The 121,896-nt window shown below is 44.6% G+C and overlaps 2 protein-coding genes and 1 long non-coding RNA gene across 11 annotated transcripts; 1 reads left to right on the plus strand and 2 right to left on the minus strand.

The window, feature by feature from the left end:
* Window positions 1-37,026: 37,026 nt before the first annotated feature.
* Window positions 37,027-41,223, minus strand: LOC130705062 (uncharacterized). Its single transcript, XR_009005719.1, has 3 exons — window positions 41,167-41,223; window positions 39,435-39,532; window positions 37,027-38,505 (listed from the first exon to the last, which is right to left on the minus strand). It is a non-coding gene; the product is annotated as an uncharacterized LOC130705062 (long non-coding RNA).
* A 149-nt stretch (window positions 41,224-41,372) lies between these two features.
* RAB4A (RAB4A, member RAS oncogene family) lies at window positions 41,373-93,118 on the plus strand. Of its 4 annotated transcripts, XM_057531337.1 has the most exons (8): window positions 41,373-41,541; window positions 72,506-72,586; window positions 74,702-74,816; window positions 80,034-80,096; window positions 81,233-81,387; window positions 82,789-82,884; window positions 86,693-86,826; window positions 91,421-93,118. In XM_057531337.1, exons 1-7 carry the CDS (start codon window positions 41,511-41,513, stop codon window positions 86,806-86,808), a joined length of 657 nt encoding a protein of 218 aa, XP_057387320.1. In that variant the 5' UTR covers window positions 41,373-41,510; the 3' UTR covers window positions 86,809-86,826; window positions 91,421-93,118. The 4 variants fall into 4 exon arrangements, with proteins under 4 accessions (XP_057387320.1, XP_057387322.1, XP_057387321.1 ...); XM_057531339.1 differs by lacking the exons at window positions 72,506-72,586; window positions 74,702-74,816 and having other exon boundaries at window positions 41,432-41,541; window positions 81,271-81,387; XM_057531338.1 differs by lacking the exons at window positions 41,373-41,541; window positions 74,702-74,816 and having other exon boundaries at window positions 72,566-72,586.
* A 13,987-nt stretch (window positions 93,119-107,105) lies between these two features.
* On the minus strand, window positions 107,106-120,873 carry CCSAP (centriole, cilia and spindle associated protein). Of its 6 annotated transcripts, XR_009005694.1 has the most exons (6): window positions 120,574-120,873; window positions 119,615-120,046; window positions 112,474-112,742; window positions 111,619-111,983; window positions 110,997-111,082; window positions 110,860-110,876 (listed from the first exon to the last, which is right to left on the minus strand). XR_009005694.1 is itself a non-coding variant. In XM_007182364.2 (3 exons), exons 1-3 carry the CDS (start codon window positions 119,994-119,996, stop codon window positions 110,700-110,702), a joined length of 828 nt encoding a protein of 275 aa, XP_007182426.2. In that variant the 5' UTR covers window positions 119,997-120,206; the 3' UTR covers window positions 107,106-110,699. The 6 variants fall into 6 exon arrangements, 2 of the variants coding, with proteins under 2 accessions (XP_007182426.2, XP_057387225.1); XR_009005696.1 differs by lacking the exons at window positions 110,997-111,082; window positions 111,619-111,983; window positions 120,574-120,873 and adding an exon at window positions 107,106-109,053 and having other exon boundaries at window positions 110,212-110,876; window positions 119,615-120,206; XR_009005695.1 differs by lacking the exons at window positions 110,997-111,082; window positions 111,619-111,983; window positions 120,574-120,873 and adding an exon at window positions 107,106-109,185 and having other exon boundaries at window positions 110,212-110,876; window positions 119,615-120,206.
* Between the last annotated feature and the right edge of the window lie 1,023 nt (window positions 120,874-121,896).

A 121,896-nucleotide genomic window follows, 5' to 3' on the forward strand; every position in this document is an offset into this window, starting at 1 on the left:
CCCGGGGACACTGGCTGGGTTTCAGCCTGTCCTCTGCCCTCGGGGAGGGGAGAGGGCTGACCTTCGACATGTCCCCGTCTTACTCAAGGGCAGAGCGGAGCTTTGGCAGCTCGCTGGGGCACAGCCATGCCAGGCCGTGCCAGGGACGCGCCGGGAACAAAGCACAAAGGAGAAGGAACAAACCGGGCTTGTCCCTGGTTCAGAGAGTGTCACTGTGTTTATCCAACAGGACAGAACTGTTGCATTAAAGACACATCACCACGACCACCAAAGTCAAATCCTCCCCGACCAGACCCTGAAAGCCAGCCTGGGCCCAGGACTCTGGGCTGGTTCCTCTAGGGGCTGCAGGAGGGCAGGCAGCCTGGGCAGTGCCTACCAACCCGAGGACTCGCCTCCTGTCCCCTGTGAGAGCAGAGTGGGCAGGGGGCCTCCAGAGACCAGCTGGAAGGGAGTCTGCTGGGGAGGGGGGGGGGGTTGTACTGATTTATGGAGGCCTTTCAGGGCCAGAATGACACCATCCACCCACAACCTACCTCCTGCTAGTTCATATTCTCAGGGCTTTAAATCATGGTAACAGCCCTGCAGGAGCTCTGAACGGTCGGGGCTTCCAGGAGCAGCTCGGCTGGGCCACCTGGAGGGAGGGGCGTGACTGCACTGCTCTCCTTTCCCCCACCTGCTCGAAACCACCCCCGGCTCCTGCCTCTCGGGCCTCCACTCAGGCAGATAATCAGCAGGGCGAGGACCTTCTTTTCACTGACTTAGAAGCTTCCTCAACAGAAAAAAAATACAGAAGCTAGAAAAAAATGATTGACACAACGACTCACACTTACCTCGTATTCCTAGTAAGCTTCAAAGCAAACACCTGCTACTGTCAACAGAGCAAATGCTAAAGCACTAGGATGGCTGAGTTCTTTCTTTAAACAGATTCTACCAAACCACTTCAGTCTTGCTGGGCTGGAGAAATTTCTGACTGCCCAGGGAATCTGAGTGCCCACCCCAGCTCTCAATGCCAGACCAAACCTTTGAAGCCTACGGCCTCTTGTAAGAAAAAGAAATAAAAACCACAGCACACTAGAAAACCTGTTTGTTGTTGAGGACTCCACGATAGCTCGCTCTCCATATGGTAGCTATAGTGAAGAGCGCGAAAAACAAAGCAGGTAGAAGCAGAAATTAGGCAGGAAATGAAAACCAGGCTAGCTGGAAACTGGAGGAAAACTTTAGGAAGCAATGTGACAAGGAAAAGGGAAATGGGTGGATGATTTCTTCTCTGAGGTCAGAACTGCGTTCCCCAGCTAATGTTTAAGGCGAGCCATGCAATTACCAGACAGCCAGCAGGCGTCAATTATGCTCCCACTATGTGCTTGCCATTGTGTTTGGAATTAGAGGTTGTCTCTGAGATGATCTAGGCTCTTCTAGAAAAAGAAATCCAGCATTATGAATCTAAATCATCCAGAGATGCCCATGGAACCCTTCCTGTACTGCTTCTTACGACAGAAGAGATTCTCTTTCTGACACAGGGAGGCCGGGAATGCGCTGTGATCCATCAATTCAACTCAAGCGAGACGCTCAGGAGGCCGGGACACACCCCGCTACCTCCAACTTGCTTTATGTTCGATGGACTGTCACATCGCTGTTTTCTCCAAACCTCCAAACAGGAGGTGAGGGCTGTGATTTCCTTCAAAGGGTACAGTGGGCGCCAACACCGCCCATAAAACGTGCTGCTTGAGGAAAGGTTCTAAGTGCGCAGCCCCTGATAGCCGCCTGGGGAGTTTGTTTTTTGAGTTTTATTCTCTTATGATCAAAGCGGTGATTGGAAAGGGGGACATTGTAAAATGGGGCTCTGATTAGGACTCTCTGAATTTATATTCCAGCTGGCGAAAAACACATCTGAGTCATTGACAGACTCCAAGATTCTATGATTCTACTAGCTATTGGAATGAATAAGAGACACGTCATCCCAAGAACAGTGAGATGAGCAACTACAGACAGCATGGGACCCAGATGAAGCAGGGGTCAGAGCAGGCAGGGATGAGCTTGGCCTTCTTGCTGGGGGGACTGGGCTGATTTCGGACAAGAAAAGGCAAAGGCATCACTGTCATGGTACCATGGGCAAAGACGGGAAGTGAACATGAAGCCAACAGGTTTCTGAGGACGTGTGATCCGCCCAGCAGGCGGGGAACGTTCACTGGAGGAGGAGACGGAGGATGAGGTCATCAGTCGTACGGGGGTCATTGGGGACCTATGAGTGGGAATCAAGATATTGAAATCAGTCTTTTACAAAGATTCATCCGGTATCAAAGGGTAGAAAGGATAGGAGAAAAGACAGAAGAGAGACAGAGGAAGTCTCTAGGAAGCCCGTACAGTAAGGTAAGGGCCCCTGGACAACAGAAAAGGCAAGACCCAGGGTCCAGGTGACCACGGAAGGCAGAGGGGTGATGGAGACACGTGGAGAGGGTGAGCTCTGTGTTTCCAGCTAACTCGGTAACACTTCCATCGAAGCTTCTCTAGCTGCCACCATTGTCACATCCAAATTCTGCCTTCAAATCAGAGTCTGATCCTGCAAGTTGGGGCCTCTCTGGGGGCTGTTTTCATTAGGAAAAATTTCAAGTGTTCTCGCAGAGACCCCAAACAATCCGGATTCAAGGTAGACACGGATTTCTCTCTCCTGTTATCGTCCACATGTGACGGTCCCCATGTGACAGGCCCATGGCCAGTATGGCAGCCGCCCACGTCTCAGACCAGGCCCCGCCTCCCCAGTCGCTCTGCCATCCCTGTGGTGTTTGTTCCCTTGTTGGCATTCCCCAAACTCGCTGCTCCCCCCCTCCATGGTCTGGGTGGCAGGATGGAAGAAGGGATGGAAGGAGAGAGCACCCCTTACTTTTAAGGAAATGACCTAGAAGTTGCACCTAATAATCTCACTCACAGCCCTTTGGCCAGAGCCCAGCGTGTTGCCACACCCAGGGGCAGGGAACTGGAAGGTGGAGTCGGGGTCCAGGGCAGCCCAGGTGAAAATCCCATCACTGTGAAAGAAGGAACGGATGGCTGTTGGGGGGTTGCCTGCAGTGTCTGTTACAAAAGCACTTCACTGAAAGTAATAAACCAGACCTTTCTGAGCAGTGTGGAAAGAATGGTTCCAAAAAAATGATGGAACCATTAACAGAAACAAGAGGAATAAGGAGGGGTCAGCAAGTCAAGTGAGATGATTAACTCATGTGGGGATGTTGTTTGTTTTTTTGAAGTATAGTTGAGTTACAATGTTGTGTTAGTTTCTGGTGTACAGCAAAGTGATTCAGTTATACATATATTCTTTTTCATATTTTTTCCATTATAGTTTATTACAAGACATTGAGTATAGTTCCCTGTGCTATACAGCAGGTCCTTGTTGTTTATCTATTTTATGTATAGTAGTGTATACATGTTAATCCCAAACTCCTAATTTATCCCTCCCCCCACTGCACCTTTGGTAACCATAAGTTTGTTTTCTATGTTTGTAAGTCTATGTTTGGTAAATATGTTCATTTGTATCATATTTTAGATTCCACATATAAGTGGTATCATATGATATTTGTTTTTCTCTGTCTTACTTCACTTAGTATGATCATCTCTAGGTCTATCCATGTTGCTGCAAATGGCATTATTTCATTCTTTTTTATAGCTGAGTAATATTCCATTGTATATATGTACCACATCTTCTTTACCCATTCATCTGTCCATGGACCATTAGGTTGTTTCCATGTCTCGGCTACTGTGAATAGTGCTGCTATGAACATTGGTGTGCACGTATCTTTTCTAATTAGTTTTCGTCTTTTCTGGATATATTCCCAGGAGTGGGATTGCTGCATCACATGACAACTCTATTTTTAGTTTTTTAAGCAACCTCCATACTGTTCTCCACAGTGGCTGCACCGTTTACATTCCCACCACCAGTGTAGGAAGGTTCGCTTTTCTCCGCATCTCTCGTGGGGATGTTCTCATGAGCCTCCCAAGGGGCACAGCTCCTCCATTTAGAGAACAGGCCCTGGAGCTCAGGCGAGAGGATGGGTTTGAAGACCCAGGTGACAGTCATGATGGCAGAGACCAGGAATGCCGTCCCTGGGACTGAGAGATGGGCCTTATCTGGGCCTGTCCAGCGGGCTCACAGTACTGTGGGCAAGTTCCTAGATTGTCTCCAGAATGCCTCTGTAAATCCCACTCTCTGTTGGTGTTGCTTATTCCCAGGGGCACTGGTGATTAACCTTGGGGGAAAAAAAGGTCTGTATTTGAACCCTTGATTGACAATGACTTCTCGTTACTAAGCAAGCTGACACTTTCTTGATGCCAGTCCCTTGTCGCATGTGTGCACCCTGGTGGGGAGGAGACGCAAAGACAAGAAGAACAAAAGCACTGAGAATTTTCAAGCCACCTACCGCAGCGCCAGCTGCCTTTTCTTTGGCAGTTGCCAGGGTTTTTAAGCATCTGGAGTGTTTCATTCCCCCACTGCTCAGTCGTCCATTTTTAAAGTGTTTGCATCCATAAGTAAGATCGGGGTCAAGTGGATGGGTACCAGCACCTTCACCTGGTGGCAGAGATGGATCTCTGGCTGGTAGGAATGAAGTTGGCTCCAGAATATAAAGTGGTCCCCTGTTCCAGGCTGCTTGGCAAAGTTCTAGCTAAACTAGGGGGCCAGTAGCCCACCCCTCTGGAAGACAGATGTAAATGTCAAGTGCTGAAGAAATGTGGCAAATGTGGCCAAAGGGGGGGACGGAGGCAGTGTTCCAACCCACACATCTGCAGAAGGCTCTCAAAATCCCAACTGTAAGAGCACTATTTTGTCTGGGGACACTCTGCACATCAAAAGATAAAGTTTTATATTGAATAATTTCTGTCCTGGAGCAAGACCAGGAATGTCACACAAGATGTTTAGATTTACAGGGGGTGCCGGGTAAACCAGTAGTAAATGAAGTCCAGGCGATGTTTAACAGTTTGGGTTTCCTGCCAGCCAGTGAGGTACGGTTAGCAGAGAAGTGAAGGCATGCCCACTTTTAATAGTTTCATGAACTAAAGAGGCAAATGTAACAAAGAGGCAGCTGATGCCTTTGCTTCCAGCACAGAAGGAAACTAATATTTATAGAGTACGTAGTGCATTTAGGACACTTTATATATCATAAGGGTTGGGTTTTGTTATTCCTACTCTACAGATGGGGCGCCTGAAGCTCTGAGAGGTTAAGTCACTCACCCAAGGTCACACAGCTAGTAAGCTGTGTGGGCAAGATACGAGCCCAAGTCAGTCTTCACACTGTAACTTACATCTGAAGAAAGGAGATTTAAGAACAATCCATGCTGAATTTATTTCAGCTTAATATTGATGCCATGTCATTTTAATAGAGCAGAATAAGACAAAACTTAAGAGTGAGGTATTGGATACCATTTTGTAGGATGAATGAGAAGTGGTTAAAAAAAAAAAACTGTCAAAAAGAAATGTGCAGCATAGACACAAAGAAGAATTCTTTATAGGTAGTAGAAAAGAGTGAAAATCATCATAAATCATACCCAGAATTTTTTATTAGAAAGTGTTGTATAAAATCTTGAACATACAGTGTTTCCATAAAATGTAATAGCTATAGATTAAAAAGATTAAAATATCTATTTTAAAACTAAACTAGCTGGAGAGGGTGTGGAGAAAAGGGAACCCTCTTGCACTGTTGGTGGAAATGTAAATTGATACAGCCACTATGGAGAACAGTATGGAGGTTCCTTAAAAAACTAAAACTAAAATTACCATATGACCCACCAATCCCACTACTGGGCATGTACCCAGAGAAAACCATAATTCAAAAAGATATATGCACCCCAATGTTCATTGCAGCACTATTTATTATAGCCAGGTCATGGAAGCAACCTAAATGCCCATCGATAGATGAATGGATCAAGAAGATATGGTACATATATACAACGGAATATTATTCAGCCATAAAAAGGAATGAAATTGCATCATTTGTAGAGAAGTGGATGGACCTAGAGACTGGCATACAGAGTGAAGTAAGTCAGAAAGAGAAAAATAAATATTGTATATTAATGCATATATGTGGAACCTAGAAAAATGGTACAGATGAAGTGGTTTGGAAGGCAGAAATAGAGACACAGATGTAGAGAACAAACGTATGGACACTAAGGGAGGAAAGCAGGAGTGGGGGTGGGGAATGAATTGGGAGATTGGGATTGACATATATACACTAATATGTATAAAATAGATAACTAATAAGAACCTACTGTATAAAAAAAACAAAAAAGAAGAAAAACAAAAGAAAAAAAGAAAAAAATAATAAAAATAAACTAAATGAGAACGGAAAAAGTAAAAATATTATATGTGGCATCAAATTAGCTTCTTAAAAGATATATGAAACCTACTGGAATGCTTAAAATTCGAGGACTGAAAGTACCAAAAGTCAGTAAAGGTTTAAAGCAGCTGAGCTCTCAGACACTGCTTGGTTGGAGGTTAAACTGGGCTTTTTTGAAAACTGTTTAACATTATCTACTAAAGCTAAACATACACCTACTCTCTGGCCCAATAATTCCACTCCCAGGTAAATACCCAACACAAAGCAAGTGCGTGTGTCTGCCAAACACCTGGGCACTCGTGGCAACTCTATTTATAATGGCCAATTACTGGACACCACACAAATGCTTCAGGGTGGATATATCCAGTCTCTTGGCTTTAAGGTCGTCCGTGATCTCCTACTGCTTTCCTGATCCAACTTTATCCTCCGTTCCTTTTACTTAAGAGCTCACAGTTCCAAAAAGGCAAAGTACCTCAATACCAGACCCGCACTGGGTACGGTAGGGAAACGGCATGAATACGTTGGGACTTGGGCAGTCAGGGCAGCCCGGGTCAGAGGATGAAGGATAGAGAACAAGACTTGGGAATCACACTACTATATCCAAAATAGATAACTAATAAGAACCTACACTATAGCACAGGGAACTCCACTCAATACTCTGTAATGACCTACATGGGAAAATAATCTAAAAAAGAGTGGATGGATGTATATGTATAACTGAGTCACTTTGCTGTGCAGCAGAAAGTAACACAACATTGTAAATCAACTATACTCCAATAAAATTTTTTTAAAAGGCTTGGGAATCAGAGACAGAAAATTCATTACCCTGGGAAGGTTTGCCTGTGCTTACATTTCAAAGGGTAATAAAACCTGGATACACTCACTTCCGTTCCAAAGTGCTATAGCAACCCAGGGACACCAGTGTTTTGATTTAAAGAAGGAAGCAATTCACAAAAGGGCTAATAAACATATTAAAATGTCCAAGCTCGTCAATACTCAAAAAAAAAATGCAACAAAACCTGGTACCATTTTTTGCTTATCAATTTAGCAAAGAGTTTTTAAAGGTTTTAATATCAAGTGTTGGTAAAGGTGGAGGTAAGCCTTCTCACACGGGGGGAGCCAAAGATGTGTCGGTAATAAGTCATTAAATACCTGAACTCACACACACGCCTTGTCCCCTTTTTGAATCATCCAGGAAATGAGAGTGGATCCATGCAAATCACAGGGTCATTTCTGATAGAAAAACTTAATAGTCCAACCATAGGAAGCTGGTTAAATAAATTATGGTATAGCTATCCATTTTGAAATATTTAATGACACGAAAATATTCACAATATATCATTTGCAAAGTTTATGAACCTATATGTAAATACATGCATAGACACATACGTAGACGCACACTGGAAGTCTGTATACCAAATATGGGATATTTAATTGTCCTTCCTTCTGTTTATCTATATTTTGTAGGTTTTCTAAAATGAATTCTCATGACAGCTGGATTAAGGAAAACAATAAACCAACGTTATTACGTTTAATAATATCAAGGACTCAACTGAGAACTGGATGCAGCCTGGTGGTTCCTGGGCAGGACCCTGTCCCACATCAGCTCCCACCCACCCACTTCCTCCTGCCCCTGGGCTTCTGGGGCCTTGAAAGCCACAGCCAGTCTCTATGAGGCGTTGGCGGGGGAAGGGAGGGAGTTTCTGATGCTCCTGGGCGGGGAGTGGGGGGATGAGCCCCAGTGTCTCCTGAGCCCCCAGTGCTCACTACACACCCATCAGTCTTCGCAGTATTAACAGATGAGTTTACTGTGGGTTGAATAGGTGTAAGTGAGCTGGCAGTCACCTTATCACCATAACACGATAGTTTCTATGAAATACATTCCAGGTTCCAAAAAAACTGACTTATTAGCAAATTTTGGCAGCTAACATACATGCAAATTGGGAACTGCCCATTTACGACTTTTGACAATTTGGGATTCAGGATTCCTGGAGGAGAGCTGCCCTCAAAGGTTCCACCACCCGTGACCACCTCTCGCTACTGGCCCCGCGGCTGTAAAGCAGATCCACGCTGCGTTACGTGGGGGCCTGTTAACTCTGCCCTCATCTCCACCTCGATGGAAACAACTTATTGCAACAATGATGACGTCACGTGACCCCCTTCGGGGCTGCTGTCTCGGGAGGGCTTGTGCCCTGACCAGCAAAGCCTGCCCTAAGGTCACGGCCTGTCAGGGAGCAGAGGACCCCAGTCCCCGCCCACCTCTGCCCACCTGCAGGGCTGTGACATTCACCTCCAACTGCAGCTCTCTGAGACACCCCCCACCTCCCCCAAGGGGCTCCTGCAGGACCACTCACCCACATGAAAACGATGAAATTTTTCTTTTTTCTCCAAAGAAGGTGAATGTGGAAAGGAAAGGTGGATAGCGGTGGAAAGGAAAGGTGGATAGCGGTGTGAAGTGAAAAGGGCGGAGACCAGAGGTCTGTGAGTGGGAGGCTCTGCTTGCTGCAAGTGTCTGGCCTGGCCCTGTGCCTTCACCACATAGGTTGTATTCTTCCCAGTTGACAGTTAGTTAGCTGATCAAACCTCTGATCTTAATTTCTGTCATTGTTTGAGAATGAATAAACCTATACCTACCCATCATTATCCTAAGAAAACCCCATTTTCTCCAAAGAAGGAAAGGAGTAATTATTTGGTTCCTGAAGAAGGAATCCCTGAGGCCCCCCTAGGTGTGAACATGTCTCCCACACCTGGTTGACAAGGGCTCATGAAGAGGAGAGCCCAGGTCAAATCAGGGCCCAGGAACAGGCCTCTAGACCACGGAGCCGGCAAACTATGGCCCAAGGGCCTCTCTGTAAATAAAGTTTATCAACACACAGACGCCCTCATTTGTTGGCTATTGTCTATGGCTGCTTTACGTGCTACAAAGGCAGAGTTAAGTGCTACAAAGACAGAGGCCATGCAGCCTGCAAAGTCTAAAATATTTACTGCCCGGCCCTTTACAGAAAAAGTGTGCCAACCCCTGCTCTAGGCAGTGGAGCCATCCTTTGCCCCGGGCACAGTCCGCAAAGAGCCGTCCCAGCACCCACATCAGTTTAGGGGAGAAACAAGTGTGAGAGAGCCAAGGACAATTGAAGATCTTCAGTAAAAGAGAAGGCATCTCAAAAAATTACATAAGTTCATAAGCATATATAATTAGATGTACAAAATTATGATCCTACTGTAAAGTTTTCGCCAGGACCTAAATCGAGTACATCTGTTACAAGCCAGCAGGCATCATAAAGATTATAGTAAGAATAACAAGCCACCTTAGTTTCTAGAGTGACTCCTTGTAGCAAGTTCAGAACACTGCCTTCTACTCTTTCATCCACTGTCACAGCATATACGAGAGCTGTTAGACTTCGTCCAACAGATGAGAAAGCAGATTAAGCTACAACAAAATTGGATTTGAGGTTTCTTAACTTCAGACGACCCTATAGTTTTTCATTTAATAAGACTTTTTGTGAGTGAATGGGGGTATAATTAATGATTACATTAAGGCAACAGGTGTAAACCAGAACTGTCCCCAGCACACAATTATTCTCACTTAAAAAACTGTAGTCCAGAGAGAAACTGGAATGAGGAAACTTCAGTGTATATGATTTTCAGCAAGTCAAATACCACCAACCAATTTCTTGGGACTTTGGAATGTAGAAAACAGAAAAAAGAGGTGGTTATCCAGAAACCTCACAGGCCCAGAATCCTAGGAAATGTCTGAGCTGCCCAGTTCCAGGCCTGGGGCCACAAAGCAATTAGCCCATCAACTTGGCGCTGGAACTTCCAAAGCAGGAAGACTTCTGAGGAGGAAAGCGGGGGAGGCCGGGGAAGGGAAGCAATATGTGTTAGCCAGAGGCACTCTGAAATCCAGCAGTGGGGTGAGGAAGGGGGCAGGTCCACAGCTGCAAGCTTATATTCTTGGGGTGGGGTGGTACCAGCCTTTGTTGGCTATTTATCTTTGTATCTCTTCCTGTCACACAGGAGACATCCCATAAATGTTTGATGAATGAACGATTGGTTGAATGTATTTCCTTGAAAGGGACGTAAGCAACAGAATTACCAGGTTCAATATCGGAACAGCATTTGTAGTCATACACCAAGGCTTCAGAAGCCTCCACAACTTGTACTATTTTCCTCTACATTAGTCCAGATAACTCTCCCAAGTCCTGTAAAATCAGGATAATAGTAATGTGTATATAATTATATTATGGAGTTGATATGATGACTAAAAGAGGTAATATATGTAAAGTGCTTAGAATAATACCTGCCCCATAGTAAGCACTGTATAAGTAGAGGTGAAGATGGTGGTGATGGAGGTGGTAGAGGTGATGGTGGTAGAGGTGGTAAAGGTGATAGAGGTGGAGATGGAGGTGGTAGAGGTGATGGCGGTGGAGGTGGTAGAGGAGGTGATGGTGGTGGTGATGGAGGTGGTAGAGGTGATGGTGGTAGAGGTGGTAGAGGTGACAGTGATGGAGGTGGTGGAGGTGATGGTGATAGAGGTGGTGAAGGTGATGGAGGTGGTGATGGAGGTGGTAGAGGTGATGGTGGTGGAGGTGGTAGAGGTGATGATGGTGGTGATGGAGGTGGTAGAGGTGATGGTGCTGGTGATGGATAATTTGAAACAATCTAACATACATGCAGTTGGAGTTCCAGAAGGAGTGAATAGAAAGAATAAGACGGAAGAAATATCTAAAGACATGATGCCCAAGAATTTCTAAAATGATTGAAGAACCACAGATCCAAGAAGCTCAGAGAACCCCAGGCAGGATCAACACAAAGAAAAATACACCTGACACATCCTAGTCAAACTGCTGAAAATGAAACCAAGCTTTTCTGTGTCCCCTGTTTCTTATTTGCAGGAAAAAGGCTTCAGACTCCTAGACCTCCCTGAATACCAAAAGGCAGATTCAAACAGTTGCTAATCAAGGATTTAAGGGGAAGCAGAAACAAAGGAGGAACAGTCAAGAAACAATAGTGCAGCAGTTAAAGCAGGCTCCTGGTTCCTCTTCAAGGAATATATATAACAATATCTTTGAGTTCTTCTGCAGGAACTAAGGCCCTCACCCAGGTGAAGGATGGTAACTTCAGGCTGAGCACAAGATTCCTGGAGCCCCACCCTGTTACCTCATTAACAACCAATCAAAAGAAAGTCACATACCCTACAGCCTTCACCCCAAATTCTGCCTATAAAAACTTCTCTCCAAAAAGCATCAGGGAGTTCAGGTTTTTTTGAGTACGAGCCACCCATTCACCTTCCTCAGCCCTGCAATAAACCTTTCTGTGCTCCAAACTCTGATGTTTCAGTTTTTTGGCCTCACTGTGCATCAGGCACATGAACTTGCATTCAGTAACAAAAATTCAAAGATAAAGAACAAAATCGTGAAGGCAGCTAGGGAAAAAAATTACTTATATAAAGTAAGAAATGATAAAAATTATAGCTGCCTTCCTGAGAAACCATGGAAGCCAGAAGACAAAGTGTAACAGGGAAGGGCAAAATCTGACTCCATGTTGGATCTGTTTCTTTTACTTTAACCTTTGCTTTTTATTGCTTTTGTTATTCTAATCACTAAAAGGATGCTGTCTATAGCCATAAGCATACGTAATGGCCTGCCACAAGGAACCCAGCCCACCTGTGAATGGCTGCAGAAAAGAAGAAATGAACACATCCCCTCCCTGATGCGGGCCAAGCAAGGAGATATCTTGCAAGACTAATGGCCTTTTTACTTTACTTCCTCACCTCCTCCCCCTCTCTGTTGTATAAGAGAAACTGGCATCCAGACCCCAATAAGATAGTTATTGGGGACACTAGTCCTCCATCTTCTCGGTCTGCCGGCTTTCTGAATAAAGTCATATTCCTTGCTTTACCACCTCGCCTGTTGTGGAACAAGCAGAGTGAGCTTGGACTTGGTAACAAGATGAAATACATCTTTACAAGAATGAAAGAAAAAGCTTGTCAACCTAGAATTCTATACCAAGCAAAAATGTCTTTCAAAAATGAAGGCAAATTAAAGATTTTTTTCAGATAAACAAAGGCTGAGATGATGTATTACTGGCATACCTGCTGTACAAGAAATGCTGAATTTCTTCAGGCAGAAGGAAAATGATACCAAAGGGAATTTGGGATCTCAAGGGGAAAAAAAAGGAAGAAGAGTGACAGATAGGGTAAATATGTGGGTAATTTTTTTTAATCTTCCTCTTTAAGACATAAGTTTTGACTATTTAAAGCAGGGGTTACAAACTATAGCCCACAGGTCAAAACCTGTCTGCTGCCTGTTTTTGTACATAAAGTTTTACTGGAAAACAGTCATGCTCATTTATTTACTTCTTACGGTTGCTTTTGTGCTACAATGGCAGTGTTAGATAGTTGCAATAGAGACTATACAGCCCTCAAAGCCTAAAATATTTACTATCTGGCTCTTTACAGAAAAAGTTTGCCAACCCTGGTCTAAAGCAAAAAAACTCCAAGGGATTATGGGATTTATAACATATGTGGACATAAAATACATAGCAGTAATAGCAGAAAGGATGGAAGGCAGAAATGGACTGTTGTATGATTCTTATTGTAGACCCTAAAGAAACCACCAAAGAATAATAATAAAACAAACCCTTGGAAACTGTGTGAGATAATATTTGTTGTTTCAAACTGCTATATCCTGGGGTAAATTGTCGCACAGCAAGATGACTAATGCAAGAGAAAGTTCAGCGTGCTGCCAGGGAGTGAAGAGGATGCTGAGCCCAAACGCTGGTGGGGACGTGACAGGACACGACTGCCCGCCTGGCACCAGAAGCCAGGCCACCCCCTCTGCCCGTTAGCATCAGATCAGTGCCAAGACAAGGCTAAGTCTTGCTGAGCAAATGCTGGGCAGCCTCATGTCCGGCCCCAGCTTCTCCCACCAGCTCTGGCCTTGCTGATTCCAAGTCTACCCCCATCACCCTGCTCCCTTCACTCCCTCCCTCCAGCCTCTCCCCAGTTCCTTCCCCACTTGCATGTGGCCCTTGGCTTCCTAGTTCTACACGTGCTCACCCGACTCCTCACCAGTCACGTGGGCTGTCGCATCTCCCGGCGTGTTGGTTGGCAACTCCCCACCAGGGAGCCGTACACCCCAGAGGATGGAGGGCCACCAGGGTTCCAGGGAGGATCTCGAGGTTGCCTGAGAGCCCAGGGGATGAGCAGGTGGGGATGCAGTATCTTCTGAACCGTGAGAGCTGATCTCGTCACCCACGCCAGGACCCATGGGTGGAGACCAGAAATGTTGGCATTGCTGTAAAGGGGTCTGTGTACCTCAGACAGCCCTTCACTGTTGTTGTAGGACAACGACAGAGGAGGGGAACTCCTTGTTGCTCTTCGGATAAGAGAAGCATCTCTTTATTTCTTAGTAGTGGCAGACATTGAGAGACACAGGAAGGGAAGTCTCTGGCACACCTGCTCCCTCCCACAAATCTTCAGTCTCCTGGAGACAGCTCTTGCCACCCATGCACAACCAAAGGATATTATTTGGAAGTCCTAGTAAATGTCTGCAGTAACTGTCACGCAGGGATTTCTGCCATCATCCCTTATGATAAATGGAGCTTCCTATCAAAAAGTTATATGCACCTTAATGTCCATAGCAGCACTACTCACAATAGCCAAGATGTGGAAACAACCTAAATGTCCATTAACAGATCAATGGATACAGAAGATGTGGTACATACATACAATGGAATATTACTCAGCCATAAAAAAGAATGAAATAATGCCTTTTCCAGCAACATGAATGGACCTAGGGCTGATCAAACTAAGTGAAGTAAGTCAGAAAGAGAAAGACAAATACCACATAATATCACTTATATGTGGAATCTAAAATATGACATGAACTTATCTATGAAAGAGGAACAGACTCACAGACATAGAGAACAGACTTGTGGTTGCCAAGAGGGAGGGAGGGTGGGAGAGGGAAGGACTGGGAGTTTGGCATTAGCAGATGCAAACTATTATATAGAGAACAGATGAACAACAAGGTCCTACTGTATAGCACAGGGAACTATATTCAATATCCTGTGATAAACCACAATGGAAACGAATATAAAAAAGAATGTATATATAATATGTATAACCAAATCACTTTGCTGTACAGCAGAAATTAACACAACATTATAAATCAAAAAAATTTAGAACAAACAGAGCTTCCTATAGGCAAGGCCGTGTTTTCTAACAGCCATGTCACTTTCACAAAGTACTACAGTATACATCCCTCTGCCCTTTTTCTTCAAGCTTCTTAAAACTACATTAGGACCAGCTTCTGTAGCCCATGCATTTAGTTAGTCAAAATGATTTGTTAAGCCCATCGATTCCTGAGAGTTCAGGTTTTATGAACAGGAATCAACAGACATTGGGCTATGGCAGATCAGGATAAGAGCCATCCTCCCAAGTGACCTGGAAATTGGTGAGTTTGTAGGGCTCCCTCACCCCCATCTGTGAAGCAGGCAGAAATCAAGCCGAGTTTGGGGCCAATGCTGTCCTCCTGTCCAGGCTGTGGGGCTGCCCTACAGGTGAGGGACCATGGCAGTGGGGTCAGACCTCCCTCAGCAGCCACTCAGGCAAGTCTAGAAGGAACACCAAGAAATTTAGAGGGGAAACGAAGTGCTTTTCTTCACTAAAGTGCAGCGTTAAAGTTTTAGTGTATCCATTCCAAAAGCAAAAAGTATAGCAATTATCTATTCTGTGTCTGGCATTGCTGGGTGCCAGAGCTTCAGAAAAGAGTACCCTGGATTACAGCCCTGAAGGAACTGACTCTCTGCTTGGGATAAGCGTTACAGGGCTACCAAAGACTAGGGACGCCTGTTTTGTAGGGCAGAGGACATTCAAGCTGGACTTTGAGGGATGCATAGGAGTTTGCCAGGAATAGAAAAGGGCAGCAAAGCCCTGGAGAGGTGAGCAGGTGTGGCAGGTTTGGGGATTTGAGTGGAGTAACCAGAACATAATGGGGGTTGCTATCACATGAGGCAGGAAAGGGAAGGGCCAGATTATGACAGTTTTAGGCACCATGCTAAGAAGCTTGTGTTTCACCCTTTTTTGATAGTGTGGCATTTAGTCTGATCACAAAATAAAGATCTCCTGATGCTTCACTAGAGCTTTGCTTCTAAGTTTCATCTGTTCTCTTAAGGATGAAAAGTGGCTTTCTTCACTCATTTCTTTTCTTTCGTTTTTCATTTTTTTAACCTCTAGTGAAGGTTAAAGGTTTTATACAAATCTGAATACTCATGGCTATTGTTATGCAGGGGAAGCCCAAAGGCACTGCAAAACACAGCAGAGAGGCCAGTTTCCTGGGGACAAAAGGAATTGTGTTAGATCTGACCCCAAGGCTCTGGAACCAGGGGCAGCTGGGAGGGAGATAAAAGTGCAGAGTCAGAAACTGAGCTGAAATCTACGCTAATATCAGCAGGGAGCCCAGCTGCATGGTCTCCACAATGTGTCCCCCACGATGCAGAGTCTATACATCCACTCAATGCACAGTAAGTAATGCCGCGCTTCACAACCCCCTTCCTCTCCCTCTCTCCACTCATCCCCGTTGGCTGTAACACCAGCTGTATACGGCAGCCTCCACATTGTATTTCTCTGACTTGACCTCACTTGACTCGTGCATCCACCTACCTACTCAGCACTTGACAGATCCTGGTCTCCGCATCCCTCATGTGGCAGATTCTATTTCCCAGAGATAAGCGCCAGGGTATTCCCCATTCCATACGCTCCTCTCCAATGTGATGCTGACACCCTCCCACGGAGAGCCGGGTCCGTGTCCCCTCCCCCTGAACCTGGCCGACCTTTGTGACTCCCTCAAGCAATAGAGGACAGTAGAAATGAGCTGAGGGGCTTCCGGGGCTGGGGCCTAACATGCCATGTGCTTCCACCTTGTCTGGGGAGCCTCAGTCTTGGAGCCCGGCCCCCAGGCTGTGAGGGAGGTGGGATGTGGGGTTTCTGGCCGAAGGTCTCAGCTGAGGGTCCTGCCGACAGCCAGCATCAACAGCAGGCACATGCACAGAGCCAGAGCCTCAGGTGGTCCAGCCAGCATGTGAGCCGCCGTGGCCACTAGGTCCCCTCTGAGCTCTGCCCACACGGCAGACCTGTGAGCGGAACTGACTTTGGGATGGTCTCTCCCTCAGTGATAGACAGCTGGAACCTCCAACCTGCCTCCCCCCCGCAGGCTCCCTTTCTCAGGTAATAGAACCGTCCTTTACCCCACAGCTCAGGCCAGTACCAGATGCACTGTTGGCTCACTTCTCACGTCTCAGATCCAGATCCAGTCGATTCTACCTTCAAAATACACCCAGAGTCCATCCACTTCCCATGACTTCATTGCCCCACCCCCAAGCCGCCAACATCTCGGGGGACGGTGGCAATAGCCCCAGCTCTCCAGCACGCGGGGCCACCCTCCCTTCTTCCACTGGACACATCACTCCTGGCATATTCCACATTTACTTATTAATTCCCTCAAGTTCTGTCTGGAGACAGGAGGCAGGAACGTGGCTTTGTCCACTGCTGCAGCCCCAGGAACACAGCGGAGCCCGGAATTGGTGGGCCTACGGCGAATGTTTGCTAACCAGGTGAATGAACAGAACCAGCAGCAAAGGGCGCTGTCAGCACAGATGTGAGTGAAGCAGAGGAGCCCACCTTTGTGTCTGCCTCCTTAGCGCAGACTTTTTTTTTTTTTTTACTGGACAACACAACCCAAACTGACTTCTTTCTAAGATGTGGCCTTGGACCAGCCACATCTCAGCTCCGAGATTTCCCTTTTCTCCAAAATGGGAATACTAAAACGCGGTCCTTGCAGAGGCCTTTGAAGGATGAGAAAGAGTATGAAAGTCCCTGCCACGCAGAAGACACTCAGTATGATGTTAGCATTCTTGTTGTTGTTAAAAGTAAATTGGGGGCTTCCCTGGTGGCGCAGTGGTTGACAATCCGCCTGCCAATGCAGGGGACACGGGTTCGATCCCTGGTCCGGGAAGATCCCACATGCCGCGGAGCAACTAAGCCCGTTCGCCACAACTACGGAGCCTGCGCTCTAGAGACCGCAAGCCACAACTACTGAGCCTGCGTGCCTAGAGCCCATGCTCTGCAACAAGAGAAGCCACCGCAATGAGAAGCCTGTGCACCACAACGAAGAGTAGCCCCCACTCACCGCAACTAGAGAAAGCCCGCGCACAGCAACGAAGACCCAACTCAGCCAAAAATAAATAAATAAAATAAATTTTAAAAAAACTAAAAGTAAATTGGGGTCAGATTAGGATGTGCTGTGGGGTTTTTATCCTGGGGTACTGGGAGTCATGAAAGTATTTTAAACAGGGAGTTACACAGTTAGATTTGTGTTTCACAGAGCTCTCTGTGGACCTTGAAGCCTCTTGAAACTCTCTCTAGGACATTCTGTGTACATGGATTACGTACCTCACTGGAGGGAGGGTCCATAGGTCTCTTTAGGTCTCAGTGAGTCTGCAGGCCCATAAAGGTCAAGAACCACTGGGAAGGGAAGAAGGTGGTGAGGTAGGCAGGAAGGGGCAGTGGGAGGGATGGGGAGGTACCATGTCATGAAAACATTCAAGCAGACCTCCGCAGAGGACCATAGTGAGGACCTGAGGCCTCTGGCCAGCAGCCACGTGAGGGCACCATCCTGGAAGTGCGCCCATAACCCCGGTCTAAACTTCGGATGGTGCAGCCTCACAAGAGACCCCAGACCAGAAGCACCTAGTTAAACTTCTCCGGGTTCCTGAGCCACAGAAACTGTGTATGCAGTAATACAGAGTTACTGTATTCAGACCCTAGTTCTGGTGTAATGTGTCAGAGCAATAAATGACAGATTCCTTTAACTTTCTCCAACTCTCCTGGGCATCAGTGCCTTTGGCTCACTTGATGATCCAGTTTCCATGATATTCTCCTTTATGATGTTTCCCTACATGGACCAAGGCAAACCGACATCAGAGTCTAGCTCTTAGCCTCTGCACTGCACGGCATCCCAGCTTCCCTTGCATAATAATGTGACACTTGCACAGAGCTCTACAGCTTACAAAATGCAGGATCACACTTCATCCTCATGGGAACCTTGGGGTAAGGAAACACTTTTGCATTTCTCCATTTTGTAGTTTAAAATAATGAGGCTCAAAGAAACGGAAGTGATTTGCCCAAGGTCACAGAGGTAGTGCGTGGTAGCTGGAATTCCAAACAGGTCTTCTGACTCCAAATCCCCGCCTCTCTCTATTAGTTTGCTGGGGCTGCCATAACAAAATAGGGCAAATGGAGTGGCTTAAAACAGTAGAACTGTATTCGCTCACAGATCCAGAGGCTGGAAGTCCAAAATGAAGGCGTCAGCAAAGTCCTTCCGGAGGCCCTGAGGGAAGATGTGCTCCACACCCTCCCCCAGTTGCTGGTGTTGGTGGCAGTCTTGACCACAAGTCCCCTGGTTTGTGGCTGCACCATCTAATCTCCGCCGGCATCCTCATGTGGCTTTCTCTCCTGGTGTGTCTCTCTCCTCTTCTTAAGAGGGCAGCAATGTTATTGGATTAAAAGCCCACCCTGAAGACCTGATCTTAACTTACTTCTTCGCTACATCTGCAAAGATCCTGTGTTCAAATAAGGTCCCATTCACAGGTACCAGGAATTAGGTCTTCATCATATCTTTTGGGGGGACACAGATTAACCCAGAAAACCTTCATAAATTACATTCTTCCCTAGTAGACAATCCATAGACAATCATCCAACTGGGCCTAAACTGAGAATTCCTGGGGTTGTCCTTGCTTGGCCCCAAAGTGCAGCCTGGGGCTCAAGCAGCCTGGGAGAGTCCACAAAGTGCCCACCAGGGGGCACCACTTGACCAGACAATAACTCCAAAATACCTACGGGTTTATTAAATTTCTTCATGAATTGTTTCTCAATTTTATTTCTTAAATTATGATCTTCAAATTTGCTGGGCCAGAGAGATTCCAGGATTTACTGGTTTTCCAATCACAGATTTCTGAGCAGCTTTGAAACTCATTGCACCCACGCTTGCAGCCATGGACTTGGAACCACCCTGTGCTGGTAGGTTCTTCAGGCAGACAGTGGGTCTCCTTGGTCCTTAAACTGGGCACTCCCTTGGGATAAGCTCAGTTAGAGGAGCCAGGAGCCCCCACTGATTCTGAGATTCAAGTGAACAGAAAAATACGTGGAGGAGTAGGGTGTCTGTCCCTCCAGGACTGGCTCAAGCTCCTGTCTCGCTAAGGTAATTTCAACTCTCAACAAAGTTGCCCAAGAGAAGTCTGCTTTGGCCACCACTTCCCCATGGGCCCTGTCTCTCTATCCTCCTTCCTGCTCAGACTCACGTCCCACAAGCTTGCCCCCAAACCCACTGCACACTGGTTCCCAAAGAGCCCTCAACTTCCAAGACCACGTCTCCCAAAAACAGAATCTCCAGTTCCCTGAAGGTCATTAGTTATGAAAGGTCCCTCTTTACTCACACGCAAAGTGAAACTCGTAAGCTGACTGAGAAGGGGCAGAAGGAAACCCACAGAAGCCTCGGAATAAGCACCCCTGAGCCCTGGGCCTGGGTGGCTCACCCATCCTGGGGACGCTGGTATGCGGCCTTAGCACTGACTGCGGGCTCCCCTGGGATGGTTTAAAGGCTCATCATCATCTCCGTGGCCATGTTTACTGTTTCCACACAGGTGGTTCCAGCTTCCACTCATCCACTCACTCATCCCACACATATTTGGGGGCATCTGAAAAGTGCCCCAGTGCTCTGACTGGGTCAGAGGCTCCAGACTCACTTCCAGGCTGACGCTGAGCCATCATGGCTCATGGCTCATGATTGATGAGCTCAATCATGGGGTCAGGAGAGTAAAAGAAAGAAAAAAACCGAAGAGATCGGGCTTTAAGAAGGAAATGGGGATTAACCAAGATGGCGGAGTAGAAGGACGTGCTCTCTCTCCCTCTTGTGAGAGCACCAGAATCACAACTGGCTGCTGGACAATCATTGACAGGAAGACCCTGGACTTCACCAAGGAGGATACCCCACGTGCAAGGACAGAGGAGAAGCCACAGTGAGACAGTAGGAGGGGCGCAATCAGAGTAAAATCTAATCCCATAACTGCTGGGTGGGTGACTCACAGACTGGAGAACACTTATACCACAGAAGTCCACCCACTGGAGTGAAGGTTCTGAGCCCCACGTCAGGCTTCCCAACCTGGGGGTCCGGCAACAGGAGGAGGAATTCCTAGAGAATCAGACTTTGAAGCCTAGTGGGAATTGATTGCAGGACTTCAACATGACTGGGGGAAACAGAGACCCCACTCTTGGAGGGCACACACAAAGTAGTGTGCGCATCGGGACCCAGGGGAAGGAGCAGTGACCCTGGGGGAGACTGAACCAGACCCAACTGCTGGTGTTGGGGGGTCTCCTGCAGAGGAGGGGGGTGGCTCTGTTTCACTGTGGAGACAAGGACTCTGGCAGCAGAGGTTCTGGGAATTGCTCCTTGGTGTGAGCCCTCTCAGAGTCTGCCATTAACCCCACCAAAGAGCCCAGGTAGATTCCAGTGTTGGGTTGCCTCAGGCAAAACAATCAACAGGGAGGGAACCCAGCCCCACCCATCAACAGTCAAGTGGATTAAAGTTTTACTGAGCTCTGACCGCCACAGCAACAGTCAGCTCTACCCACCACCAGAGCCTCCCATCAAGCCTCTTAGATAGCCTCAACCGCCAGAGGGCAGAGAGCAGAAGCAAGAAAAACTACAATCCTGCAGCCTGTGGACCAAAAACCACAGTTACAGAAAGATAGAGAAGATGAAAAGGCAGAGGGCTATGTACCAGATGAAGGAACAAGAAAAAACCCCAGAAAAACAACTAAATGAAGTGGAGATAGGCAATCTTCCAGAAAAAGAATTCAGAATAATGATAGTGAAGATGATCCAGGACCTCGGAATAAGAATGGAGGCAAAGATTGAGAAGATGCAAGAAATGATTAACAAAGACCTAGAAGAATTAAAGAACAAACAAACAGAGATGAACAATACAATAACTGAAATGAAAACTACACTAGAAAGAATCAATAGCAAAATAACTGAGGCAGAAGAACGGATAAGTGACCTCGAAGACAGAATGGTGGAATTCACTGCTGCGGAACAGACTAAAGAAAAAAGAATGAAAAGAAATGAAGACAGCCTAAGAGACCTCTGGGACAACATTAAATGCAACAACATTCGCATTATAGGGGTCCCAGAAGGTGAAGAGAGAGAGAAAGGACCAGAGAAAATATTTGAAGAGATTATAGTCGAAAACTTCCCTAACATGGGAAAGGCAATAGCCACCCAAGTCCAGGAAGCGCAGAGAGTCCCATACAGGATAAACCCAAGGAGAAACACGCTGAGACACATAGTAATCAAAGTGGCAAAAATTAAAGACAAAGAAAAATTACTGAAAGCAGCAAGGGAAAAACGACAAATAACATACAAGGGAACTCCCATAAGGTTAACAGCTGATTTCTCAGCAGAAACTCTGCAAGCCAGAAGGGAGTGGCATGATATATTTAAAGTGATGAAAGGGAAGAACCTACAACCAAGATTACTCTACCCGGCAAGGATCTCATTTAGATTTGATGGAGAAATCAAAAGCTTTACAGACAAGCAAAAGCTAAGAGAATTCAGCACCACCAAACCAGCTCTACAACAAATGCTAAAGGAACTTCTCTAAGTGGGAAACACAAGAGAAGAAAAGGACCTACAAAAACAAACCCTAAACAATTAAGAAAATGGTCATAGGAACATACATATCGATAATTACCTTAAACGTGAATGGATTAAATGCCCCAGCCAAAAGACATAGACTGGCTGAATGGATACAAAAACAAGACCCATATATATGCTGTCTACAAGAGACCCACTTTAGACCTAGGGACACATACAGACTGAAAGTGAGGGGATGGAAAAAGATATTCCATGCAAATGGAAATCAAAAGAAAGCTGGAGTAGCTATACTCATATCAGATAACATAGACTTTAAAATAAAGAATGTTACAAGAGACAAGGAAGGACACTACATAATGATCAAGGGATCAATCCAAGAAGAAGATATAATAATTATAAATATATATGCACCCAACATAGGAGCACCTCAATACATAAGGCAACTGCTAACAGCTATAAAAGAGGAAATTGACAGTAACACAATCATAGTGGGGGACTTTAACACCTCACTTACACCAATGGACAGATCATCCAAAATTAAAATAAATAAGGAAACAGAAGCTTTAAATGACACAATAGACCAGACAGATTTAATTGATATATATAGGACATTCCATCCAAAAACAGCAGATTACACGTTCTTCTCAAGTGCACATGTAACATTCTCCAGGATAGATCACATCTTGGGTCACAAATCAAGCCTCAGTAAATTTAAGAAAATTGAAATCATATCAAGCATCTTTTCTGACCACAACGCTATGAGATTAGAAATGAATTACAGGGAAAAAAACGTAAAAAAGACAAACACATGGAGGCTAAACAATACGTTACTAAATAACCAAGAGATCACTGAAGAAATCAAAGAGGAAATTAAAAAATACCTAGAGACAAATGACAATGAAAACACGACGACCCAAAACCTATGGGATGCAGCGAAAGCAGTTCTAAGAGGGAAGTTTATAGCTATACAAGCCTACCTAAAGAAACAAGAATAATCTCAAGTAAACAATCTAACCTTACACCTAAAGAAACTAGAGAAAGAAGAACAAACAAAACCCAAAGTTAGCAGAAGGAAAGAAATCATAAAGATCAGAGCAGAAATAAATGAAATAGAAACAAAGAAAACAATAGCAAAGATCAATAAAACTAAAAGTTGGTTCTTTGAGAAGATAAACAAAATTGATAAGCCATTAGCCAGACTCATCAAGAAAAAGAGGGAGAGGACTCAAATTAATAAAATCAGAAATGAAAAAGGAGAAGTTACAACAGACACCGCAGAAATACAAAGCATCCTAAGAGACTACTACAAGCAACTTTATGCCAATAAAATGGACAACCTGGAAAAAATGGACAAATTTTTAGAAAGGTATAACCTTCCAAGACTGAACCAGGAAGAAACAGAAAATATGAACAGACCAATCACAAGTAATGAAATTGAAACTGTGATTAAAAATCTTCCAACAAACAAAAGTCCAGGACCAGATGGCTTCACAGGTGAATTCTATCAAACATTTAGAGAAAAGCTAACACCTATCCTTCTCAAACTCTTCCAAAAAATTGCAGAGGAAAGAACACTCCCAAACTCATTCTATGAGGCCACCATCACCCTGATACCAAAACCAGACAAAGACACTACAAAAAAAGAAAATTACAGACCAATATCACTGATGAATATAGATGCAAAAATCCTCAACAGAATACTAGCAAACAGAATCCAACAACACACTAAAAGGATCATACACCACGATCTAGTGGGATTTATCCCAGGGATGCAAGGATTCTTCAATATATGCAAATCAATCAATGTGATACACCATATTAACAAATTGAAGAATAAAAACCATATGATCATCTCAATAGATGCAGAAAAAGCTTTTGACAAAATTCAACACCCATTTATGATAAAAACTCTCCAGAAAGTGGGCATAGAGGGAACCTACCTCAACATAATAAAGGCCATATATGACAAACCCACAGCAAACATCATTCTCAATGGTGAAAAACTGAAAGCATTTCCTCTAAGATCAGGAACGAGACAAGGATGTCCACTCTCACCACTATTATTCAACATAGTTCTGGAAGTCCTAGCCACGGCAATCAGAGAAGAAAAAGAAATAAAAGGAATACAAATTGGAAAAGAAGAAGTAAAACTGTCACTGTTTGCAGATGACATGATACTATACATAGAGAATCCTAAAACTGCCACCAGAAAACTGCTAGAGCTAATTAATGAATATGGTAACGTTGCAGGATACAAAATTAATGCACAGAAATCTCTTGCATTCCTATACACTAATGATGAAAAATCTGAAAGAGAAACTATGGAAACACTCCCATTTACCATTGCAACAAAAAGAATAAAATACCTAGGAATAAACCTACCTAGGGAGACAAAAGACCTGTATGCAGAAAAGTATAAGACACTGATGAAAGAAATTAAAGATGATACCAACAGATGGAGAGATATACCATGTTCTTGGATTGGAAGAATCAACATTGTGAAAATGAGTATACTACCCAAAGCAATCTACAGATTCAATGCAATCCCTATCAAATTACCAATGGCATTTTTTACGGAGCTAGAACAAATCATCTTAAAATTTGTATGGAGACACAAAAGACCCCGAATAGCCAAAGCAGTCTTGAGGCAAAAAAATGGAGTTGGAGGAATCAGACTCCCTGACTTCAGACTATACTACAAAGCTACAGTAATCAAGACAATATGGTACTGGCACCAAAACAGAAACATAGATCAATGGAACAAGATAGAAAGCCCAGAGATTAACCCACGCACCTATGGTCAACTAATCTATGACAAAGGAGGCAAAGATATACAATGGAGAAAAGACAGTCTCTTCAATAAGTGGTGCTGGGAAAACTGTACAGCTACATGTAAAAGAATGAAATTAGAATACTCCCTAACACCATACACAAAAATAAACTCAAAATGGATTAGAGACCTAAATATAAGACTGGACACTATAAAACTCTTAGAGGAAAACATAGGAAGAACACTCTTTGACATAAATCACAGCAAGATCTTTTTTGATCCACCTCCTAGAACAATGGAAATAAAAACAAAAATAAACAAATGGGACCTAATGAAATTTAAAAGCTTTTGCACAGCAAAGGAAACCAAAAACAAGACGAAAAGACAACCCTCAGAATGGGAGAAAATATTTGCAAACTAATCAACGGACAAAGGATTAATCTCCAAAATATATAAACAGCTCATTCAGCTCAATATCAAAGAAACAAACACCCCAATCCAAAAATGGGCAGAAGACCTAAATAGACATTTCTCCAAAGAAGACATACAGACGGCCACGAAGCACATGAAAAGATGCTCAACATCACTAATTATTAGAGAAATGCAAATCAAAACTACAATGAGGTATCACCTCACTCCTGTTAGAATGGGCATCATCAGAAAATCTACAAACAACAAATGCTGGAGAGGGTGTGGAGAAAAGGGAACCCTCTTGCACTGTTGGTGGGAATGTAAATTGATACAGCCACTATGGAGAACAATATGGAGGTTCCTTAAAAAACTAAAAATAGAATTACCATATGACCCTGCAATCCCACTACTGGGCATATATCCAGAGAAAACCGTAATTCAAAAAGACACATGCACCCGAATGTTCATTGCAGCACTATTTACAATAGCCAGGTCATGGAAGCAACCTAAGTGCCCATCAACAGACGAATGGATAAAGAAGATGTGGTACATATATACAATGGAATATTACTCAGCCATAAAAAGGAACGAAATTGAGTCATTTGTTGAGAAGTGGATGGATCTAGAGACTATCATACAGAGTGAAGTAAGTCAGAAAGAGAAAAACAAATATCGTATATTAATGCATGTATGTGGAACCTAGAAAAATGGTACAGATGAACCGGTTTGCAGGGCAGAAGTTGAGACACAGGTGTAGAGAATGGACATATGGACACCAAGGGGGGAAAACTGCGGTGAGGTGGGGATGGTGGTGTGCTGAATTGGGCGATTGGGATTGACATGTACACACTGATGTGTATAAAATTGATGCCTAATAAGAACCTGCAGTATAAAAAAACAAACAAACAAAACAACTAATACTAAACTTTCATTGGGTTATTTGTATGGAAATATGTTAATATAAATGTTTCAGACATTACATGAAATTTCTAAAAATCTAAAAAAACAAAAAATATATATCATGATCTTCAACTTCAAGTCATTGCAATTTAACAAATGTTGCAGTGCTTACTACATGCAAGGCACTGTGCTAGCTGGTTAACTTCCCTCCTCCCCCACTCTCAGTGTTGTCAGACATGTGTCAGACATGGTCCTTTTAAAAATCCATTGTTGCTTTTCACTTGCCTCTCAGAGAGTATTAAAGATATTAATCGTGAAAAAAAAAAAAGAAGACACTGATTTTCTGAGACAAACCTCTTGTACAAAATAAATTGAGAGATAATAAATCTCTATATAAAAATGATTGTACACACACACACTTATATGCCCACAAACACATATTTACCTTTCATTTTAAACAAATCACTAGGAAAATAAGGGTTGAAGGAAAAGTTCCTTGCTCCTTTACAAGGTAGGCAAATCAACATAGGGTAAAAATAATACCCCAAGTCACCTAATCTATTTTGGAATAGTAAAACCAAAAGAGATGAAGAATCAGTTTTATCTTGGGGAAGTTGTTTCTGATTTTAAAATGTAAGCACAATACACATGATGATAAAATGGACTTCTCAACTCAGAATAAATGAACTTTTATGAGTGTACATAACTCTAAAGTAATGATAATGAAGTAATTCAAATAAAGGGAAGGTTGGTGTGTGAGATGTCTCCAAAATTTTTCATAATATTTGGTTTTCCCTTTACTTAGGACTTCTTTTAAACAAGGTGAAAACTTAAGGTTTTCTGGCCTGTTTTGGACAAGTTGTTATGAATTTTAGCATCTCATCTTTAAATCTCTATTCTTGAACTCCAAATGTTTCCCTCGATTACAGTGTACAGTAATAAACAGCTGCTACTCTCTGCTTGTTCCCACCCACTTGTACAAGTAAGTCTGTAGTATTTCAGGACCTCTGATTTGGTTTTCAAGAGGCTTTTTCTTGTCACTGGCTCTCCTCCATTTCTGCTGACCCAGGCTTCCAAGAGTGTGAGGGATAATGGGATACACTCTCCGAAGAGTCTGATGCCTCTCTTTTTATTTGTTTTGCTCATCACTGTATTAAAAACATAAAATTCTAACTGAGTAAATTTGAAGATCGAATTGGCTTTATTCAATGATTTATGCATCGAGCAGCATCCCATTGAGCAAGTAGAAAGGAGCTCTGCGGAGCTGTAAAAAATGCAAGAACTTTACAGGCAGGAGGGGGCAGAAAAGGGAAGTTTCTAGCTAAGAGTGGATTGTTTCAGGCAGGGTCACCTTCCTTTTGGGGGAAGTTGGGGGGTCACCCCTCTAGTGCTGACCAGGTAATTCCAGATCTATTGGTGAAAGGTCCCATTCCTGAGAGAGGCTGAAACTGCAATTAGGTTAGCTATTAAGTCTTGGTTTGCTGACGTGGGACTTAGCACAAGTGACTCCATTTGGGGTTTGTTGTTTCTTTACTAACAACTGTATCTCATTCCTAGCTCTTAACCCCAGTACCTAGATACTTGCTGGTGAATGGATGACCAGACCAGTGAATTCAGAATTTCAGAGAAGTTCTTTATAATGAGAGACAGGCAGAGAAATGGCAGTTCTACCACCCAGTAAGTTTTGAACTCTTGCAGGTCTGATGCCCAAATCAAGTGTGGGAACGTGAACAGTGGGACTGAGTGAAAACACAGCAGTTCTTTGTGTTTCTGTTAGAGAAACACTGGTGGGAGACAGAGGACAAAGGAAGGAGACACAGGACTGGAGTGACCTCAGCTGGGGGCGGGGTTTCACAGTGTTGGGTGCTGCAGAGAGGTAGTCAGCAGGAGCAGGGGCTGTGTACATCATCAGAGGCATTTTTTATTTTATTTTATTGTTTTTATTGACGTATAGTTGATTTACAATCTTGTGCCAATCTGCTGTATGGCAAAGTGACTCAGTTATACACATATAGACATTCTTTTTTTATATTCTTTTCCGTTACAGTTTATCACAGGATATTGACTCTAGTTCCCTGTGCTGTAGAGTAGGACCTTGTTGTTTATCCCTCCTATATATAATAGTTTACATCTGCTAATGCCACACTCCCAGCCCTTCCCTCTCCCACCCCCCTCCTCCTTGGCAACCACAAGTCTGTTCTCTATGTCTGTGAGTCTGTTGCTGTTTCATAGATAGGTTCATTTGTGCCATACTTTAGATTCCACATGTAAGTGGTATCACATGGTATTTGTCTTTCTCTTTCTGACTTACTTCACTTAATAATCTCTAGTTGCATCCATGTTGCTGCAGTCATCAAAGGCATCTTAGAAGAGGCTCTGCTTGCCATAGCTTCTGGCAGCGTTGCTTCCTACAGTGGAAAGAAGAATGTTGCTGATGGGAATTCCCAAAGTTAGGCTAAAGTGGGGGTGAAGTAACTTTTCTAGGTGAAGAGGTGATCTTTTTTTTTTTTGATTTGTATGTGTGTGTTTTATTATATATTAGTCTCTTAAATCAAATAGAAGACAAAAAGTGGAGCTACAAACCAAAGTTACAACAGTACTAGCTTTTCTCGTCGCCCATCTGTCTACTTTTACCAGAGGTCTTTATTTCTTCATAAGGCTTTGAGCTACTGTCCAGGGTCCTTGACTCCAACCTGAAGAACTCCCTGTGGCAGGCGGGTCTGGTGGTTAAGAACTCTCTCAACTCTTGATTAACTGGGAATGTCTTGATTTCTCCCTCATTTTGGAAGGAAAGTTTTGCTAGATATAGGATTCTTGGTTGACGGTTTCTTTCCTTCAACACTTCAAGTACATTGAGTCATGCCATCTGGCCTCCGAGGCTCCTGATGAGAAATCTGCTCAATGACCTTCCTGGCAAACCTTCTCTCAGCTTCATAGACTTTCATAATGTACCATATCATGTCTTATGCAACAGAACATTTTGTATAGTATCATGAAGTCAGTTAAGTTGTAACGTTATTTTGAGACCAGAATTTAAGGAAAAGGAATTGAACATTTCAAGTGTAGACATTATGAGGTCTCTAAAATTATTACGCATTTTCAAACTAGAAATAAAAAGGCCACTGAAGTATCCTGCAGATTTTTATTTATAACAAAGTGAATACCAATATCTAATAACACACGTAAAGAAAAATTTCTTTGGGATCCTTTTTCCGAAGTGTAAAGGGGCCTTGAACTCAAAAAGTGAGAAAACCACTGTGGTGTATCCCCAGCGGTGATGGGTCCATTTCTTGCTCTGACCTCAGAGTGCACCATTGTGATGTACTTCACAAAGCCCTATGAAAGAGAAAGGTGGGCCCAGGTTTTTGGTCCTTAGAGCCCAGGAAGCTGCTTTTGGTGACCTGACGGCCTTGGACCTACAGTTAGCTTGTGTTTTCCTTGTTTCTGCCATTTTGTTGATTTTCGTTTCTCTTTTCTCTACTCTTTTTTATTTGTGTCATTGTTCTTTCTACAGTTAGCATAGTGAGTATTGTTGGTATAGTTAATACTTGATTAGCATAGTTAGTGTAGTTAGTACTAGTTAGCACTGTTGGTACAGTTAGCGTAGTTAGCGTTGTTAGTAGAGACAGCACACTTAGCATTGTTAGTACAGTTAGCATTGTTAGTTAGCGTAGTTAGCGTTGCTCGGTAGTGCTGTGAGTCAGTGTAGTTAGCAGATCACCAGGATGCAGGGCCTCACAGCCAAATCTGCTGGCAAGGCGGCTCTTATTGATGACTTCGAGATCCTCCACACCATTGGTGAAGGCACCTTCGGTAAAGTGAAATTGGCCCGGCACATTCTGACCGGGACACAGGTGGCTCTCAAGGTGATTAAGAAAAGGCGTCAGAGCTTCTCAAGTGTCCAGGCACTTTTCCGGGAAGTGTGCGGTCTGAAGGCTCTGAATCACCCCAATATTGTAAAACTGCTGGGGGCGATTGACACAGAGGAGGCATTTATCCTGGTGATGGAGTACCTCAGTGGGGGGGACATGTACCGCTATTTGAAGACCCATGGCCGTATGACAGAGGCGGAGGCCCGAGGCCCGTTCCAGCAGCTGGTCTCCGCCCTGCAGCACTGCCACCGGAGGGGCATCGTGCACCGGGACCTGAAGCCAATGAACCTCCTCTTTGATTCCAACATGAATATCAAACTTACAGACTTTGGCCTCAGCAACAAGTGTGATGACACTGGCCTACTGGACACGATCTGCGGCACAGTCCCTTATGCTGCCCCGGAACTCCTTCTGGGGCAGAGGTACAGCGGCCCTGCGGTGGACGTGTGGAGCTTGGGAGTAGTGCTGTACACCATGGTAACTGGGTCCCGGCCCTTTGTGGGAAAAGACTTCCAGGAGCTGCGGAAGCAAATCCTACAAGGGCAATACCCCATCCCACCTTATCTGTCTTTGGAGATAAGGGATCTATTACAAAAAATGATTGCCCTCAACCCCAGTGACAGAGGCACCTTACCTGACCTCATGAGGCATCCATGGGTCAACATGGGCCAGAAGGAGCCACTCCAGCCACCCTGTGAAGAGGACCTGGAGGTGACAATGGTGAGGGCTCCGGGCTTGACTTGCGACCAGATCCAGGACACTGGGACAGGCAGTGTGAGCTCCAAGAAACCCAAGGTGGGGGTCTCCATCATAACTGTGAAGCCCTTCTCTTGCGGGGACCTCTGTGGCAGTGAACTTCAGCCTTCTCCAAGCCCTGTGGTGTCCTCCCTGCAAACCAGGTGGCTCTACCAGGGAGAAAATGTGCAGCTGCAGGAAGACCAGCAGGCAGGGCAGAAGACCGGTGAGTCTGCCTGTCCCCCACCCAGCCTGGAGGCGAGGACTGCCACCCCCAGCCCAGCCCCCCAGTGTGGCACTGGGACATCCACCTCCAGCAGCAGCAGGATTGGAGCCCCAGAGGGAAGCAGCTGCCCCATGGGTGTGTCCAACACTGGAAGGTCCTCCCACGCTGGGCAGCCTGAGAGTGTGTCCTCAGCCACTCCCTCTGGCCACAGCCAGAAAAAGCAAGGGGTGGCTAGGAGAATCTGGAACTTTATTTTGAAACATCTTTGTTGCAAGCTGCCCAGCATGAGGCGTCATAATAAAGTGAGCCCATGTGAACCCCATGGATGACCGAGGCAGGAAGGTCAGGCCGCCGTGCTCCCTGGGGCCCGGTGCAGGGGAAGAGGAGTGTGTTCTCTGCACGGCCTTCAGAAGCATCGTATCCAAGACCCTGGCCAGCTCAGAGGATGGTCCGGAGCAGCCCGGGCGACCGAAAGCGAGGCCACCGTGGCTGCAGGTCTGCCCCTCAACCCCCACCTGGGTGAAACTTGAGAGACTGGACTGTCATTCCTGGGGCACGTCTCCCCTCCCTTACTCTTCTGTCTTCCGTGTTGGTGGGGGAGGGGGATAGTTCTTGTTCCAAGAACTCCTGGGTCCTTCCAATTCTAGTTAATAAACTTGATGCTCCAGAAAAAAAAAAAAAAGAAGGAAATGGACCATCTCAACAGAGGGGATCAGGGAAAGTCCTGAGTCAAGAGCCTCCTGAGAAAGATGAGAGAGTGAGGAGGGGGCCCTGCAACCCACCCGGTCCCCCCAGCTTTGACAGCTGGTGTTGGCTGCATCCCTGGAGAGAAGCTCTGCTGAGTGGGGCAGTGGTGGGGAGCCCTGAAAGGGAGGGAGCAGCCCCCAACATGGATAGCTTGAACGTTAGCCCATGGTGTATTTCCAACCTGTCTATACCTCTAACCAGAGAACTAGCTGCCAGCAAGACGTCCTCACCGCCAGACACAAAGGCCCCGACACCCACCGCATTTGACATTCCCCTGAGCCTCTGCTGCCCTCCATTCCATGCCCCAGAGGCAGTCAGTGCCTGAGTCCTTTAGCAATGAAGCGCCACCCACCCCAGCCCACATCAAGATTCCTCACGTGTGGGGACCACCTCCATCAGAATCCTGAGATGCTTGTTAAAAAGATGCAGATCCCTGGGCCCTGACCCAGGATCGGTAAGTCAGACCCTCTGGAGATGGGACCCAGAGTCTGTGCTTCGGCCAGTCTCCCAGGTGTTCACAGACTCTGCAGAAGCCTGGTCTTCACATCAGAGCAGAGAGCAGGACCTGTACTGACACACAGCATTGCTGTACTGTATTTACAGCTCTGTGGAGCACTTGGGTGACGAAAAGTGTTATTTATGGGTTGAATGGTGTCCCCACCCCACACTCATATGTTGAAGTCCTAACGCCCAGGTCCTCAGAAACTGACCTTTTATTTAGGATCAGGAATGTTGCAGATGTAATTGGTTAAGATGAGGTCATTAGGATCATTAGGACTCAATCCAAAGTGACTGGTGTCCTTATAAAAAGGGGAAATTAAAACCTAGAGACAGACAAAGGGAGAAGACCACGTGAACATGAAGGCAGAGATCACGGGGGTGCCAGTGACCACCAGAAGCTGAGAGCGATGGGAACAGATCCCCCTTCACAGCCTCAGAGGGGTCCAACCCTGCCCACACCTGGATCTTGGTCGAGTTGCCTCCAAGACTGGGGGACAGTAAATGTCTGCTGTCTAAGCCCCCCGCTCTGTGGTCCTTTGTTACAATAGAAATGGTATTGGCTACAGTTTGGGCCCAAATAAAGATGTGGAGACCAACAGAAAGGACAGAGTTTGGAGGAGGGAAAGCAGGCTGGAAACAGAGGATATGGTGGGTGTCCTCACAGTAGAAAAACCCACCCCAATCTCATGGAACATATTATATTTTCCCATGGGAAAGCCAGTCATCTTCTATCAGAACTTCTTAAAAATTAGCCTAGAGAAGATTTAGAAAGAGCATGAAAGAGCTTTTGGGGTGACATGAAAGTTCTATATCATGATGGTTGTGGTTGTTTGTTACACGACTGTGTAAAATTTGTCAAAACTCATTGAATTGTACACAAAATTGATGAATTTTGTTGCATGTAAATGATAACTCAGTAAAACTGATTAAAGTGAAAAATCAGCCCAGGAAAGAAATTTCTGGTTAATTTTGTTTGGTGGTGATTAGAGAGAAAATCCAAGAAGAAAAGAAAAAAAAAAAAAAAAAAAAACACTTGTTTTTGCAAACCATCTTTTAAACAAGAAACCAGGCTAAAAATAGGCCATTTGATTTGAAACACAGTATGGAAAAGAAATAGAAAAATAGAAGAAAGATAATTCTATAGCATTTTTATCAGAAAATGAAAACACATGTATTTTAATATCCTCAGGCAGATAGTTAATCTGATATGGAAAATATAATAAAAAGAAAACAAAAACCAGAAAATCTTCTCCTTTTTAAAAAATTTATTTATTTATTTGTTTATTTTTGGCTGCATTGGGTCTTCATTGCTATGCACGGGCTTTCTCTAGTTGCGGCGAGCAGGGGTTACTCTTCGTTGCAGTGCACGGGCTTAGTGCGGTGGCTTCTCTTGTTGCAGAGCACGGGCTGTAGAGCACAGGTTCAGTAGTTGTGGCTCATGGGCTTAGTTGCTCCGCGGCATGTGGGATCTTCCCGGACCAGGGCTCTAACCCGTGTCTCCTGGATTGGCAGGTGGATTCTTAACCACTGCGCCACCAGGGAAGCCCCAATCTTCTTCTTCTGAATAAAGAACAAAAATTCAAAGAACTCGTGAGTAATCCCTGAATACAAATGCTGTTAAATGCAGAAATAAGCAGAGAAGCGTTCCTATTAGAACTAATGGACGGTTCACTGGTAAGTTTCAAATTAAAATATGAAGGGGGGGAATGACCACATCACTGAAGTGTACCCATAGCTCCAGCCTCGACTGAACACTATACACTGTGTACTCACATTGAGCATTTGCGGTATGTTCCCGTCACGTAAACAAGTACATGTGCTTTTAGAGGAGGTCCAAAGCCTTGAGCTTGGTCATGGAGAACAGGACGTTAATTGCAGTGTTGTTTTCTATCTCACAACCGGAAGTGCTGCCACTCACATCTCTGTACATTCAGCATCGTGATGCCCGAGAGAACCCGGGTTTGGTGCATCCTCAGCTGTAAAGGAGGGCGAGGGGAGTTACCTGGGCAGGTGTTGTGAGGGTCGAGGGAAGGGACAGAAAGCACCCAGACAGGCCATCGGTTTTCTTAGGTTCCCCTACTTTAAACAATTTAATGCCTTTTCAAGTCACACCCCTGTGTTTTGGATGTTTTTATACTGCATTTTTTTTTCTCTTACATATTATAGATAAAAAGGAGACATGCCTAGTTTAGTTTGGCTTTAGAGAAAAATCCCAACATTGATACATACTAGCAGTGAGAACTGGGGCAAAATATGTAATCCATCTAGACCTTTGTTTCCTAATCTACAAAATGAGATAATACCTACCTTATGAGTTTGTTGTGAGGACTAGGGTTTATAATACATGTAAAGCACTTAGCACTATACCTAGTGTTTAATTAAGTCCTCAGTAAATAGTATTAGATACTTTTAAATGGTTTTATTACAGCCTTTCCACAATTACATGGTGGCATATGAAGCTACTGACTTTTAAATTTCCCATAAATCAACAAGTTTAAAATTAAGTTTATTATATTAAATGAAATCCAAATTAATAAAGAGCTGCTGAGTTTTATTTCATTCATTCCTCATTCAACAGCTACTTAATTATTGAGGGTTTTCTATGTGCCCAGTACTATTTTAGGCATGAGGTCAGAGCAGGGAATAAGACAGATAGATACATCCCCTTTCCTTACAGAGCTTACAGCCTAGAGGGGAGCAGATGATATACTAATACATGATGTACGGGGTAGATGCTGAGGGGACCAAAGGAGGAAGTGTGTGAAGGGCTGGGGAGGAGAGGGATCACTATTTTATGTCTGAAAGGGAGGGCCTCACGGATGAGGTGATGTATAAGCAGAAAACATGAAGGCTCTGGGGGTACAAGCCACATAGATGTCTGGGCAAGAGCATTCCAGGCAGAGGAAAGAACACGTGCAAAGTCCCTGAGGCCAGAGCCTGCTTGGTGTGTTCAAGACGCAACAAGAGGGCCTATGTGATCAGAGCCATGAGACTAGTGGGGGGGTCGGGGGGAGGAGAGCATCAGAGGCGAGATAGAGCCCTGGGAAGTGATGAGAGGAAGGGTTCTGAGCAGAGTATGGCCACCCACCACCCCCATCCCTGGCTGCTTCAAAGGATTGTTCTTTTTGTTTTTATCTACATTTTAATAGGTTCGCTCCAGCAGCTGTGGGAGAGCAGACAGCAGGGTGGCCAGGATAGATGCAGGGAGGCCAGTTAGGGGCACGTGGGTGAGGCGGCAGCACAGTGGGCAAAGGTGATTCTGAAGGTGGAGCCAGGGGGACTTGCTGAGGGCCAAACACGGGCACGAGTGACAGAGCAAAGCTGACGACTCCAAGGTTTTGTCCTGAGCAAACTGCCATTTGCTGAGATAGGAGAGCCCGCGGAGGGCACAGGTTTGCTGGGAACTTTGGATGTTTGGGTTTTATTTTGTGAGTATTAAGAAACCTAAGAGGCGTTCAAGTAAGAGATATCAAGTAAGCGATTGTATACAGAAGCCCAGGCAAGAAGGAGATCTGGCAGCCTCAACTTTACCAGATATTTAAAGCCCTGCGACTGGGTGAGATCAATAATGAGGAAGTGAGTGAGGATAAGAGATCACAGCCTGAGGAGAAAGCAGCACCCCTGAGCTGGGCAGACAGAGTGGGAGTCCTCGGGGCCCAGTGAGGAGGGGGCAGAACTGTGCAGCGAGGGGGTCAGAGCCTCCAGGGGTCCCTTCACGCCCTCATCTATGGACCCGCACAGGCCTGCGAGGAAGCTACCTGGGGCCGGGGAAGGGTCACCTGCGGAGAGTGGAGGGGAGAATCCCCAGCACCCAGCCAGGGCCCAGGAAAGCGCCTAAGTCCAGAACCACAGTGGGTCCTCAAGTTCAAGGACACTGGGCGGAGTCGTCAGGAGGGGTTGGCCTCAGTAATGGGGCAAAATGCTGCTCTGGGGCCCCCACAAAAGCTTAAAAACAGGACCTGAAAGCATCAAACTCTTTCCAAATAGCTTAACTGTATCCCAGAACAAAGTGCAACAATACTTACATATATAAACAAAGTAAACTTCTCAATGTCTGGCAGCCAATCAAAAATTACCTGGCATGGAAAACATTACTCAAGACAAAGAGAAAGGCCAATCAATAGAAACTGCTTCAGAAATGACTCAGATGATAAAATTAGTAGAAAATGACATGAATACCATTATTAGAATATATTCCATAGGTTCAAGATGCCAGAGGTGAGACCAAGCACTGAACATGGTACACACACACCCAAGGTGAACTTCTAGAGATGAAACTACAATATGTGAAATGGAAAATACACTGGATAAGGTTAACAACGGATGAAATACTGCAGGAAAGATTAGTGACTTTAAAGGCGGGGCAATAGAAATTATCCAAAATGAAACACTGAAAGAAAGACTGGCCAGAAATGAAACAGAGTAGCCGTTAACTGTGGACAAATTCAAGTGCCTGATACATGTGTGCTGCAGTTACCAAGGCAGAAGAGAGGGGAGGGGCAGAAAGATTGTCTGAAGAAATAATGGCTGAAAAAATTCCAAATCTGATAAAAATTATAAACTCACACACACACACACACACACACACACACACACATAAAAACAAAACAAAGAAATGTAATGAAACTGGAGGACAAAACCATGAAAAAAAACCACACCAAGGCACATCATAGCACGTCATAATCAAACTGCTTAAATCAGAGATAAAGATAAAATGTTAAGAGCAGGCAGTGATAAAAAGACACCGTGCATACAAAGGCATAAAGATAATAATGACAGCAGACTTCTGATCAAAAACAACATTAAGCCAGAAAACATTTTATTAGGGGGAAAAAACACACATTAATTTAGAAATCGAAACTTAGCAAAAATATCATTCAAAAACAGAGATAAAAAAAGATTTTTTTAGATATACAAAAGCTGAAAGAATTCATCACCCACAGACCTGTGCTTCAAGATCCGCTGAGGGAAGTCCTTCAGGCAAAAGGGAAATGACGGCAAGTGGAGATGTGCATTCACACCGAGGGCTGAGGAGTCCTAGATATGCTACCTATGGGCTCAATATGAGATGTTGGGTCTTATTGTTTAAACCTATTGAAAAGGGAATTTGCTGGAAAATGTGGTAAAAACCTACAGTGGAATATACAGGAAGGAGATTCTGACACGTGCTACAACACGGCTGAATCTGAAGGACTTGATGCTCCCTGAAATTAGCCAGTCACCAAGGACAACCGTGTGATTGCATCCACATGAGGTCCCCAGAGCAGTCAAACTTATAGACCGAGAAATGGAATGGTGGTTGTAGGGGGCAGGGGGTGAGGGGAATGGGGGTGGAGGGTGCAGAGTTACATTTCCGCAAGATGGAAAGAGTTCTGTGGAAGGAGGGTGGTGATGGTTGTACGATGTGAACACAGGTGACCCATGAACAGTGCAGGTTTCAACTGCGTGGGTCTACTTATACATGGATTTTTTCCCATAAATACACAGTGGACTCTCCATATTCATGGGTTTCGCATCCACAGATTCAGCCAACCGTGGATTGAAATTTCTCTCTGTGGTTGGTTGAATCTGTGGCTGTGGAACTACGGAAACAGAGGGCCAACTGCACCATACCATCCTATCTAAGGGACTTGAGCATCCATGGATTTTGGTATCTGCAGGGGCTGCTGGGACCAATCCCCCACGGATACCAAGGGACTGAATGCCTCTGAACTGTACTCTTCAAGTCAGACAGTTGAGATGGTCAGTTTTATGTGTATTTTACCACAATTTTAAAAACAGAGGAAATTGCCTGCTTAAAGCAAAAATAATAACAGCATATATGGGGCATATGAGAAATATGGGGGCAGAAGATCCACAGCACCATGGGTGGGGAGAACGGTGGTGAGCTGCTAGGAATGGAAGGCAGACAGTGATGAGGTGAAGACCCTATTATAAACCCTAAAACAACCACTCAAATAACCTCACGAGCAGTTATTCCTAATAAGCAAACAGCAGGTAAAATAGAATCATAAAAAGAAAAAATGCTTCTGTCCACCTTAAAGGCCTGGAAGCAGTGACATCCCAGGAGTAGTGACCACAGGTGTACACAGATACCAGAAAATTATCAAAGCGTGTGCTTTAAATGTCAGTTATACTTCAACAAAGTTGTTTTAAAAAAAAGCAGGATGAGCTGCTTGCACAGGCGAGACCTCCTGGGCGCGGGGGGGGGGGGCGGATGTCACATCTCTCCACATAACCCCTTCTCTCCTTCTGCAGCAGTAACGACATTGTGCGCTCTGACATTAGGTGTGGCCACGTCACTTGCTCTGTCCTGCAAAATGTCAATGAAAGTGATTCTATCAGTTCCTGAAGCGGTCCTCACAAGTTAATGCAGGTGGTGCTGTGTCTTCCCCCTGCCCAAGAGACAATAGCAGCATGTGTGCAGCTGACCCTTGGGGCACCCTGGGTCTACCAATGCCACGTGGAGCTGAGCCTCTGCCAGCATGAGTGCAGCAGGCAGTCTGAGTGAGAGATAAACTGCATGGGTATGTTGGGACACCTTTGTTACTACAGCTAACTTAGCCCATCCTGACTGAACACCCCCTGACACCACACAGGTCCCATTACAGTGGAAGTTTTGTTTGGCACTAGAAGGCAAACCTGTCCAGTGGCCTCCGAGGTCTCTTCCACCTTGAAGACATGAGTTACATGTCACAAGTGTCAGCAGCCTGGGTGTCTAACTTAGGTACCTTTTCAAGCCTCCACCAACCTGTGCAGAACTTGGTGCCTTCTCACAGTATCACCCAGATATTTCTGAGTCCCCAAATACTCAAACACAAGTTGGCTCCTGTTCTTCACCTCCTTCAGTTATCAAGGAAAATCACAGTGACACAGAGACTGTGACCAGTGTCCCCCCACCAAGACTGGCTCTGCCAAGGATGTCACGTCCCTTTGTTCCCAGTGTCATCGCTCCCCAGAATGTCAGGGTCATGCTGGATTCTCATCCCGAGCCCTTTCTAAGGCTCCCCTCCAGGGGACCAGGCCGCCGTTCTAGGTCTGACCCTGTGTCTAGGAGCCCATCTGTCCCCACTGGTTCCTCCAGAGATACCACTGCCCCTACCCATGTGGGCCTCTGCCAGTCCTGGGGAACAGGACTCCTTGTGAGGCTGGCAGCCCCTGAAGCTCCTAATCGCTCGTTAAATGTGACACACTGCCCGGGAGCAAACAGGAAAGTACCAGGTGCTTCCAGGCCCCACTGACCTGAGGAGGAGTGGGCAAGACCTATTTTGGAAGAACTCCTTCTCCCTTCATTTCCATTAGACAAATTTCCCATGTGCCTAGGATTTTGGAAGGCTCCCCTGAAGAGAAAGGAGAAAATAACTGGAGAGAACACAGATTAATTTTGCAGTAAGTTTCCCTTCCACACAATCAACAGTACCTCAGAATCAAAGCAGTCTCCAAGAATATTTAGGAGAAATGTATTTTCTCTCAAAGACCCTACGTTGCTGAGATGCAAATCATCTTTCACATTATTATTTAAGGAAGTTTGGCTCCTTCCAACCTCAGTTCTTGAGTACTTCCCTTTCAAGTTGTGGTATTTTGGCTTTATATTTGCAAACTAAAACAAAAATGGCTTCTCTGGGTGGTTTTTCCAAAACAAATAGTCTTTTCCACAGGCCTATCTAAGCATTCTTTTTCCACAGTAAACAAAACTGCTCTCAGCTTTGAAACAGTCACTTAATTTCTGTTTCTATCACCCTGTCCAGGTTTCACAAATCATGAGGTCCAGTTTCAATAACTCAGTGATTCCTTTCTTATTATCCACAGAAGTTCCTGACAGGAAGAAGACTTAGATGTAAAGAATGGGATCACTGTCTTTCTTCTGAAATAGCTCTAATCAGAGTCAGTCTGCTATACTCAGGAGTGTAAATCAAACCTAACCTGCAGAAAGCCAAATGAGAAAACGACAAAGTGTCCCAGCCGCTGAACAAGGGATATATACAAAATAATTCCAGGAAATTGCAGTTCTCACCACATTTCAGCATGGGGCCTCCTCTGTGATTTAGAAGCAAGGATATCTATTTTCTGCTAGCATCAAAGAGTAGAGTAAAATGCCGAGCCAGATAGCCTTTGGAGAGGAGGGGAAGATCTCAGGGAAGGTCTGATGCCAATTTGGAGGACAGAGTCAAATGGGCTTGAATAAAATGCATTTCCTGGCATCTTCCCCACCATCCAAGTCACTTGGGAGCTTAGCCAGGGCATATTTTTAGTATTCTACTGTGTCTTTTGAACAAGGTTGGGTCTTATGAGATACCACGTGGCCCTGATCACGCTCCGAAGGAGCAAAATCCCAACCAAGAATCTCTTCCCAGTAAATGTTTATCGCTGCATTTCCAACAGAAGGGGATTCTGAATTCATTTGTGTTCCTTAAATCAAAATAGTCAACCAACGACTCCTACCCGTAGAAATGCGTCTGCGGCTGAGAGCCCAGAGATGCTTCCTGCCCAAAGGCCACATTCCCCAAAGTGAGGTGCAGAGAGGCCAACGTCTACAGTTTTCCGGGGACTTTTTGGAACCGGTACGTCTTAAGCTTCTGTCAGTTTCCCCCAGACGCCAGCTCGGCCCCAGCGGCGACGGCCCCGGCAGGTCAGCCTGCCTCCCCGCCCGCAGGGCTGGCCTCCAGCTGGACACCTGGGGCCACGCACGGCCTCCTAGTTACACATTCACCCCGTCCCCGGGTTGATCATTCCTCCAGCGCGGAGGAAGTCCTTCCCCGGCCGAGCGCCCCAGATGACGACGACCAAGCCTTTACCGAGGCGGCCAACCTGGCAAAGGGCTGCCTTCCTCGCCAGTGCGGAAACTTTGCCTCCTCTGCGCGAGAAATAACCCCGCGGTCCCAGCCCCTGTGCCCACCCCGTCACCCCCAGGCCTGCGGACCGCCCGCCCCTCGCCGCCCCCCCCCCCCGGGCCCCGCCCTTCCCGCGCACCGACCCGGCTCCTCGGTGCCCATCCGCCATCCCCGCCCCGGCCTCCCCGCGCGCACGCGCGACCACGGCGGGGGCCGGGCCTCGCGCCCCCTTCCCTCCTCCCCTGCCCCCTCCTCCGCTTCCCGACCGGTGGGGGGGCGGGGCCGTGCGCCTGCGCGGAGCGGACAGTCTGGCGGGGCCGCAGCCGCGGGGTGGCGGGCAGTTGCCGTGGGGACCGCGGGCCCCTCCCTCCTTCGGTCCTCTGCCCCTGGCGTTCCCTTCCGAGGCGCGGCCGACGACCCGGCTTCCCTGCCGCCGGCCCGGCGGAGCTGCAGACGGTGCCCCGCGAGAGGCGGAGCCGCTCCCAAGATGTCGCAGACGGCCATGTCCGAGACCTACGGTACGGGGCGGGGGCGCGGGCCGGGGCGCGGGCGGGGCGGGCCGGGGTGCCGGGGGCCAGGGCTTGCGGGCCGGGGTGGTGTGGGCGCGGGCGGCGGGGCGCCGATCCGAGTGCCGGGGCGCCGGCCGGCCGAGGGTAGCCAGTCTACGTGATCTGCTTCGCCGAGGGTCCTCTTGCTGGTTCTCCGCGTTCACGCCGGTAGGGTTTCCCTTTCTTAGTCTGATATCAGTAGTCAGGGTTTGGGAAGCCAGTTGGAGACTCGGTTCATCTGCGATATTGTCCCTAGCAAGGGATGTGAAGGACTTGAGGCGACGCCTGCAGTTGAGTGTGCTTCTCGGCTATTGCACTTTGAGCTTTCCTAGATTGGAAGTCCTTCCTTTGCACTGAAATTACAGGGACTTATCGATAGGCAAGTTCATCCATTTCTTCTTCCAGAGACTTTTCAGGCTGCGTGATGGCTATTTATAAATGTGTCTTTTTAAGACCATAAATACCTCCGAAGCACAGCCCAGTCGGCTTGATCTTTGCTTCCTATGTAGCACCCACACCTGAAGGCACCCAACAGAGATTTTTTTTTTTAATAAACGAAAGCCTTCCCAATTCATAAACTGTGTGTTTTTGTCCTGCGTGGTAAAAATAAACAACATAGTACACTTCTGCTTTGTATCAAGGTTCATGAGGTGTTCACGAGTCTGGAATCACTCTCAGATGTGTGCATTCTCAGATTAAGTCTGATTTGGATTTTACAGTCCCAGGGAGGGGCTCAAGTTCAGAACCATTACTTCTAGGCAAATCAGTCATGTCTCCTCCGTGTGTCCTGGCATGCTGCCCCCTTTCCCATCAACAGATAGGCGTGGGCCGGCTTTATGGGCCGGCGTGGTTTCCAACACTACAAGGTACCCACCGGCACTGCTCTGCTCTCAGGGAGTTTACAGTCCGGGTGGGGGATACAGTGTTAATCCAGGTATGATACTAATGAACGTTAAAAACTTCAGGCAGGCGTTCTGAAGGAATGTGGTCTCTGAAGGTATGTTAGAAAGAAACCTGACCCAGACCCAGGCCAGGGAGGCATTAACCAGTGTGCAAATACCCAGGCCCTGAGGGATCCAGGGTCCCTATAAGAGGAGTGTGGTTGAGGCCCCTTGGCCCCTGGGCATTTGCTCCACCTTCAGCCACTCCTGTGACTGGAACCTGCCCTGTTCTTGGTAACACTGGGAGCAGGATGGCTGTTCCTAGAAGGCGTAGGAAGTCCGACAGGACGTCCCTGGCTTGTAAGGATCAGTGTCGTGGGAGCTTCTGATGCTACAGCACCTGTCACATCCACGTGGTCTGCCTCTGTCTGTAGAGAACCACAGTCAGATTTCCTAAAGAAAAGCCATTCCTCCAGCAAGTTTTGGCTATGCTTTTGCTTTTTCTTTATTTTCAAGTGCTCCTTTCCCCACACTTTGTTTTTTCCTCTGACCCGGAGAAGGAGCACATGGGAGGGGTGGAAAGTCCAAGTAAGAAACCAAGTGGGGTTATGAGTTAGGAGGAATATGGGAAGATAGGGATTTTATTATTCAGTTGTCTCATATGAAACAATAACCTTGGTAAAATCTGGCATCTCCACTTCAGACAGAGCTCATCAAGCATCCCAGGTTAACTGATCAGATTCTGTTCATCAGGCTTTGACCTTTAGTGTTCTTATTTCATGGTACCTTCCAAATATGTTTTTTACTTTAAACTAACTGAATTTAATCCTTCCCTCTAATAGAAGAAACGCATAGAAAATTAGTTTTAGGAAGAGCAAGTGTGGCAGTTGAAAGTGCCAACGCAAAATAAGTCACCCAAAACCAAGTCCTAAGCTGTCAGCTTCACTTACCATTGGTAGATTGGCACAGCATTGGTTCCCTGCTTCTGGACGTTCGCCTGTTAGGTAGCTGGTAAAGGAATGTTTGCCTAATCTTTAAACTCCTTTGTGCTCTGTGCTCATTTTCTCTCTTCTGGAAAAGGAGTCTCTGTAGCTTGACAGGTATATGATGAAAAATAAAGAACCACTGCTTACCAGTATACTGTTAATGAGCTCTGTCTACCTGCCTTTTAGCTTATTAAAGCAGTATTTCACTTGCCAGTGACTGAATAGTGTTCAGTATTTTGCTGCTCTGAAAGCACCAACCGCATGAATAACATATGTTATGTAATACTTTACTTAATCTTGTAATACAACATTGAAATCTCTAACACATAGGTTTCTGGTTGAAATCCTCCCTCTGAATATCCCTAAACCGAAACAGTGTTTCCCAGACATTGTTAGATCCACAGCATTCTTTTTTTTTTTTTTTTTAAATTTTTACTTATTTATTTATTTATTTATGGCTGCTTCGGGTCTTCGTTTCTGTGCGAGGGCTTTCTCTAGTTGCGGCGAGCGGGGGCCACTCTTCATCGCGGTGCGCGGGCCTCTCATTATCGTGGCCTCTCTTGTTGCGGAGCACAGGCTCCAGACACACAGGCTCAGTAGTTGTGGCTCACGGGCCTGGTTGCTCCGCAGCACGTGGGATCTTCCCAGACCAGGGCTCGAACCCGTGTCCCCTGCATTAGCAGGTAGATTCTCAACCACTGCGCCACCAGGGAAGCCCGATCCACAGCATTCTTAACGCTCTGGCCACTTAGTATGGCTTGGGGCTTCCCAAGGAGCTCCAGATTGGCTGATCACAAATTGGCTTTAATTTCTGATACCAAGATTTGTGAGACAAAACTAATGAATCAAATAGGTAGTATCAAGCAGTGATGTTCAGAAAGGAGCTGAGAAGCGTAAGTGGTGTAGAACAGCGGTCCCCAACCTTTTTGGCACCAGGGACCGGTTTTGTGGAAGACGATTTTTCCATGGACGAGGGGGTGGGGATGGTTCAGGCGGTAATGCCAGCGATGGGGAGCGATGGGGAGCCGCGGATGAAGCTTTGTTTGCTTGCCGCCGCTCACTTCCTGCTGTGCGGCCCAGTTCCCAACAGACCTTGGACAGTAAAGGTCTGCAGCCCTGGGGTTGGGGACCCCTGGTGTAGAAGATGCTAGAAATTTAAAAAAAAAATGTAAGGGCTGAGGCAGTTTGAGAGTGAGGAAAAGTCTAAGCCAAATCTCTATACACACTGGACTTTATGCATTCTACAGTGACAACAATTTATGAAGCCAGAACACAAATTGTTGGTCATATACTAGTTTTATTATTGATACAGTATACTCAGTATTTTTATTTTGTCCTCTATTTTGAAAGTATTACAGCATTTGACATATAACTTTGAGAATTATCAGGACATGTTCTTTTTAAAATGTTATCACTATAGGCTGCTGTGGGTTGAATTGTGTCCCCTAAAAGGTATGTTCAGGTCCTAAGCCCAGGCAACCTGTGGATGTGACCTTATTTGGAAATAGGGTCTTTACTGATGTAGTCAGGTTCAGATGAGGTCATGTTGGATTAGGGTGATCTCTCATTCAATGACTGGCATCCTTATAAGTTGAGAGGAATTTGACATAGACACGTGGAGGGAAAATGTGATGTAAAGACAGGCTGAAGTCGAAGTGATGTGACTACAAGCCCAGGACCACCAAGGATGGCCAGCAGCCACCAGAAGCTAGGAAGAGGCAAGGAGGGGTCCTTCCCTGGCATCCTCAGAGAGAGCCTGGCCCTGCCAGCACCTTGACTTTGGACTTCTAACCTAGAACTACGAGACTACCAAATAAGCCATCCAGTTTGTGGCATTTTGTTATAGCAGCCACAGGAAACTAATACATAGGCGTTGGTAGTCAAAATATGATTCAGGGAGAAATTCAAGCTTGATAAAGCAAAGTGGAGTGAGGAGAACATTCTAGGCAAAGGAAATAACGTCTTCAGAGTCATCTAGTTCCAATGAAATAGGAAAAAACTTGCTGTTAGGGAAATCACCTAAATTGCCATAACTGTATTTTGCTAGACAGGGCGTGTAAAAAATGTCAACAAAGGAAGCATATAACATCAGAATAAAGGACATTTCTCTAAATTGAATACGTTTATCATTTTAAATGTTTGTAGTTTTCTTTTTCTCACCATTGAAAATTGGTGAACAAGAACCAACGTTTGGGGAACACTACAACCGTGGTTCTCAACTGCATGTGCCCCGAGCCCCCTGGTGTGTTAAGATGCAGATTCTGGTTTTGCATATTCACTTCTGCACCTGCCCAGCTCCCAGGCTGTGCACGCACTGCTGGTCCAAGGACCACAACTGCATATCAGGACACTATTCTCTACAATGCCTCCAGGCCCTAGAACTTTGAAAACATTGTTCTTTGGAAAATCAGAAGTTTATGAGACTTTTTCATGGTCATTTGAGCTATAAAGCATTCCAATCCTTGCCTGTCATTTGCCTTTCTCTGAAGTCTCCTAAATATTTCTAGCCACATCAGTCCCTCAAGCTACATATCTTGTTATCAACTCCCTACCTACCTGTTGCGTGTGGATGGCCTAGAGGTAGCCTGCCCCGTGTCCCAAACCCAACTAATTACCCGTTGCTATTCCCCAGGTACCCGTTTGCCTAAGAGATGATCTTTGCTCTGAATATTGTTTTGGAATGAGAAGAAAGCTGAAGTTTCTTTGATTTTTTTTTTCTCCTCAACCATCCGTTAGAGATTGCTCAGACTGATGTAATAGATTTTCTTTTTCCCATTTCTAACAAATCCATTAGAATACTCGCCAGTGGAAATAGTTTGAGGGAAAACCTTTGATTCCTCTGTGTCCTGTAACACTTGTCTTTGGACGTCGCAGCTTTCTCTGCCAGTCTCATCTTGGTAATGGACTGAGTTCCATGTGTTTAAAGAAGACTTTTGCTTCTCTGTAGCTGTGAATATGAATCAAAAGCTAAAATGATGTGCAGGATACTATTGTTTAAAGGCGGATCAAGCAAGGCAGATGTAAAGGATAGGGTGCTTCAGCACAACACATAAGTCAAACCAACACTGTCTACAAATTGTCTTCCTTTGTAATCCCCACTAAGCTTTCTCAACAAAAATAAGTTTACATTGAGAGAGATTTGGCCAATAAATAAATCCCTGATGATGACGGATGTGATACCTGGGGGAATCATGCTTGATTGCTCTGCCACAGCTAGATGCAACCCTACACTACTCAGAACAGTAACTGCTTATATGACAACACTTAGTGACCTTGGCCTTCTAATTCTTTCTATTTCTCTTATATGCTGTGTTTTGGGCAGTTAAGAAGTCTTAAAAAGCAGCTAATATTTAGAAATGGGGGGGAGGGACACCATTCATAAAGTGCTGATACTTTATGAATGAGACGATGTGTTTTAGAGGGAGGTTTATCATTTTTCAAATGTGAATTTTTAATCTTCCAGAAGAGACTGTGGACTTAAAAACACAGCATCTTTCCCTCCTTTGTTGTGATTTAAAATATTGTTACGTGCCACGTGCTCGCTTCGTTACAGAAGTTTCTCTGGTTCACTTGCTTACACGGGTTATGATAGGAGTCCTCATAAGATAAACACCCAGCTTTGCTGCCTGTGGGGACTGGCAGATCTGTTTTGCAATTCAGTCAACTCTTGATGGTGGCAAAGCACATCTCTTTCAAGACTAGACCGTAAGCTCTTTGAAAGCAGGGCACTGCTTGCATGACTTTCTGTCCCCCATGCTGTGACCAGCCCCTGGACAGCCGTCAGGGAACGCTGAATGAGCCTTCACTTTGATTCCACTGGGGAGGTGGTATATTTTCCTCTTAGTTACAGGATGTGAAACAAAACACCAGGATGAATAGAAAAGCTGACTGGAAGATGCCGTTTAATTCTTTTCTTTATGGTAGAAGTCTACCAGTTTTTTACACTGTATGTAATATAAATGCAATTCTAATTGAAACCTCTCCAAAGAGGTCACACAGGCATCCGTTCTGAGAATGGACTTCCCTTGGGAAGTCACATCTGAAACCAGCTCCCAGCGGTTGGAGCTGAGGGCTGCAGAGGCACCATTGCTTTGCTTCTGGGGCAGCAGCCCTTGACCGCTGCCCAGCTGAACGTAATCGCACCTGCAGAGAGAACATGATGGTCGTATGGCAGCTGGCCGGCCTGCAGGTACGAGAGCCCAGAGGCAGGCCTTAGTGTGTCCATCAGGCACTTCAGGGAGGGTGGCACCCTGCCCTGGGGCCTGGGGCACCCGGGCAGACTTCTGCCCACCCTGGGGACAGACACCAGGTGACCGGAATCTGTGTTCACCAAACATTCAAATGCCCGGCAGTTGCTAGTTATTAAATACATTCGAGGAATGCACTCACCTGGTTCTAAATCCATGTTTGCTTAACCACCTTCTGATTATAAATTGACTCTACGTGATCAAAAATAAAATTTTTTAGAAATTATGCTTAAAAGAAAATTTCTGTTCAATAGATAATAGATTGTTAGCTCTTTTGGTCATTTTCTCAGGTGGAAGGTTTCCAACTGCAAGTGGCATAGGTAATATGAAAATGTATTTTTTTTTTCATTTTAGAGTACTTTATTCAAGTATTGGTCTGTCGGAATTCATTCTAGTGCCCTCTTCTTGTTGAGTTTGAACATGTACTTTTGAAAATAGCTATAGATGAGGTTTCAGGGCTGGTTGATTCAGAAGCTCAGCCATGTCAGCAAGGACCTAAATTTTTAACATCTCTCTCTTCCGGCTGTATTATCCTCATCCCCTGAGTCATAAAACGGCTACTCTTTGTAATCTGGGTACCCTTCCTTGTTTACATCCATGGAAGAGAGGAGTGCTTTCCCATGTTTATGAAATAAAGTCCATCATCCCCATCTGATTGGGCCAAGTTAGGTCAAGTGCCTGCCCTGGACCAGTTACAGGCAGGGTAATGCCTTGCTCTCTTTAGCTGAAACCTGTGTTTCTAATCCAGTCTCAGGAAGGGAGGAGGGGCCTGGGAATCGGTTTATAAAAACAGCGCCTGTCCTGGAGTTCTGGGGTCCTGTTTCCCGAGGTTACTGTGGCTCCTTGGGGGAAGGCTGTTAGGCGGACAACATCTACCGCAGCAGTGCCTCCTGGTCTCCAAGAAATGTCAGCCGCGGTTCAGTTTGAACTTGTTTCTTCCGGTTAGTGATCTCCCTGAAGTAGGGGGCAGACTTAGATGTCCCTTCTCCAATGGGAAGGACGCAGCAGAGTTGTGGAAAGAGCGCGGACCTCCACCGTGGGCAAGCACAGATGGGCATCCCTGATCTCCTTAGGAAGAGCGAGATTTCTCGTGTTATTTTGCAGACACAATATACTTGCCTTTGACCTTAGTTCTCATTGTCTTTGTGAAGCTGATAAAAATATTTGGCGTTTTGAAGACTAACATTTACCTTCAGAACCACTTTGACTGCACTAATTCTTTGGGCGGGGGGGGCGGGGAATGGAAGTCAATTATTTGGTGGCCATTGCTATTTCCCCACTTTTCATAAATTAGCACCTTGAGTAATTTTGTCATAAATTGGTGCATAAACTAGGATACTATACCTGTCACATACCTTTATAAGAATGAAGTGCTTACTTTGGATTGTCTTTTTAATATTAAAATTCGTAGGGACCTTCATAGTCTAGACATTGATAAAACTTTGTTGGTAAAATTGATATTAAAGTGTGTTCTGTTATTACATAAATAAGTTCAATAAATGTTCACAACTACAAAAGCATTATGAGTTAAAAGTGACCTTCTCTGCATTTCTTCTGGTGTGTATCATTTAGTAACAAAGTTAATTTTCCCTAGTTACATTTCCCAAGAACAGTGTTATTTCTAGCTGTTACGTGACTATTATTTCTAGCTGTTATGTGACTAAAGATGCTTTCAGGTCAATATCCTTGAATGAGATTCTTCTGGTATTGACCTATTACTCTGTTTCCATTGTACCAGGAAATCTTTCCTTATTGAGAAACCATTGGTGTGTCAGCCTGAATTATAACCCTAATCTCTAGATGAAGGGTGAAGTTAGAATAATCTGCACAAGGTGCTTTGTATCCAGTGTCTAATCCTCACCAGGACAGGGTAAGGTAAACACTGGGACACACTTCCGGGTGAGGAAACTCTCTGAGAGGCTAGGTATCTGCTCAGGGTCCTGGAGCTAGGGTGGTGGGGCTGGCATTTGAGCTCATTCTCAAGGGTAATCAAGTCCTTACTCTCCTTTCCTTTCCCGAACAGAAATCTTTCTCCTCCATATAGGCTCTGATCAGTGATGACCCCCTGGATCTCATTGTCTAGTGCATGTGCTAGGCAAATACTGGATGTTTGATACGAGTCGGAATCTCTCTCTAACTCAGGACACAATTGGGAGGTGGGCGTTGAAGCCTGTACCTTCTCAGCTAATGCCGGAAACCTTACCCATTCACATGGGGTGCTTTCATTTCTGTGTAATCTCTAAAATTGCAGATACTATCATGGTACTCGAGGCTTGCTCCAAAGTTGTAGTTCAGAAAGACACATTTTCTGTATGAATCCTCAAATACAAAAATAACTGTTCAACTTTTCTCTTTTTATTACCCTAGTTGGAGTGTTCTCCGAAACATTTTGGCAAACAACTTGCCCTTAGTTCTTCCTATAATTTTATTCTCTCGTATACCTCAATCAGATTTAACATTCTACTCTTTAAAGTATCCAAACTTGTTTCCTGGTTAAGGATAATTGTTTTTTTATTAGTTCTCTTCATTTCTGTCTGCTTCACTGGCCGCCAACTTCCTTTTCTGGGCAGTTTCTACTTTAGGAGAAGAATTCCTCTTCTTTTCTTTTTTTCATGTTATTACATCAAGTAGGTATCACCTAAGAACTTGCGGTTTTGATGCTGGCTCGCTGGCCAGGCTCACTCACCTGCTAAGGAACCTCAGGCCCCCAGTGGGTCTGACCCACACGAGCGTGTCCGCACCATCTCAGAGCCTGTCCGTGACCTTGAGCAGCCCTTGGGGCCTGTGCCGGGAATGTTAAACCCACGATGTCACAGCTCCTCTCTGCCGTCATTCAACTCAGGCTCAGGCGAAGCCCCAGCGCTGCTGCCAGCAGCCAGGCTGCTCGCTGTCTGTCCCGCCGCCATCCGTAGGTCACCGCTCTCCTGCCACCCAGACCGGCCACCTCGCCTAAGCCAGCGCTCCACCAAGGGTTTTACTGCTTGATTCCCCCTGCCCAGTAAACCAGAACTTCTTTTTTTGGAAGTACTACATGTCACCCGATGTTCTGCGTGGTACTGTGTCCTCCCTGTTGCTGTTCCCTGGTGTCCTTGGGGCTGTTCCTTACCCCCCAGGGTCCCCTGGGCTGGGGTCCCACTTTCTCCTACAGCTCCTTGCCCACCCTGGGCGATGGCAGGGTCCCCGCTTGGATTCTCAGTGCCTCGATGTCGTTGCCTGTCCCCTTCTCCTCCTCCTCTTCTGCCCCCACTGTGAGGCCCTCCCGTCCCGGCTGCTCTCTGGACGTGGCCGCATGCTCCGTCCCGATCACCCTCCCCCGCTCGTCCCCTCGGGAGCTCCGGGCGCCCGGCCCCTCCAGCCCTTTCTGTTCGGGCGATGAGGGGCTCCTTCTCCAGCTGTGCCGCGCACGGCCTTTCCTTCGCCTCTTCCTTCCTCAGCTGCGCTCGCCCTGTGACCCCGGCCCTGGCTCCCCACCATCCGCCCTGCCCGCAGCCCTGCGGACAAAGCTCTTCTCCGACCGAGATCTCTGTAGACGGATGGCCTGTGCATCCGGCCGGGTGCGCGGGGTGCCTGGCCGCCCTTCCCTCTCTCCTGGCCGCCTCGCTTTTCCTCTGCATCTGCTGGATTAGCCCTTCATTGATCTCAAGCCCTGAGCTCACCTCCACTAGGTGACAGGAAGGGAAAGGTGCCGTGCTACGGAGACTGCCTGCCCTCCCGCCCCTTCTCCAGCCTGTCTTCACCTCCACACCTCACCTTAGCCCTGGTCCTGCTGTCTCAAGAACGGAGGTCTCTGTCGCCGCGGAGACTGAGCCCTGCCTCCTGCCTCACACCTCGTCTCTCAAGTCTTAGGGACGTGTGTCACCAGTCATCCCTTTTCTACTGGTCACTTCCCACCTGCTGACATCCACGCTGCACTCTCTGCTCACTGACCTGGCCCTCCTTTCCATCCCAGCCAGGCTTCTGGCCAGAGCTGCCAGGGCTTTTTATCTGCAGCCTCTCACGTCCCCTGTCCTTCAGCAGCCCACCCTCGCCCCCAGCTCCAGTGACCTGGTTCACCGCGGGGTGCTGGGGGTTGACCTTACCGAGCTTCCCTTCACAGTCAGCACTTAGAGGAACCACCTCCCCAGATCTCCACGGTCATGGGCATTTGAAGTGCGATCTCTGGATCTGCACCCACGTGGACACGTCCTCAGAACCTTCAGGCTTTCTTACCTCAGTTGTCGGTGTCACTGACCAGCTGGCCCCTAAGCCGGAAACCCAGGACCCCTTCTCAGATGACCCACTGTCCCAGCGCCGTTTCTGCCAGGACGTGGAATACATGGAATGAATCCTGCAGTCAAGGCCGTCATCCACCTTTGCTTCCTTTCTGACCTCTGGAAACCTTAAAAGCAGAACCAGTGCTTGGCGAAACGAGGAAGGCGGAGGTCATCTGGTCTACCCAGCGTGACTTACTTTTCTTGAAGGCTGCAGGTCAGTGCTGGAGCAGACGTGCGGCGCTCTTAGTGCCGCTTTCTGGCCTGGTGCCCGGTTCCCCGTCACCCGTTACTGTGCCTGTAGCCGCAGTCACACTGTGGCATGTGCTACCGATCTGCTGCGGTCCGGGAAGTTGGAGGTTGCTTGAAATGAGTGTAAAAACAAGTCAGTAGGTTCCAAATGAGGTTTCCCCCATGGAGCTAATCCTTTGACTTTGTGTTAGCTGCTTCAGTGGAGGCCATTTTTTCCTGATCCAGTTTTGTCCGTGTTCCTCAATGACTGACTTTTGCCCAAGACTGGTTTCTGATTATTCAATACCTTTCCTGTTATCTCATTTAACATTTCTCATGCAAAATTAAAAATATATTAGCAGCGTATATCCCTTTTAGGTTTTCTATTTTGGGATATGATCTTTCCCCCACCCTCAAGCTTAGCTCATTCTGAGGAAACCCTCATAGTGATCATAAGTTGGATGCAAAAAATTTCTTTGTGATTTTGAGCAAAGTGACATCCACTGTAATAAAATAACATCAAATCCAATTGAAGTAGACATAATTATTTAGCTCACAATTAGTTATCTTATACAACCTAACAATGTGCCCTACACATCCCTCCATAAATTACTCTGTAACATGCCTAGTTACCTGCTCCTGGTATGCCTTTTTTGTAGCTGTTAAGCACTGTACACTTGTCATATAAAACATACATGATATGCAATGTGTATGTCATCCAACTTCCAGCAAGGAAAGAGGGGGAAAAAAAACCCCAAAACCACAGATCATAAAAACAAAAGAAATCAGTCAAGCCAGCGAGCGCACTTTCTACCAAACCCATGGATATGGGCCTCGTGAGTGAAAGCCTCACTGCTGTGAAAAACCAGCCAACCTCACGCCCCGAGGAGACAGTGCCAGGTTTTGTAGATGATGCCACTCAGCTCCGAGGAAGCCTGTGAAATCCAGATCCCCTCGTCAACAGGAGGAGTTTAACAGAAACTCCTCGTAAGTTGGATCCTTGTCACCTACAGGGAATAAGTCATTGCCGGTTGTGGTGCTTGGTCGTGTTTGTGTCAACCAACCACATGTATCTCCAGACGGAAAATAACAGGACACAGAGCGTCGCATCTCACCTGCCGGTCCCTCCCTCTGGGTACCACGTCATCCTTGAAGCACACCCTTCAGTGGTCCTTTCAGTGTGGGATGTGCAGAGTCAACTTACAGAGTCGCTGTCTGATAATACCACCTATTCTTTTATTTTTTTATAGAACTTTTTATTTTGAGATCATGATAGATTCATAGGTTTAAGAAAAAATAGAGATCTCACAGACCCTTTCCCCTGTTGCCCGCAGTGGGGACATTGCAAAACGGTCGTAAGATAACCAAGATTTAGATGTTGCCTTGGCTACCGATACAGATCACTCCTATCAGCACAAAGATCTCTCCTGCACCCTTTAAAGGCACATACTCTTCCTCCTTGCTCCCACCCCTCCCTAGGCCCTGGCAGCCGCTCATCTGTTCATCTGTTTCAGGAGTGTTCTGGAAGTGGCATCATGCAGTGTGTAATCTTTTGGGATTGACTTTTTCACACAGCATAATTCTCTGGAGATACATCCAGCTTATCGCATGTGTGAACGGTTCACTCCTTTTTATTGCTGAGTACTGTTTCTTGGTCTGAATGTACTAATTTGTTTAACCAGTCACCTGTTGAAGAACATCTGGGTTCTTTCCAGTTTTTAGCGATTACAAATAAAGCTGCTACAAACATTCATGTACAGGGTTTTGTGTGAGCGTAAGTCTTCATTTTTCTGGGATAAATGCCTGGAAGTGCAGTTGCTGAGTCATCTGGTGGTTGCTTGTTTAGTTTTTTTGAGAAACTGTCAAGCTATTTTCCAGTTCACTGTACCATTTTATATTTCTACCCGCAATGTATGCGTGATCTAGTTTCTGCACATTCCTGGGCAGCATTTGGTGTTGTCACTACTTTTTATTTTAGCCTTTCTGTTAATGTGTAGTGATACCTTATTATGATTTTATTTACATTTTTCTAATTATTGGCTAATGACACACATATTTTCATGTGTTTATTTGCCATTTGTATATCCTTTTCAGTGAAATGCCTCTTCATGTCTTATGCCCATTTTCTAATTGGGTTGTTTGATTTTTTAATTAATTAATTATTGAATTATAGTTGATTTATAATATTGTATTAGTTTCAAGTGTATAGAAAAGTGATTCATTTATACATTTTTTCAGATTCTTTTCCATTATATGTTATTACAAGATATTGAATATAGTTCCCTGTGCTATAGAGTAAATCCTTGTGGCTTATCTATTTTACGTATAGTAGTTTGTATCTGTTAAGCCCAACCTCCTAATTTATCCCTCCCCTCCCCTTTCCCCTTTGGTAACCATAAGTTTGTTTCCTATGTCTGTGAGTCTGTTTCTGTTTTGTATATAGATTCATTTGTACTGTTCTTTAGGTTCCACATCCAAGTGATATCACAATAATATTTGCCTTTGTCTGATTTACTTCACTAAGTGTAATATTCTCTATGTTGCTGCAAATGGCAATATTTCATTCTTTTTTATGGCTGAGGCATATTCTATTGTACATATATACCACATCTCCTTAATCCAGTTGTCTGTTGATGGGCACTTGGGTTGCTTCCATATCACGGCTATTGTACATAATGCTTCCGTGAACATTGGGGTGCATGTATCTTTTCAAATTAGAGTTTTTTTGTCTTTTCTGGATATATACCCAGGAGTGGGATTGCTAGATCATATGGTAGCCCTATTTTTAGTTTTTGAGGAACCCCCATACTTTTTTCCATAGTGGCTGCACAGATTTACATTCCCATCAACAGTGTAGGAGGGTTCCATTTTCTCCACACCCTCTCCAGTATTTGTTATTTGTAGACTTTTTTTTTTAACACCTTTTTTGGAGTATAATTGCTTTACAATGGCGTATTTCTGCTTTATAACAAAGTGAATCAGTTATACATATACATATGTCCCCATATCTCTTCCCTCTTGCATCTCCCTCCCTCCCACCCTCCCCATCCCACCCCTCTAGGTGGTCACAAAACACCGAGCTGATCTCCCTGTGCTATACGGCTGCTTCCCACTAGCTATCTATTTTACGTTTGGTAGTGTATATATGTCCATGCCACTCTCTCACTTTGTCCCAGCTTACCGTTCCCCCTCCCCGTATCCTCAAGTCCATTCTCTAGTAGGTCTGCATCTTTATTCCCATCTTGCCCCTAGGTTGTTCTGACCATTTTTCTTTTCTTTTTTTTTTTTGGATTCCATATATATGTGTTACCATACGGTATTTGTTTTTCTCTTTCTGACTTACTTCACTCTGTGTGACAGTCTCTAAGTCCATCCAGCTCATTACAAATAACTCAGTTTCGTTCCTTTTTATGGCTGAGTAATATTCCATTGTATATATGTGCCACATCTTCTTTATCCATTTATCTGTTGATGGACACTTTGGTTGCTTCCATGTCCTGGCTATTGTAAATAGAGCTGCAATGAACATTTTGGTACATGACTCTTTTTGAATTATGGTTTTCTCAGGGTATATGCCCAGTAGTGGGATTGCTGGGTCGTATGGTAGTTCTATTTTTAGTTTTTTAAGGAACCTCCATACTGTTCTCCATAGTGGCTGTATCAATTTACATTCCCACCAACAGTGCAAGAGGGTTCCCTTCTCTCCACACCCTCTCCAGCATTTATTGTTTGTAGATTTTTTGATGATGGCCATTCTGACCAGTGTGAGATGATATCTCATTGTACTTTTGATTTGCGTTTATTAATCATTAATGATGTTGAACATTCTTTCATGCGTTTGTTGGTAATCTGTATATCTTCTTTGCAGAAATGTCTATTTAGGACTTCTGCCCATTTTTTGATTCAGTTGTTTGTTTTTTTGATATTGAGCTGCATGAGTTGCTTGTATGTTTTGGAGATTAATCCTTTGTCAGTTGCTTCATTTGCAAATATTTTCTCCCATTCTCAGGGTTGTCTTTTGGTCTTGTTTATGGTTTCCTTTGCTGTGCAAAAGCTTTTAAGTTTCATTAGGTCCCATTTGTTTATTTTTGTTTTTATTTCCATTTCTCTAGGAGGTGGGTCAAAAAGGATCTTGCTGTGATTTATATCATAGAGTGTTCTGCCTATGTTTTCCTCTAAGAGTTTGATGCTGTCTGGTCTTACATTTAGGTCTTTAATCCATTTTGAGTTTATTTTTGTGTATGGTGTTAGGGAGTATTCTAATTTCATTCTTTTACATGTAGCTGTCCAGTTTTCCCAGCACCACTTATTGAAGAGGCTGTCTTTTCTCCACTGTGTATTCTTGCCTCCTTTATCAAAGATAAGGTGACCATATGTGTGTGGGTTTATCTCTGGGCTTTCTATCCTGTTCCATTGATCTATATTTCTGTTTTTGTGCCAGTACCATACTGTCTTGATTACTGCAGCTTTGTAGTATAGTCTGAAGTCAGGGAGCCTGATTCCTCCAGCTCCATTTTTCTTTCTCAAGATTGCTTTGGCTATTCAGGGTCTTTTGTGTTTCTGTACAAATTGTGAAATTTTTTGTTCTAGTTCTGTGAAAAATGCCAGTGGTAGTTTGATAGGGAGTGCACTGAATCTGTAGATTGCTTTGGGTAGTAGAGTCATTTTCACAATGTTGATTCTTCCAATCCAAGAACATGGTATATCTCTCCATCCATTTGTATCATCTTTAATTTCTTTCATCAGTGCCTTATAATTTTCTGCATACAGGTCTTTTGTCTCCTTAGGTAGATTTATTCCTAGATATTTTATTCTTTTTGTTGCAGTGGTAAATGGGAGTGTCTTCTTAATTTCACTTTCAGATTTTTCATCATTAGTGTATAGGAATGCAAGAGATTTCTGTGCATTAATTTTGTATCCTGCCACTTTACCAGATTCATTGATTAGCTCTAGTAGTTTTCTGGTAGCATCTTTAGGATTCTCTATGTATAGTATCATGTCATCTGCAAACAGTGACAGCTTTAGTTCTTCTTTTCCAAGTTGGATTCCTTTTATTTCTTTTTCTTCTCTGATTGCTGTGGCTAAAACTTCCAAAACTATGTTGAATAATAGTGGTGAGAGTGGGCAGCCTTGTCTTGTTCCTGATCTTAGTGGAAATGGTTTCAGTTTTTCACCATTGAGGACGATGCTGGCTGTGGGTTTGTCATATATGGCGTTTATTATGTTGAGGAAAGTTCCCTCTGTGCCTACTTTTCTGGAGGGTTTTTATCATAAATAGGTGTTGAATTTTGTCGAAAACTTTCTCTGCATCTATTGAGATGATCATATGGTTTTTATTCATTGATTTGTTAATATGGTGTATCACATTGATTGATTTGCATATATTGAAGAATCCTTGCATTCCTGGGATAAACCCCCCTTGATCATAGTGTATGATCCTTTTAATGTGCTGTTGGATTCTGTTTGCTAGTATTTTGTTGAGGGTTTTTGCATCTATGTTCATCAGTGATATTGGTCTGTAGTTTTCTTTCTTTGTGACATCTTTGTCTGGTTTTGGTATCAGAGTGATGGTGGCCTCGTAGAATGAGTTTGGGAGTGTTCCTCCCTCTGCTATATTTTGGAAGAGTTTGAGAAGGATAGGTGTTAGCTCTTCTCTAAATGTTTCATAGAATTCGCCTGTGAAGCCATCTGGTCCTGGACTTTTGTTTGTTGGAAGATTTTTAATCACAGTTTCAGTTTCAGTGCTTGTTATTGGTCTGTTCATATTTTCTATTTCTTCCTGGTTCAGTCTCGGAAGGTTGTGCATTTCTAAGAATTTGTCCATTTCTTCCAGGTTGTCCATTTTATTGGCATATAGTTGCTTGTAGTAGTCTCTCATGATCCTTTGTATTTCTGCAGTGTCAGTTGTTACTTCTCCTTTTTTATTTCTAATACTATTGATTTGAGTCTTCTCCCTTTTTTCTTGATAAGTCTGGCTAATAGTTTATCAGTTTTGTTTATCTTCTCAAAGAACCAGCTTTTAGTTTTATTGATCTTTGCTATCGTTTCCTTCATTTCTGACCTGATCTTCATGATTTCTTTCCTTCTGCTAACTTTGGAGTTTTTTTGTTCTTCTTCCTCTAATTGCTTTAGGTGTAAGGTTAGATTGTTTATTTGAGATGTTTCTTGTTTCTTAAGGTAGGATTGTATTGCTATAAACTTCCCTCTTAGAACTGCTTTTGCTGCATCCCATAGGTTTTGGGTCGTTGTGTTTTCATTGTCATTTGTTTCTAGGTATTTTTTGATTTCCTCTTTGCTTGCTTCAGTGATCTCTTGGTTATTGAGTAGTGTGTTGTTTAGCCTCCATGTGTTTGTATTTCTTACAGATTTTTCCCTGTAATTGATATCTAATCTCATAGCGTTGTTGTCAGAAAAGATACTTGATACGATTTCAATTTTCTTAAATTTACCAAGGCTTGATTTGTGACCCAAGATATGATCTATCCTGGAGAACGTTCCATGAGTACTAGAGAAGAATGTGTATTCTGTTGTTTTTGGATGGAATGTCCTATAAATATCAATTAAGTCCATCTTGTTTAATGTATCCTTTAAAGCTTGTGTTTCCCTATTTATTTTCATTTTGGATGATATTAGGGAAGTATTCAAATATAATCTCTTCAAATATTTTCTCAGTCCCTTTCTTTTTCTCTTCTTCTTCTGGGACCCCTATAATTCGAATGTTGGTGCGTTTTATGTTGTCCCAGAGGTGTCTGAGACTGTCCTCAGTTCTTTTCATTCTTTTTTCTTTATTCTGCTCTGCAGTAGTTATTTTCACTATTTTATTTTCCAGGTCACTTATCCGTTCTTCTGCCTCAGTTATTCTGTTATTGATCCCTTCTAGAGGATTTTTAATTTCATTTATTGTGTTGTTCATCACTGTTTGTTTGCTCTTTAGTTCTTCTAGGTCCTTGTTGAATGTTTCTCGTATTTTCTCCATTCTATTTCCAAGATTTTGGATCATCTTTACTATCATTATTCTGAATTCTTTTTCATGTAGACTGCCTATTTCCTCTTCGTTTGTTAGGTCTGGTGGGTTTTTGCCTTGCTCCTTCATCTGCTGTGTTTCTCTGTCTTCTCATTTTGCTTAACCTACTGTGTTTGGGGTCTCCTTTTTGCAGGCTGCAGGTTCGTAGTTCCCATTGTTTTTGGTGTCTGTCCCCAGTGGCTGAGGTTGGTTCAGTGGGTTGTGTAGGCTTCCTGGTGGAGGGGACTAGTGCCTGTGTTCTGGTGGATGAGGCTGGATTTTGTCTTTCTGGTAGGCAGGTCCACGTCTGGTGGTGTGTTTTAGGGTGTCTGTGGCCTTATTATGATTTTAGGCAGCCTCTGTGCTAATGGATGGGGCTGTGTTCCTGTCTTGCTAGTTGTTTGGCATAGGGTGTCCAGCACTGTAGCTTGCTGGTCGTTGAGTGAAGCTGGGTCTTGGCATTGAGATGGAGATCTCTGGGAGATTTTCATCATTTGGTATTACGTGGAGCTGGGAGGTCTCTGGTGGACCAATGTCCTGAACTTGGCTCTCCCACCTCAGAGGCACAGCCCTGACGCCTGGCTGGAGCACCAAGAGCCTGTCATCCACACAGGTCAGAATAAAAGGGAGAAAAAAAAGAAAGAAAGAAAGAAAGAGGATAAAATAAAATAAAATCAAGTAAATAAAATAAAGTTATTAAAATAAAATATAATTATTAAGAAAAAAATTTTTTTAAGTAATAAAAAAAAAATGGACGGACAGAACCCTAGGACAAATGGTAAAAGCAAAGCTATACAGACAAAATCTCACACAGACGCATACACATACACATTCACAAAAAGAGAAAAAGGGGAAAAAAATAATATATCTTGCTCCCAAAGTCCACCTCCTCAATTTGGGAGGATTCGTTGTCTATTCATGTATTCCACAGATGCAGGTACATCAAGTTGTTTGTGGAGCTTTAATCCACTGCTCCTGAGGCTGCTGGGAGAAATTTCCCTTTCTCTTCTTTGTTCGCACAGCTCCCGGGTTTCAGCTTTGGATTTGGACCCGCCTCTGCGTGTAGGTCCCCTGAGGGCGTCTGTTCTTCACTCACACAGGACGGGGTTAAAGGAGCAGCTGCTTCGGGGGCTCTGGCTCACTCAGGCCAGGGGGAGGGAGGGGTTCGGATGCGGGGCGAGCCTGCGGCGGCAGAGGCCGGCGTGACGTTGTAGCAGCCCAAGGCGCGCTGTGCGTTCTCCCAGGGAAGTTGGCCCCGGATCACGGGATGCTGGCCGTGGTGGGCTGCACAGGCTCCCAGGAGGGGCGGTGTGGAGAGTGACCTGTGCTCGCACACAGGCTTCTTGGTGGCAGCAGCAGCAGCCTTAGCGTCTCATGCCCGTCTCTGGGGTCCGCACTGATAGCTGCGGCTCGCGCCCGTCTCTGGAGCTCATTTAAGGGGCACTCTGAATCCCCTCTCCTCGCACACCCCGAAACAATGGTCTCTTGCCTGTTCAGCAGGTCCAGACTTTTTCCCAGACTCCCTCCCGGCTCACCGTGGCGCACTAGCCCCCTTCAGGCTGTGTTCACACAGGCAACCCCATTCCTCTCCCTGGGATCCGACCGAAGCCCGAGCCTCAGCTCCCAGCCCCCGCCCGCCCCGGCGGGTGAGCAGACAAGCCTCTCGGGCTGTTGAGTGCTGCTCGGCGCCAAGCCTCCGTGCAGGAATCTCTCCGCTTTGCCCTCCGCACCCCTGTGGCTGCGCTCTCCTCCGCGGCTCCGATGCTTCCCCCCTCTGCCCCCCGCAGTCTCCACCCGCGAAGGGGCTTCCTAGTTTCTGGAAACCTTTCCTCCTTCACAGCTCCCTCCCACTGGTGCAGGTCCCGTCCCTATTCTTTTGTCTCTGTTATTTCTTTTGTCTTTTGCCCTACCCAGGTACGTGGGGAGTTTCTTGCCTTGCGGGAGGTTTGAGGTCTTCTGCCAGCGTTCAGTAGGTGTTCTGTAGGAGTTGTTCCACATGTAGAAGTATTTCTGATGTATTTGTTGAGAGGAAGGTGATCTCCACGTCTTACTCTTCTGCCATCTTGAAGCTCCTCCTGTAGACTTTTTGATGATGGCCGTTCTGACCAGTGTGAGGTGGTACCTCATTGTGGTTTTGATTTGCATTTTCCTGATGATCAGTGATGCTGAGCATCTTTGCATGTGCCTGTTGGCCATCTGTATGTCTTCTTTGGAGAAACGTCTATCTAGATCTACCACCCATTTTTTGATTGGGGTTTTTGTTTTTTTGATATTAAGCTGCATGAGCTGTTTGTATATTTTAGAGATTAACCCCTTGTTGGTCTCATCGTTTGCAAATATTTTCTCTCAGTCTGTAGGTTATCTTTACATTTCATTGATGGTTTCCTTTGCTGTGCAAAAGCTTTTAAGATAGATTAGGTCCCATTTGTTTATTTTTGCTTTTATTTCTTATTTCTAAGAAAATATTGCAACCATTTATGTCCAAGAATGTCTTGCCTATGTTCTCATCTAGGAGTTTTATGGTGTCATGTTTTATATTTAGGTCTTTAAACCATTTTGAGTTTATTTTTGTATGTGGTGTGAGGGAGTATTCTGATTTCATTTACATGTAGTTGTCCAGCTTTCTCAACCCCACTTGTTGAAGACACTGTGTCTTCTCTACTGTATTATCTTGTCTCCTTTGTCATAGATTTATTGACTGTGGGTTTATTTCTGGGCTCTCTGTTCTATTCCATTGGGGTATATGTCTGTTTTTGTGCCAATACCACAGTTTTGATTACTATAGCTTTATAGTATAGTCTGACATCTGGAAGGGTTATGCCTCCAGCTTTGTTCTTTTTCCTCAGGATTGCTTTGGCAATTGTGGGTCTTTTTTGGTTCCATATAAATCTCAGGATTGTTGTTCTTGTTCTGTGAAAAATGTCATGGGTATTTGATAGGGGTTGCACTAAATTTGTAGATTGCTTTGGGTGGTATGGACATTTTGACAATATTAATTCTTCCAATCCAAGAGCATGGGATATCTTTTCATTTCTTTGAATCATCTTCAATTTCCTTTATCAATGTTTTATATTTTTCAGTGTATAGGTTTTTCACCCCCTTGGTTAAGTTTATTCCTAGATATTTTTTTGATGAAATTTTAAGTGGGATTGTTTTTTTTTTTACTTTCTCTTTCTGATATTTCATCGTTAGTGTAAAGAAATGCAACAGATTTGTGTATATTAATCTTGTATCCTGCTACCTTACTGAATTCATTTATTAGTTCTAATGGTGAGTTGTTTGAATTTTTTTACTGTGAAGTTTTTTGTTTTCTTTTTTTAATTAATTAATTTATTTTTGGCTGTGTTGGGTCTTCGTTTCTGTGCGAGGGCTTTCTCTAGTTGCGGTAAGCAGGGGCCATTCTTCATCGCGATGCACGGGCCTCTCACTATCATGGCCTCTCTTGTTGCGGAGCACAGCCTCCAGACGCGCAGGCTCAGTAGTTGTGGCTCACGGGCCCAGTTGCTCCACGGCATGTGGGATCTTCCCAAACCAGGGCTCGAACCCATGTCCCCTGCATTAGCAGGCATATTCTCAACCACTGCGCCACCAGGGAAGCCCTACTGTGGAGTTTTGAGAGGGTTTTTTTTTTAAATTGATGAATATGTTCTAGATGTTAGTCCTTTGTTAGATACTTTGCAGATCTTTTCATCCAGTCTGTAGCTTGTCTTTTTATTCTCTTAGCAAGGTTTTCTACAAAGCAAAAGTTTTCAATTTTGGTGAAGTCAGATTTATCAGTTTTTCCTTTTCTGGATTTTTTTTTTTTTTTTTTTTTGGTGTCCAGTCTAAGAGCTCTTTGCTTAGCCATAGATCCTGAAGCTCTTCTCCTATTTTTTCCTAAAAGTTTCATAGTAATGTTTTACCTTTTAAGTCCGTGATCTATTTTCAGTTAATTTTGCATAAGATATGAAGCTTAGGTCAAAGTTCTTTTTTTCCCCCCATGGATGTCCAGTTGCTTCAGCACCATTTGTTGAAAAGGCTCACTTTCTTCTGTAAAATGAGTTTTGCACTTTCAAAAGCAGTTGGACATATTAATGTAGGTCTACTTCTTATTTCTGGTCTGTTCCATTGATCTGTGTGTCTCCCCCATCAGTCCCTCACAGTGTGATTGTTGTAGCTACATAATAACTCAGGTAAGGTGATTGCTTCCACTTTTTCTTTTTCAAAATTGTTTTTGCTATGCCAGTTCCTTTGTCTTTCCATATAAATTTTAGAATAATCTTGTCTATATGTACCAAAAAGTCTTGTTAGAAATAGGAATGAATTGGCGTCTTTACTTTGTCAGTCTTTAATCCATGAACACAGTACGTCTCTGTATTTATTTAGATTGCCCTTTGTTTCTTTCATTAGCATCGTGCAGTAATTTTTATCATAGAAACCCTTTACATGTTTTTGTTAGACTTATGCCAGAGGTTTTTTTTCAGTGATTGCAAGTGCAGTTATATTTTAAATTTTGACGCTCATGTGTTTGTCATTAGTATGTAGAGATACGATTGATTTTTATATCCTACAATCTGGACCTTGCTGAACTCACTTATCAGTTATAGGAGGGTTTTGGGGTTTTTTAATTTTTTTGTTTTTTTTTTTGATTCCTTGGATTTTCTATGTAGACAATCATATCATCTGCCAATAGGAACAATTTTATTTTTTCCTTTTTGATCTGTGTGCCTTTGTTTCCTTATGCCTCACTGCACTGGCTAGAACTTCCTGTATGATACTGAATAGAGTGGTGAGAGCGGGCATTCTTACTTTGTTCCTGATCTTAGCGGGAAAGCAGTCTTTCACTGTTCAGTGTAAGGTTAGCTGTAGAAATTTTTAAATGCTCTTCATCAGTTGAGGGAGTTCCTCTCTGGGTTGCTGTCTTTTTTTTGTTTTTTGAATGTTTTTATCATGAATGAGTGTTGACTTTGACGAAATGCTTCTGCTGCATCAGTTGATATAATCGTGTGATTTTTCCTTTTAGCCTGTTAGTAGAGAAATTACATTGATTGATTTTCAAATATTGAACAGCCTTTCGTCCCTGAAACAAAGCCCACTTGGTCATAGTGTATAATTTTTATATATGTAAAACTGAATTCTCTTTGCTAATATTTTGTTAATGTTCGTAAGAGATACTGCTCTGTCGTTTGTGTTGTTTTAAGGCTGTCTTTTTCTGGCTTTGGTATCAGGGAAACACTAGCTTCATAAAATAACCAGGGAAGGGTTCCCTCCTCTTCAGTTTTCTCAAAGATGTTATATAGAGTTGGTGTTGATTCTTTTTATAAATGTTCATAGAATTCTCTAGTAAAACCATCCATCCTAAATGTTTCTTTTTTTGTTAGTTTTAAAATTACAGATTCAGTTTCCTTAAGTTACATGGCTATTTAAGTTATCTATTTTATTGGGTGAGTTGTACTACTTTGTGTTTTTGAAGAATTGGTCCATCTCATCTAAGTTGTCAAATTAAAGTATATGGAGCTGTTCTTGATACTCCTTTGTTACCCTGCTGGGTCTGTAGTGCTGTGACCTGAAATTGACTATGTGTGTCCTCCCTTTGTTGTTGTTGTTGTGAGTCTTTGTTACACAAATGAGTTAAAGATCGCCCGGCATGTTGGCCTCTCTGTGGTGTTCTTCTTCACAGCAAGCTGAGACGTTAGTTCAAAGCCTTGCCAGCACCAACCTCCATTCTTACCCACTCAGTTGCTTTAAATATAGCCCCAATATGCATATTTTTAGCCATTTAGAGGCTGCCTGCTTTGAATACCCTGTGAAGCCGCACTCTCATCTGCAAACTTTTGCTTAGACACACTCTGGGGCTGTGACAGGCCTCTAGCTGGTGCTGTCTGGCTTCCCTCCCATGCAGCCAGCCAAAGTGCTACCCAAACGAAGGTGGTGTGTGCTGTGACCATCTCAAGGTCCTGTCTTTTTCCTTGATCTGCCCCCAGACCTTGAACTCACCAGTTTTGCTAGAGGTTTATCAATTTTAATGATCTTTTCAAGGAACCAGTTCTTTGTTTTATGGATTTTCTTTGTTTTTCTGTTTTCAGTTTCTTTGATGTCTGCTCTTTTTTTCCTTCCTTCTGCTTGCTTTATTTATTTTGCTCTTCTTTTTCTGTGTTCTTGAGGGTAGGTGCTTAGATAATTGACTGAGACTTTTCCTCTTTTCTAATATATGCATTTAGTGCTCTGAATTTTCCTTTCAGCATTGCTTTAGTTGTAACCCACAAATCTTGATAAGCTATATTTTCATTTCCATTAAGCTCAGTGTATTTTTCTGTTTCCCAGGAGACTTCATCTTTAAATCATGGGTTATTTAGACATGGATTGGTTAGTATCCAAGTATTTGGAGATTTTCCTATTGTCTTTATATTATGAATTTCTAGTTTGATTCCCTTGTGGTTGGAGAACACATTTTATATGATTTCAATTCTTTTAAATTTGTTGAGGTTTGTTTTATGGCCAAGGGTATAGTCCATCTTGATTTACGTTCCATCGTCCCTTGGAAAGAATGTGCGTCCCACTCTTGTTGGGCAGAGTGTTCTGTAAATGTTGACTCCATCCTCTTGGTTGACTAAGCTGAGTTCTTCTGTGTCTTTGCTGATTTTCTGTCTAGCTGTTCTATCAGTGTTGAGAGAGGAGTGTTGAAGTCTCAGCCATAATCGTGGGTTTGTTTCTCCTTTCAGTTCTATCAAGCTTTAGTTTGATGTATTTTGTAGCTCTGTTTTTTGGTGCACACATTGAGGCTTCCTATGTCTTATTGGTGGAATGCCCTTTTTTCATTATATAGTGACACTTTCTTTCTCTGGCCATTTCCTTTGCCCTGAAGACTGTTTTAGCTGATAATGATAATGATTTACTTTGATTAATATTTGTGTGATATACCTTTTTCCATCCTTTCACTTTCACCCTGCCTGAACATCATAATTGAAGGGAGTTTCTTGTAGGCAGCTTATAGTTGGGTCATGTTTTTTCAACTAATCTGCCAATCTGTCTTTTACTTGATATCGTTATATAGTTTACATTTAATATAATTGATCTATTAGAATTTATTTTTGCCATTTTATATTTTTGCTTTCTGTTCTGTTTTTCATTTTCCTCTTTTCTTTTTCTAGTCTTTCTGTGGTTTATGTGAACATTTTTTAGAATTCCTTTTGATTTACCTATAATGTTTTTGAGTATATCTCTTTGCATTGCTTTTTTAGTGGTTGCTCTAGGTATCACATTATTTATACATATCACAGTCTACTGGTGTCATCATTTTACGTTTGAATGAAAAAACCTTGCCTTCTCTTACAGGCATACCTTGTTTTATTGTGCTTCTTCAGAGACTGCGTTTTTTACAAATTGAAGTTTGTGGCAACTCTACATTGAGCAAGTCTGTTGGCATCGTTTTTCCAACAACATTTGTTCACTTTGTGTCTCTGGGTCACGTTTTGGTAATAATCAAAATATTATAGACTTTTTCACTATTATTATATTTGTTATGGTGATCAGTGATCTTTGATGTTCCTGTGGCAAAAAGATTATGACTTGCTGAAGGTTCAGATGATGGTCAGCGTTTTTTACCAATAAAGTATTTTTTTAATTAAAGTATGTACATTGTTTTTTTAGACAGAATGCTATTGCACACTTAATAGACTACAAGATAGTGTAAACATAACTTTATATGCACTGGGAAACCAAAACAGTTGTGTCACTAACTTTATTGTGATTTTTGCTTTATTGCAGTGGTCTGGAACTAAACCCGCAGTATCTCTGGGGTAGACCTGTGCTACCCCACAGGTAGACCCCACTTGTAATATAATCATCTTAAATATAATCATCGTAAATATTTCCTCCTCTTATATTTAGTCACATCAAACAGTGTTACCATTTTTGCTTAAACACCCAAACATACTTTAGAATACTCAAGAAGAGAAGAAGAAAACCCTATTGTAATTACCCATATTTTTATTTACCATGTTCTTCCTTCCTTCATGATGTTCCATGATTCCTTTTATCACTTCCTTTCAGGTTTTTTTGTTTGTTTTTTGCTGCGCCGCACAGCTTGCAGGATCTTAGTTCCCCGACTAGGGGTTGAACCTGGGCCCCAGCAGTGAAAGGCCGGAATCCTAACCACTGGACCACCAGGGAACTCCTTTCCTTTTGGTTTAGAGAGCTTCCTTTAGCCATCTTTTAGGGTAGATCTGTTGGTGACAAATTCTGTTAGTTCTTTTTTTCCTCTAAGAATGTCTTGATCTCTCCTTCATTCTAGGATATTTTTAGGATATAAGATTCTGGATTGAGAGTTCTTTTCTTTCAGCCCTTGAAAAATATTGGTGCCACTTCTGGCCTCAGTGGTTTCTGATGAGAAATCTGTTGTCATTTGGATTGTTTTTTTCCTGTAGGTAAGGTATCATTTCTCTCTGGATGCTTTCAAGATTTTTTTTGTTTATTTGTTTTTAGTTTTTAGAAATTTAATTATGTATTTTGGCATGGATGTATTTGGACTTTTGTTCGGAAGAATCTAGCTGTTTGAATTCAGTAAGCTTTGCGAAGCTGGATTTATGTGTCTTGCCAAATTTAGGAAGTTTTCAGCCATTATTTCTTTGAATACTTTTTCAAACCCATCCTCTTTTTTCTCTCCTTTTGGGGCTCATGAAAGTTAGATTTTTTTTTTTTTTAATAATCTCAAAACTCCATGAGGCTCTATTAATATATTTTCAGGCTGTTTTCTGTTTGTTGTTCAGATTAGATATTTTCTATCATTTTGAAGTCCAGTTCACTGATTGTTTCCTGTGTCCCATTTTGTTTTGAGCCCATCCACTGAGCTACATACATCAGTTATTGTATTTTTCAATTCCAAAACGTCCATTTTGTTCTTCTTTATATCTTCTTTTTCTTTATTAAGCCTTTCTTTTTGCTGAAGATTTCTCCTTTTCATTTGTTTCAGTCATGTTGTTATTGCTTGTTGAAGCATTCATGATGGCTGCTTTACAATCTTTGTCAGATTTTTCAGACGTCTCTATCATCTTGGCACTGGAATCTGTTGATCATATTTTTTCTTTCCGTTTGAGATCTTCGTGGTTCTTGATATAATGAAGGATTTCCGTTTGAATCCTGGGCATTGTTGCATTATGTTATGAGACCTTAGATTTTTATTTAAATCTCGTGTTTAACTCATCTCTGCTCTTGGGCGCTGCTCCGTGACTGCTGGGTGAGTTGGAAGCCCAGGCTGCCCACCGAGCTCCCATGGACACCCAGGGCCAGGGCTGTTCCTTGTACTGCTGGGCCGGGGTGAGAGCCCCAGTGTCCGGCCTCCCACACCCCATGAGCACATGTCCCCACGGGCACTGTGGCTCTGTACCTGGCCTTGGGACACCGCCCTGCTGGGGGCGTCAGGGAACCTCAGTGCAGCCTCGGAAGGGTGGTGGTCCGGGCTCCCCACTCAGCCTTTGCTGGCGTTGGTGGCGTGAGGCCACAGTTTTTCCTGTAGTGTTTGTCTGGAGTAGAGCAGTTCTGTGTAAAAGGTTTCTCTCTTGCTAGGTTGCCCTTTCCTGGTTCGATGACTTGAGAGAGCAGGCTTTTGTTGGGGCTTCTTAAAATCTGCCTCCATTGGCATTTCCAGGCTGCCAGCTTGTTCAGCTCCAAGTCTGGGAAATACGAGGGAAAAGGAAAAACCCAAGGGACTCATCGCTGTGTCATTCCTCAGGCCCCAAGATCCCTGGCCAGTTTGCCACCTTCTCTACACTTTTCAAAGTCTTCTTATGTTTCTTTTGTATGTAGCGTCTAGGGTTCTAAGTTGGCCTGAGCAGGCGGAATGGGGAAAAGTACTTCTACTCCATCTTCTTGGAAGCAGAGGTCCACCTTGGTGTTAAGGATCATTTTTTGCACGTCGAATTCTGCATTAGACTTCCTTGTTTTTGTGCTCCTGCCCCAACACTGTGAAGATGGTGACCTTTGCGGTTAAGGAACCTCATTCCTTAATAGGGAGTTTTTCCTTTCTTGCTGATTGCTTTTACAGTTTAATGTTGACTCTACCTCATTCTCTGTTTTGTTTTGGTTTTTTTTCCATTCCAGAATATGTACTAGACCTATATATTGGACCTTTTCCTTCAATTCTGCATTTTTCTTAAGCTCTCATATTTTCTCTCTCTTCATTTCTCTGTTCTGCCTCCTAGTAATTTTCTCCAGTCTGGATTGCAGTTCACTAATTTCCTCCTTAGTTTTGTTGATTCTACTCTTTAACTCATCCATTGACTATTTATTTTTAATGACTGCAGTTTTTATTTCTAGACAGACACATTCTGGAAATCTACCTTTTCTTTTATATCATTTTTTATGGATTCATCTTTTCTTATGGATTCAGTTCCTTTTTTATGGTATTAATTATCCTGAGTATACCTCGTCAGGTTCTTTTTTTTATCAAATTCTTGAAATTGTAATGTCTTTGGATTGCTGACTCACTCATGATGGATTGTTGGAGTGTTTTGTAATTTTAGATTGTGAGGATTGCTCATCTTCAGAGGAGCTGTAAGCATGGGACACCTATGTATCCCGGTTTGAGGATGTGTCCTTCCAGAGTGATCTGCATTTGCATCTTCCAGGCATCCTGTTGATATCACTTTCTAAGGCCATTTTTATTGTTTTAACTTTCTTGACTTGGAGGTTCATTGTCGACATGTTTTTTAAGTTTGAATTTCACACTCACCTGTGGAGCCAGCCCATGATAAATCTTCAGAGGGTAATGTTTTTCTGCTAATCCTGCTGAGAGGTCGGGCAGAGTCAGAGAAGGTTCCTTGTCCTCCTGAGCTGGTGAGAGGATTTTTCCAGCCTGTCCTTCACTTGTTCAGATTCAGCTCTCTACTCCTTCCTTCACGTGGGCACAAGCTTTTGAAAATCCTGTCCCACAGATGTTAAAACTCAATACTGACAACCCTCCATCTGGGGCCCCTACTGCTTTTTCCAGTTCCAAGCATCTAGAGATTTCCTTTTCTTTCCTGAAAGGTCAGCTATGTATTTTTTTTAATATGATATATTTTTTCCAGCATTTTTAGTTGTTTAACCCAAGAGGGTTTCCAAAAAAAGGGTTTTCTATTTAAGTATGAAAACTTACCTCTTGGAGCTACAAGATTCAGAGTGTGAAGAGTTTTTTGGAGGAATTAAATATTTTTACATATGGAAATTACACATCTTACTTGTCTTTTGTCCAGCAAGGTGCAAGTCAGTTGATATGTTACCCTTTTACCTGTTGAGGTTGTGGTATAATCTGGAAAGCGATTACCATAATAGAGTGCATTTAAGCAAAACTTCCAAAGCAGAAATAATAATGGAGCAAGCATTAAGCCAAAGTCTGTGCTTAGATCTATGAGTTTTTGTTTCAGGATTAGATGGATTTGTGAAACTCCTTTTGCTATGTGCATATAAAGCATGGGAAACATTCGCATTTGTATATATAAGTTATTTTCACTCTCAAGACTTACTTTTGCCTATGTACTGGCAGCATCTTTACCTGGTTCTCATCTTCCAATGTTTACAACCTATGTAATGTATGTAATGTATTGGGCTTTATTTCTTAAATAGAAGAGGATATTGAACAAGATTGAGAAATTTCAGTATTTTCATTTTAACCTGGCAATCTTAATTTCTTGGGCTGTAAAAGCTGTTCAATGACAATGATGAGACTTGCGTATTTTATTTTGTATGTGTGGTAAAATATACATAGCATGAGATTTATCATTTTAAAATCAACAGTTCAGTGGCTTTAAGTACATTCGCATTGTTGTACAACTATCACCACCATCCATCTCCAGAACTTTTTCATCTTCTCAAACCGATACTCATATCCATTGAACCCTGACTCCCCATTTCCCCTCTCCCAGACTCCTCACAACTAGCCTTCTACTTTCTGTCTCTGTGAGTTTGACCACACTGGGTACCTCATATAAATGGAATCTTGTGGTATTTCTCCTTTAGTGACTGGCTTAGTTCACTTAGCACAATCAAAGTTCATCCACGTTGTAGCATGTATCAGAATTTCCTTCCTTTTTAAGGCTGAATAATATTCCAATGTATGTATGTACCACAATTTGTTTATTGTTTATCTGTCAATGGATATTTGGGTTGCTTCCATCTTCTGGCGACCGTGACTAGTGCGTTATGAACACTGGTGTGGCATGCTTTTAAAACAGGCAGTGAGATGCATAAAACTGTAGGTATTTTTAAATGCTAACAACTGTTAATAGCACTATCCTACAAGTTTAATTGCCTGTAACTATTTGAAAAGCATGAGAGGTTGAATAGGCTTGACCTTTGGGTGATAAGGAATGTAGTTCTTAGGAACAAGGCTGGACCAAGCACCAGCAAAGAAATTGACCATTTGTGCTTCACTGGGTGGGCGGGGGGAGAAGGAGCCAGGGCTGGGAGCGCGTGGTCGGGTCTGAAACAGGAGTGTGCAGGTGACACCTTCAGAGGTGCCCCCGACAGAACCAGGAATGTGGAGCAGGCCCTTCAGGGCCACAGGATGAGCCTGGCAGCCGGGGGTCAGCAAATGTGGGTCAGGGTCAAAGTGTGAGGGTGGAGAGGGTCTTGGTGCCTGCAGCGCTAGGCTGAACAGAACTAGAGTTCTTCGCCAACAGAAAAAGCAAAAGGAAGCACCAAGCCAGTGTCAGGCTACCGATGCCCCATCGTTCCGATTCACAGACTCCGTTCTAGAAAGCCTCTATTCCCAGTTTATGGAAAGTAGGATCCCAAATTAAATCTATTCCCCTGTGTAAAGAAGAAGTGAAGAGCTCTCTTTATATTGAATGGGACAAATATCACACGCGGAGTACTGACCCAAACCCCTGGGCTTAGGCCGGCCTTCCCAAAGGTCATAGACACAGGAATAAAGGCAAGGCCACAGAAGTCTGCAAGTGCAGGGAGAACTTACACCTGTTTTTGAAAGAAGAAAGGAGTGGACTTCTCAAAGCCTATAAGTCTACCAGGTTTTTTCTTTTGTACAGAAAAATTACAATTTCTAGGCGATTTTTGCTTGTCACTGTGTGTGTATTTATTTGAATAGCAAAGAGATTTCAGTCATTACAAGAGGAGTTTTCAAACTTCCGGTATCAAAAGAAATTATCCCCAGAGCAGTTTGAAAAGGCATTGGGTTAGCATATAAGCCATATATCGAAAAGGTGGAAAGGTAAGTCAGTGTGTTTATTGCCATTTTCACAAAATATTCAGTTACCTCTTTTTTCTTTTATATTAACTGAGATTTCATTAAATTTTATGATTGTAGTCTAAGTTCACCAGCACCTGTTCTGAAGTTGTTTCACAGTCTCTTTTTGTTTTTCAGACTTTTTGTTTAAATTCTTGGTTATTGGGAACGCAGGAACCGGCAAGTCTTGCTTGCTTCATCAGTTTATTGAAAAAAAATGTAAGTGACGTCACATGGTCGGTGCTTCTTGCATGTCTTCTCCCGAGGGCACGCTCTTGTGCAGATTTGTTTAGGACAAAACTTCCGAATATGTTTTCAGGGAAAATGTCAGAGTTTAAGAATATTTTTAAAGGACATAAAATGTTTATGTTATTAAACGTTTAGTAACCTGATTTTTTATTTAGCATTTCAGTTTCGTAGTGGGTCATTGCTCATTATGTAGTGAATTGTCCTGTACATTTTCCAGATACTAAAATACAGTATGGTGCTGTGGAATTCTATTTCCTGGCAGGAGTGGCCCGAGGACCCTAGTTGTACAGTTTGGATAAGATAGCATTTGGTCCCCAGCGGCCTTGTATTGTGCTTAAGGCAGCTATTGTCGTCAGTCCTGTTTTACAGGTAAATAAACAGAGGTTTACAGGACTTGGTGTGTGCACTTGGAATGGTTACCTAGTAACAGTGCATGTTAGACTCAAACCCAGGCCTTTCGACCACAGAAAATATCTTGTGCCGTTGACTTGCCCTGTGTTGGTGAGAGAGGTTGAATTTTGTATTCCAAGCTACTGTAAAAGACGGTAGGTTTGAAAGGACCTTAAAATAAGCCGTGCTTATATAGTAATGGAAAGGATTGTGGAGAATGACCTACCTGTCTATCTAGAGGTAGTCAGGTGAAGGCCCGAACACAGAAAATTAATCTCACTTAATGAAGTGCCTCTTAAGTAAGAATGCGTGAGATGCATTAGGTGGCGGGCGGTGGAGACAGAGGCAGCAAAGGGTGTCCTGGGAAAGAGCTCTGAAGAATAAGATTCTAGAAGTGTTTTCTGCTGCTTCCATTCCATCGACCAGGAGCTTGTTGGAACCTCCATGTAGTGACACGGACCCAGCGTAGCTCAGTCCCTCTTGAATTTGACAGGCGTTCACCCGCTGGGCGGCCTGGGGTTCTGTACGAGTTACCCAGACTTTGCATTGTTCCATCTCAGAAGAGGGGACGCTGGGCCAGGTGCCCGGCCTCGTGGGACACCCTCCCTTCACATCCTCCCCTCACCCCTCACGACCACAGTAATGATGTAACGAGGCTTCACTGTATTGCTCTCGTAGCTGTGTCTTAATCAGGATGCCCTTGGCCTTTCGTTACTGCCTTTGAAGGCTTTTCCTGCCAGGCTGGCCCAGTAGCTGGACACCAGCGGATGTCCACGCCGATCTGCACTGTCTGGGCCTGAGACCAGCTGCTGGAATCAGACCCTTTCCTCCCCAGGCCCCCAGGGAGCAATGAACACAGCCGTCAGATGGCGTCCTGGTTTCTGGTACAATTAAATTTTATCCTACAGTTATAAAATATAAACCAGTCAGTGGACTGTGTAGCCAGGATATTTGTTTTTTCTTTTCCTTTCACATCACAGAAATTTTCTTTTATAAGACTGCTTATTCCAGTTGGGTTTAGCAAACTACTTACTTTGCCAACCTCCCTGCCCATTCAGGCAGTATTGATTTCTCCAGCAAATTCATTCCAAATGATTGCCACACACAATACTCGAGTTCATGAAACTCAACAGCTGTAATGTGCATAGAGGTCTTGGTTTGGGGTGTGTTTGTTCTGAGTTTTTTACTCTATCTTTTCCTCTTTTTCCCTTAATCTTTGGTGAGCATCAAGTTTCTTTCTTGGGCTACGGTGCTTTTCCTTCCCTTTACTTATATTTCTTTAGAATGTTTGTCCGAATAGTTGAAACTATCGTTGGCCAAATTGCAGTCTGTCACTGGGCAGTAAGCCCTCCAAGATGGTACCCAGTATTTTGTGCAGTTGCCATTCATGAGAACCTTAGCGGTGGTCAGGTAGATATGGTCTTATATGGCGTGGCCACCAAGCCTCAGCTTTAAATATATGGCTTGTTTAGGTGTTTTGAGAAAAAGCTTTATTGTCTCTTTGAGAACAGGAACTGTGTATATTCTGTTTAAAACAGTGAGTGCTTATTATCATCTGACTGTTGGAGAAATGAATGGCGACAGTAAATTACATTTTCCATTGACAGAAAGAACTCTTGATTTTAATGTTACTTGTATAAATCTATAAGCCTGTTTTCCTAATGTTCTAAAATTAAATTTCTTTTTCTTTTTCAGTCAAAGATGACTCAAATCACACAATAGGAGTGGAATTTGGCTCAAAGATAATAAATGTTGGTGGTAAATATGTAAAGTTACAGATATGGGACACAGCAGGCCAAGAACGATTCAGGTAGCTTTTTCTCTAACTTAATAAAAATACTTGAAAATTGGGTTTGAAATAATCAATTATATTCTCTTAATGTACGTGGTCCCCTCCTCCCTCCCCCCACCCTCACAGATTTTAGAAAGTTCACCTCTGGAAGCTTTATGACAAGCTAAAAGTCAGTTTTTCTCCACACAGCATTGATTTACGAAAGAATACATTAGAATCTCTTCCGAGTGCACACAGCCTAATTTAGAGGCTAATTTATTCTTTGGGACCTAGTGGTACATTAGGAGGTCGTGGCATTGCATATTCCACAATTTACTTTTAGATTAAAACCAAGGCAAAGTAGTAGCACAAACAATTTTTCTCTATATTTCACTTTAAAAGGAGAATTTTTGGGCTTCCCTGGTGGTGCAGTGGTTAAGAATCTGCCTGCCAATGCAGGGGACACAGGTTCGAGCCCTGGTCTGGGAAGATCCCACATGCCGCGGAGCAACTAAGTCCGTGCGCCACAACTACTGAGCCTGTGCTCTAGAGCTCACGAGCCACAATTACTGAGCCTGCGTGCTGCAACTACTGAAACCCGCATGCCTAGAGCCGGTGCTCCGCAAAATGAGAAGCCACCGCGATGAGAAGCCCGCGCACCACAACGAAGAGTAGCCCCCGCTTGCCACAACTAGACAAAAACCCGCACGCAGCAACGAAGACCCAACACAGCCAAAAATAAATAAATTAAAAAATCAATAAAATTTAAAAAAAAAAAAAAAAGGAGAATTTTTTAAAACCTCTTTGGGGGTTGGTTTTGCTTTACATTAAAACATTCCACAGAATATTCTCTACTCAGCACTTGCATTACACTGAAGTCATAATCGACGTTTAGAATGATGACCGAAGTCCACAACAGATAGGTTCCATGTTTGATGTTCTGTAACTACTAAAGCAGGAAAGTAGATTAATATTTTAGTTACGTTTTTTTGAATAGATACAGAAAGTCAAACAGAACAGATATTCACAGTTTCAAAATTCAGTTAAATAAAACTCAGTCCCAGTGCAAGCATTTCACTTAAAGTCAGGTATAATATTTTAAATGCTCAAAAATTGTTTGCTTCAAAAGTATCATAACTAGACTTCAGACAATATTACTATAAAGCTGTAGTAATCAGAACATCGTGGTATGACTTCCCTGGTGGTGCAGTGGTTAAGAATCTGCCCACCAATGCGGGGGACATGGGTTCGATCCCTGGTCTGGGAAGATCCCACATGCCGCAGAGCAACTAAGCCCGTGCGCCACCAACTACTGAGCCTGCGTTCTAGAGCCTGTGAGCCACAACTACTGAGCCCACGTGCTGCAACTCCTGAAGCCTGCACGCCTAGAGCCTGTGTTCTGCCACAAGAGAAGCCACTGCAATGAGAAGCCCGCACACCACAACGAAGAGTAGCCCCCGCTTGCCACAACTAGAGAAGGCCCACATGCAGCAACGAAGACCCAACGCAGCCAAAAATAAATAAATATATAAATTTATTTTTTAAAAAAAAGAAAGTACCTTGGACAGACTTATAAGGACTTTCTTATTTAAAAAAAAAAAAAACAGCGTGGTACTGGCAGAAAAATGGACATATGGGTGAGTGGAACAGAATAGAGAGCCCAGAAATAAACCCACACACCGATGGTCAATTAATCTTCCACAGAGGAGGCAAGAATATACAATGGAGAAAAGACAGTCTCTTCGATAAGTGGTGCTGGAAAAACTGGACAGCTACATGTAAAAGAATGAAATTAGAACACTCCCTAACACCATACACAAAAATGAACTCAAAATGGATTGAAGACCTAAATGTAAGACCAGGTACTGTAAAACTCCTGCAGGAAAAGCAAAGGCGGAACGCTCATTGACATAAATCGCAGCAATATCTATTTTGATCTGTCTCCTTGAATAATGAAAATAAAAGCAAAACTAAACAAATGGGACCTAATTAAACTTAAAAGCTTTTGTGCAGCAAAGGAAACCATAAACAAGACAAAAAGACCACCCTCAGAATGGGAGAAAATATTTGCAAACGAACCAACTGACAAAGGATTAATCTCCAAAATATACAAACAGCATGCAGCTCAATATCAAAAAAAATCAAACAACCCAATCAAATAAGTCAGAACTACAGTGAGGTACCACCTCACACTGGTCAGAATGGCCAACATCAAAAAGTCCACAAACAATAAATGCTGTAGAGGGTGTGGAGAAAAGGGAACCCCTCCTATGCTGTTGGTGAGAATGTAAGTTGATGCAGCCACTGTGGAGAACAGTATGGAGGTTCCTCTAAAAACTAAAAGTAGGGCTTCCCTGGTGGCGCAGTGGTTGAGAATCTGCCTGCCAATGCAGGGCACACGGGTTCGAGTCCTGGTCTGGGAAGATCCCACATGCCACGGAGCAACTGGGCCCGTGAGCCACAATTACTGAGCCTGCGCGTCTGGAGCCTGTGCTCTGCAACAAGAGAGGCCGCGATAGTGAGAGGCCCGCGCATCGTGATGAAGAGTGGCCCCCACTTGCCACAACTAGAGAAAGCCCTCGCACAGAAACGAAGACCCAACACAGCCATAAATAAAATAAATAAATAAAATTTGAAAAAAGAAAATGCTCCCTATTAAAAAAAAAAAAAAAAAACAACTAAAAGTAGAGGCCCAGCCGAGGGCAGGGATGAGTGAGGCAAGGACTGGAAAGACAGAAATTAAGTGAAAGTCTGCTGACCCTCACCCTCTTCCCCCACCTCTTCCTTAGCTGCTGGCAGCCAGGTGTGTATGTCTCAGGCAGGAGAAACGATTCTTATCTGCAGAAAAATAGCCCCAAAGAAAAGGCTTAAAGATACTAACATTTTGGTTTCCCCAATGAAATAGCCCAATTTCTGTCCAGCCGCCTCACAGTGAATAGCCCACACATAAAGAGCATCTTTTAGTTTGGCATTCCTTGTTCTTGAATATAAATGATCAACCAAGAATCACCAGACACTTGATGAAAGTTTTTAAGATAAGAGAAAGAGCCCAAAATAAAGAAAATAGAAACTTTCAGGGAATAGACAAAAACTAAACTACAGTATCCTCACAAATAAGAGTAGATATTGCATTCAGGGAATAAGAACAAAATTATAATTTAAAAAGAGCAATTAAAATAATATATTAAATGGAGTAGTGCTCTTCCAGAAAGTTAAACAGTAAACTTGAGATGAGAGAGGGAAGAAACAACATAAAAAATCATACAGAGTTAGTCCAGGAAGCTCAAGGCCTGACCAGTTGAGCCTTCCTGAAGACAGAAGAAACAGTAAAAGAAACAATTGAAGAAAATTTTCCACTAGAGGAATGAGACTCCGTAAGATTCCACCTTACACCAAACACAGATGAGGGGGGAAAATCCAGACCAGGGTCTGCCACGTAAAATTTCAGAACACCAGAGATGAAGTGAAGATACTAAAAGATTCCAAGAGGGGAAAGCAAATCACATATCAAGAAATGAAAATGAGAATTGCACTGGACTATTGAGCAGCAACGCTTGGAAGCTAGAAGATAATTAAAGCCTTGCCTTCAAAACTCAACGTGAAAAATTTTTTTTCCAACCTAAAATTCTAAACTCAGCCAAACTATCCATTAAGTGTGAGAATAAAATCAAAATACCTTCAGTTATAGAAGAATGGAGGGAAACAAAGGTTGTCTCTCATATATCCTCTCTTAGAAACTTCTGGGGGATATACTTCACCAGCACAAGGGAGGAGCCAAGAGAGGAAGGTGGAGCCACCGGGGCCCCAGCCTGGGGAACAGGGAGGTGGCGGGAGCTGTCTGAGCCCCGTTTCTTAGGGCTCCTTCGGAAGATTCCAGTCTGTAGGCATGATCGATTAGATCACTGACCATTGGGGGTTGAACTTGAGCCCCAGTCCCTGAGCACCAGGGCCTTGTAGGCCTCGAGGAGGACCTGGAGGATGGACTGAGGGACACAGGTGACAGAGGGGACACATGTGGCAGGGGTCCAGGCAGAGCTGGTGGTTCAGATCAGGACGGTGCTGGTGAAGGTGTAGAGACGTGCACAGTACAGGACCTGACGGGTTGGTGAGACGGGTCCTGACTGATGCGTCCACTGTGGGACACGTTGCGTCACATCACTTTGTGATGGGCACAGAGTGGGTGGAGAGATTTCTGGCTGTGTAAACAGAGTGGGTGGTGGGGCCCCCTCCAGGAGGGGCCTGTAGGCCGGGAGCCAAAGAGTTCTGCCTGACAGGTGTTGACTGTGACGCGTTCATTGTGGTCACACAGAGTTGCTGGGCTAGCGCATGGCTCTTACGGAAGAAGTCTGAGCTGAGGATTAAACCTGAGTTGAGAGCGTTGGTAGAAAAGAGAGCCCAGGACCCAGCCTTGGGGAAGGAGCTCCAGGACCAACGGGGCAGATTCAGAGGAATGGTCCAGAGTAGCTGGTGTGAGAGGAGACCGGGAGGGAGTGGGGCTGCGGCCTGGGGGGAGGGCAGGTGCCGCGGGGTCGGTGGAGCTGCTGTGTCCACGGAGCAGGAGGAGGCGGTGCTGGCGAAGCAGCTCCTGAGAAGTTTGGGTGCGGGAGGAGCCCGCGATGGGACGGAAGCGGGAGCCTGGTTCTCGTCCAGGACGGGAGGTGCCGGAGGAGCACATTGTATTCTGCTAGCGGGAAAATCTGCCACACGGGGAGAGAGTCGAGATGCAAGGGAGGAAGTGTGTTACTGCAGGGGAAATCCTGGAGCTTGTGGGGACGGGCGAGCGGCGCTCGGGTGGGGGCTCACTGAAGACAGGTGAGGCCGCGGGGGCGCGAGCACGGCCGGGCGTGGGGGGCGCAGCCACGCGCTGCCCCGCGTCCACAGGAAGGCACGGGCCCCGGGCAAGCAGAGGGGCTGCCGGGGGCTCCGTGCCCTGTGACCCTGTGATGCCCCCTTTCTGCCCCTGCCCCGACGTTCTCAAAGGCACCCTCAGTTGTGCAGGGCAGCCTCACGCCCTCCAGGGAGGACCACAGTCATCCCAGCCTCGTGTCCCCACCTCCCCATCGCTCCTGTGACATGATTTCAGGCAGGACAGCCCTTCATGCCCATGTTCAGATAACTTTGAATCATTTCTCTTTAAAGCCACCTCTGTCCCCGTGTTGTGGTTTCCAAGGCAAAAATGGGTGTTTTGTGTGGGAAGATGGTGCTCAGGGGTACGGGCTCCGCGTGGTGGAAAGTGAAAGCCTGTCACTCTTCCAGGTCTGTGACGAGAAGCTACTACAGGGGCGCGGCAGGGGCGCTGCTCGTCTATGACATCACCAGGTAATGACACCCCTCCCCGGCCTGTGCTCCCCGAGGTCCGAGCCTCCCCGCGGGTGTGCTGGGCACGTCGGTGGCAGGGCTGTGGGTTGGGAAGCCCCTCAGCCCTTTCCCTGGGGGTCTTGGGGGTTTTCGAAGCAGCCCCTTCCACCACTTTACCATGTAAAGCAGCGTGTTCCCAAGCTTCAGATAGATAAGCATCCCCAGTGTCATTATGTTTCTTAACATGATGTTTTGATACTTTCCTTAAGGTTTGCAAAGCGAAGCTTTGCGTGTGGTAAATTATTAGAAGTAATGGACCTCCATCAAGCACAGGCTCTAGGCTGGGATGGCCTGGGTTCAAATCCCAGTTCCCATCACCAGCGGTGTGGGTCCTCTGGCGAGGTGCTCCGCCGTCTGGACTTTAGTTTCCGTGTCTGTTCCATGGAGTCATGACCACGTAATACTCCTGAGGTTGTTTGGTGGTTGATTTGGTTCATACAGAGCTCTTGGCCCATCATAAGGATCCGAGTGCACTGCCCTGCGTGTAGCTATCACCCAGGTATCACAATTAAATTTAAAATTCAGTTCCTTGCTCAGTCCTTAGAATATACGAGGATTTTATCCTTAGATAGATGAGGGCTGAAAACAGTCCTGAAGGTGGATGCACCTGATCAAGTCCCAGCTCTGCCACTGGCTGCTTGTGTGACTTTGGGCAGCTTAGTCTCTCTGGGCCTCAGGTTTCTTGTGGAAACAGGAGATAAAGAGTCTGTGTCACAGAGTCCTTACAGAGAATCAGTGTGTTAAATTCCCGTGAAGCAAAGTACCAGCGTGTCACACGGATCCACTGAGCGGCAGCAGTTAGCCTTAGGTCTTGCTCATGTGTTGCATGAACCAAGAGCCCAGTAAATACTGCACCCTGCTTGGGCAAACGACAGGCAGCAAGCTATCTGACTTGCTGCCTCATTTTCACGGAAACGAGAGGAAATGCACCCTGTGGGTGTGGCGTACACCTGGGGCACCCAGGTCGTCTGCGTTGCCGTAAAGGTTGTGGGCATCGCCCTGCGTGTGCCGGAGCGCTGCGAGTGGTGTGAGTGGCTGGAAAGCGTTGCTAGCCTTATAAAATACCTGTGCTGTTCTCACAATCTTGTATCACGCAGCCGAGAAACCTACAATGCGCTTACTAATTGGTTAACAGATGCCAGGATGCTGGCGAGTCAGAACATCGTCATCATTCTCTGCGGGAACAAGAAGGACCTGGACGCCGATCGGGAGGTCACCTTCCTGGAAGCCTCCCGCTTTGCTCAGGAAAACGGCAAGTGGCCTTTCGCCTGTCACACCTGCTGGGGCTTTCAGATGCAGCTGTAGTTAGGAAGCGTGGAACCTCCTATTGTCTTTACTGTACATTAGACTCACGGAGCATGGTTTCACCCTACTGCATTCCGCCTACGAAGGTTACTATGACGAGGGACTTCCCTGGTGGTCCAGCGGTTCAGACTCTGCGTCTCCAATGCAGGGGCCGCAGGTTCGATCCCCGGTCGGGGAACTAAGATCCCGCATGCCCCGTGGTGTGGCCAAAAAAAAAAGGTTACTATGATGATAAAAGCTAATCTCTTAGCATTCTGTGGTGACTTTCCAGTTTAGGATCTTTGAATATCACAGGTCTTGGTTTAAAGTGAAATTTATAACAGTCTTTAAAGGCCCTAATCAGATGATGTCATCTTATAGAAAATGTAATTTGAAGCTAAGTTAGTGAAATATTAGATGTAAATAGAAAGGGAAGCAGGAGAAGACATACTGGACTAATTGGCTTTATTTCACTTACATTAAATTTAAGTCGTTTGGCTAAAGATGCCTTTGAAACTTCTCTGAATTTCCATATAGAATACATAAGGATGACACATAAAATTAACGGTTGCTTATAGACAGCTGAATGAGAAGCATTCAGACATTTTAAAATAACTTTAATTTTTAGAAGCAATCAATAACTAAAATATCCTAATATCAACTTTCAGTTGGACTCCAGGACTACCAACTTACACTCTCACAAACGAACAGGTTTTCTGCTAAGGAAATAAACATGCGATAAAAACATACACCTTCACGAGTTTGTAAAGAAGCTGTTTAGAAATATGCACGCTTAGAATGTTAAAGCTCAAAAGGAATTTATCTGTCATTTAAGTAAAACTCATCTTTACAAGGAAGGAAACAAGGGTCTGGAGAGGTTGTGGTTTGCTCACAAAAGCAAGGAGAGCAGCCTTCTCCTGCATGAGTCACCAGCTGGTGAAGAAGAGGCCTCATTCGTGTAAGATCCCCTCATTGTCAGGGCGGCACACCAAACGTCAGCACTTGTAGGTTGTATTTGTGGTGACGTGAAGACTATTGGAAAGGCAATTGCTACTTTGTCTTATATCAACAGCCGGGTGCCTTCAGCCAGCCTGCTTCCTTACCAGTGTCCTGCTTGCTTAGTTTCTTCAACACATTTAAGTGCTAGCACAAAATACTAGTTACTTTTCATAAAAAGTTAGATTTCTTCTAATATTTAAAAAAATATCTTGACATTTATTGATTTCATATTTGCAGAAATACCTGGTTTTAAGTACTAAATTCTATTTCGCCTGCTATTCTAAGAGTGTACTAAGCTGGCAGTTATGAATCGAATAATTGTGATTGTCTTCTAAATATGGCTTCGTGTTTTGTTTGATGTCGATTTTAGAGCTGATGTTTCTGGAAACGAGCGCACTAACCGGGGAGAACGTGGAAGAGGCCTTTGTACAGTGTGCGAGAAAAATACTTAACAAAATTGAATCAGGTAAAAGGCTTTCCATTAATAAACTTTCCTTTAGCATAGTTTCCTCTCCAGCTCAATAGTGTCACTTTTCAGTACTTCCAGGAGTGATTTGGTCAGAGTGGCCTCTCTCCCCCTGCCGACCTGCAGTCGCCACTCACAGGCTTGAAGGTCTTGTCCGCGGCTGAGGTGGGAGCCCACGCCTCCTTCACAGCGGCCTCCTTGGCCCCAGTGATGGAAGGGACAGAGTCAGGGTGTCAGGGCGTGTCTCCTTTTAGAACCACAGCCTTTGTTGGAGCCATCACTTCAGGAAGAACGGACCTTTGTCCGCGCTCCGTCAGCACCTCGGACTCTGCTGGGCCAGCGGTCGTGTGTGGTGGAGAGGCACCAACCGTGTGGCTTGACGTGATTTATGGGCACCTCGCGGGGTGCCGCTGGTTTAGATCAGGCATTGGGGAGCATTTTCTTCCAAAGCTCACTGAGCGTGCCTCAGTAGTAACCTGTCTCATCATTGCTGTGTTTGTTGCTTCAGTAAAAATAAATTTACAATACCCCTAATTTAGGCAGCTGACAAACTAATATGTAGTTGTCATTTATTAGAGTTACTTTTTATTTAAATATCACCAAAATTATATGTGGACATTCAGTTTTTAATTGATTCATTCAAATATCTGAATGCCTATTCTTTGTCAGGTGCTGGGATACAGAAATAAATTAATCACAACCCTTGCCCTCAAGAAACTGTCTTTCATGGGAAGCAGTCAAAAGATAATTATAATACGGTGTGGTCGATACAGTAACTGAGAAGCGCACAGGATCTTGGGGCACACGAAGAAGGAGAACCTACCTGTTTAGGAGGTGATATCAGGAAGGGCTTCCAGGAGGAGGTGGCGACTGAGCTCAGGCTGTCAAGTGTGAGGAGGAGGAGGCGGGCAGGGGAGTGGGGAGGAGGGGAGGCCAGCAGGGACAGCACGAGTGGAGACTGGGGGAGAAGTTGAAGTTACTAGAACAGAAGGACCACAGCGGGGAATGGCAGGAGGGAAGGCTGAGGAGAGGCAGAAGCCAGACCAGGAATCGTGATCCGGGATCTAGAATGTTACCCTGTGGTGACCGAGTCTCCACCCTGCCTGTATGCTAGAGTCTCCTGGGATGCGTAAAAGTTTGAATTCCAAGACCCACCTCTAGAGATGCTGAATTAAGCCCTCAGCATCAGGTTTTAAAAAGCTCTCTCGTGTGATTAATTCTCGTATTAATTCTCATATGATTAATGTTCGTCCAAGATTGAGGACCACTGCGGTAGGGGTGAGTGGCCATTCAGGGGCGGGGGCAGTGAATGATGTGGTCAGATTGCGGCTGGAGGCAAATCCTGTGTGTGTGGGTGGTCACATCAGGGACATACTGAAGGGAGCCCAGGGCCGATGGCCAGGATAGCAACTAAGGCATGTTTGAGTAATCCGAAAAAAGATGCCTGATTAAAGCTTTATCGAGGATGTGGAAGCGGAGATGATGAAGAGACATAGATGAATCCAAGAAACGTTTTGGCAGTGGTGTGGTGACTCAGATGCTAAATAGCAGGGCAGGGCCGTTGACTGTGGGGAGGGGGCTGAAGAGGCGGGGTCAGGAAGGGAGGGGCAGCCGCGGGTAACTAACTCGGTGACCCAGAGGGTCATGGCAGAGCCAGAGGGTAAGCCGGCTCAAGGGAAGCAAGATGGTTCTGTTGTGGAGGGTTCCCTGGGCAGCGTCACTGGAACAAACACGAGGAGGCATCCAGGAGGCTGTGGGGAGAATTCCTGGCTGGCAGTGTCTGCTTGGGAGCCATCAATCTGTAGGAGTAGTGGCAGCTCTGGAAGGAACGAGATCATTCAGCGATCAGTGGAGAGTGGGCAGAGCAGTGGCCCAGGGCGAAGCCCTGGAGACCAGAGGATGAGCAAGAGAAGGAGGGGAAAAGGCAGAGGTATATGAAGAGACCCGGGAACGTGGATGTCACTTTAGCCGAGGTTCAGCCAAAGGGTTGTTCATTATCAAATGCATCAGAGGAAAGTCTCATAAGCTAAGACTTGAGCTGAAAAGTATCCCGTGGGGCGGGGCAGTAGGAAATCACTGGTCATCTTTACCAGCAGAATGACAAAGGGAGAAGACAGCAGCTGAGCCCAAAGAGGAGGTGAGGAAGCAGAGCCTGGGCGCCTCCCGGGAGGAGGGTTAATTTAATGAGAGGTTTCAGCAACAGAAGAAGTCTTAGCACGTGTAAATGATGCGAGAGAAGAGAGAGGAAGGTAAAGGGGAGAAGGCGGGAGGGTAGCGGACGGAGAAGGTAGGGGCGGGTGAGGTAGTGGGAGAGCGTCAGGGTCCCAGACCGAGGGCTGGTCTCAGCAGGAAGAGGGCCACTTCACCCTTCTGTGGTAGTTTGATCTGAAAACAGCAACGAAAAGTTACTCAACCTGGTACAGAACTGTTATTTTTAAAGACGAAAAGTTACTCAACCTGGTACAGAACTGTTATTTTTAAAGACGAGAGCATAAATAGTTATCATTAAAATTGGTGTGATGTTGAGTATTAGCAAGCTCAACATGAGCTTTTATTTAGATTACCTTCCCCCTTTGGTATCCACCCATGAATACAGTGTGTGTGAGTTAATTCATATAAAGCTTTCAGGATCTTTTTCTTCTGAGATCATCCAAATCATAGTTAACATCAGATGAAAAACTATAAGGATATGTTAGAATTCTTCAGCAGTACTTTTTTTTTTTTAGATTTTATTGAAGTATAGTTGATTTACAATGTTGTGTTAATTTCTGCTGTACAGCAAAGTGATTCAGTTATACATATATATTTTTTTTTTCATATTCTTTTCCATTATGGTTTGTCACAGGATATTGAATATAGTTCCCTGTGCTATACAGTAGGACCTTGTTGTTTATGCATTTCAGCAGTACTTTTTAATTTTAGTTTTCTAAAGAGGCAGTACATTCGTATGGTTCAAAAACCATTATTTTCTCCCCTCCTTTTTACACAAAAGTTAGCGTACTATGAACTCTGCACTTACTATACCTACCAGTGATGACAAATCAGTATTTAGAGACTTCCATATACATATATATGCTAATGTACATATACACACATAGTGTGTGTGTGTGTGTGTGTGTGTAGTGTTCAATTTTGTGTATTGCCATAATTTATTTAACCAGTCTACTTTGGACATTTGAGTTGTTGCCAGTATTTAGCTGTAACAAAAAATGTTGCAGTAAATAACCTTTTGTATATCATTTCACATGTGTGTGAGTGTATGTATAGGATAAATTCCCAGAAGTGGATTTGCTGCGTCAAAGAACACAAGCATTTGGAATTTAGGTAGAGGCTGTCAAATTCCTCCATCGGTAGCAGTTTATCATCCCACTATAGTGAATGAAGGTGTTTATTTCACTAAAGCCACACCCACAGGGTGTATTATACGTGGGTTTTTACCAGTCTCATAAGTGAAAAATGGTATCTTTGTGGTTTAATTTTAAATTAAATCTTTGTATACATAATATATTCACATAATTCCAAATTCAGAAAGTGCAGAAGAGGATACAGTGAGTCACCCTCTGTTACCCCATCTCCTGTCCCCTAGCTATCTAGAGCTCTTTCTTGAAGTCAACCATTATTACCAGTTCTTTATGTATCCGTCCAAAGAGGTTTTTATGCCCATACAAGCAAACGTGTGTATTTTTTCCTCTTTATTCAAAATTGTGTTGTATATGCACAGTGTTCTGCACTTTGCTTTTTTCACTTAATATATTGTGGGGATCACAGAAGCATGAAAACTTTTTCTAAAGACTTGCTTGGTCCTCAGGTGAGCTGGACCCAGAAAGAATGGGCTCAGGCATTCAGTATGGAGATGCTGCCTTGAGACAGCTGCGGTCTCCACGCCGCGCACAGGCCCCGAGCGCGCAGGAGTGTGGCTGCTGAAGCAGCGCGGGTGCACAGGTAGGTGCCCGCGTCGTGGCGGCCCCGCCGCCCTCGGCCTCACCCCCTGTTTGCTACCCAGAGCCCCACGCAGGCTCAGAGGTGGAGGCTCGGGCCATAACACACACCTGATCACATTTAAAAGAATAGAAATCATCCAGTGTCTGCTCTCAGACCACAGTGGAATTAAACTAGAAATCAGTAACAGAAAGATAACTGGAAAATCCAAAACACGTGGGGATTAAACAGCACACTTCCGAATAACACATGAGCGAAAGAAGAAATCTCAAGAGAAATTTAAGAATATTTTGAACTAAATGAAAAAACACAACTTATCAAAATTTGGGAAGATTCAACACAAACAGTACTTGGAGTGAAATTTATAGCATTGAATGCATGTATTAGAAAAGAAGAAAGGTCTAAATACCATCATATAAGTGTCCACCATAGAAAACCAGAAAAAGAAGAGCAAATTAAAGCCAGAGTAGGCAGAAGAAAAGAAATAATAAAAATTAGAGCAGGAAATCAATAGAGAAAAATCAACGAAACCAAAGCTGGTTCCTTGAAAAAGACCAGTAAAATCAGTGACTCTAGCCAGGCTAAGGAAAAAAAAAAAAAAATATATATATATATATATATATATATATATATATATATAAATAAATTACTAATATCAGAAATGAAAGAGGGGACATCACTGCAGATTCTATGGACATTAAAAGGATAATAAAGGAATGCTGTGAACAACTCTATGCCCACAAATTTGATAACCTACACGAAGTAAACCAATTCTATCAAAGACACAATTTGCCAAAACTTATACAAGAACAAATACACAATCTGAATAGGCCTATATCTATTAAAGAAATTGAACCGATAATTAATAATCTTCCAAAACAGAAAGCACCAGGCCCACACGGGTTCACTGGTGAATTCCACCAAACATTTAAGGAAGAAACTATACCAATTCTCTTCAGTCTCTTTCACAGAACAAAAGCAGACAGAACACTTCCTAACTCATTCTATGAGGCCAGCATTACCCTAATTCCAAAACCAGACAAAGACATTACAAGAAAAGAAAACTACACACTAGTATCTCCTGTGAACATAGATGCAAAAATTCTCAACAAAATGTTAGATTGAATCCAACAATGTATAAAAAGAATTACATCCTTCCAAGTGGGATTTATCCCAGGTATGCAAGGCTGGTTCAACATTCCAAAATCAATTAATGTAATCGTCACATCAACAGGGAACAAAAATCACAGGATTTCATCAAGAGATGCAGAAAAATCATTTGACAAAATCCAATATCCATTCACAATAAAAGCTCTCAGTAAAGTAGGGATAGAGGGGAATCTCCTCAACTTAATAAAGAAAATCTACCCAAAACCTACTGCTAACATCCTGCTTAATGGTGAGAAAGTTGAAGCTTTCCTATTAATATCAAGGCAAGGAGGTCCCCTGTCACCATCATACTGGAAGTCCTAGCTAATGCAATAAGAAAAGGAAATAAAAGGTATACAGACTGGGAAGGAAGAAATTAACTAACTTTGTTGGCTGATGATAATCTGTGTAGAAAATCCAAAAAATCCACAAACTCTATATAAATGATTATATAGCACAGTTGCAAGATACAAAGTTAATATACAAAAGTCCATCACTTTTCTCTATGCCAGCAATGAACAAGTGCAATTCGAAATGAAAAACACAACACCATTTACATTAGCATCCCCCCAAAAAGGAAATAGTTAGGTAGAACCCTAACAACATCTATATGAGGAAAACCAAACTGATTCTGAAGTTTATGTGGAGAAGAGACAAAAGACCCATAATAGCCAACACAGTATTGAGGGAGAAGAACAAAGCTGAAGGACTGTTACTACCCAACTTCAAAACACTATAGAGCCACAGTAGTCAAGACAGTATGGTATTGGTGAAATAACAGACAAGTAGATCAATGGGACAAAATAGAGAGCCCAGAAATACACCCACATACTGATGTTTGATAAAGGAGCAAAGGCAATACAATGGAGCAAAAATAGTCTTTTCAACAAATGGTGCTAGAACAACTGGACATCCATGCAAAAACATGAATCTACATACCAGACCTTGTACCCTTCACAAAAATTAACTCAAAATGGATCATAGACCTAAATGTAAAATACAAAACTATAAAACTTCTAGAAGATAAAAGAAAATGTAGATGACCTAGGGTATGGTGATGACTTTTTAGACACAGTGCTAAAGACACAATCCATGAAAGAAATAATTGGTAAGCTGGACTTCATGAAAAATAAAAACTTCTGCTCTGCAAAAGACAATGTCAAGAGAATTAGTAGACAAGCTATAGACCAGGAGAAAATATTTGTGAAACACATACCTGATAAAGGACTGTTATCCTAAATACACAAAGACCTCTTAAAACACAACAGTAAGAAAACAAACAACCCAATTTAAAAATGGGCCAAAGACCTTAACAGACACCTCACCAAAGAAGATATCCAGATGGCAATAAGTATACGAAAACATACTCCATATCATATGCCATCAAGGAAAAAGCAAAGTAAAACAATGAGATATCACTACAAGCCTATTAGAATGGCCACAATCCGAGACACTGACAACACCAAATGCTGGTGAGGACGTAGAACAATAGGAATTCTCATTCATTGCTGGTGGGAATGCAAAATGGTGCAGCCACTTTGGAAGACAGCTTGGCATTTTCTTATAAAACTAACCTTAGGACTTCCCTGGTGGTGCAGTGCTTAAGAATCCACCTGCCAATGCAGGTGACACGGGTTCGATCCCTGGTCTAGGAAGATCCCACATGCCGTGGAGCAACTAAGCCCATGTGCCACAACTACTGAGCTTGTGCTCTAGAGCCCGTGAGCCACAGCTACTGAGCCCACGTGCTGCAGCTACTGAAGCCCGCACGCCTAGAGCCCATGTGCCACAACTACTGAGCCCGAATGCTACAACTACTGAAGCCCGTTCTCCTAGAGCCCATGCTCCGCAACAAGAGAAGCCACCGCAATGAGAAGCCCACGTACTGCAACAAAGACCCAGCACAGCCAAAAATAAAAATTAAATTTAAAAAATGAGTAATGCTTAAAAATAAATAAATAAATTAGCAAGACATGTTTATAATCAATGTTTAAACGGTCAATCGTATAACACAGGTAAAACCATTAGATAGATAGATAGATGAAACTTAACATACTCTTACTGTATGATCCAGCAGTCTCACTCCTTGCTATTAACCCAAAGGAGTTGAAAACTTATGTCCACACAAAACCCTGCACATGGATGTTTATAGCAGCATTATTCATAATTGCCAAAGCTTGCAAGCAAACAGGATGTCCTTCGGAAGGCAAATGGGTGAACTGCGGTCCATCCAGACAATGGAATATTATTCAGCACTAAAAAGAAATGAGCTGTCAAGCCTTCAAGGCATATAACTAAGTGAAAGAAGCCAATCTGGGGATTTCCCTGGCGGTGCAGTGGTTAAGACTCCGCGCTTCCACTGCAGGGGGCACGGGTTCAGTCCTTGGTCAGGGAACTAAGATCCCACATGCCATGCGGTGCGGCCAAAAAAAAGCAAAGAAGCCAATCTGAAAAGGCTACATACTGCATGATTCCAACTATGTGACATCCTGGAAAAGGCAAGACTACGGAGACAGGAAAAAGATCAGGGGCTGGGGATGGGAGGGATGAATAGGCAGAGCACAGAGGATTTTTAGGAGAGCGAAAATACTCTGTATAATACCATGTGCTGGATACGTGCCGTCATTTATTTGTCCAAACCCCTAGAACATAGAACACCAAGAGTGAACTGTAATTTAACTATGGATTTGGGGTGGTTACGAATTGTCAGTGTAGGCTCATCAGCTGTCACAAATGTACCATCTGGTGGGGACGTTGGTAACGGGGGAGGCTGTGTATATGTGAAGGCAGGGGGTCTTTGGGAACTCTACATACTTTTCCTGCCTCAGTTTTGCTTCGAACCTAAAACTGCTCTAAAAAAATAAAATCTTAAGAAAAAAATCCTAAAGCAACCACTGAAACAACACAATGAAGAGTTTTGGCTAATAAGCCAACATGGGAATTAAAATGGAATAAATACATAATTAATCTAAATACAAAAGAAGGCAGGAAAAGAGGAAAAAAGGAAGTAAAGAGCAGATGGGGAAAATATAAAACAAATAGCAAAATGCTAGATTAAACCCAGTCTTACCAATTAAAACAAAACTTAGATACTCTGCTTGAAAGAGTTTGTGGGAAATCCTTATACTCTTGCTGAGAAAGGAAAGTTGATGGGAGTGATTGAGAGGTTCTTCTCCCTTTATGTCAGTGACGAGTCTTTTCCTGGGTTCATTGAAGTCTAAATGAATGTGCCTGTAGCTAAGGCTCATTTATAAAATTTGCAAGTAGAGATTTTAACTTTCTAAAGCTTCCTCTTTTTTCTGTATAGTCCACATTATCTAATATGCCTAGGTAAGTTTAAATACAAATTGGAAGTATTCATTCACTAGTTCCCTTTGTGACTTGAATCGATGTTTGTTTGTACATTTTTAGTTATGCATATTTCTAAATTGTTCTTAATATTTTTTAGGTGTTCATACAGTGGTATTTGGGACACAATTGTTGGAGCTTGAAGAAGTTTTTTTTTTTTTAACCACCATCTTTTTCTACTTTATATGGAAGTAGATCTTTGTGCAAAAAAAATAACTTGGGTTGTTATGCAAGCTCGTAGATGTGGCACAGCAAACGTATAATAAATCCAATTCAGTGGACAAGACCATTAAATGTACACATGTATGTAAAAATGTTCTGTTCCGTTTCGCCCTTTGACCCTGGTTTGAATCCTGGCTGTGTACTGTATATATGCTAGTCCAGTACGTCTCCACAGCATGGTATCTGATGTATTGTATGATTGATAGAGCGTTGCACTAAATGCAGTCTAATACTTTATTTTTTTTTTAATCGTCTGAACTAAAATCTGTTCATTGTGAGGTGTGCTTTGATCACTGTGTCGGTTATATTGCACAGTTGGTTATGTTTATGACCTGATATTCAGAGACTCTGGCATCGATCGCTGATGCAGTGCTTAGTTCATTCCATTTGCCACAGTCCACAAGGTGTTATGTGAGCCACACTCGAAATACTAGATCGGTAGTTACTCACATACCAAAATAAAATGAAAAATGGAGTTTTTCCATGAACTTGACACTGTCCGGCACCCTGTTGACTCTAAAGCATCTTCATCAGATCAGTTCAGGAAGTAGAGCTGAGCACCTGCTCTGTCTCAGGCGCTGGGATCAGTGCTGAAGATGCTGGTGCCTTGAACCAAACTTCCTAGGCAACCGACCTACTCTCAGCATCTGCTCAGCGCAACAGATGAACCACGTACCAGGGGCTGCTCACCTGGTCCCAGTTTGCTGAACCACCTGTCTTCCTGTTAGAAAACACATCGTTTGCTTTTTCTGGGATTCAGTATTAGAGCATCGCTGCCTCCTTTTTAGTCTTTTATTGTTTTGTGTTCATTTTAAGGCAACCCTCTAAATCAAGTTAATTTTAAAGGGACACCACTAAGAAGTTTCTGTACAGCTTTTGCCTTATGACAGTTACCGAGTTAACATGTTTTTAATTCACATGAGTTATATTGAAGTCTAATATATATTGTATTACAAAGACTTGTTCTACTATTTTAAAATGTTTATGCAAAAAATATATAATAGAACTTTTCTTTAAAGTTAAAATACAGCACTATTTAAAGCTGAAAGGTTTAAAAGCATTCTTCACCTTATATGTGTTCTTCCACTGTGACTTTTAGCTGCAAACTGGTAAATTTCATTACCTTTAAGTTGGAAGCTGCCTACTGCTTTTGTTGTTTTGTTTTAACCAACAGAGCACAGCAGCACTACAAACTCTGGGAATTGACTTGGATAAAAATATCAGGATATAGCTGTTTTCGGTACTTTAATTTTGCTTCTTTTATGTCTTGAATATTTGATTTTGAAAAGTCAGAATATGAAGCAAATTCTCAGACTGAACTGCTTCTTGGACCTCGCTAGAAGAATGTTTCATTCAGTATCTCATTTACAGTGGGTTTGCAAGCTGCTCGTTTTTGAACAGCTTTTTGCATGGGGTAGGAGCATGTCTGTTTGACCACATCAGTTTATTCGAAAGCAAAAATTTTTTTAAATAAGATAAATGTTAAGTTGATTTATTAGTGAGCCTGTTAATGAAACCCCAGGTACTGCGTATAATTCCACATCCCTTGACCAATAAAAGTTGCTGGAGAACCAAACCATGGTGGTTCTTAATAAAGGCCTTTAGGAAAAATGAAGAGGGGAGAAAATGTGGTATTTGGTCCATGGAGTGTTTTCCAACGCCACCAACCAGTCCTCTGGTTCTTCACACACCAGATGGGTTCTGTTCTGACCCTGTCTACCCGGACATGGCATCAGATCCCACAGGTTAAGGGCTGAGCCGGCATCACCACCACCATCACCACCCGCGCCCAGACACACACTGCAGATGCCAGTCACAGGTCCAGGTTGTTACCTGTGCTTCTGACCTACCAGCACAGGTTAAGTGCTGAGGTTAAGTCAGCACTAAGTCTGAGGTTCCCACGACCCCCTCCTTGGGTTTGGTTAACTTCCAGAGCAGCTCACAGGACTGAGAGAAACAGTTTCCTTACGAGATTACTGGGTTTTTGCAAAGGATATTAAAGGATACAAGTGAACAGCAGACGAGGAGATACATAGGGCCAGGTCTGGAAGGGTACCGAGCACAGGAGCGTCTGTCCCCGTGGAGTTTGCGGTGCACCACCCTCGCGGCACATGGATGTCTTCCTGTTCACCAACCCGGAAGCTCAGAAGCTCCTCAAATCTTGCTGTTCAAGAATTTTTCTAGAGCTTGCTCTCCAGCACCCCCCTTCCCTGAGGCCAGTGGGTGGAGCTAAAAGTTCCTTCGATCTTTCTGGTGACCAGCCCCACACTGAGGCTCTCTAGGGGACACACCTGAAGTCAATTCATTAGCATGAACTCTGCTCACAAGGGACCCCTAAAACTCAGGAAATTCTAAGGGTTTTAGGAGCTTTGTGTTGGGAAGCAGAGATAAAGACCAAATATATCTAGTAACAAATGTTATGTATGTATTTCCCACAACTTATTAAGTTTTCAGGATGCTCTTAATTTACATATCTAGAAAAGCATTTTCTCAGTCTTCCTAGAAAAAGATTCTACACTCCATCTGGACTTGAGATTATAATTTATTCTTTCACAGTCCAGCATTTCAGTGAAAATGAAAACATCACAATTTGGGATACTATAATGGTTTTTTGAAAACATATTACTTGTGACTTATGTAAGAGTTTTTGAAATCTTTAAGAACATTGATTCCTAGCAGATCAGTATTATTCAGAGTGAAGAAAATGCTAAAATTAGTAATTTAAATGATTTATAATTCATACCATGACACAGTAGATGGTTCTTTATTTTCAGTCAAATTTGTCCTATTTTTTTTTTTTTTTTGCTTTTTTTGGAGGGGAAAATTAGAGGGACTTTAAAACACCTGTAAAGTTTAAAATAATTTTTTGTGCTAGTTGTAAAGTGATTTCTCTTTACTAATCAGTCTATCTATGCACCTACAAACAATCTGAGTTTATCCCAGTTGTTGCTTGGTTGCTTCCTGATTGTATTTACTTCTTTAAGGAGTTGCTTTTAGAATTGTAGAGGGATTTATCTGAGAACACTCAACTTGCCAGCTTCAGGAAGAGGAGTCATTTGTCGGCCATCACCCTCTAAGGTTAGCAACTGACTTATGGGAGTTTTTGAACATACACAAGTGTGGAGAAAATAGCACATAGAACCACTATATCAGCTAGCTTCCACAATTGTCCACATTATGCCAATCTTGTCTTATCTATTGTACCCTTGCCTCACTTTTTTTATGCTGTAATATTTGGAAACACCCAAAACGTCTGTCATTTCACCCAAAAATAGTTCAGTATGCATCTCTGACAAGAATATATTTTTTTAATTTTATATAATCAACATACCATTGGGAACTTCATAAAACATACTGTTACAAGCCAAGAATGGCTATGGTTTTTTTCTTGCAATTATATAAAGTTGTCTTTCTGGCATGTATTGAAGAAGCAAGACGCACATCTTTAATCCAGTATCACGGGAGGTCATTTCCCAATGTGTGGCTAATTGTACTGGAAGTTCTGTCCCTGAGCCCAGGGGACAGTTGTACCTTCAGCAGGGACACGGGGCAGCCAGCCTGCCACCCACAGCCAGCACAGCTTCAGAGTGGTGGGACCCCTCGCCGAACTGGTGGTTAGACCGTCTCAGTATCACCCTTGCCACTGTAGTAATGTGAGGCGCACCTAATTTAATCATCTCAGCGTGTCTACATGAAGGATGTATTGAACTTGACCCATGCATCTCCGGAAGTTAACGCTAACCAAGTATGAAGTGGGTCGAGCTTGCAATAATGTCAGTATGCTCCTTCATCCTAGAGGATGTTGTCCTTCACCTGTGGGAACTGGATGAAAAATAGATAATAAGCCTGTGCTCTGACAGCTCCTTTCTCTTAACTTCTTGATGTCATGTGTAAATTTCATTTTAAAGAAAAACTAGCATTTTAAGAAAACAAACACTAAATGTCTGAGTATGTCACGTTCCAAAATGCCATAGAAATAATTATGTTCACTAAATATTTAAGGGCCAACTAACTCTCTATGAGAGTAGAGTGCTAAGTTCTGTATGTTGGGTGGGGAGCCATCAAATCATTTTACATTGACTAGGAAAATTTGTGATGTGATTAATTTGGGGTAAGTCCACCACACCATTCTCCTTTCCAGAAAAGTCACCATGTTGGTTTCTGTGGCCATAAACATCTGTCACATGCCCTCATGCTGTGCCTATTTCCTGGGGAAAATGGTGCTTTTACAGGACACGCTTGTGTTTCTCTGAATGCCCCTTGCTTTCTCATCGCCTCTCTGCCTTTGCATGGACTGTTTCGTTGCCCTCACCTGTAACGCACCCTGCAGGCGGTCCAGGTCTGTCAGGCTGCAGCCCCCTTGTCCTGACGGGTGCAGCTGGGAGCCTTCAGTAACCCTCTCCCACTCCTGACACATGCAGACACGCTGCTCCAGTCCTGCGCTGTCCTGACCTTGCTTTTGGTATTGGTCACGCTGATCCGTAGATTGTCTTTCTTTGTCTTCTCTACTGGGCTGAGACTTCCCTAGGAAAGGGCTGCCTCCTGTGTGCCTAGGGCCTGGCAAATAGAAGGGACTCCAGTGCTTGTGGAGAGGACAAATGATCAGAGTCAGCTGTGTCCCCAGGTCCTTCTAAAGTACCTGGATATCGAGCCTATCCACTGCAAGATGCCTGTTTTGCAAAATCTCCCGAAAGGTGGTTATATGATCCTACTCAGTCCCTTCCTTTGTGGGAGGGAGTTTCAGAACTCCTAGAGCTCACTTTCAAATGATACCACCGAGACCCCGGCCTCCATCTCCCCGCCTCCCAACAAAGATCAACGGTTAGCTATCCACAGAGAAAAGCAGCTCTGGGAGAACTCGGGAGTCCACTTAAAAAACTTCAGCTGCTCAGTGGAACAAAAACCTGAAAATCATCACACACAAAGGGAAGGAAGAACAGCTTCATTTTGTCTGCATCGTCCCATCCCCCAGGCCAGCACTGTTCAGCACCAGGAGGGAACTCCCCAGCTAGAAAGAGTTCTCCTCCCCCGGGAAAAGGGGGCTGGTATGAGCTACCAGCTTCCCCAGGCTTTTGGGGCAGGACCTGTTCAGTTTCACCCCACCTAGAGACCAGCAACGCTGCGACGTAGAGCCAAGTGTCAGCCTTGCAGCTGGAACAACCACGGTTCCTAGTGCCCTGCTCCGCAGGGGAGCCCACCGGCCTTCAGTAGTTACCACCCCGTGGGTACTGCCGTCCCTGGGCACCTGCCGCCTGAGCCCCTCCCCATCCTCCCCGGCCCCACCAGGGCCCGGGATCTGCACTGGCAGCCTGCCCAGGCCTCTGCAGCTGCATAGGTGCAAGATGCCTGCCGAGGGCCCTGCGGGTGACCCCCGTTGCCGGGTGTGCAGCGTGGCCAGCCCCTCCCAGCTGTGCACCTGCGTGCCCCCAGGCTGATCCCCGTCACCAGCCTCCGCTGTTGTGTACACACCTGCGGGGAGATTCTGCAGCTCTAGGAAAGTACACCCCCTGCCAGGGCCCCCGCAGCTGCGGTGGGCCCACGCTTGGCCCGAGCCCTTGCGACTGGCCCTGTTCCCCACCACTACGTGTGAGTCTGCGACCAGCCCCTGCCACTACACGGGCACCTGCAGCTGGTCTCCACAGCCAGGTGTGTGCACACCTCCAACTCTGGCCATCACTGCTTCCTGGCCTGTGCCCGAGCAGCTGAACCTGGAGGTGCCGCTGAGGAGCCCACCGGCCCTTGCAGCCACTGCAGAGCCCGCACAGTGCTTGCCAGGAACCACACAGTTGATGCCGTGACCCTCAGTGACCTGAGCCAATGGCACAATATCCCTCCCGCCCAGACTACCCCCGACCCTGCACTTGGCACCCTGCACCACTAGGCCTGGGATCACAGCACACTCCAGCAGGCCCCCGCCTGCAGGTGAAGGTCTTTCCTTATACCAAAGTCAGCCCATAAAGTCTGGAAGAGATGGCTGCTGCTTCAAGTGCACAGATACCTATTAATAGCAAGACTTCAGGGATCACAAAGCATCAGGGAATCGTGAGACCACCAAAAGAACATGGCAAACTTCCAGGAACTCTCCCCAAAGAAATGGGGACGCATGAGTTGGCCAACAAAGAATTCAAAATAATTGTTCCAAAAATGCTCAGGGAGCTGCAAGGGAACACAGATAAAACAACTTAACAAAATCAGGAAAACAATACAAGAACAAAATGAGAAGTTCAACAAAGAGATAGAAAACATAAAAAAGAACCAAACAGACATTTTGGACCTGAAGAATACAACGACTGAACCAAAGAATTTAATACAGAGCTTCAACAACAACAGAAGAAAGAAACAGTGAGCTTGAAGACATATCATTTGAAATTATTCAAACAGAGAAGCAAAGAGGGGGAAAAGAATGAAAAGCCTGCAGGACTTACAAGACACCATTAAGAGACAGTCTACACATCACTGGAGCCCCGGGAGGAGAAGAGAGGGAGGGAGGGCGGGAAGCTTGTTTAAAGAAATGATGGCTGAGAACTTCCCAAACCTTGGGAGGCATTTGGAGTCCAAGTTTCAGTCCACAACTCTCTTTCCAAGACACATGTAATGAAAGTGTCTGAAATCGTAACTCTCAGAGCAGCCTCTTTGTTTGCGACTGTTGACTTCAGTGCCTAGTTACCCAGTTGTCTTGTTTTACATTCTAGGGTTAAGAGCTTTGCTATTTAGGTTGCAGCTTTTGTTGTTTGGATCAGTACTTCTCGGGAACGCTGTCTGTGCACTCTCAGTTGGCCTCTTGGTACCTGACGGTACAGCCTGTGGGCAAGCAGGCGTCCAGACTCCTGTGCTGTCCGTGTGCACTGACCAGTCACCTGAGGCTGTGAGAAGCAATGGAACAGAAGATTTGTCGATAAACGTCTGCTTTCAGGCCTAGACCTGCTCAGCTGTCCAGGACTTGTAGGATGGGCCATAAATGCTTGGGGTGAAGTGTGTCAAATCTCTCAATTCCGCTAATTACACACACTCTGTTACAGTTGACAGGTCCTCACACTGAAGCAGAAGCCAGAGCTATAAAAACTCAGTAACTGCCGCCTTTTCAAAGCAGTAGGAGAGGAATGGCAAATAATAGTTTTCCTACTCTAATTTTAAGATGAAATGATTTCACCTGAAGCTTTTAAATTTGGTTTTCTATTTAGGTTGTTTATACATGTTTTTACCTGATTCTTCAAACTTTAGCCCTATCTGAGCCGTGAGAAATATACTTCTGCACTTGGAGAAATCCAGTACCCAAGTGCTGCGTTGGTTGTTCAGTGTGTCTCCGATCAAAGTATAGGATTTCATGCCCACTTGTCTTTTCTTCTTTAAAAAAAAAAACATAGTTTATTGAGAAATTACTGGAGAATTTTTGTTTAGCAGATTCCTCATCTTTAATACTGTCATTTGAAATGTCTATCATAAAGCCTCGAAGGGGCATAGCACTTTTTTACAACTTAAAGGTGTTCTCACATTTAACATCTGATTTAACTTTCAAAACAGCCCTTTGCAGTGGCTCAGAGAACAGGGGCCCGAGATGCAGAGGCCAGGGCTGCCACCCCCAGGAAGTGGACGGCGGGCCCCAGGTGGGGCAGCCCTGTGGTCTCCACAGCAACGCACGGTAGGACAAGGCACCGGGATTTCTGTTGACTGGCACCTTTTTTTCTGCAAAATTCATGGAAATTTCAAACACACGTGTTTACTGGAATTTCAAGGACTATAAAGCGTTCTTATTTTAACTGGTAAGAGTATTTTCCGTGTTTAACATACCTTTAGTGCCAAGTTGTTGGAGGTGGGAAATAAGTTGAGTTCATCACTGTGAAACCATGCTTTGATTTAAAAAAGAAAAGAAAAAGAAACCTGCAAGCTTGATAACTTGCCTTTTTGTCCCTGCCTTCAGTACACTGAAAATATTATCAATTAAAAATGCATGACTGAAAATGCATGCCAACTGGTTTTCGAACGCTTGTCACAGTCGTATTGTATTTGGTGGCTAAAGCTGTACCGAAGTTGCCTGTGAGTCCGATATTTCTCTGTGAAGGTGAGGCAGTGCCTGGGGGCCTGTGCCGTGGCTGTGGCCCTTCGCCCGCAGGAGGGTGGTCTCTGCCTGACGCCCCTCGCCCAGCAGCATCTAACGTCTGCCGTTACTGTGGCAACACTCCTGTGCTGTCTGCCAATAAACCCCTGACCCGGCTGGCCCTCGCCTGTGCTGCTTCTCTTCTCTGTTTATTTGACTGAGTCCTTGAGCAAGAATAGAAGAAAAATGTCTTTAGGTACTCGGATTTTTTTTACTTGATCTGTAACTATCCGATTACTGTACTCTGGCTTTCCTGTCTTCCTCTTTTTGTTTCCAGGAGTAATGTTGGCATTAAGCACTCACTCGTGACTTCAGACCTTTGCCCAGTGTAGTTACGTTCTGGGATCCTCGATGTAGCGGCCTCGGCTTCAGGCCGGGTCTGGTGCTTGTCCTCGGGGACGTCGCGGTGAGATGGTGTCTCGCCCGCTGTCAGGGCCGTTCTCACAGGCTGACGCCACACAGCAGAGCACTCAGCTGGGCGTGGGGACGCGTCGAGTCCACGGAAAACGTCGTAGAAAGCACAGCGGGCAGCGTCGGGAACCATCCATGAGGGAGGGGTGTGTGGTGCTGGCCGGGGCCCCCAGCAAGGCGGGCTGGTGGCGGGGGCCCTTGGCAGGAAGCAGGCATTTGGTCCCGACCCCCAAGATTCCTCTCAAGGAGCAGAAGGCAGCACAGAGACAGAAGAACCTCCAGTTCCCTTGAAGCCCTCAAGTGAAACGGGCTGGCTGTCTCGGGCCCTGGTCAACACCTAGGTCATAAAACCAGTAGAAGATGGATTAATGGCGATGTTAGCTGTCACAAGCAGTCACTCTTAACTGGTTCAGACTACCGCTCACAGCCAACACGGCCAGTGTTTTGGGTTTAGGTTGAAGCCACACTCACAGCAAGATCCCAGGCAGCAGGCGTGGTGTCCCCTGCCCGTGGGCCACCAGGCTTCCTGAACCTGTGCAGACGTGAGCTGAGGGCGTCGGCTGGGTCTTCCAGATGCTCAGGGCCGCCCGCACTTCCCTTTCCTCATTCCCCACCACCATAGGCGCTCCGATGGGGGCAGCGTGCGGATGTGCCCCGTCTGCCCGGGACGCTGCGCTGTGGTCACCTCCCTGGGCCCACGTGGGTGTGTGGGGAAACGCTTAGGAGCGGAATTCCCAAGTCAAAGATGTGCTCCTTTTTTTTTTTTTTAATGTCTGAAACATTTATATTAACATATTTCCATACAAATAACCCAATGAAAGTTTAGTATTAGTTGTTTTGTTTGTATTTTTATACTGCAGGTTCTTATTAGTCATCAATTTTATACACATCAGTGTATACATGTCAATCCCAATCGCCCAATTCAGCACACCACCATCCCCACCCCACCTCGGTTTTCCCCCCTTGGTGTCCATACGTTTGTTCTCTACAACTGTGTCTCAACTTCTGCCCTGCAAACCGGCTCATCTGTACCATTTTTCTAGGTTCCACGTACATGCGTTAATATATGATATTTATTTTTCTCTTTCTGACTTACTTCACCCTGTATGACAGTCTCTAGATCCATCCACGTCTCAACAAATGACTCAATTTCGTTCCTTTTTATGGCTGAGTAATATTCCATTGTATATATGTACCACAGCTTCTTTATCCATTCACCTGTCGATGGGCATTTAGGTTGCTTCCATGACCTGGCTATTGTAAAGAGTGCTGCAATGAACATTGGGGTGCATGTGTTTTTTTGAATTATGGTTTTCTCTGGGTATACGCCCAGTAGTGGGATTGCTGGATCATATGGTAAAAAAGATGTGCTCCTTTTTAAGAGCTGTAAAGCCAAACTGCCCTCCAGAGAACTTGTGCCAATTTACCCTCCCACTAATAGTGCAGGAGGCCCAAACTTAAATCCATGCTGTATGTAAGAAAAAGCCGTTTTTTAAAAATTAAGGTTTATATTTTGTTTTATTAAATTTTAACCTTTGTCATACATACTGTGGCAGTCATGAAGAAGGTGTCCTTTAATCTATAAACAGCAGTCACAGGCTACAGGAGCACTGTTGTTATGAAGGGCACACCGCGGGCATCCCTGGGAAATCAGTCCTGCTGTGGAGGAAAGTGGAGCAGAGTCTGTGTGTCCCAATCAGAACACATGGAAAAGCCAGCAGCCTGGCCCACCTAAGCAAGCCCTGGTACTTCTGAAAAACTCGATAAGCTTCTATTGTTGGTGCAATCAAGTTCAAATTTTATTCCTAGGAAAGGTTAGTCTTTTTGGTGGAAATTCAGGATTTACACCTCACTATCCAAAAATCTCCGTGTTTTGAATATGGTAAGGTTCAAAGTACCCTTCCAGCCAGCTTCAGGAGAAGGGGGCTGCAATTGCTGGCCCTACAGGCCCCTAGCTGGCTCTGCCATCAGCCTAGCTTAACCTAACACACAGCTTGGAGTTTTCAGGGGTAGACATATCTTCAAAGAGTGGGTATTCAGTTTGGGGTGTTTTGGTTTTTTTTTCCTGTTTTCTCTAGGATTTTTAAAAATAGCTAATACATTCTTACATGTCAAAAATCAAAGCAGGATGGATGGTCACCCTGGGGCCTCCTTGCCTCTCCCTCACTCCCTCCTCACCCCACACCTACAGTAACCACTGGCTAGTGTGTGTATCCTTCCAGAGTTCCTTAATGTGGATACAGGTATTATTCCTCCTCCCTTCCTTAAACAAAAGGCAACATGTTACACACACTGTCTTTTTCCATCTATACTGCATGTTGGAGCTCTTGGCACATCTGGGTACATTGAGAGCTTTCTCCTTCTTATCGAAGGCTGAATAATGTTCCATTGTGTGAATATGCCATGTTTCCTTTAACCACTTCCTTGCTGATAAACAATTGAGTCATTTCCAATTCCCTGGTTCTTTTGAGGTAATTCCAAAATACATAATTAATGATAGCATCGTCAACTTCTGTCTTCACCCACATTTCTGTCTCCTTCCTTCATTCATTAGAAAAAAGGTAACAGCATTCCTCCCAGTTCAGCCCCTTTCCTATGCAGAGGCAAGAAGCATTTACAAAATTTGATGGAAGGGGGGAAAAATCTAGCAAGAAATGTGAAAGACCTTTTTGATGAAAACTTTATTGAAATAAATATAAGAAGACCAACTTAAATGGAGACATACTCTATTTGGGGATAGAAAGAGTCAATATGATAAAGATGTCAGTCCTCCAAAATTAGTAAATTCAATGCAGTTTAATAAAATTCCCAAATGGAATGTTAAAATAGAAATCGACAAGCTCATTCTAAAGTTCATATAAAAAAGAAAATTGCCAAGGAAAGCAAAGAACAAGGGAGGGTAGGGAGACTTGCCATACCAAATACTATAATGCACTGCAAAATTAAGTTAAAACAATGCTATGAGCTCAGGTGTAGACCAGTTGACCCACAGAAGAGCAGCATCTAGAAACTTTCCCTTGTATCTGTGGCAATTTATGAAAAAGTATGATGTGACATTTTATATCAGTAAGGGCTCTTCACTGGATGGTGTTAGGCCCTTTTTCTTCCCATTTAATTGAATTTTTTTAAAAAAGGTTGGATCCCTAATTCATACTCACCAAAAAAGTTAATTCCAGTTGGATTAAAGATCTAAAAGCAAAAGGTAAGATTTTTTTAAAGGCATTGGAAGAACATAAGAATTTTTTTATGCCCAAAGGGTGAATCTTTCTGTAGGTGACTCAAAATACCCCATAAAGAAAGGGTTTGAGGTTTGACTCTGCAAATTAGTATTTTCTATACCAAAGAAAGCATACAGTCAGCAACGGGCTATGACAAAGCATTTGCAGCACGTTTGACACAAGATTGGGGTCAGATAGATAATACAGAGATCCTAGCTAGTTAAACAAACAGATACCCACTGGGGGTTGGGTGGGAAGGCAATGTGCTTTTCTAGTTTTCCCAAAATAATTTTAAGCTTGGCAAAGCACGTAAATAGGCCATTCATCAAAGAAATAGATGATTGATCAACATGAAAAAGAAGGTAACCCTCACTAATAGTCAGTGAAATGCAAATTCAGATAATCACGTTTTATTCCTGATATTGCTAACGTATGGCTTGTTCTTTTTTGTCAAGCTTGCTAGAGGCTTATCAATTTTACTCATCTTTTCAAAGAACCAGCTTTTGGCTTCATTTGTTTTTGTTATCAATCTTATTGATTTCTGCTCTTTTTCCTTCATTCTGGAAGATGTGGGCGTACTTTTGTCTCTTAAAATGGAAGCTTAGATTATTGATCTGAGGCCTGCTTTCCTAATATAAGCTCTCAATGCTATAAATTCCTTCAAAGTACTACTTTCTTTAACTGTGCCCACAAATTTTAATGTATTGTAATTTCATTTTTCTTCCATTTAAAATATCTTCTAATTCCTCTTGAGACCACCTTTTTGGTGGATTATTTATGAGCAAGTTGTTTAATTTCCGACTGATTTGAGATTTTCCTATCTTTACTGATTTCTAGTTTAATTCCATTATAGTCAGAAACATACTTTGTATGATTTTAAATTTTAGGTTATTTTAATAACCAGGATCTGAACTGTCTTGATGAATGTTCCATGTGAACGTGAAAATTTTGTGTTCTGCTTTTGCTGGGTAGCGTTCTATAAATGTCAGAGTGATTTGGTTAATGGTGTTGTTTAGCTCTTCTGTATCTTCACCAATCTTTTGTCTACTAGCTCTGTTACTGATAGGTGTGTTGATGTCTCTAATTATAATTGTAAATTTGTCTAGTTCTCCTTTCAGGGGTCAGATGTTCCTTCATATATTGTATTTTGCCTCAGGACAGTCTTCTTTGTAGTTTTAGCCTTTTTCCCAGAAGATCAGCTTAATCTGCCCTCCGTAGCCACTCTGTTTACTTTCGTAGCGCGGCTTTCCCCGTGCACGCAGAGAACCCTTGTTGGTCTTGCATTCTGTCATTTTGTAGGGGTGATGTCTGCCGTGCTTCCCATAGGAGCCCGCCAGGTTTTAGGAATGTTCACGTGCTCACACTCATTCACTGTGGGCTCAGACGCTCGTCTGTTTGGAAGCTCTTGTTAGGTTCTCAGGAAAAATCCACTGCTTTGTCTCCTCCATGCCTGCACTCTTCCACCTCTGACCCCAGGTGAGTGGGAGCTTCCCACACATCAAGCAATCCTTTGACACCAGCTGGGTGTCCTACAATTCAGCTCAGTTCTGACACTGTCTACCGGGAGACAGTGGTGGGTCCCACAGGTTAAGGGCTCAGCCCCACAAGACTGCCCCCTGCCCCAACGTCAGACGCCAATCACAGGTCCAGGTTGTTGCCTGTGCTTCTGACCAACCAGCTGTAAATTGGAAGGTCCCGGGACCCCCTCCCTTGGGTTCAATTAATTTGCTAGAGCAGCTCACAGAAATCAGGAAAACAGTTTACTTACTGGATTACTGCTTTATTGTAGAGGATATAACTCAAGAACAGCCAGATGGAAGAGATGCATGGGACACGGTACAGGGAAAGAGTGCAGTTTACATGCTCTGTGGGTACCACTTTCCTCACATCTCCATCTGTTCGCCACCCTGGAATCTCTACGAACCCCATCCTTCTGGGTTTTACGGAGGCTTCATCACATAGGTGTGAGTGATTAAGTCATTGGCCATTGGTGACTGACTCAATCTCCAGCCCCTCTGTCCTCCCCAGAGGTCAGGGATGGGACTGAAAGTTCCAACCCTCTCCTCCCAGTTGGTTTCCCTGGCAACCAGCCCCCATTCTTAGGGGCTGGCCAAAAGTCATCTCAAAAGGTGTGTTGGGAAGGGGCTTGTTATGAATAACAAGGCACTCCTTTCACCCTTCTGGCTCTGGAGCTGTTTCAGGAACCGAGAACAAAAGACCAAGTTCTAGAACTGTTGTTCTCATTTCCTGTGTTCCCAGTTTCCTTTTGGTATCACTTCTCTTCTGTCTGAAATACATCCTTTGACTATTCCTTTAAAGCAGGTCTCCTGGCTATCAATTCTTAGTTTTCCTGCATATGAGTATATCCTTATTTCTCCCTCATTCCTGAGGGATATTTCACTGGATACACAATTCTGAGTTGACAGTTCTTTTCTTTCAGCACTTTAAGAAACGTGCCACTTCCTTCTGGCCTCTGTAGTTTCTGATGAAAAAACACATGGGCATTTGAATTGTTGTTCCCTTGTAGGTCATCTTTCATTTTTCTCTGGCTGCTTTCAAGATGTCTGTTAGTTTTCAACACTTTTCAATTTATCTAGGCTTGGATTTCTTTGGGTTTATCCTGTTTCAGCTTCACTCAGCTTGCTTGGGAGGTTTTTAGCCATCATTTCTGCTCGTTTTTAAAGCACTACACTCTTCCTCTTATCCTTCTAGGACTCCTATAACACAACCCGGAAACTTTTTCTTCAGCCCTTTTTTCTCTCTGTTGTTCAGACTGGATGATTTGTATTGATTGATTATCTTTATTTTGTCATCTTCAATCTTCTATTGAGTCCATCCAGTAAGGTTTTTTTAAATTTCAGTTGGAGTATTTTTCAGTTCTAATATTTTCATTTAGTTCTCCTATCATCAGTTTCTCTACTGATAATTTCTATTTCAAGAGGGTGATTGCTTGTTTGAACTTTTCAATAATAGCTTCCGTCAAGCCTATGAGGGCAGCTACTGATTGTCTTTTTCCCTGAGAGCCATTTTCATGGTTTTCAGGTGCTGAGTAACTTGGGATTGAATCTTAGGCATCTGAATATTACATGATGAGACATGACCAAGTCCTGTGGAGAATGCTGGTATTTTTGTTTCAGCAAGTAATCAACCTATTTAGGCTCAGGCCCCAAGTCCTGTGGGTGTTGGTTCCAATGTCAGTTCAGTCTTCAAAGCTTTGGCAGTGCTATTTGGACCTGCCCCACGTGTAACCATCTTGTGGTCAGTCTGAGACCTGAGGAGGGGTCTGCCAGGCCAGTCTCAAGGGTGCTTGGTAGACTAATTAGGGTCAGCTCCACAGGGGGATGTGTGAACAAGGGGAGCAGGTGGGGGAAAGCTGGGGAGTTACAGAATGTGTATAACATTATTCCATACTTGTGCAAAAAAAAAAAGAAAAAGTGTGTATGTACCTCCAAGTGCCTGGAAAAAAGGTCTGGAAGTTTACACACCAAACTTAACACTGGTTTCCTCTAAGGAGGAGTGTAGAATTTTGGTGAGGGGGTGGTACTGAAAGGAACTTGCACTTTTTACTCTATAACTTCTCTTTGAGTTACTTTACCCATGCCCTATCACTTTTGTAATTTTCAAAACAATAAGAAGGTGTGAGGGAAAGACTGGGGAAAATGTGGCATTTAACGCAAAGTATATACACAGAACGTGTCTTTTCCTGGATGTATCTAACGTATCTTGTTAAACATTTATCTAATGAAAAATCCATTCAGGGGTCAATGTGATCATCCACTTTCTTCAACCATTTATGTACTAATCAGAATTATTTTCCACAAAACAGAAGTTTCAGCCTGTAACATTAATGAATTTTATTCACATTTTTCCAAGTAACTGCAATATTCAATACAAGCGAAAAGCAATACATAGTTCTTAGAAAACAGAGCCCCAAATTCCCACTGCCTGAGCCTTGTGATGGTAAGTGCCCAGCCTTTGTTCTTCAGAATGTTAAAGTGAATGCAGTGCTCAAAATAAATATACAATAACAACACAGGAAGACCGTTCTTAAATACAGTTTTGCTAATTATAAAAGAAATCCAAAAAGAGGCCTCTACTGTCTTCACTCAGGTGTCCTGACTTTCAAAATGGAAATAAGTAATAGACGAGCAGCTTTTCCCCCTCTCACACTAGCAGGCTGGAAGGGAGCAAATCTGGGCCCAAAACCTAGACGTCACTCCTTGCACAGAATTTGGTATTAAGCACACACCTTACATTGAAGAGCTCCCTATTCATCCTACTGTACAAAATCCATTTCAAATACAAGGTCACACTTTTAGGATCACTTTTTAAATATTATTTAGCTGATCACAAGACTATAGTAAGAACCTTATGAGTCAGGCATTGACAGTTTGATCCCAAACCAACTACAGAATCAGACTGTGTAAATATTAGCACCATTTTGTATCTAGTCCAGTGAAATGTAAAACTATCCACTAAACTATTTTCTACTAAAGCAGTCAACAAGGAAAGTTGTTTTTACTTCTAACATATGCTTGGCCTCTCTCCCTCTTTGCCAATAATACGTTTGAACACTTTGATTATCAATTACTAACCTTCCGTTGATAAAGTTTACGGCCAGCACAGCCTTAGAACTCAAAAGCCACCTTTCTTTTGTGCAGTTTAGTTGGTTGAGTTTATGTGACCCAGTATACACACCTTTCAGGTTACTAGCAATTTACATTTGATGAATCAATGACAAAGCTATTTCATAAGAAGCACCACAAATGTGTGCTTACTACCTTACAAGTTAATTCAGATAACCTATGCCCTATTTTACTTTTAGTAAACTTGAAAAAATGTATATATGTGCTTGGAAATTTTCTGACAGTAGGGGAGTACAAGCATTTTGACACCTAAATGAGAGCGATCTTTTAGGTTTTAAAAGAAAGAAAACGGACAGATTCCTATTTAGTTCTCACTCACCTCGGTCCAGTGGAGGTGTTCAGGTGTTACTCAATATTCTATTATTGCTTTTAATAAAAGTAACGCAGAAAACATGTTTATGGCAAATTGTTTTAATTAAGAACTTAAAACCAAAATTTTAAAAAGAGAGTCCTATGTAGCAACTATTTTATTCTATATTTTAAATATCACTGGATTCTCAGTTTCAGACTTTTCAACATGATAGGTAATTTTAAACTACCTTGCCGTCTTATAAGTTGTCCAAAGAAATGGGAACATGATCACAACATCAGTTTCTAGAATGAGAAGGAAAAAGTAGGACATCAAACTGTTACAACTTAAAAAATTTTGTAGGCTTAAAAGATAATCTTTACCCCTAAAGAGAAAGAAAAGTAAAGAAACCCTAACCAACTAATGACTTGGACATAGGAAGGGGACTCACAAGTACTCCAAATTGACTCATTCATTGTTCATGCACATTAAAAGTACTTTAAAAATTTTGTTCATTTGTCCTCTACTTAAAAATGGGGAAAAATTGGCCAGTATTGCCCTCTAGGTTCTTCCAGATCTGCATCTGGAGTTTGCAGTAATAAGTAAGCACATTGAATATGAGTCTGTTTTCTAAAGGAGAGAGTCTGGCTTGCTCAGAGCCTCGAAGGGTCGGGTTTCTAAGACAGTCCATCCGTGTGGACCCAAGCTACTCCCCTCGGCCTCTTCCTAAGATTGTCAGCTGCAACGGGAATGGAACGCCAGAGCCGGTGGCTGAAACCGAACATGCAGGAAGTGATTTTCAAGAAACAGGTTCCACCATCACGACGCCACAGGAATTTCATCTTTAGGTACCTGCAATGTTTAAGGACTATAATAACAGCAAGATTCACCAGAATCACTAGCGAGGTTGTTTTGGACAACACACAGACCTTCTTTGTACTAAATATACATCGCAGTGACCAGGAGAGCTCACGATGTATTCACCTAAAAACAATGCAAATATTTTTTAAGTTTTTTTTTTTTTTTGAAAAAGCTCATGATTCTTCAGTATGGGTTTGCAAAACTTAATACAGTTGTGTAAGATGATACTCTGTGAAGATTTTACATGGAATAAAACATTTGTCTTCTAAAAATTGACCATAATACTTCAAAGACCCAGAGTAAAAATGTCAAGGAAATGCTCAAACTCACATCAAACACCAGATTTTCATTCACACGCCTGCACGTGCTAAGTTGGCAAAGTACTTCCTTCTCTCCTATGAGGAGTTTACCATTCGTCCTTCCTGCAGATTCCTGTCTCTCCTGGATGGAAAGCAGTGTTTCTCAAAATCACTTTCTACCACAAAAGCAAATGTACTAGAGAAAAGGAGCACTTCATTTACATACACCTCTGCCCACGCACACACCAACATCCTCTCGCGTTAGGTTCTACACAAGACCTACCGGCTAGCAACCTAGGAGGAATGTATTTCAACCAAAAGTCTGAACAATGTACATCATCAAGGCTTTGTTACTGGTGAGTTCTATGGAGGAGAAAGTAGGGGTGGTCCACATCTCTAATGGGTATCTTAAAATCTGTCCCCATCCCCAATGGGCAGGGCAATTAAATTCTAAATGTCATTGCCAAACTATCAGAAAGGAGGCAAAAGTCCACAGTGGGTGTGTGTCAGAAGGCCAGACTGCAGCAAGTGAACGGTACCCCATTATGTGTTCTTAAAAAATCTCACAATCAAAAGTGACAGTCTTTGATTCAAGAAACCAGTACTACTTCTAAACACACTGCACTGGCACTTTGTTTACTGGAATGCACTTGAACTATTAAACTATTAATAAGTGCCTACATGACAATTTAAAGAGAAAAGATGACCCTCACCCAGCCCAATAATTCTTAAATATCACAGCCCACACGAAGTGGTGCTGAACTGAAATGCAAAAGAAGGTTTAATTGTTAGGAACTACCAAAGCTCTACTTTCACTATACATGGAATCAGTACTAGCGTTGAAACTCACTTTTAACGTGATATTCTTTCACAAAGAAATCTACACATAAGGAAAATGAGTCTTCTGCCGCAAGCTGGTGTGATCTTACCAGCTATGGAATCTCAGAAGTCGTTCAGAACAGAGCAACACAGGCTCCACCTAAACTGAGGGAAGATAACTTAAGTTAAGAATCTGTAAGCCATTTAAAGGCATTTGGTGTCAGTATCTTAAAAGATTAAGATGCTCTAAAACAAAACCCTTATAAGAATATCAAAGATTTAGGGAATTCTCATAAGTAACCAAATGTCTATGGCTTTCAGCTGTCACCCTACTGCTGAGGCAGGTGACCAGGATTCATCGAAAGAGACAATCTTTTGGAAACTCCCTAAGAAAAATCTTGCATAATCAGTTGGTTTCTTAAACCTGTGTCCAGCTTCTTTTGATGGTTTTCGTTTTGTTTTTTCCTCTCTTTCATTTACACCTTTTAAAAGAGGTCGTCTGAGCAGCTGTCCCTGCGCTCAAGCCCTGGCGGAGTAGCATCTCATATACTCCGTCATCCACGGGTTCTCCGACGAGGCAGGCTTGACGCGCCTGGTTCTGTCCACGTCGGCGGAGTGAGCCCGCTGCCTCTGCGCCGCCAGCCGCCTCTTCTCCACCTGCCTCCTGCTCTTGGCTCGCAGCGCCGATTCATGGATCTAAGGGAGTCAGAATAAACGTACACTCACTCGGGTGGCTTTGGCGCTAGTTTTCCAGAATGTTTACAATGAAGCTTCCCCCAGGTCACCTGGAGCAGGGCAGAGGCAAGCCAGACTCACCATATTCAGGACTTCTGTGTATAAAGGCTTCTCCAGAAGGGCCACTGCCCTGGATTCTGTCTTACCCATCGTCAGCAATAAAGAAACTAGGCAACAGAAAATGTCCACCGGACTAAATTTCAGATATAAATGGTAAGCAACTAATCTGCAGGTGCCTCGAGAAACTGGCTCTGGAATATTACTGGAACTGCTTAGCATTAAGCATGGATCAATATTCCATTGAAGGAATTTAAATGTTTTACAGGGACTTCCCTGGTGGCGCAGTGGTTAGGAATCCGCCTGCCAATGCAGGGGACACGGGTTCGAGCCCTGGTCTGGGAAGATCCCACATGCCACGGAGCAACGAAGCCCATGAGCCACAACTACTGAGCCTGCACTCTAGAGCCCACGAGCCACAACTACTGAGCCCATGCACCGCAACTACTGACGCCCGCGTGCCTAGAGCCCGTGCTCCGCAACAAGAGAAGCCACCGCAATGAGAAGCCCGCACTCGCCGCAACTGGAGAAAGCCCGCGCGCAGCAGCGAAGACCCAACGCAGCCAAAAAATAAATTAAAAAAAAAATACTTAAAAAATAAATAACGTCTTACAGCAAAATACTAACAAATCTCAAGGGATTTTACCAGCTAAGATGTTTAATGAATCCTGTTCAACTTAATCCCACCGGGTTGCCAGAGGACAGCTCTGTTGTCTCAAATATCACTCTAAACAGCACCATCCACTAGGGCTCAGAAGTCTGTTCGGGGAACACTGGATCCTGGTATTTAACCAGAACTCCAACAGCCTGAACTTTCTGCTTCTTTTCCTTCCCCTTTGCTGTGGGCTGGAGTGACGGTGTTAGCGCTAACGAAGTCATTGCTTTGTGGTTCCACACGTGAGGTCCCCTCGTCTGCCGTGTCCTCAGGCCTTCGCACAGGGACACGCCAGGGCTGAGTCCGAGGAGAACCAGACCTCCGGGGGATGGATGAGCAGGGGAAACGCAATCACTCTAATTTAATCCAAAGAGAAAACGAGAGTCTAGATAGATGTCGGGAATGCAGGAGATGTGATCTAACAGACAGACAGTAACAAAGGGGTCAAGGGGACGGATACCAGTTATCAAGGCTGATGGAGCAAGGAGCCTCTCAGGCGGCCAGAGGCAAATCCAGACGGGCAGCCGCCAGCCCTGACCGTGGCCCCTCGGCTGCACCTCCTGGCCCCCCAAGGACTTGAGAACCCCGAGTCCTGGCACTTCTCCACCTGGCTCGGTGTCGGTAAACCCTTCCAGGTACCAGCAAAACCCCTGACCTCCAGGCAGCTAACATCCTGCATCCTGTTTGCAAATCAGATGCCCAGTTCTAGGCTTTCCTTGGGCCACCTAAGACCTACCATGTCGCAAAGCATCACAGTGACCACAGGATATGACAGCCAATGACAGAAGCGAGGCCATCCCCCATCCTCCAGGGGGAAAGCAGAGAAGCCCGTTCACTGGCACCCACCTCATGCACTGAGGCAGAAGCACAGACGTTGTGAGTTTTTTGGCTTCCTGTATCCGTCTGTTTTTCTCCCCACCCATAAAGGGCAAACGGATGCTTATGTTCTTTAATTTTAGTTGATGACCTTTGAGGACTCTTGACCGCTCTCCTACTTCCTCTGGCAGGTAAGGCACTTGGTGGTTGTTGAGGTTCGGTACTGCTGGGTAATTTGTCAGGCTCTCTGGTCCTGATCTGTCGTTCAGGTTTTTCTTTTATGTCTTTCACTGGCAGTGCTTTTTGAAAAAGGAGATAAAATAAGATGAATGCTTTAAATTCCAGCTTACATATAATTACATATGATTTAAATATTTGGGATGAAAAATTCATAATGCTTAATGAAGTCAGTAACTTTTTCACTTATAGCTCAATTCACAAGTTTCACTTAAAACGGAAGGACAAACACGTTAGTATAATAATTTTCAGTCTATCCCATTTTAACATCAACAATGAATACACCAAGATTGAGCCAAGCCTATTCAAAAGTAACAACTACCACTCCCATTCTGAGATTAAGCATCTGAATTAAATACTAAAAGCTAGAAAGCAACTCTGCCTAATGGCTTTCCCCATGATAAGTCCAATCATCTTATCGTCTTGCTTCAGGGGCAGATCTGGACCTGTGACAATCATTCAACAGCTGCAGAAGGTTAGTTTTCAAGTTACTCAACTGGAGTTCCAGGACTGCATTTCTTTGTGACGCTCCATGATTATGGAAAACGCTCCTCTCACTCTCCTGTGCTCCTTGTAAGAGCTGGCCAGTGGCCTCATCTTCAAAAGCCCTCCATCACAATAGGGAGGGTTTCCATAGCTACACACACACACACACACACACACACACACACACACACACGCACACACGCACAGCTGGGCGCCCCCAGTGTGAGGAGCTGGGAAGGGGGCTCTAGTTCTTGACGTGAACCAGGGCCCCTGGTCTACACAGTCCTAAATCTCTCAGCGGGGCTGGGGAAACTCCAGTGGGGAATAGACTGCCCGCCTGAGGTGAACTCAGACACTAAGAACACACTCCAAAACGTAACTATTTCCCTTAATTACCCTTCATGACTTTCCATTCATTATCTTTATAAGCACTTTTATGATCTTGTAAAGGTTGTACTCTTTGTGTAAACCCCTAGTGAGCCTGTGTTTCATCTCAGACTAGACTTATGTCCCAATTAGAGCTCCTTGTGAATCCAGACTCCACTTCACGGACCCCCTTGTTCACAACTGTGGGAAACCCCTCGCTTCCGAGGCTCCAGAATTTGGCTCTAGGTGATGATTTTCCAGGTTGCTATTCCCAAACCCCATCACTTTTAGGACACACTCGGGTCCCTCACTCCTTTAGTGGATCCCTCCCTGCCGACATCCATGTCCCCGTGGAAGTAGAGGCCCTCACACAAAATGCACACGTGTGAACCCTGACAGATCACCGTCATTTCTGTCTTCAGCAATGACCCTGATCTACCAAACTGTTTCATTTATTACTAAGCATTTTAGGGAGCAGACAGCCTGCGTCCGACTCTGGGGCTCAGTGCTTCGCACCCCCGTGCCCCATATCCATGAACCCAGCCCTGTGCTGCCTGGGGATGAGGTGAGATGCCAGCCTTCCACTGTATCATGAGAACCCAAATCCACCCATCACTCACACACCCCTCTGAGTGATGTGTCCACACCTCGTCCTCTTCTCTTCCCTGGATGTAGGAAAAGAGGAAAGAGCCCATCAGGACCAAGACAACAGAGAGTAGAAGGGGGACCGAGGCAGGTATAGTCACAACACTGAGAGAGAGGGGAACAACCTAAATCATCTTCATCGATTCATTTCCCTTCCTTCTCTTCCTCTAACCCACATGGGGAGCCTGCCCAGAGAAGACAATAATGATTTGGTTCAAAGGACAAGGTAACGCCAGCCATGAAGAGGTTAGGAAAGTGAATTCCAGAAAGAGGGACTGAATGGCTTGTTCAACGGCCTGGACAGAAGAAAGAATATACGTAGTTCAAAATGAAAGGCACACAGAGAGTCTAGGGATGAAGGCACGGGGCGGGGGATGGCAGGTAGCAGTGGGGAGAAAAGACTTTCTGTGCCAAACTCAGAAGTTTTATTTTTTCCTGAAACTGAAGAAGAATCACTGAAGGATTTTAGGCTGAAAAATGATGTGGTCCTATTTACATTTCGGGAATGAGGTCTCTGGCAACGAACGTGAAGGACGGGTTAGATCACAGAGGTGGGGACAGAAAGGACAGCTAGGGAAAAACAGCAGCGTCCAGGGAGGGGAGGGGAACCCACAGTGATGGCAGGGGCGGGGCGGTGAGAAAGACCAGAAGAGCGCCCACCACACCTGGCCGGTGCGCAGGCTCATCCGGGCACCTGTGAACTGCGCACTGATGAGACCGCAGTGCGGAGAGCCCAGCGGCAGAGGGCGAGGTGCACAGGGGAGCGGGCGACGGACACCACACCGCGAGGATGCTGGCAGGCAAACGGGAGTCTGCGTCCTCAGGGCTTGGGAGTGGCTAGTCACGCTGTCCTCCAGCCGAAGGCCGCCAAAGGATGGGGAAAGGGTGCTCGACGCCCCGGGTGTGAGATGCGCCTGGAGCCACCAAGAAGGCAGCAGCTGGACCCTTATCCGGGACCGAGAAGAGAACGTGGAATCGGAGGAGGTCATGAGCGGGCGGGTGGGGGCCGGGGCTCAGACGGAGAGCAGGTCCCCCAGCGGGACGGGAAAGGGGGCGGAGGGCGGCCCCGGGGAGGAGCCAAGGAGCCAGGGAGACGACAGCCAGCAAAGTCGAAAAGCTTCCAGGAGAGAAGGACTCTCAGAAAAGGAGAGAGCGGTGAATAGGGCCAAACACTGCAGAGAGGGCGGGAGGAGGCAGAAGAAAAGAGACGGCATTCTAGGCGCAGGGGCTTATGACGCAGCAACTACTGCGTAACACATGAGTGGCTGCAAGGGTGTACTGCACAGCGCAGGGAATACAGCCGACACTTCGTAACGATTATAGACGCAGCGTAACCTTTAAAACTGTGAGTCACTATGTTGTACACCTGAAACATATAATATTGTACCTCAACAACTATACCTCAACAACAAAAAAAACAGGATGGTAACTTTTATGTTGGGTGTATTTTACCACAATTAAACATGAAGTATTCAATTTTTTTTTTTTAAAGAAAGACTCAGCACTGGGCAGCCAGGCTGTCTCACGGGGGATGGAGGGGAGCATGGGGGGAGGGGTGGGGAAGCAGGTCACAGCTGGCTGTGGACTGAAGAGTGGGGAGACCCCAATGCAGGTAGTGGACCAACTCTCCTCGCCACGGAGCACTAAAAGGGCTGACACTATAAGCAGCAGGGTCCACAAGCACCCAACACAAGAAACTAAAATCCTCTCTGGAGAGCCTAGGCCTCAGATTATTCCTACAGATAATCTTCCTAACACAACGATGAGTGTCCTGGGACGGCAACCAGGCACACAAGAGACAAGACAGTAAGGAAGGCCCAGCAGGAGCAAGAGACTTGGGATAATGGGATGATCACTGACCATAAAACAACCGTGTTCACGCTCTGTACTTAAAAAACACAAGCTCAAAAATATCTGTAGCGGGAGACAAAAGATGGGAAACACAGAAGAGACAGAACTTATAACTATAAAACTAATATTTATAAAACTCTTGAAATAGTGCCTGGTAGAAGATAAGTGAATAGCCGTATATGTTTCAAAATCCTATTCAAAGTTTTAAATAAAGACATTTCCAGACAGAGAAAACAGTGTCACCACCAGTTACTGTGAAAAATTCTAATACCCCCTTTCTCAGTAACTGAAAAATAAGCTCGGTCTTGATTTAGGCCTATGCTGTGCAATACAAAAGCCATTAACCACATGTGGCTATTACATATGTTTAATTAAAATTAAGTAAAAATAAATATTCAGCTCCTCAGTTACACCAATCAGAGTTCAAGTGCTCGATTCCCACATGCGGCTCATGGCTACCACGCTGGATGGTGCAGACAGAGAACCTGCCCCTCATCACAGAAAGTCTGATTGAACAGATTGATTTTTTAAACTATCTGAACAACAGAATTAACACATTTGACCCAATGGGTATACACAGAACACTGCACCCAACAACTGCAGAGAATATACAATCTTGTCAAGCACATGTGGAACACTTACAAAAATCTACTTATCCAAGCAAGGTCATAAAGCAAATCTTAACATTTACAAAATTGAAATCATATAGAATGTATTCTCTGACTATCATGTAATTAAGCTAGATACAACAACAAAAATAAATTACTTTTTTAAATCTCCAGTTTTGAAATTTAAAAACTTTTTTTTAATTGAAATATAGTTGATTTATAATATTCTGTTAATTTCAGGTGTACAGCAAAGTAATTCAGATATATATATATATTCAAATATATACAACAAAATTCAAAAATATATGTATACAAATACATTTTGAAAAATGTAATCGAAGAGTTGGAAGATGAGGTTGCGAATACTGCCCAGAAAAATAGGAAACTTTTCAGAACACAGAGGATGAAGAGAAGACCTGAAAAGCTTCCCGAGGCGGGGAACGTGTTATCAACAAAGGATTAAGAGTCAGAACGACATGGGAGTGTAATGGCAACATCAGAAGTTCCAACACTGGACAGCAACGCCTCCAGATTTTTTAGAGACAATTACTTCTAACCTAGAATTTCATGCCCAGCCACAAACTACTGAATAGTGAGGGTAGAATCTTTTGACATGCAAGGTCTCAGGAAGTTAAACCTCTCACACACCTTTTCTCAGGAAGGTACTAGAAGATAATTTTTGTCAGGAGAGGGTAAACCAAGAAAGAAGACGATGTGAGAGCCACACAACAGAGGGTCCTACCCAAGAGAGAAGCCAGGGAGTCCTTGCGGCGGTGGCCAAGGGCCATCCGAAGATGCAACCAGGCCAGATGAAAGTAGGTCAGAGGCCCCGGGAGGGACGTCTTAAGATGGGGAGGGTGACAGTGAACCTGCTGTGTCCGTGGTGTTGCAAAAGAAAGAAAAAGGGAATCACGGCAATAACAATATAGGGCAGCTGTGAGCCACCTTTCCACAGGCACTAACTGTGAATCTAACAAACTCTATGATGACGGTACTGAGAGGGTGGGGATAGGCCATGTGTATGGGTTAGGAGATCACTAAAAAGAATTAAAGCCAATAGATGGTGCTAAAAACTGAAAAAGATCAAGAAGTATCAATAAAAGCCATGTTACCTGGAGAAACAGAAATACACATCAAGGAAAACCAGAGGAGTGGGAAGTGGCCGCCTAGGGAATAGGCAGTTGGTGGGGAGGGGAGCTGCTATACTGTACTCAGCCATATAGAGCTGCACGATTCTGTGCGTACACATGGCTTCAGCAAAGACAAGGACTAAGCGCTTACGCTTACGTTTTATAGAAACTCAAAAGCGTGCCCATCATTCCAGAAAGACCGTCCACTTAAGAACAAGGACTTTCAATCCTGCCGGACACAGGGATAGACAGGGGCTGTGACAGGCATGAGCAAACCAAAAGATCCTGGGATTGGGAGTCCTGAAAGCAGAAACATCCTTTCTTCTCCTGGATGCCTAAACCACAAATATTAGCAGAGAAAAAGTAACTACTTAGCCACTGGGAGGATTTAGTGTCTCTGAGGAAATCAAAATAATCACGAACTGTTGCAAACACAGACCCCACACATACTACAGTGCTGTCTAAAAACTGCATTTATATACGCATGGAAATAACTGACAGCTCTTTTGCAAACAATGAAGGAGAAGAGGCGGGGAGAGAAAAGCCCATTCAGTCTGATAAAGTACATCGCATAACTGAGCTGGTAGATCAGTGCCCCCTTACCCTCTCCACCTTCTGTTATTCGAACTTCTAGCAAAGGTTCGGAACGGGTGGGAATTCACACGTAACATGAGGGTGGAGGGGCAGCTCTGCCACAGACGATGAACTGAGAGTAGCTGAAAACAGTGTAACAAGACTCAATTTCCTCTCCTCCTCAGCATCTCACAGAGAAGCTAGGATGAGAGTTTGACTGAGTACCACTTGCAATTTGGCAAACAAAATCACTGATCATGTATTCTGAGTTTCATCTATAAAACTGAGATAAAAGCTATGGTCCTATCTCTTAGAATTGTTTTGAATGTTGAATGAGAAAATACATATTCTAAGGTCAGTGCCTGGATGCATGACAAGCTCTCAGTACCTTTTAGCTATTTTGCTCACCAGAGCCTCTTTCAAACTGAGCGACGCCGGGTGGTGCCTGGCCCACGTTAGAGTATCAGGAAGAAAGCGGCGGCTCCTCCAGGCTGTATCTGGGGCATCCATTCAACTTGGCCCTTAGCACCAGTGACCAGCCAGCCCGCCTCACACGCCGAGGGTCCCCCCAGCTCCGCGCTCCTCCGGGCAGGAGAGAAGGCGCGGGGCCCCGGCAGCAACTGCAGATGCACCGCCCCCAAGAGCCATTTTCCAGCTGCCGCTCCTCCCGCTCAGAGCAGCAGCCGGAGGAGGGGAGGCGAGAAGTGGAGGGAACCCGGCACTTACAAGGATTACCTCCCACCAGCCGGGAGTTACGCAACAATCTGCGTAAACAAATGCAAAATACTCCTTAGGGACAGCGCGGCGAGGTCAGGGAGTTAACACAGAAAACAACGGCCCCATTCACAAGACAGAGCGCTTAGCTCAGTGGTTCCTAACCTCCGGCGGTCACCTTCGAGAATCTGATGAAAGCTGGGCGCCTCTCATAAACAAACGGGCGCTCGGAAATAAACAGATGGCAGTTCAGTGGTCCAGAGGCCACCAAGGCCACCGGATGAAGACCCGGGGACTTCGCCAGGAACACGTCAAAGGCGTTCACATTGGGCTCAACCCAGAGCCACCTCATTACGGAAATAAAGGGTGGGAGGGCGGAGGCGGGGCAGCCACCTTCCTTATTTTGTCAAGGGAGGCGCATTCTCCGCCTACCCAAAATACCTAGATTAAATAAAATCAAGGAAGCGCCTGCTCTGAGCGCTGCGACAAACAGCTGGGCGGTTCAGAGGCGACCCGAGAGCAAATCCAGTCCCGCGAGCGGGGCCCTCCCCGGCCAGGTACCTGGCAGCGCCGAGTCCTCCGCGTCCTCCGCGTCCCTGGCCTCCGCGTCCCCCGCGGCCTCCGCGCCCCGCTCCTCCTCCGGGGCCGCGCGCGCCCGCTGCTCCGGCTCCTCGCGCGCCGCTGGCTCCACGGGCGGCGGCGGCGAGGCCGGGGCGCACTGGGGCGCGGGGGCCCCGGCGCCCGAGGACGCCGACGACGCCGAGTCGTCCGAGGCGCAGGCCGGGCCCCAGTCGTCCCAGAGCCAGGGCGCGTGCGCCTGCTCCAGCAGCCGGCGGCCCAGGCGGTAGTGGAGCAGCGCGCGGTAGCACGGCCCGTACTCGTCCCAGCGCGGCTTCTGGTAGCGCTTCATGTACTCGCTCTTCACGCCGCTCCCCGGGGACATGGTGCCGCCCGCCGGCCCCGAGTGCCCGCCGTTCCGTGCCGCGCTGTCGCCTACGGAACCCGCGGCACGACACAGAGGCGCGCCCCACCCCTCCACTCGCCCGGCCCGCCGCGACGTTTAAACCCGGAGCCCCGCCCGCACGGGGCGGGGCATGGGGCCTGTGGCCTGGAGCGCGGGAGGGGGCGGGGCGTGGGGGCGGGCACGGCGGGGGCGGGCCGGGGCGGGGGGCGGGGCTAGGGGCGGGGGAGCGCGCGGCCTGCCCGGGGAGGGGGAGGGGAGGGGGAGGCGAAGGGGGGGGAGGGGAGGGGGAGGGGGAGGGGGCGGGGACCCGGGCGGGCGGCCCCGGCGGGGGTGGGGGCCGAGCGGCAGCGGCTGCGGGGCGTGGGGCGGGGGGGGGGGGGGGGGGTCAGCCGGGAGGGCGGCTCTGGAGCTCAGAAGCCAGAAGCCGCGGGAGCCCGCGGATGGGTGCTGGAGGAGGGAGGCGAAGGAGGCGTGGGCGCGGGGAGCGGGGCGGCCTCGGGGTCCCAGGAGAGCCCTTCGAGCGCGGCGTGCGGGTAGGAGGGTCGGACCCGCTTACCTTCTCCGTGCGCCCCCGGCCCCCGCGGCGCCGGCCGGTCCTCTGCGCGCGTGGCGCAGCAGCCCGGAGCCGCCGGCTCTCCCCGCGCTTTCCTGCCGAGCAAGATGTCGCCGCCGGCGCGGCGGCCCGCGCTCCTGCAGCAGGCGGGAGGGCAAGGCGCCACCTCAGTCCCGGGAGCAGACGCCTCCCGCGCGCGCTCCCGGGCCCCGGGCCCCGGCCCCCGCCCCGCTCGGTGTGGGCGGCGGCTTCGGCGCTGCGCGCGGGGACGCGGGCGACTCGGCTGGCCCGGGCCCCCGCCGCCGCAGGATGCGTCCGGGAACGAAGCCGCCCCCCTAGCCCGCGACGTTCTGTGTTCTCTTCGCGACACCTGCGCCGGTCGCGCTTCCCAGAAACAACCCCAAGTCCGCACGTTGGCTCTTGCTTCCTTCTCTCTGTTCACAGCACCTGTTACTCTGGCTTTAACCCCTTTTCAACGCTTTGGTACAACTCCTTTCTCGTCTACACCCCGAACATTTTTGAAGCTATTGATTCAAACTGCCAAGCCACCCTCTCAGAGACTCGTTTGCACAGAAAACCTTGGCCGACTCAGTTGCGTTGTGCTAAGTATACAACGTTGCTCTGGTTGTTACAGTTTCCAACGTGGCCCCATGCAGATTCTTCCCCTTTATTAAAAGGAACCTGGATACATTAGTAACAAAAAGATCTGAAAGAAAAGAAGTTCGGGGAAATCAAAACATTAGCAGTTGAAAAAAAGGCCCAGGCCGCGATAAGTTACCCGGTTGTCGCTTCTATACTGGATTTCCACCGACTCACGGCTGTTTTCCATTCTGTCTCCTGTCTCTGCATCCTGCCCCGCCCCCCATCACAGACAAAAGATCCAGAGGTAGACGCGCGGCCCAAGCCTGTTCTGAGAACTTGAAGTCAGTTGTCCAGAAGTCATTAACACTAATTGTTAATGGCAGTTTTCTGGAGAGACACTTGTGACCTCCTACTGTTGACACCCCCATAGTGGCCCTGACTTCTCCCCTCCCTAACTTTACCTTCTGTAGCTTGAAATACCCCAGGAACCTTCTAATGTATCCCCCTTTTATTTAAACTGGTTTCCCATGGTTGCAAACAAAAGAACCTTAATAAATATATTAATAACGTGGGAGAAATGACGATGTGCAGTTACACGAAAAATTCAGAACACAATCTGTTTCAGTTAGCTTTGGTTGCATAATTAACCACCTGTTGTGGTTTAAAACAACTAAGGTGTATTATTTCTCACGATTCTATGGGTTAGCTGGGCAGTTCCTCTGCTGCTTTAGACTCATCTAAACA

This window comes from Balaenoptera acutorostrata, chromosome 16 (genome assembly GCF_949987535.1).
Source record: "Balaenoptera acutorostrata chromosome 16, mBalAcu1.1, whole genome shotgun sequence".
In the NCBI taxonomy this organism is placed as follows: domain Eukaryota; kingdom Metazoa; phylum Chordata; class Mammalia; order Artiodactyla; family Balaenopteridae; genus Balaenoptera; species Balaenoptera acutorostrata.

What these genes read in the sequence shown, in the direction of transcription:
- CCSAP (XM_057531242.1), bottom strand. Translation starts at nt 119,996, where the DNA reads ATGTCCCCGGGGAGCGGCGTGAAGAGCGAGTACATGAAGCGCTACCAG. An exon ending in GGAGGACTCGGCGCTGCCAG is followed by an intron (nt 112,743 to 119,614) that starts GTACCTGGCCGG and finishes TTTTTCAAAAAG; the next exon opens with CACTGCCAGTGAAAGACATA. An exon ending in CTTCTGCCTCAGTGCATGAG is followed by an intron (nt 111,984 to 112,473) that starts GTGGGTGCCAGT and finishes GGATTAAATTAG; the next exon opens with AGTGATTGCGTTTCCCCTGC.
- RAB4A (XM_057531337.1), top strand. Translation starts at nt 41,511, where the DNA reads ATGTCGCAGACGGCCATGTCCGAGACCTACG. An exon ending in GGCCATGTCCGAGACCTACG is followed by an intron (nt 41,542 to 72,505) that starts GTACGGGGCGGG and finishes TTTGTTTTTCAG; the next exon opens with ACTTTTTGTTTAAATTCTTG. An exon ending in CTCGTCTATGACATCACCAG is followed by an intron (nt 80,097 to 81,232) that starts GTAATGACACCC and finishes TGTATCACGCAG; the next exon opens with CCGAGAAACCTACAATGCGC.